This window comes from Ceratotherium simum, chromosome 16, assembly GCF_057802395.1.
Source record: "Ceratotherium simum simum isolate JZ-2026a chromosome 16, ASM5780239v1, whole genome shotgun sequence".
Lineage (NCBI taxonomy): Eukaryota > Metazoa > Chordata > Mammalia > Perissodactyla > Rhinocerotidae > Ceratotherium > Ceratotherium simum.
In genome coordinates, this window is record NC_141915.1 from 40,272,747 (window position 1) to 40,384,989 (window position 112,243).

Consider the following 112,243-nt stretch of genomic DNA (forward strand, 5'->3'; position numbering starts at 1 on the left):
ACCACTATGCCATGGGGCCAGCCGAACTTGAACATTCTTTTTTTTTTTTTTTTAGTGAGGAAGACCAGCCCTGAGCTAACATCTGTGCTAATCCTCCTCTTTTTGCTGAGGTAGACCGGCTCTGAGCTAACATCTATTGCCAATCCTCCTCCTTTTTTTCCCCCCAAAGCCCTTGTACATCATAGTTGTACATCCTTCTAGTTGCTATATGTGGGACGCGGCCTCAGCATGGCCGGAGAAGCGGTGTGTCGGTGCGTGCCCGGGATCCGAACCCGGGCTGCCAGTAGCGGAGCGCTCGCACTTAACCTCTAAACCACGGGGCCGGCCCTGAACATTCTTAATGACTGCATGATATTCCTTTGATGGACTATTGATGGGTGTTTTGTAATAGTCTATTGATTCTTCATTGTTGGACATTTTATTATGTCTAATTTTTCACTATGATAAAACACTCTGGGGGGAATGGGCATATACTAAATAACCAATTACTTAAGAATAAATTCCTAGAACTGGAACTACTGGTCCTAAGGATATACTCTTTTCTTAGGGCTTTTGATTCCCGTTGCTAAGTCATTCTCTTGAAGGTTTTTCCCATTTACACTCCATCCTGCAATGTGTTAGTGCTTTTTCCCTATGCCCTTGTGAAAATAGGTGTTACCATTAAGCAAACTGGACCTGTTTTGACGCCTTTCTTTGATTACTAGAGATGTTGGGTATCGGGCACTTTTTAATGTTGTTGGCCATTCATATTTTATGAATTGCTTATATGTATCATGTATCCACTTATTGATATGGTTATCACTTACTTGTAGATCAGTTCATGAGTTTATATATTGGGGACACCAGCCCTATATTGGACAGCCGTATATGACAAGTACAGTGTAACCCCCTGGTACCATGCAGCATTGCTGAACATTTAGACATAAAGTGATTGGCTCTTGGCTCCCCTTCTGCATCCAGCCCCCAAGAGGGTTAGCTGAAGTTAATATCTTCTAGGGTGAGGAGGGCAGATATGACGGTGGACAGGCACGGTTGGGGGTGGTGGTCAAGGATTGGGAGTTTGGGGGATGGGGAGGCTGAGCATGAGTTAGGCCAAGTGAACAGGCTGCGGATTGCTGGAAGGGCTGCTTTCTTAGAAGTCAGCAGGCCCCAGAATCCTCTTGATTTTAGACAGTGAAGATAGCTGCCAGCAGGTGGCGCCAAACTGCAGATAGGACAGAGATTTAATTTATGCAGCCCAAATCTGGAGTCCACTGGCTGGGGAGCTGCATAGATTCCCTTTGGCTTTGGGATGGATTTTTACCATATTTTATTAAAGTTTAAAATGTTGGGGCTGGCTTGGTGGCATAGTGGTTAAGTTTGTGTGCTCCGCTTTGGCAGGCTGGAGCTCGCAGATTCAGATCCCAGGAGTGGACCTACACACTGCTCATCAAGCCATGCTGTGGTGGCAACCCACATACAAAATAGAGGAAGATGGGCACAGATGTTAGCTCAGGGCCAATCTTCCTCACCAAAAAAAAAAAAAAATTTCTTTTAATTTTGTTTTACTTCTTACTGCATGGTATTTTCTTGATACAGATCTATCCTCTCCCTTCATGCTTTTTGCTTTTGGTTTTTTGATTTAAAAAGCCTGCACCATCCCCCAAATATATAAATATTCTTTCTTTTAAAAAAATTTTTAAGTCTTCGAAGGTTTGCTTTCTTATATTTCTGTAATCTGTATGGGATTAATTTTGGTGTGTGATATGAGGTAAATATTTAACACCCACCCCACTCCCACCCCTGCCCCTTGGTTAACTAGTTATTCCAGCAGCCTCTATTGAATAATCTACTTTTCACAACTGATTTGAAAATATCATTCTTATATGTAGGTGGGTCTTTTTCTGGGGTGTTGATTTCTGTGTCAGTGACACATTGTTTTAATTGTTGTAACTTTATACTCTTTTCTTAAATCACATTCCTGGAAACAGACTTCGAGATGGAGAAAAGGGTGCAGAGGTCTATCAAGGAGTTTCTCTTGGGAGATATACCTGTAAGGAAGTGAGGAAGGTAGGACAGGGCAGAGGCAGAAGCCCACTGCAGAGCTGTTTCAACAGAGGCTTCAGCTGATCTTTTGGGAAGCTCTGGAGCTGGGCTGGCCCTTCAGAGTTGTCCAATTTGAGGCAAAGGAACTGAGCCTTTGTATCCTTCCCACCAGCCAGTTACTGCCCCATGGGCATTCTCTTGGAAGGGGATAATCGTGGGCAAGGTTGCTCCCTGCTGCCTAGGACAATGCCCAATGGGAGCACAGCTGTGAGCTGTCAGCAGCCCATACTCCAGCAGCCAGGGGCTGGGTGCATCAGCCCTGGGGCGTATCCACTATCCCAATGTTTTGATATCTGGAAGTTCAAACCATTCTTCATAATTCCTCTTTTTAAAAACACTTGGTTCCCTTATTTTCATTTCTATTAGTGTGGTCTTCAGGTAGACAGCAGGTTCCTAAAGAGCAGGTGTCATCTTAACTAACATGTATGCACTTTTGACCCTATAAGAAAGCTGGAAAACTGCAGCTTCATCAGATATTTCATAATCATTTTTTTGGCATGGTTTTGGACTAATATAAAACAACAAATTTAAAGAGTCGGTGTGGAACTACAATGAGATACCACTTAATACCTACTAGGATTGCTATAATAATAATAAAAAAAAGACAATAACAAGTGTTGGCGAGGATGTGAAGAAGTTGGAACCCTCATACACTGCTGACAGGAATGTAAAATGGTGCAGCTGCTATGAAAAACAGTCTGGCAGTTTCTCAAAGGGTTAAACATAGAGTTAACATATGACCCAGCAATTCCACTCCTAGGAATACACCCAAGAGAAATGAAAACATATGTCCACAAAAAACTTGTACATAAGTGTTCATAGCAACATTACTCATAGTAGCAAAACAGTGTAAATAAGCCAAATGTTCATCATTTGATGAATGGATGAATAAAATGTGGTATACTGATGCAAGAGAATATTGTTCAGCAACAAAAAGGGGTGAAGTACTGACATGCTACAACATGGGTGAATGTCGAAAACATTATGCTAAGTGAAAGAAGCCAGACATGGAAGACCATATATCATGTGATTCCATTTACATGAAAAGTCCAGAATAGGAAAATTTTTAGGACAATAAGTAGATTAGCGATGGCTTAGGGCTTGAGGGTGGGGGTTTGTGGGGGGAAATGGGGAGTGACTGCTAATGGATATAAGGTCTCTGTTTGAGGTGACAAAAATGCTCTAAAATTGATTGTGGTGATAGTTGTACAACTCTATGAATACACTAAGAATCATTGACTTGTACTCTTTAAATGGGTGAATTATAGCTCAATAAAGCTGTTGTAAAAAAGTCAGTGCATTACCACATAACAAAGACTGATGTAGTTGATTTGCAACAGGTGGAAAGTTTATTGACGTAGAATGATTAAGAAGGAAAACACATTTTGCATTTCAAAGACAAAACCAAACCAATAAAGACAAGAGAATATCAGAAACGACTACAGTAGCAGTCGAAGGTTTGTCTCCTCAGGCTTGTTGGATTATTCCCTTATTTGTTCGAATTCATCATTTACTTTTCCAGGGTAGAGTGCCGCTTACTCTTATTTGAATTTTGCATCAGAAACGTTGTTGACTTTTGATGGAATCATTTGGCCATGAACTGACACTGCTCTGGTTCCTCTGCTTTTATTTGAATCTAAAAAAAAAAGAGAATTTTAGAACTGAAAATATAAAGGTTGGTTCACAAGTCATGTCTTATCTTATTTTATTTTCCAGTTTTATTGAGATATAGTTGACATATAACATTGAATTTAAGGTGCACAACATATGTATATATGGTATACGTATATATTGTGAAATGATTACCACAAGTCATGTTTTAAAATGAATTACTCTAGCCTAGATTTTTGGAGATAAAAAAAGTCCATTGGGGCCAGCCCGGTGGCGTAGCAGTTAAGTTTTCGCGTTCTGCTTTGGCCGCCTGGGGTTCACCGTTTTGGATCCTGGGTGTGGACCTACGCGCTGCTCATCAAGCCATGGTGAGGGGGTGTCCCACATAGAAGAACTAGGAGGACCTATAACTAGGATATACAACTATGTATGGGGATTTGGGGGGAAAAAAAAGAAAAAGAGGAAGATTGGCAACAGATGTTAGCTCAGGGCCAATCTTCTTTTAATTTTATTTATTTATTTCCCCCCCAAAGCCCCAGTAGATAGTTGTATGTCATAGCTGCACATCCTTCTAGTTGCTGTATGTGGGACAGGGCCTCAGCATGGCCGGAGAAGCGGTGCGTCGGTGCATGCCGGGGATCCGAACCCAGGCCGCCAGCAGCGGAGTGCACGCACTTAACCGCTAAGCCACAGGGCCAGGGCCAATCTTCTTAAAAAAAAATAAAACATGGCCTTTACTAATGATAGATGCTCATTAAGTAAGCAGAAAATATTATTTTTAAAAAGCAACTTTACTCCTTGGTGGAGCCATGCGGGGTCCTCCTCTCGAGTCCACAGAGAATGACCTTCTGTATCCAGCTCCTTTTCCTCCAGAACTACTAAGAAATAAAAAGTGAAAGAAATGATTATCCTCACTTACTTCTCTTTAGCCAAAGAACTGTAAAGAAACAGACATATTTTCTTTCCAATGTAGCATCTTTCTCCCAAGGGATACTTTATTTGAAACTTTCTGAAAATTTTTTAGGTGTGAATTAAAAATAATTTCTTCATTTTTTAGAAAACATAAAAATCAAGGTATTGATGGCTTGCCCTCCCTCTCCATCGAGCAGGCGGTGGTAGGTCTCGATCTCCATCTCCAGGCGGGTCTTGATGTCCATCTCTGCGTTCTGGCATTCGGTCTCGCCCCGGATCTGGCAGATCTGCTCCTCCAGGCTGCTGATCTGCAGCTGGATTTCCGACAGCTGAGCTAGGTAGTCAGCTTCTGTGTCTGCCAGGGTCCCTTCCAGGGAACTTTGCTACACATGAACAAGCAAATTGAAATGGAGACACAGTCAGAATAAAACTGCCCGGTATTCAGAGTATGAATACTGAAACTTATGTTTCTGTGATGAGGGTGTCTTCAATTGAAACACTTAATGGAGATTTAGCTTTAATAATTAAAAACCAATAATAGTAATAATAACCAATACTAATCAGAGTATATTATAATAGTATATTACTACTTATTATTAGTATACTTATATACTTATATAATATACACTTAGTATACAATCATTACTGTATATTATATTAGTATACAGTAATATAGTATATAGTAATATATAATATAGTATAGCATTCCCTATGCACTAGGCACTGTTCTACTAACTCACTTAATTCTCATAACAACCTTACGAGGTAGGTACTATTATTCCCATTTTACCCAGATGCCAACATTTTGCCAACATGCTTCAAAACGATGTCTGCAAAACAAATTTTTGTGTGTGTGTGAGGAAGATCAGCCCTGAGCTAACATCCATGCAAATCCTCCTCTTTTTGCTGAGGAAGACTGGCTCTGAGCTAACATCTATTGCCAATCCTCCTCCCTTCCCCGCCCCCCCCAAAGCCCCAGTAGATAGTTGTATGTCATAGCTGCACATCCTTCTAGTTGCTGTATGTGGGACGCCGCCTCAGCATGGCCGGAGAAGCGGTGCGTTTTGTGAGCGCCGGGACCCAACCCCTGGCCGCCAGTAGCAGAGGGCGCGCACTTAACCGCTAAGCCACTGGCCGGCCCTGCAAAACAATTTTTTAAAGCTTTGGAAGTGTAAGTCGAGTGAGTGCCCCTTTCTCACCTACCGTGGCCAGGACAGACTGCAGTTCAATCTGGAGGACTCTTCTCAGTTCCATTACCTGGTTCACGGCTGAGCCAGCCGCTCCTGCATCGGTGGAGAACTGCATCTGCAAGGACGCACTCAGCGAGAATGAAATCAACAAAGCACAATGAAATCAAAGCTCCGGTCCCTGGGCCTGGCATTCTGTGTTCTCGCGCTTTGCAGCCGTGAGCCGCTTGCGGAACTGCTCCTCGGCCGCGCGGCGATTGTGCTGGGCCGACTCCTGGTATTGCTCTCTCATGCTGGTCAGCAGCTGGTCAGATCTGTCCCTGGGGCGACGTTCATTTCTACTGTCACGTCCCCATTGGGCTGTCTTTTCAAAGCGCTCATTTCCTGGCAGAGTAGAACGCAAAAGTCACAGTAGCGAAAACCCTTGGGGGTCAGGAACCTTTTGGAACAGCCCTGAGGAAGCCCGTTCCTGGGTTTATTGCTCCCACTTCCTCGTGGTTCTCCCTGAGGCAGCCAGTTCTTCCGTCAGGCTTCAGGCTGCGTTTTGAGGCCCGATGTGGTCCGATTCAGCTCGTTGAGCACTTTTTTTTGACCATTTATATTAGCTTCTACTGGTTGGTGTACACGGAGCTCATATTTGTACCTTAAGAGATTTTTGCAATATGATTTATGAATCAGATTAATTACTTTGAGAAACTTTAATTTAAATAGTATTTGTCCATCACCATCCAGCTCAACTTGAAATTCTTCTTTCGAAATATTTAAACAAAGATTATCAAATCAATTTTTAAAACTCTGAATTGTTTAGCTTTTTCTAGATATTTTATATTAGTATATTAGATTTGGCTGACACTTGGACCTAATTGCCTGGATTAATTCCTTGATATACATGTTATGTAAAAAGTAAAAAAATAAGTCTTGTTTTATGCCGTGATGAAAGATGATATTTTGAGGCAAACTCACTTCATTTTGAAGTCCTCAGCTGCAAGTCTAGCAGGTGAAGAAATATGTTGGCATTATTAAGAGTGGCTGCAGTGATCTAGGAGATTTAAAAATGAAAAAAAGTTAATGAACATTTTAATGGACTTCGTATAATTACTGATTCACATTTAATTGTCAAGAAATAGTCTCAGAGAAATTTTTTAGGAACTAATATCCACTGTGGATTACATCCTAAAAAAATCTAGTGACACCAACAAAAGTTTTTTTTTTGTTGTTTTTTTTACCAAAAATTTATCTGAAAATTTTGCAAGGAATAATTGAGCAAACAATAATAGAACAATTTCATACTGCCCTAAAGTTTAGTAAAGAGATATAAATATAAATAAAAAAATTTATTTTGACTTAACCTTACCTTATTGGGCCAATTAATACTGGAAGAATTAGAGTTATTATTTCCTTAGAATTCTTGAGTGCTCTGCAATCTATAATTTCCTGCCAATCATTTTTTCACCTTCATAGAAATCTGTAGTTGGCAAATTATACATTTCTTTGTCTCTAGGTCCGTTAAACTCATACATGTTTCCAATGCCATTGCAGGAGGATTGTTAAACCAGGTTTCAGCATTAGTCACAATTCAAATGCAAGTTTTGCTCAGTAGTGATTTGTCAGGAAACTTTTCTTTCTTATTTTAATCCAATGATAATGATGAGTAGCTTCACATTCCCTTTTAAATTTTTGGGAACAAGTTGAGCATTGTAACCATTCTCTCGGAGAGAAGCCTGCCTTTGCTCATTTATGTGGAATATCATTGAAAGCAAGCACTGTTGATAAAGTGGGAGTTGTTAGCCACTAAATTGTCATTGAATCATTCTATGAAAGATTTTTGAGCAATAATAATGCTTCTTTTCAGCCCACTGATTCAACAGCCAAAAGAGTTTTTTCCCCTTCCTTAAACCCATTAGTTTCGGTCTATCCCTAAATATTTAAAAAAATTATCCCGATCTTAGCATTCTTTTTCTTTGTAACCAAAGTTTGCATTAAAAACAACTCAAAGGGGGCCGGCCCGGTGGCGCAAGCGGTTAAGTGCGCGCGCTCCGCTGCGGCGGCCCGGGGTTCGCTGGTTCGGATCCCGGGCGCGCACTGACGCACTGCTTGGTAAGCCATGCTGTGGCGGCGTCCCATATAAAGTGGAGGAAGATAGGCACAGATGTTAGCTCAGGGCTGATCTCCTCACAAAAAAAAAACAACTCAAAGATCAAAGTCCACTTTGTGCATTAATTACGGATATGTCCATGATATTTTATTCTGCTCTGAGAAGGTAAATCTATAAGATGCTCATTCTTAAATTTTGCAGATTTACCTTGAAAATATATTCTGTGAGTCTGCACTTTTTCCATAGCTCTTCTCACACAAGTAGGTGAAGATGTGGTGACGTCACTGATCTTACAAAGGAGACGCCTCAACAGCCCTGTGATGAGAACAACAAATTTGCAGAGTTTTATAAAATTTCTAAGCCAGCCCTCGGATAGTTTATATTCCCCTGATATTTTATATTCCCCATTCATACTTGAGTCTTTCTCCTTGGCATTTATCACTTTCTAACACACCATGTTTCATTTATTTATCTTGTCCATTGTTCCCCCCCACTAGAATGTAAGCTCTAAGGACCTTTTTTTTGTCTGTTTTGTTTACTGCTGAATCCTCAGTATCAAGAACAGAACCTCTGCTGGAAGGAGGCGGGCAGTCGTCTTTCATCTTGTATGATGTTTGTGACCAAAGTTTACTTGGTACGATCTGCGAGTGCACAGATGGGGAAGGCAGATGTATTTGAAGGTGACTGGGAGGCGATAGGTAATGTAGAAATAAAAAAAAAATTGAATTGATTATTCAACTAGTGTTTATAAATCTAAAAATGACGTTTCGTAATTATGAAGCGACGAGGATGGCTCCTTTCTTCAAAAAACTTCAGATCCATCAAAGTTCTCAAATGTACGTAGTTTTGTTGATGCAAATGAAAGAACCAGAAGTGTTGATGAGCTGGAACCTATTACAGCTGCATTTGAAATCTGGACTCCATATTTACAGAATGGAAATGTCCCAGGTTCATGCATGACATGCATTCAAAGGATGTTGCCCATTTTGGGTATATATGCCTTCAAAACCAGCAACTATGGAATAAAAACTTGGGTTTTCTATGTTTAAGTTTATATTAAAATTTCTAGTAAATCTGCTTTTCACTATCCCTTTAATCTTACTTCTGTATATTATTTGTGAAAAATCACTTAAAATTATAAAACAATAAAAATGAGTCCATTAGATCCAGTTGACAAATGGTAATGGCTATTCTTTTTTTGGTATACTGGGTGCTAACAGGCAATCTTTTCTCCAGAGCTCCTGTTGGGCTGGCAAAGACTTTGGTGTGCATCCCAGTCTGCCAGCTGCCTCTGCCCAGTCCTGCTCTCTCCCTTTTCTTTTCATAGCTGTGGCTCCCCAAGACACCTTTTGACCTTCAAACTCTCTCTCAGCATCTACTTCCTGAAGAATCAACCCGCAACAAAGCTCAAAGACATGAAGTGATTTTCCCAAGGACACGTATCTGGGAAGTGTTGGAACTGAGACTCCAACTCGGGTCTGTGCATTACACGCTCGTGCCATTTACAGAATCCAGCTTGGATTTGGTGTCAAAGGGCCTGCCAAAGGGTTCTAACTCCATTAGTTACTTCATTTAAGCTAGAAACTTAGATTTTTTGAGCCATAGATTTCTCGCCTGTAAAATTAGGGATGATAATTCCTGCCGTACCTAGTGCACAGGATTATAATGTCAAATGTGGGGATATACAAGTGCTTTGTAAATTGTAATTCTATATTCAAACATACAGCTTGATCATTTTCACTTTTTTGCATTTGTATTTTATTGTTTATTCCGTAAGCCCACCTGGCACTAAATTGGGAAATCAGCCTAATTTCATCTGATTCAAGTGCTTTATAGTCTTCACCATTTTTCTATGTACATCTGATGTCCTTGGTACCTTTTCTAAGGGATTTTATTTTTGAAATTTTTGTTTACAATTATTTACAAAGACTTACGATGACCTTATCTATGGATTCTTTTGGATTTAAGTTTAAGGCTATAATTAGGTGCTCTCACAAACCTTAGCTATTAAGAATTGTAGTTCAATGTCATGATTGTGAAGAATGTGTTTAGTTTCATGATCTCATCTCTGGCTTGGTCAGCTGCTTCAGTGAACTGAGCTGGCCATGACTCACTCTGGTCTGTAGCATCATGGTGGAACAGATCTCCGAAATAGACTCTTGTTTACTAATATATATTTTTTGACAAGCCATTGTATTAATTGAAGCATTCTTTATCTTCCTTATAGTTTTACTTGACGATACTTTTATGTGTATCAACATTCGAATGTTGAGACAGGTCTGTAGCTGGGGCAACATTCCCTCCAGTAATGACGCTACTGCTAGAATATTCCTCCATCTCATTGCCTAATTAAAAGAAACAGAAAATAATTAAACTAAATTAAAACAGAAAAACCTATGCTTCTATATTCTCTAATTCTTTTTGTTAAAGTGGAACCTGAAGAAAATGATTATTTTTGAGGCAAAGTAGAAAAGCATTGAGGCATGATTCTTTTTTGGGTTGTTGCTTTCATCAATTTGGTTTTCGTTTTCAACAGTTGTCAAAGTTTTCAAGGTATCAACTGTGCAGTTGATCTCTGTTTCATATTGCAGATAAACCCTGTTTTGATACCAGAACTTTTGGAAAGTAGTTAAAAATTAGTGCAAATAAGAATATTTGCATAATATTTTCTATGAAATTATATGTATTTTTTCTGCTATCTAGTCCAAAATCTTCAGGCAAATATTGAATAAATCTATCGAGGTAAATTGTCTACCACTTAGAAAGGAATTAAGAATGTAAAATAATTTAAACTGATTTGTTTCTTTTAAAATTAAAAATTTAAGACCCAGAGTGATAATTTCTTTAAGATCTCAATAGCCAAAACATGGAAGCAACCTAAGTGTCCATCAACAGATGAAGGGATAAAGAAGATGTGGTATATATACACAATAGAATACTACTCAGCCATAAAAAAGATGAAATCTTGCCATTTGTGACATCATGGATAGACCTTGAGGGTATTATGCTAAGCGAAATAAGTCACACAGAAAAAGCCAATTACCATATGATTTCACTCATATTTGGAAGATAAACAAACACACACACACACAGATACGGAGAACAGATTGGGGGTTACCAGAGAGGAAGGGGGTTGGGGGAAAGGTTAAAGGGGTAACGGGGCACATGAGTACGGTGACAGATGGCAACTAGACTTTTGGTGGTGAACACGATGCAGTCTATACAGAAGTCAAAATATAATGATGTACACGTGAAATTTATATAACATTATGAACCAATGTTACCTCAATAAAAAAAATTTTTTCAAAAAGAAAAAAAAGAAAAACCTCTCAAATTAGTTAATGGTGTTGCTTGAATTAAGACCCAAGACGCCTGTATTTTTTTCTTTTTGTTTATTTTATTTTTTATTGAAGTATATTTGACATATAATATTGTGTAAATATAGTATCATATGATTGCCATTGTAGCAATAGCACCTCTGTCACGTCACATAATTATTATTTCATTTTTGTGGTGGGAATAATTAAGATCTAGTCTCTTAGCAAGTTTGATGATTATAAGACACCTGTATTTTTATTTCTTTACTTACTGACCAGATAAAGAATATTCTCGCTTACATTGCTTTATAGATTTTGGTGTTGTGTCCAAAGAGGAAGTTGGATCAAAATATCTGTTTGAATAAACTGGAATCACATCTTCCTGCAATTTCATAAGATTTTCAAAATTAGAGATGGGAATTTTGATAGCCTCAGAGTAATTTATTTTGGGAAAGGATAGATTTAATGTCAATTTTCTTTATTGTTGCATTACACATTGCATAACAAAGTAATATGATTATTTCAAATTAATTATGCTGTTTATGATGAATATAGTAGTTAATAGTTGGTATTATTGCTTCATTCATTTACCATGCACCTATTACTCTGGTTACTTATGATTCCATTCACTTTTCATTCTATTTTTTATTATTCAATTTATTATTATATTCATTTATCAACTATTCTATTTATTTATTCTATTACTTATTTTCTATTTGTGATTATGTGATTTATCATCATATTATTTATCTTATTATTTGGTTATTTATTTCGTTTATATTTTACATACCAGTAATCACTCAACTTTTATCAATAATTAATTGAACATCTTGTGAAAAACTTTCTGCTAGATCTTGGGAATAAAATTGACAAGTCACAGTCCCTGATCTTAGAGAACTTAGTGTATAATTTATGTGGTATTTTATATGATCATAGCAAGTCTTCTCTTATGTATTTCTCACACTATGAAGAAAGTGTCAGAAAAATAACTTACATTGTTTTCCTACCGAGAAACCATAGAGAGAGAACATTTGCCGTCCCAATGGTTGACCTAGATGTAAACTCTGGGTTGCAGATGGCTGATTTATCATCTCCCTTTGCTTACAAACAGCTGCCCTAGTTAGAGACCCAGTTTCCATGTAGGTTGGTCCTAGAAGCTCACCTTGCCATCCCACTATGTACTTCACACACCTTCTGTCACAGACTTGCAACCGTATCCTACTACCTAGCAACAGAAACTCAGATTCTCTCCCCAGTTTTGCTGCTGAAGTTTTGTGCTGCTGCCGTGCTGCCAAAACCAAGACCCCATCTGTCATCTGCTGCCAAAGACTTGTGCCACCTGTGTAAGGCCCAATCGCCCCAATTCCTTTCCACCACCAAGCTGTTGGGACCAACGTAGGAGGTGCTGGAGAGGAGAACATCTACGTTCCTGTTGTTGGATGCTCCAGGTCATTCTAGAGTGCCAATGTCATAAGTGGGTGTCCGTTCTATATTCAATTCAACAAACATTTATTGAACACTTACTTTGTGACAGATACTGTGCTGGGAACCAGGGATAGCATGTCGATAGATCTATAAAATTTCAGCCAGCTACATGTGGTTAAATAGGCGATTGTGGAATTTTATAACTATTTATAACATTGTTTCTGTAGGAAAATATATTCAAGTTCCAAAAGGTCAGCATGATATGGTGCCTAAAGAATCCTAGAGCCACATTTTTGCATTTCCAGTTCTGCACTTATTATCTGGCTATTTACTAGCTGTGTGATGTTGAGAAAGTTACCTAACATCTCTGTACCTTGGTTTCCTCGTCTGTCAAATGACAACTCTAGTTCCTACTTCAGAGGGTTATCATAAGGATTAAAGTTGTGTTTGTGAAGGACCAGGAACAATACTTGGCATACAGCAAATGTGAAATGTGTTAGTTAAGTAGAAAAATTTATAAACAACTCTTGGAATACAACCCCCTTTTGAACTGAAGACTGCTTTTGTTTTTAATGACAAATTGATGTAATGAATAACCATTACATCCTTGTCTATTTAAAAATAGTTCTGGGATTTTAATCACTAGCAGTAGTCACCTAAAAAATAGAAAGCAAGACTATGTATATGTTGCAATACATTATTTTCTATTTTAAAAATCCCACAAAACTATTACCTATAAGAAGGAGATTGAGGAGTGTAGTTTCCTGTTTGACTCCAATTCTTCAACTACTGGATAATATTTGCTATAATCTCTGGCTGGACCAAATCTCTTTTTGATTTTGATTTTAAAATCAGCAGCTTGTTTATACTGTATCCTGGTAAAAGAGGTGCCAGATGGTATGCTTTTCTCTTGGGAAAAGCCCACAGTTGTAGATCCCAGTCTTTACATCATGACACTGCCTTAACTGTAGGAGTGTTTATCACCATGGAAACCTATACTTACACCTACACCACTATCCCTAATTTGCATCGTGTCATTTTTCAAAAGTTTGTTCTAATGATTCATCAGAATCAAGACTTTTTGCTCCATCATTTTCTTGTCTAATCTCCTCTGCTATTCATGCTTGCATTTCAATGTCACTTTTGCGGTTTTCAACCACACTGTACATATCGGCATAATTAAATAACTATTAAAGTTGTGAGAGGCAGTCAGGAAATTTTGCAGAGAAGGAAACTGAAGCTCAAAAGTTATGTTTTCCTTTATGTAATACAACTCATTGTGCAAGAACAAGGGTTAGAACCTGGATCTCTTGACTCCGCCCAAGACTCATTTCATGACATCAAAGTTCACTGCTCACACACTCTCTTCATGGTTGTCACCCTCACTGAGTCTCCGAGAAGGTGCCCTGACCACTCATTTACCTTGAAGAGGTCCTAGGCTGAAAGGTGTCACACCTGAAGAGGTGAAATTTATGAGTAAAGAACATGAATCTTCTAGTTTTTAGGATCCCTTACACACAAAATTCAGTATTTCCCTCTTAAATTCTGTCCCTTTGGAGAAGTTTAAAAATTATCATTGGATATTTTATATTTTGTAATATTTTGTTTATTTGGGAAAGAAAGAAGCTTTGTGTGTGTGTGTGTGTGTGAGAGAGAGAGAGAGAGAGATAGGTGTGGTAAAACAGTTTCTTAGAATTAAAATTTTAATCTTTTTTAATGAGTAATATTTTCTAATCATTTACCTTAATTCCACCAACTCTGCTTTCAGATGCTCCATGTGAAACAAATTTGGTGAAAGTTACAATTAAGCAAAACTTCCCATGAAATCTACCAATTTTCCTATGACCCTCTGACAATCACACTTGTTTCGTTGACCTAGAAGCATTCAGTCTTTGTTTTAGTGAATTCTCCTTATTGAAGTGAATATGATTTACTTTCTGTTCATTTGGCATTGATCAGTGGCATAAAATTAAACATTTTAGGGCCATGTTGAAGAAAAGAAGTTTATATCATTAGTTTCTATGTCTTCTCTTATGTTTTAAAAACATTTTATATAAAATCACTTTTTGTGGAGCGAGTTTGAAGGGATCGAGTTTTTTGAAATCCTTGCCAAATTCCTGGGGTAGTGTGTTGGGTGGGAAGATCACTGGACTGGCGGTTGGGAGACCTGAGTCTGGGTCCTGTCCTGACACTTAATTGCTTAGAGACTGAGGACAAGACAGGTCACATCTCTGGGTCTGGATGCTGATCTGGAAATGGTCATCATACTTCTTATCTTCTAGGGTTTGTGAAGATCAAATTTTGTTATGTATCTGTATATCAAAATTCTAAAGTGATCTATAAACATAAAGTATAATCACATTCAATTAATTGTGATGCCAGCATTTGTTTTCTTGAGTTCTGTCTCCAGTATTAAAGAAAAATCCATATGGAAGGTACGGAGGAAGTGAGGAGTGAGTTTTATGTCTGGAAGATGAATTTTTACGTCAGACTTAAGGAAGAACCTATTTGTATTTCTTTCTTCTTGCATTTCCAGACCTGGAAGCTTAATTGTAGCAATAGGTTAAAAAATACTATTTTTGGTATGTCTGAAACACGTCTATTTGTATTGGTTGAATTTCCCACTTTTGCTTTGATTACCTGGAAAACGGTTTCAAGGAATGTAAATTTTTCTTGAGCTTGTCTTCATTCAGTTATTCTTCACGGGCACACAAATCTATCCCTCCTATATAGTGAAAGCTTCCAGACACTGTTAAATCTCTCTGATCCTGAGTGGAGAATAGGTACGCCCAGGGGTAATTGTTTTTATCTTCTGTTTTATGTAGGGGCTGAGGGGCCTCCTGTGAAAGGATCTCGAGTCTCCTCCATGATTAGGTTTTGGATACATGCATTACACAGATATGCAGGCACCTGACAGATGCTAAATATTAAAGAAGGACTCTAAGAGAGAGCCCACTTTAAAGGAAGATGGACTCCACCATGAGCGACACTTGACTACAGAGCCTTGACATCCAAGGGGTGTGGAGGTCTTGAGCGTGGAGCGCGCATCCATCCTGGCAGTTCAAGGGTGGGAGTTGTAGAGGACAAATGTGCTGAAGCGGAACTCCGTACCATCTCAGGGCCCTGCTGTGAGATCCCTTGTGCAGTGAAGGGTTAACTCAGCAGGGGTGGGATGTGTAGACCCTGCACTTTCTGAAGAAAAGTCTGGCCCTTAACCTGGCTCCTGGGAGATAACTCCTACGCCTTGGACTATCCTGCCTGATAAGAGTGTCTTTGTTGATGCAGGTAGTTTATGCTAACAGTGTGATTTATGGGGGGGGGGGGTCCTTGGGCTACACTGTATCAGTTTGGCCCCTGAAGGGGCTGGAGACTGAGTAACTAAGGTGAGTCACATGGATGCTCCATGCCTACATCACTGACCTCCAATAAAAACCCTGGACACCAAGGTTAGGGTGAGCTTCCCTTGTTGACAGTAATACATAAGTGTTGTCACACATCATTTCTGGGAGAAATAGGTGCTATTTTGTATGATCCCACTGCAAAAGGACCGGAAGTCTATGCCTGGTCTCTCCTGTGCTTGGTCTTATGCACCCTTTGCCTTTGCTGATTTTAATCTGTATCATTCACTGTAATAAACCATAGCCATGAGTATAACAGCTTTTCTGAATTCTGTGAGTCCTGGCAAATCATCAAACCTGAGGATGGCCTTAGGGCCCCCCAACACACCTCTACAGAACAGACCCCAGAGGAGAGAGGGAGGGGTGTTTCCTTTCTCACTTTCAGACGACAACTTCCAAGTCATTGTAGCATCGTGAGACTTGAGAGTATCAGTGGCCTGGTGCAGAGCATTAAATTAGGGTGGAAAAGGCTAGTCACTGGAGGTTCTGTATATAGTTTTATAGGTGAGGCTGGAAGAAATAGAAAAATTAAATTAGTGTATAAATGTTAAGAAGACTTCACTGATACCTATATACTTTCAGTTATATTTCAGAGTTACAAAATCCCCTAGATAATTAAAAAATTATAGCCATGTTCTTTTAGTACTGTGTATAAATATACCCCCTTTTTACACCAGTAGGTAGAAGACCCTGCTGAACCAAGACAGTCATGTTCCTCTTCCCTTTCCTGAAAGCTTTCAGCTACTTCCTGCCTTAGACACTTAGTTCAAGCATGTTAAGCACCTTGCCGGGTCATACCTCCTGCCTGAAGGAACATCTTGGCCACCCTGGGCACCGCATTCCTGCAGGCTAAACATCACAAAGGACAGGATCAGGAGCTGTGCTCTTTGTTTTGTTTGTAGACTTGCCATTTTGGCAACACATTCATTAGAATTAGGTCATTTTTTCCTCCTGAATGCTTTTGTTTTGGTTGGCTGATTTATTCAGTTCTTTGCCTGAGCCTTATGGTAAAGCAGGAAGCATTATTATTCATCTTTAAAAGGATTGATAAGATTTTCTCTCTCCTTCTCAGTAGCAGGGATGGCTCTGAATTAACAACTTCATCCCCCCGGGGCCTCAGTCCCCCATGGGGAAACTTGGCATGGACTCAATGATCTCTAAGCCCTCCTATGTCTTTAAAGTTTTCTGATACCATGGACTTAATTTTTACATTTTTATTTCTTCATCATACTAGCTATATTTATTGAGGGCTTACTATGAACCAGGCACTTTTCAAAGTACCTAGATTGGATATTTAATCCTCACAACAACCCTATGAAGTAGGTATTATCATTGTTATCCCATTGTACAGGTAAAGAAATTGAGGGACAGAACAGTTAGATAACTTGCCCAAGAACACACAGCTAGAAAGAAGTAGAAATTATTTTGAATCCAGGCAGTTTAGGGCTAGATCTCTTAACCACTCCTCTATGCTGCCTCTCTCTAAGTAAGTTAGAGAATATGTTTTTCTCTCCTAGTTTGATTTATTAATGAGATAAATTAGAAGAGATGGTTTTAGCCCTGGTGCCCTGATCTGTCAGCTGAGGCTAGGACCCAGTCAGAATTGTCACAAGGTTTCTGCTCTGGTCACTTTCTCGTGCCCTGGAAACTGACCATCTGGAATTGTGGAATATAGTGCTACACCAGACCATTCCAGAGCCTATAAATGGTTCCTTAAGGGTTTTCTAAGGATGTGGGCAAGAAAACACAAAAAGAAAAAACAAAGGAAAATGGATAAAACCAAGTATGATAGTCAAAATATTTAATAATCATGTGGCGTGGGCACTGATGAATCAGAACAAGCACCAGCAGCTGGCAAGTCTGGAGTGGGGTCCTGGAGGCCCTCACGTGTTTAGTTACTGGGTGGTGGGGAGGGGGGCATGGAGGAAGGCCTCGGACCACAGTTGAGGGCAGTCGGGGGCCTCTGGGCAGTGGCTACTTATCAGTCTTGTGAAATATTTTGGTATTTTAATGACATAGACCAGCACTGCTATACCCTTCCTGTAACTTTGTACAAACTAGAAAAAGATGCCTCTCTCTTGGACACTGAGCTTGGGGAGTGAGTGTGGGCTGGGGACCCTATGCAGGGCAAAACGCGCCAAAAGCTGTACAGGCAACCTTTCGCCATAATAATTCTCAGCTGGGAGTGGGGAAGGGCGTGCATTTCGGGACTTCTGGTGGGGCTGGCCTGCTGCTTTCACGTGGATCCCAAAGGGGACACACGCTGAGCAGAGTTGAGGATCACCGCTTTATGACACGACCAGGACGCTCATCATTCTTTGCGGTTTGGCCACATTACTATAGAATGGTTTCTTGTTAAAGTACAGATTATGGGTGAAATTTTTGCCTAAATTATCTCAGGAAAACTATTGTGTAATTTCTCCCCCAAATTGATGATCTGATTCTCTTGCACTCATTTTAATAGATGCCTTTTGGATGTTTATTATACTAAGTATGGGACAGTGTGGAGTGATCCAGGTTTATTTTGGCACTTAGAAGTTTCAATGACTATTTAAATTCCTTTTAGGCCTTAGGTGCAGCTTTGAATTGTTTTGGTAGAAGCCTGAGTCACATCATTTGTTCATTCAGCTCTGAGTCTGGTCCTGGGCTAGGTGCTATGGATTCAGAGATGATAGAAATAGCCCCTGGTCTCAAGAGCTCACAGTTGGCCAAATCACGAGATAGATGGGAAATAGGCAATTATCACATAGAGTGAGGCTATGGACCGAGGTGCTATGGAGGGGGTGTTCTGGAAGGACTTCCCACAGAAGAGTGAGTAGGAGTCTTCACAGCCAGGCCACCCCTCCACCATCTCTCCTGTAGGTTCCTGCAAGGGCCTCCCTGCTTCCGCTCCTGCCTTCCTACAATCAGGTCTCTACACAGCAACCAGAGTGACTTTTCCAGATTCACGGCACTCTGGTCTGAACCTCTCATGGCTTCCCGCTGAACTTTGAGTAGAGTCCAGCTTCCTCCATGGCCTCATTTGAACCTCCTTCCTCTTTTCTCATTCTGCTCCAGCCATACTGACCATGTGTTTCTGGAATGTGCCAAGGTTTTTCCTTCCAGCCCTAAGGTCTTTGCACTAGCTGCCACGGAACTTCTCGTGATTGGCTTCTTCTCGTCCATTTGGGCCTCAGCTCAAACGTTGATCCCTCTGAAAACTCTGCAATGACAACCCCATCTAAAGGAGCCTCTCAGCCCCTATATTAATCATGCTTTTTATTTTCTGTCTTTTATGATTTTTGACATCTTAAAAATCTTGCTGGCCCAGGGTAGCCAATTCTTAGAGACAGCAAAGGGCTCTGCTGGGAGCACATCTTTTATATGGAAACCAACCAATCCTGAGTCTATGTGGCCCTGTGTGTCGTGACATGCCCCCTCCTCTCGAGAAAAATAGGTAACAAAAATATTCTTTCAATGGCATTGCCTCTCGGTGTCATCATTCAGCCACACCTCTAAATTAAATCTAAATTAAATAATTTTAATATAGCCCACAGACTGCCACTCTGTTTATCGGCTTTAAGGCACTTAGCAGCATTCGACGTCCTGTTACACAGCCTATGCCCTGTCTCCCTCCATTAGTACGTAAGCTCTATGAAAGCACTAGCAGGATTTCTCTGGATTCCCACAGATCCCTGGTCCCTAAGATTGTAGTGGGCACTTACTTGATTCTTTTTTGGCCAAACCAATGAGTAATAGGCACCAGAATTGCCTGTGTTCACACTGACCTGTCTTCATTCCTCCACAAAGGTTAGAAGACATATGGGACCAAGTTGTGTTATTCCACAAAAAAATATGAAAGCACCAATTATAAGTTTTCAGTTAATATTTGTGAGTACTTTCCAAGTGGCACGGTGACAGGTATTTTAGAAGAGCAAATCAGAGATGTTTGCAGAGATAAGGTTAAGACTATACATATCAGTTTCAATACTGTCTCCCTCCTTCCACTTAGATTATTCCCATAACTAAATATAAATCCACCATTCGGGCAGTTTTATTGCCCATGCAAGTCTGTGTGAATATAACTTTAAGCCTAAGAAAGGACAGATGCAATTTTATAAGATTTGGTTTCCCCATGAAGTAAGACCTTATCTGGTAAGACATCCATGCAAACACCTGAAAATTCTCGTAGGTGCTGTGAGTAAACTCTCCAGTGAACCAAGAATGAGGTGGTGATGGCAGCAACAGTGGCAGAAAGAAGGTAAACATCTCATTAGGGAGCAGTGTTGACACTCTGGCTACAGTGTGTTTTCAGAGTGGAAGCTCTGAAAATGTTCCCTGAAAGTTGTCTTCTTTCTATGACATAATTATTAAATTTCAAGAATGCTTGAAATAATTAAGTAGTATTGTTACTAAACAAGAGTCTTATTACCGAGAATGTTCTTGATTATTGTTATTAAATGAATGGGAACACTGGCATAGAACCCAAGTGGCATAAAATCAAAAAGTATTTTTTTATTTGGCGGGGAATGTCTTTTATGCTCATATTTTTCAAGGAGGCTGCATTCCTGGGAACACATGATACTCTTTCCGGACTTCATTATCTCTGCTCCCTCCTGGTTTCCCGGTTTCTGGCCCTCTCCTCTATTTCATCTCTGTCTGCATCCTTCTCCCCTGCTCAGCACATTCCTCAGACCTCTGCTCTTCACCCTCGCAGGGTTCTTCATTCTCATCTACCTTCAGGGCCTCGGTGGTTACCTCCGTCCTGTAGAACCCCAAACCCCACCTCCTGCTCTGGTCTTTTCTCTTCCTTTAGGAAATTAGTCACTTGTCCTCACCTCAATGACCATGTTCCAAACTAAACTCACCACCTTTCCATGCCACAGACATCCCCTTTCAGTTTGCTGTTTCCCAATGGCATCATTATTTTCTAGGCACGTTTACTTAAAATCTTGGCATCAATTTTGGTATCGTTTGAAAGTTTTTTATGGTAAAATATCTTACCTGCAAGAGATTGAAAAATTATGTATGTAGTTTAAATAATAATAATGATGAAACATGCCCATATCTTAGACTTCCTATTGTTTTTCCCCAAGGCATCTCCCTATTCCTGCTCAGATGTCATCGCTATCCTGAGTTTTCTTTTTCCTTTTTTCCAGCTTTATTGAGACATATTTGATATGTAACATTTTGTAAGTTTAAGGTGTACAACATGTTGATTTGATACATTTATAAGTTGCAAAATGATTATCACCCTAGTATTAGTTACCATTTCCATCCCATCATATAATTAATATTTCCTTTTTGCGGTGAGAACATTTGAGATTTACTGTCTTAGCAACATTTTCGTATGTGATCCAGTATTCTTAGCTATAATCACTATGCTATACAGTAGATCTCCAAACTTGTTAATCTTATAACTAGAAGTTTGTACCCTTATACTTTTTTTTTTAAAAAGTTTTTTAAAAAGTTTTACCATCTATCTGTACCTCTAAATAATGTATTATTTAGTTTTTCTGTTTTGAGCTTAATACAAACGGAATTATGTCTTGTGTGCTCCTCTGGGCCGTGCTTTCTTCACTTGCTTTGTGTTTCTGTAATTCATACTGTTGATGTGTGTGGTGGTTGCGGGTTGGGTTCCCCAGGAAGCGGACTTGGAGACAAGTTCCATGTACAGCGTGCTTATTAAAGATTGCCCTTGGAATCAATACTTGTGGAAGAGGGGGAGGAAGTAGGATTGGGCATAGGGAGAAGATGAGCTTCCATGAGGAGCTCTGGAGCTCAGTGTTGCCCCAAGTTGGGCAGAGATGTCTAGGCCTTTACACTCCTATACCAATCAGTCATTGGATGCGGGTCATTCCAGGAAGGAGCATGACCTTGGGTGAGGTGACTCTCTGTAGCTGAGGCAATCTCTGAGAGACTGATGACTGAATACTCATGCAGCTGAGATAAGAAGTCCTCCATTGAAAGGGAACGTGGTGGCACAACACAGTGTCACCATAGGGGTTACAGTTCATTACTTCTCACTGTTGGATAACATTGCCTGGTATGAATAAGCCTCGCTTTATTCATCCATCCTGTTGTTGATGGTTATCTGCGTTGTTTCTAGTTTTTTGCTATTATGAGCAGTGCTGCTATGAACGTTCTTGGACAAGTCTCCTGGTGCACATGTTTGGGGATCTCTCAAAGTTCTAACCTTAGGAGTGAAATTTCAGAGTTACAGAACATGCAGATATCCAACCTTATTAGGTAAAACCAAACGATTTTTCAAAGTAATTGTATTTACAATCCCACAAGAATATTAGAATTTCTGTTGCTCCACATCTTCATCTACACTTGATACAATGAGCCATTTTGATACTTGCCAAGTTGGAAAGTGTGAAATGGAATCCCACTGTAGTTTTAATCTGCATTTCACTGATTACTAATGAGGCTGAATATATTTTTGTATGTTTGTTGAATGTTGAATAAGCACCCTGTACTTGGAACTTGTCTCCAAGTCTGCTCAATGTTCAAATTTTTATGCCATTTTTATAGTGCTGTTTTACTTTGTCCTCCATTCCTCTTAATCTTCTTATATAGTTATTCATATATATATGAACAACATGAAGATACATATGAATATATATTAATCTATTTCTCTCTGTGCTGAAGTCTGGATAATTTCTTCAGAATTCTTTACAATTTACTAATTCTCTCTCTCTGTGTCTAATCTACTATTGACTGTAAACACTGAGATTTTAAATTTCATTTCCTTTTTTTTTTTTTTGTGAAGAAGATTAGCCCTGAGCTAACACCTGTTGCCAATCTTCCTCTTTTTTGCTGAGGAAGATTGGCCCTGGGCTAATATCCATGCCCATCTTCCTCTACTTTATGTGGGACGCCTGCCACAGAGCAGCTCGATTAGTAGTGCGTAGGTCTGCTCCTGGGATCTGAACCTTCAAACCCCAGGACGCCAGAAGCAGAGCACACGAACTTAACCACTTGGCCACAGGGCTGGCCCCTAAATGGCATCTCTTATCTTCTTTATATATAGAAGTTTACATTTGTTTCTCTTTCAAATCTGCATAGTTATTCTTTACAGAGTTTTGGATTCTGCTATGTTTTTAAGGTTCTTTTTTATTCCTTTAAATATAGTCATCATATTTTTTATACTCTAGGTCTTATAATTATTTCTATTAGTTCTTGCTCATTGCAACTTGTTTCCCTGTGTTTAGTGATTTTTGATCATGAACAACTAATTTTCCTGAGAATTTTATTGGTGATATTCCTTTGAGGCCTGAGATGATGGTAGGTTTATCCAGAGAAAATTTGCATTTGTTTCTGTTAGGCCACCTGGGGGGTACCAGTGGTTAGAGAGTCTCTCAAACTAAATTCTCAGTTTAGAGTTGTTTTGGAACAGTCAGGTAGTACAAATTTTGGATACTAACCTGTCTCAGGTTTGGCTTGTACCTTTATATTCTCAAGGGTAATTTTTTCCTCTTCCCTTTATGTCAGTGGTTGAGACAGGAGACTTTCCTTGCAGTCCCTGGCAGTGGGTGAGTTCATTTCTAGGTCATGCTTACCCTGGATGCATGGACCTCTGGGGCTCATGCTTATGGGGAAGAGGGTGGTTCTCTGTTTATACTCCCCACCTCAGGCAGGTGCTATGTTTTATTTCTTGTCTTTCGCACTCTATGGGGCCGTAAAAACTGAAGTTCAAGTTCACAGCTTCAGCAAATGCCTCAAAGTTCAAGCAGTTCACATCTCTACTTACTTCTCTGGGCTCCCTCCTTCATGTAGTGTTTGATCTGAATTTTCTTTATGTTATTACCAGCTCATTAGTGCTTTAAAAAAGATTTTATCCAGCATTTTCAGTTGTTTCCAGTAGGAGAATCAATCAAAACAGAGCCTCCTGTATCGTCTCTTGATTCTCCTTTTTACCTCTGTGACTGTTTCGTTTACTGTTCTTCGTAGATTTTTATTCCTCTACTCCTTTTTAATAATTTTTATTTATTTATTTTTTTCCCCAAAGCCCCAGTAGATAGTTGTATGTCATAGCTGCACATCCTTCTAGTTGCTGTATGTGGGACGCGGCCTCAGCATGGCCGGAGAAGCGGTGCGTCGGTGTGCACCCGGGATCCGAACCCAGGCCGCCAGCAGCGGAGTGCACGTACTTAGCCTCTAAGCCACAGGGCCGGCCCCTCCTCTACTCCTTAAATATTGATATTCTTCAGTGTTTTTTATTAATGACCCCACTTCTTTTCTTTTTTTATGCTACAGGCATACATATTAATCACTTTCATTCCCTTTAATATAATTTTTCCTTCACCAAAGCTTATCAACTCTCAGTCTCTGGTGCAGGTAACTAGTACTTCATCCTGAATGGGAGACTGGCTCCTGGTGAGACCTCCTAGGCCCCCCACCTTGGAGGATTTGGGGGCAGAAAGCCTTGGTCCTTCCAGTGGACCTATTATGCCCCCTTTCTGTCCTCAGGGACCCATCTAGGCCCTTCTAGTTTTCTCTTCTGCCATCAAAGAAATGTGGGTGTGGCTCAGGGGGCCCAGAGTCCCCTCTTTCAGGTCAAGGCTGTCACTACACAAACACTCATCAATGGAACAATTATTGTTCACTAAGTTGGTGCAAGGCATGGCCTTTGCAGCAAGGCAGGGAGGTGGTGAAAGATGTGTAGGGTAAGCTATCCTCCCTTTGAAAGGCTCCAGACTAGTTAGGGAGAAGGAGGCACCTGACTCATCACGGCCATGACCTTTCATAGTTTCAATGACCAACTTTAGTTTAGGACGTGTTTCCAATCTAAAATATTACCTCTGGTTTTTCAGCAAAAAAGAAAAAAGTATACAAATGTTTTATTGCAACAATACTCATCATAGTATAAAACTAGACACAACCCAAATGCCATCCAGCTGTATAATGGATATATAAGTTGTGATTTATTTATAAAATGGAATACTACACAGCACTGAAATTAATGAACTTTAGCTATTGCAACCATGTGAACGAATCTCAAAAACATTGTGTTGAGTGAAACAAGCCACACACAAAGGAGTACATACTGTCTTATTCTATTAAAGTTCAACGACGGGTGAAACTAGCCTGTAGTATAAGAAATCAGGGTATTAGTTATCTTTGGGGAGGGAAGTATGGACAGTGACTGGGAAAAGGCACGAAGGGATGGTTCTGGGTGTTAATTTTTTATTTCCTGATCCAGATGGTGGTTACATGGTTTTGTACATTTGATAAAAGTTCATTGAGCTGTATGCTTATGATTTTGCATTTTTCTACGTGTGTTAAATTAAAAAGTTTACTTTAAACAAAAAAAATTACCTCTGATTTTAAATGCACATATTCATTAATTCATTCAACAAATACTTAATGTGTACCTACCATATGTCAGGTAGTGTTCTAGGTGCTAGAGATATGATGTTGAACTAAACGGACAATATCCCTGCCATTATGGAGCTCACATTCTAGTTCAGGGGAAGGAACAGCAAACACGACATAAAACATATAAATAAGATAATTTCCTATGGTGATGAGTGACCTGAAGGAAATAAGGTGGGGTGATGTATTAGTGACTTTTGCTAGAGCAGTCAGAAACAGCTCTTTTGATGGGAATGATAAAAAGGAACTAGCCATAGGAAGACCTGAGGGGAGAGCATTTCAGGCAGAGGGAACAGCTAGCACAAGGCTCTGAGGAAGGAATGAACTTGTGGTATTCAAGGAATAAAATGAAGGGAAAAGGTTAGGACCGAGGGTGAGGGTGAGAGTATAAGATGTGAGTAGAGAGATAGGAAGGGCCGGGTCATATAGGGCCCTGTAGGCCATACGAAGACATTTAATTTTATTCCAGAGTGAAATAGGAAGCCATTGAAGGAGGGGCAGTGACATATATATGTTTTAAGAGATCAAACATTGTGTGTTTCTTTTTTTTTTTTGTGAGGAGATCAGCCCTGTGCTAACATCTGCCAATCCCCCTCTTTTTTTTTGCTGAGGAAGACTGGCCCTAGGCTAACAACTATGCCCATCTTCCTCCACTTTATATGGGATTCCACCACAGCATGGCTTGCCAAGCAGTGCGTCGGTGCATGCCCGGGATCCGAACTGGCGAACCCCGGGATGCCGCAGCGAAGCGTGCGCATTTAACCTCTTGCGCCACCACTGTGTGTTTCTTTTAAGAGTCATTTTTACTGAGGTGCAATCAGTGAAGTGCTGGTAAATATTTAATAACCAGCTCTCGGGGGAGGGACTGCTGGTTTGTAGTGTTTGCCAATTTCTGTGTTGTAAATACCTTCTCCATGGCTGATTTCAAGCTACCAACGTGACGTCACTAAATGAGGAGTTGGGAAAAGATGTACAGAATAAATTCTCGTGAGGTGGTAGAAGCAGTTCCTGCACACCACTAGGTGTAATTTATATATATATATATATATATATAAATTCACCCTTTTTAGGTGTACAGGCCTATGAATTTTTTTTTTTTTTTGGTGAGGAAGATCAGCCCTGAGCTAACATCTGATGCCAATCCTCCTCTTTTTTGCTGAGGAAGATTGGCCCTGGGCTAACAACTGTGCCCATCCTCCTCTACTTTGTATGGTATGCCGCCGCAGCATGGGTCGATAAGCGGTGCGTTGGTGCGCTCCTGGAATCCGAACCTGTGAACCCTGGAGCCGCCAAGCGGAGCCGCAGGCACTTAACCGCTGTGCCACTGGGCTGGCCCCAGGCCTATGAATTTTGACAAGTGGATACAGTCGTGTAAAGCTTTATGTTTGAAAGCATCACTCTGATGAGGTAAGATTTGACGATAGGTGGGAAGAGTGATGTAGATTCCGTCAGCATTTAGACAATTGCAAGGTATTTTTCCCAAGTGGAATTTTCTCTAAGATTATAATGTTTTTGTTTCACATAACCTGATGGGGGCATAATTAGGCATTTTGACTCTAGTGGCTTCTGGCTAAGATTCATTAGAAGAAGACAATAAAAGTAATTCAAGGGTAATTCTCATGCCCTTAAAGGACCCCAACATCTTTTCTCCATGTTTTCAGATGGAGCCTGATCAAATTTTCATGGATGGATTACGATATGAATAACCCCTCCATAGAGGATTCAGAGTCAACTAAGTATCTAGGGGTAATATTTGATCTGAGGAAATTATTATTTATTTCTCTTTATTAGATATAAATCCATTGATCAAGATTGAGTTATAAACATCAAGTGTACTTTGTAATACGAGTGAATGACTCCGTTACTAGAACTTGAATTCTAAATCAGAGCTGTTGCTTTAACCTCCCTTACATTTGGAATATTATTTAAATATACATTCAAAGAGGAAACGAAATTTGAAAATTGGTCATTATAAATATTGAGTACTAAAAAATAAAAGTTAGCATTTACTGAGTACTTACTCCATAAGTGCACTTTACAATAATTTGTTTAACTTTTACAATAACTACTTGAGAGAACTACTATTACTATTTTACAAGTGAATCTGAAATATATACATTTTAGCTATCATGTCATTATGTTATTATGTCGAAGTATGGCAAATTGGGGATTTAGGTGGAAGTATTTTTATTCCTTCCAAATTTGTCTCATTTTGAATTATTGGGAAAGCCTCAGGAAAATCTAGGGGGAAATCTGTTAATTATTTTTTAAAAAGTTTTCATATAAATCAAATTTGTTAGGTGTTCATACATCTGTACCACAGACATGAACATTTTAAAGATAAGACACCACCACCAGTGATAACTTGCTCAAGGAAGAAAGTTTATTGAATACAAAGAATTGACCACATTTTCTGTAGGGTAATCAAATGAGTCATCATATTTGTATGTGACATTCTTTCAGATGAATGGGGAGATACTGCTATTGATTGCCCAGATAGAGACTATATTTCAGTAACAGAAAGACAACAGGACAGACACTTCTCTTAGACTTGCTCATTTTTCCCAACAGATATATAACGCCTTCTCTTCTTGGAGAGTATTTGGCATATGTTCTCTCTTCTGTCTCAAATTAATTGCTTTGAGATTTCTCTTCCAAGGAGTGGAGCCTGGTGGTGAGTATTTTGCTGCACTGGTCTACCTCCTTCAAGAACTTTCTTAACTACTATAGGTTTGGCTGGATCTAAAAATTAAAATTTAAAAGGAGATTTTAGAGAGTTGAAAAAAGATGAATAAAATCGCAGTAGCTGAAATGTGGAAGCAACCCAAATGTCCATCAACAAGTGAATAGATAAACAAAATATGGTATATACATACAATGGAATATTAGCCTTAAAAAGGAAGGGAATTCTGACACATGCTGCAACATGGATGAATCTTGAGGATATTATGCTAAGTGACATAAGTCAATCACAAAAAGACAAATATTGTATGATTCTACTTGTATGAGGTACCCAGAGTAGTCAAATTTATATAGAGAGAAAGTAGAATGGTGGTTGCCAGGGGCTGGAAGGAGGAGGAAATGGGGAGCTATTGTTTAATAGGTATAGAGTTTCAATTTTGCAAGATGAAAAGAGTTCTAGAGATGGATCATGTTGATGGTTGCAAAACAATGGAACGTACTTAATGCCACTGAACTGTACACTTAAAATGCTTAAGATAGTAAATTTTATGTTCTGTGTATTTTACCACAACAAAAAAGTTGAGAAAAATGAAAAAAAATTATATCAATTAAAAGAATAATGAGATTTTTATATAGGATGGACTATGCAGTAAGCACAAATACTTAAACATTTTTGGTGAGTTTTGATTTCTTGGTCTGCTAAAAACATGGTGACTTAATTAGCACACACATCACTAAAGTTAGACATCTAACACACATTAATATCCACTACAAATCTTTATTATATCTATTCTTACTAAGCCCTGGGAATATAAAAACAGTTAAGCTGTGCATTGAAAATGAAGTAGTATAGCATAAAACAGAATTTCAATTACCTTTGACTTGATTTCCCACGTTTCCAGATCCATAATCTTTAGACTTGTAACCTCCAGACTTGCAAGCCCTGTGAACACATATTGTTGAAAATATCACAGAAGAGAGTGAGTTAGAGAGAACCCCTCCCATTCTAGATTACTCTGACATTTTCTTTAGCTGTTGGGTGAGAAGAGCTTCAGTGGGTTACACGGTTGAAACCACTCTGCTTTAGCATCGAGGTGATATTTTTACTTTCCATAACATAAATACAGGGCTTGTTGCATTTTGGTTTTGTAAGATGTTGCTAATTTGTATCTTGGCAGTGCTGCATTATGTTATTTTTTTTTTTTTTGTGAGGAAGATCAGCCCTGAGCTAACATCCATGCTAATCCTCCTCTTTTTGCTGAGGAAGACCGGCTCTGAGCTAACATCTATTGCCAATCCTCCTCCTTTTTTTTTTCCCCAGAGCCCCAGTAGATAGTTGTACGTCATAGTTGCACATCCTTCTAGTTGCTGTATGTGGGACGCGGCCTCAGCGTGGCCTGACAAGCGGTGGGTCGGTGCACGCCCGGGCCCGAACCTGGGCTGCCAGTAGCGGAGCACAGGCACTTAACCGCTAAGCCACGGGCTGGCCCTGCATTATGTTTATATTCAGCATTCACGATAATAAACGTGATCATTTCAATTTATGTTCACTTCCCAGGGATCTAAGTGTCAAGCAGATTTCAGTGTATTACATCTTCCCTGTAGATTATTTTACTTACGCATCCTCTCCATCTATCAGGCGGCAGTAGGTCTCAATTTCTTTTTCCAGGTGGACCTTGATGTCCAGGAGCTGCTCGTGCTCCAGTTTCTGGCCCTCGGTCTCGGTTCTGACCTGGTGCAGCTGCTCCTCCAGGGCCCCGATCTGAGCCTGGATCTGGGCGAGCTGCGCACAGTAGTTGCCCTCGGTCTCCGCCAGGGAGCACTCCAGGGAGTGTTTCTGTCAGGAAACGGTCAAGAACCTGAGCCGGATATACAGACATGCAGGAATTTGCTTTGATATAGGACTTTCTCCTCTTGTTAACTTCGCCTGTACTGTAATCGTTTTAGATTTCACATTGACACATAGTTAAGAAGACTCTATGACACTCAAAAATGAGCAAATCTTTCTTTTTGGTAGAACAAGCCTAAAGACATTGATGTTACTGTTTTAGCTGCTCTCTATAAAGCCTTAGTCTTTCCTTAAGTTTTAATTACATAAAAAATATGGATATATTCTCAACATGGATAAGGGCTTTAAAACCAGCTGGCACATATTGAAAATGATGACCTAGGAGATGGTAAGAAAGTGTCCTTCTCATACCGTGGCTAAGAGAGACTGAAGTTCAATTTCCAGTGTTGGGAGATGGCGCTTCATTTCAGTCAGCTCATTGCGCGCTGAGGTCGTGGCTCCCACATCCTCGGAGATCTGCTGTTGCAGCGAAGCGCTCTGAAAAGGCATAAGTGAGGGAGCAATTCTTAGTTTTGTGAACATCATTAAAATGCAGAGGGATTGTTTTCTGGACAAGACTCACCTTCTCGGTGAACCAGGCCTCCGCGTCCCTGCGGTTCTGCTCTGCGAGGGCTTCGTACTCGGCCCGCATGTTGTTCAGCAGAACCGTGAGGTCCACCCCGGGCGCCGCGTTCATCTCCACGTTTACGTTGCCTCCCGCCGCGCACTGCAGAACTTGCATTTCCTAGAGGCAGGAAAGGGTTCAGTTTAGCTATTCCAGAAGCTCACGGGAAGTCCAGAAGCTTCGCATTAGAAGGGTTCTTAGAGTTCATCTGGTTCCACCTCCCAGGCTGTGCAATGATCGCCCTCTATATTTTATATTTCCTGTCCAGCTGACATAACTTTCAACGACGGTGAACTCACTACCTCATTTCTTTCTTTCTGGAAGAGTTTTAATTGCTTCAGAGCCCTTCCTTACGGTGAACCAAACTCCTACTCTTATAACTCGAATTCATCAATTTTAGGTCTGCTGCACAGAAAAAAATCTTAATTCCTTTTCCAAATGAAAGTCCTTAAGATATTTAAAATGAGTTATCCATCATCTCTTAGTCTATTTATTTACGGCTGAAGCATCTCCACTTTGGCAGACTGGTCTTCATTTCACTTAGAGATCAGCTTTGATGTGTTCTCAACTCAGCTATATCCTGAACACAGCATGAACATGGTGGAGGGGCTGGGTCTGAATAATTCTGAATAATTGGAATAATTATAAACAAATAAATATTTATAACTATGAACATATTTATTTATTTATTTGTAATTAATTAATTAATAAAGAACATCATCCGCTAAAGAATCCTAGTTGTTCATTAAGCTATTAAGCTTACGCAGGGACATTATAGTGTCATGATGGACTTTGGTGTCAGGCAAATCTCTATGTGAATTCTAGTTCTGCCCTGTAGTAGCTAGGTGAACTTGGGATAGTTACTTAACTTAAGTCTCAATTTTCTTGTCTGAAAATTGAGGATAAAAAAAAATCCTTCTCTGGGTTGTTGAAAGATGTGAAAGAGCTATTAATAATAAGACCAACAACACTACCTGGCATATAAATGCTAAATAAATGCTAGTTATTATGTTTACTATCATCATCATAGAAGTTGGAATCAGTTTTCCAGCCCAAGTGTACATCTTATTCCATCTGAGGTGTGTGCTGTTGGGATCCAGTGAGTCAGGTCTAAGACTGTGGACGGCAGACCTCACTGCTAAGACTGTGTACACTGAAATAACACAGATCAGCTTATGTCTCTGCTGCAGAAAGCCTCCTCCCCACCCACATCCCAGGCCCTGGATTGGCCCCAGTGACAGTACTGAGGCTTTCTTTCCTTCCTGCACCAAGCCCCTCAGGCAATTCCTGTATCCTTTCCTCCCTGGTGGTCCCTATACCTTCTCTATCTCCAGATCGAGTTTTCACATCTGAGGATTTAGTGGAAACTTCCCCAGTTCAAGCAGAAAAAGAAAAAGATAAAAAAGATGCATGTGGGTTTGCCTTTAAGTGAGTCATTAAAAAAATCAATTGCGTTAAATTCATCAAAAATTTGTTGAGTAACTAACGTGGGCTGTAACTACACTTGAACCTGTATATTTATATAAATGTTGTTCTTCAACAGTTATATTTACAAGACAGCCTCATGACTAATCAAGTAACATTCTTAACTGGATCTCCTGCTTTAAGCATTTGGCTTGACTATAGAAGACTTTTGGCTGTTTAAAAAATATCAAATTCATTTTCAAAGAATAAAAGTTTTCTCAGAAAACAGTGGTCATGAAAGCAATCCCAAAGATATGTTTGGAGCAGTGGCTGTGTGATACGATTTCAAATCCAGTTTTCAGTGGTGACCACTTTGGAAGTATATTTATTTGGAGGTGTAAATTTTGATATAACAGTTTAGTTTCACTCTCATTATTTTTATAGCCATACCTATTGAGAATATGTATTAAGTATATGTAGTTAACATATGTATGGAGTAAATGTTTAAGTGTTTCCAATCTGCCACTGTTAGATAGAAATTTCAACCTAGTTTTCTTAGGATGTCCTTAAAGTATATTTATTTTATCTAATTAGGTGTAATCTCCTAAGCGGGCCATTTTAACTTAGCTATAATTACCCAGCCAAATACTGCTCCTGTCACGCTGATTGATCTGGAAAACGTGATTCTTTTTTTTTCCCATGGGAAACTTGATGAGAGAGCAAGGGCGAATCTGTACAAATACTTCATCACTTCTAAAGGCAACTCAGGCCTCATGCCTGCCACGCAATGGGTCTTAAACCCATTTCTTATTTAAGAAGTCAAGTACATTGTCTCCTGTCAGGTAGGTAGCTTTGGCAGAGGGCCAGCAAGATGCAGACAGTCAGCTCTCACCTCCTTATGGCTCTGTGTGAGGTAAGTCATTTCCTCACTCAGGGTTTCATACTGAATCTCCAGGTCTGTTCTGCACAGGGTCATTTCATCCAGAACTCTGCGTAACCCGTTGACATCTGTCTGTACACTCTGGTGAAGAGCCAGCTCATTTTCATACCTTAAAGAGTGTTAATGATTTTCCAGTTCGTCACATGGTTGGAGAAATACTCACCAATCAATGATCAAATGCTAGAATTCTGGAATTTTGAAGTGGCAGATTTGGCCACGAGAGACATTTTCAAAGTTTATTGTATAACAATTATTTTCTTTATTTTAAGGTATTTCTTTGACAGAAAAAGAACGAGGGTATAGCACGCTATACTTTTACAGCAGTTCATACTTTATATTTCATAGCCAAAGTATAATAAAGTAATAACATTGTTTATTTTAAATCCAAGTATTTCACAGTTTTGGAATAAGAGTTGGTAATATTTAATGGAGGGATCAAAAAATAAATTCAATTTAATGCTTTGCATTAATCTCCATGAATTCTTTTACTCTGTGAGTCTACTTACTTGAGTCTGAAATCATCAGCTGTCAGCCTGGCATTATCGATCTGTAGAACAGCATTAGCATTGCTGGTGGTGGAAGCAATGATCTAGAAACGGGGATTTCGACTTTTTAAAGGCAATTTATCAGAAACCAATAAAAAACAAAAGTCTTTTTTTTTTTAGATTAGGAAGTGGAAATAATCAAAATTAGTATAGTTACTACTGTTCAGTGACATATTTATCATGAGGTTAACCAACTGAATCTACTTAGCGCTTATTTCCAATGCTAAATTTAAATTTCTTTTAAGACATTCCAAGTAGGGATGATACATGTTTTCAGGATTCAGTGAAGAAAGAAAAAAAATATTTAGAAATAAAAGTACAGAAAAACAATTGCAGAGTATAATTTCTTGCCTGATTTTTAAGATCATCGATTATCGGGAAGTATCTACTGTAGTCGTGATCGAGTCCCCGGCAAGAACCAGGCCCAAATTTCTCATACCAGCCCTTGATCTTCTGCTCCAGGTCGGCGTTGGCCTCCTCCAGGGCGCGCACCTTCTCCAGGTAGGAGGCCAGCCGGTCGTTGAGGTTCTGCATGGTCACCTTCTCGTTGCCAGAAAGGAGGCCCCCCTCGTTCCCCGTAAAGCCAGCGCAGAGATTGCTTCCCGCTGCATTTCCTCCCGATGAGCTGCCCCCGAAGGCACACGAGAAACCGCTTCCGATTCCAGGTATGCTGCAAGCATTTCCAGCCCCAAAGCTGGCTCCGCCACCAGCGAGCCTGAGGGATCCTGTGGTGGGCCGGGGACAGGCCCTCCTGGATGCACTGGAAAGTCGGAGAGACATGGTGTCCGGGCAAGCGTGTCGCGGAGCTGTATTTGTGAAGTCAGAATGGAGCGCCTTCTCCTCTCGACTGTCTTGTTTGCCTTTTTATAGACAATTCCCAAGTGTGTTCTGGATGAAATTCTGCCTACATAGAGTAAAACATGGCTTGCCGGCCTCAGCAAGTTAGCATAATTGGATGATTTTTCCTAATTAGTAACTAGCTTCATGGGGCTCCATTCTGTAGGAGGACAGTTGCCCTCAGGTTGGTGGTTATCTGAGCAATGGGTCTGGGTGGAGCGATTTCAGGTTCCTAACTACATTTTTAAATTGTAAGTGAGTCATTCTTCACTTCCCTCCTTAGAAGATAAAACTCATCAGTCCACCACACAATAAAAATCTGGCGTCATGGTTTTGGGCTAATATGCCAAGGCAGATTTTGATGTTTCTGAGACTTTTTCTACTTTTATTTTCACAATTCTTTCCACAGAAATAGAGAACAGAACTGGAATCATTATTTCCCCAACCTGGTCCTTCAATCACCAGTTTTTTTCCTCCTCTTGTCACTGTTTCCCATGGGAAGTTGACTTCCATTTTGGCTGACATGCATCATATTTTGTTGACACTTACTTATGTCTAGGGATAGTCTTCTCTTATCCATTTTGGTAATTAGGAACACACCCCTGATTGCTGTTATGTGTTGTGGGTGTTTGGAAGGACATTAACATATTTCCTGACCCTGCAAAATTTGAAGCAAATCTGGAAGGAAATATTTCATCTGTTTTTACTTCATTGTGGTTTAACTTAGGTGAAAGTCATCAGTAAACTACTGGGTGTGGATTCCCATATTTTTATTGAAAACCCTAAATATTATGGAAATTTTTGAAAAATCTGGAAATTGCCTTTTGGACACAATTTCCATGAATATTTATTATGTGAGGCTGTGGTGAACATGCAGATTCATTCAGTCATTTATTTAACAAATATTTATTAAACACTAACTGTGTGCCAGTCACTGTTCTGGGTACTTGGGGTAAGCAGAATCATGCATTATTTGTCCTTTTGTGACTGGCTTATTTCACTTAGCATAATGTCTTCAAGGTTTATCCATGTGGTAGCATGTATCAGAATTTCCTTTCTTTTTAAGGCTGAATAATGTTCCGTTGTGTGTATATACCACATTTTGTTTATCCATTCGTCAGGTGATGGACACTTGGGTTGTGTCTTCCTTTTGGCTATTGGGAATAATGCTGCTATGAACATGGGTGTACAAGTATCTGTTTGAGTCCCTGCTTTCATTTCTCGTGGGAAGACGTCCAAAAGTGGAATTACTAGATCATATGGTAATTCTATTTTTAATTTTTTGAGGAAATGCCATACTGTTTTCCATAGTGGCTGCACTATTTTCCATTCTCACAATAGTGCACAAGGGTTCCAATTTTTCCACATCTTCACCAATATTTGTTATTTTCTTTTTTTGATAGCAGCCAAATGCTATCAAATGCCTATGAGGTAGTATCTCATTGTAGCTTTTATTTGCCTTTCTCTAATGATTAGTGACATTGGTGATCTTTTCATGTGCTTGTTAGCTGTTGGTATATCTTCTCTGGAGAAATGTCTAGTCAAGTCTTTTGTCCATTTTTTAAATCATATTGTTTGTGTTTTTGTTGTTGAGTTATAGGAGTTTGTTATAGATTCTGAATATTAACCCATTATCATCTTAATTTTAAAGAGATTAAATTTATCACTCTTTTGATTTTTGGATTGTGATTATTTTATCTTATTTAAGAAATAATTAACTCTCCAAAATCATAAAAATATTTTCCTATATTGTTTTCTCAACATTTAGTCATTTTGCCTTTCATGTTTAAGGATTTGGTAGTTTGGAATGATTTTTGAGTATTCTGTCAACAGAATCAAACTTCATTTTTTTCCAATAAGGATAGCAATAATTTCAGCCCTATTTACTGAGTGGCACCGTCCTTTCCTTGCAGTGCCATATTGTCATAAAGAAAGTGTCCAATGCCTCTTCTGTCCTCAGTAAAATCTTCATATAGGTGAGGGTTCAGTTGGTACTCTTTTTCTCTCTGTTTCAGAACCTTATCATTTTAGTTACTGTTGCTCCATAATATAACCTGATATTTGGTAAGACAAGTATTCCACTTTGTTCTTATGTGCCATCAAGTCAAATATTCTTTCTCCATTGTTCTTTAGTATTAATTTTAAAATCAGCTTTTCACAAATACAATCAGATCCCAGGATTTGCCTTAAATCTATAAAGCTATTTGAGGAAAATTGACATGTCTATGATGTTGTGTATATCTGTGCAAAATATGGAATCCTCTTTCCATTTATTAGGTTTTCCTTAATGTCCTTCAGTAAAAAGTTACAGATTTTTCCATAATGTAGTTTCACATCTTTTAAAATAACTATTTCCACCTATTTTTCTAATATTGTTTTAAATGTATCTTTTATTTTTTTTAAAGATTTTATTTATTCATTTTTTTCCCCCCCAAAGCCCCAGTAGATAGTTGTATGTCATAGGTTCACATCCTTCTAGTTGCTGTACGTGGGTCTCGGCCTCACGTTGGAGGGAGAAGTGGTGCCTTGGGGCGTGCCCGGGATCCGAACCCGGGCCGCCAGCATCAGAGCGCACGCACTTAACCGCTAAGCCACGGAGCCGGCCCTAAAGGTATCTTTTAGAAATCACTCTATCTAGATAAATTTTACTATGTAAAGAAATGCAATTGATATTTGTGTAGTGATTTTGATCAATCTTGCTGCATTGTATTGTTCTTTTTTCCCTCAGTTTTTATTTGTTCTTTCCAACTTTATTGAGGTATAATTGACAAATAAAAATGTAACATATTTAAAGTGTATAATGTGATAATTTGATATTTGTATACATTGTGAAACAATTCTCACAATGAAGTTAATTAACACATCCATCACCTCACATAGTTACCTTTTGTGTGTATGTGAGAATGCATAAGATCTACTCTCTTAGCAAATTTCTAGTATGCAATACAGTATAATTAACTTTAGTCACCATGCTACACATTAGATCTTCAGAACTTATTCATTTTATAACTGAAATTTGTACCCTTTTACCAACTTATCCCCATTTTCCCACCCCCCAGTCCCTGGCAACCACCATTCTACTTTCTGCATGAAACCATTCTTGATGTAAACAAATCTAGCAATATCTAAGAGTATAGAGTAAAATGTTAAAGTTCCTCCTCACCTTCCCCTCTCTTCTGTCCTCCCTAATCTCTCAGGTAACTACAGTTTACCTTTCCAGATGTTTGCACCCTTCCAAATGGTTTTCTACTCATTTGCATACATAGGTAGCGTGTAAACACGCATATGCCATATGTGAATCCTCTGTGTTATATGTGTTGTCCTGTAACTTGCTTTGTTCACCTTACATAATATGGCTTAGAGCATGAATAGGTGCCTAATGTGGCAGAAACTGTTGGCTGACCCCCAATTTTTAACTGAGCAATGGTTGCCTACAATAAAGACTATTTTCTCCAGCATTCTTTGCAGCTAACTGTGGCCATGTGATTAAGCCAGTCAGTGTGATGTTAGCAGAAGTATATGTGGCATGTTCTAGACACTTTATCTAAGAGGAAGCTGACACAGTCTTTGTCCCATCTTCTCCCTTTCCTCTACCCTGCTGAAATGGGTGTGATGACGGGATATGATGGCTGGAGCTTCATCTTGGACCATGAGCCAGGGCTACATCCTGAGTATGGCAGAGTAGAAAGCTGAAAAAGACCTAGGTCCCTGACGATGCTCTGGTGCAAAGCTACCATCTTAGCTCTGAATAGCCTACCTCTGTATTTTTATGTGTGAAAGAAATAAACTTCTATCTGTGTAAAGTCCTGTTATTTTGTTACTATTACTCAGGGCCAAACTTAATATTAAGTAATTCGTTTAACCACTATCTTGTTAAGAGACCTTCAGATTGTTTCCAACTTTTTGCTGTTATTAATAACGCTGAACATGTGCATATTTTTCTTTGGGATAGATTCCTTAAAATTTTTTGTCAATTTTTTTTTAGTCAGGGTTATTGAGGTTTAATATACCTATAGTAAAATTCATCCTTTTTCAGTACACAATTCTATGGATTTTAACAAACATAGCAATGTAACCCCCACCACCATCAAGATACAGAACAGTTGTTACCTCCCAAAATTTCCTTGTACCCCTATGTAGTCAACCTCTCCCCACAGTCCCAGCTCCAGGCAAACACTGACCAGTTATCTATGTCTATAGTTTTGCCTATTCCAGGATGTCATATAAGTGGAATCATACAGTATGTACCCCTCGAGTCTAACTTGTTTCACTTAGCACACCGCTGTTGAGATGCATTCACGTATGAGTGAGCACAGTGGGCAGTGGGAATATTCCTAGAAGCCTCCCATGGAAATGATGAGACACTCATAAATATATCCCGCTATGCTCAATTCAGCTTCCTCTTGATTTAGGGTGACCCTATGTCCATATGCCTACAATAGATCACTTCATGTATGCTAATATGTTTGCTTAATAGCATCCTTTTCTCCCTCTCAGTTGTTGCATTTGGATAATAAAGTATATGGTCATCCTATTTTAGAAGGGCCATCAAAATGCTCGTGGATATTTCATGCCACCAGACATGAAGGAAACTGATGATGGAGGGGAAATGGGAGTGGAAAGAGATAGCAGACTTAAACGATTGTGGTAAAATTATCTTAGCTTTGCAAATTTTACAAAAACGGCTATACAAACATAATGCCAGGGCCTTTCCTGTGCTAAGGAGGGGCCCTGAAGCTTATGTGCCATTAGTGTCATAGTAAATTCACCTGTTAGTCACCCTGCCTTCAGCTTTGTCCTTCAGCCTGGCCCTCCATCACACTTGCTTATTCTAAGTCCTGAATCTCTCCTGCATTCTATGGGGTCGATTATTTCCCTGAACATGCATTTTTTTGTTGAGGCTTCTTCCACCATTCTGAACCAGATAGGCTTTCTCTACTTACTTACTTTCTTCCAAAAATTGTCAGATTTCTTTTATCCACCTATGTCCCTTCTCTCATTCTTTTTATCTTTGTGGTTTTATACCTTTCTCATTCCTTAAATGATGTTTTAGTGAGGTGTGGGGAGGGAGAAGAACCCGCATGTTCAGTACAACGACGTTTTTAGAAAGAAGGTGGATGTTCTCTGTCTTCGCCATGATTGGACGTAGCCTCAAATTGGTCACTTTCAAGAATGTGACTCTTGCATCAGTCCCAGGGGCTCAGGGCACATGTAAAATATCTGGATCAGAGACGAAATATGGCCTGCCAGATGTCCTCAGGCAGTTCTAATGTAGCACAATACTGTTTGTGTCCTTCCTGCACAGACATTTTGCTGTCTTTGTCAGGAGGGAGATCCTGCCTGTTCCTCAGTCCGTGTTTCACCATGAACTCCAATGATGATTCCTATTGGTCCTAACTTTACAGAGTAGTACTTTCTCAGCCTATTCTGTAAAATATTGGTTTCCAAGGGCCTGAAAGTGAATTGTCTAGGACGTTCTGTCTAGCCATGGTGTCTGAATGATGGATACTGGACAAGGTTTGGTAGTTAACAATTTAAGATGCCCAATAATAGTTTTTGGGATTTGTCCACTGTTGGTGACAGGCATTCACTTGTTAATTTTTTGCTAATACTGACTTCTTAGAAATGAAGATGAGTACTTAAGCTTTCCAACCCTCATTTCAAGAAGCATAGTTGTTAGCTAAAAACGTGTATTTTGGAATCATAGTTTATGCTTGCATCAAATATAAATCTGTCTCATGTAGATAATGTAGATAGGTAAGTCTATTTATCTGTTTAAGTAGGAAGAGTGGATACAGAAAAATGGAAGTTAGTCAGATTGTTCTTAGAAAGAGTAAGAACTCTATTGAGAACAAGGAATAACTAGTACTGGTGGTCACAAGAGAAACATTGTGGTGTAAGATGGTAGATTAGCCGAGTGTCTTAAGAGATGAGGTTGTGGCTCTAGTCCTCCAGTTCCTGGGAGACAGAGCCTCTGGATGACTCTACTAGTAAGAATGAGATGGTAACAAAGCATAGTGAGGTAAACTGTAGCTTCAGAGAGAGGGGCATGTGGTGACCAGGACTTAATCAATATGGCAACAGAGAAGGTTGGTGCTGGAGAGAAGCTGGAGATGGGTAATAAACAGAGAGGAAAAGACTATGTCTTCACACCAACTAGAAGCCAGACTTCTTATTGTGTCGTTGCTGATAATGCACACAAGGATCTGCCTGATTATGGTGCCTCTTGGGTGGCAATGGAATCTTCGTGTGAAAATAGAATGTGCTTGGGTGAAATTCTTATGCTGATTTTTTTCTGGTCAATGGGACTCCAGTCACCATGATGGAGAGGGAGATCTAGATTTGAATCTAGACCCCGTCACATATCAGCTGTGTAACTCTGGAGAAATTACTTAATCTCTTTGAATGTCTGTATCATATGTAAAGTAAAGATAATAAAAACACCTACTTTTATAAGCCTTTATGAAGATTAAATTTGTTAATTCATGTAAAGTGAGATAAAACACACTCAGTAAATGTAAGATATTGTCATTATGGTCCTGCAGTTGAAAGTACTTCTAATCTAACTAAAGCCAATTCCACACCATTGAAATTATGGCCTCAGGTACTACATTCAAGTCTTTAATCCATTTTGAGTTAATTTTTGTGTATGGTGTGAGATAATGGTCTAGTTTCATTCTTCTGCATGTGGCCGTTCAGTTTTCCCAACACCATTTATTGAAGAGACTTTTCTTTCTCCGTTGTATTCTATCACCATGGGGCCATTCATAGCAAGAAGACTCTGGGAAAGGTAACCTTCAGCTGTACCCACGTCTCAAGAAACTGTCTCTGGGCTGAGGTCAACTACTTTATGTGGGAGGAGGAAACAATGGCAATCGAGACCATCTTTGAGACTTGGAGATGAAACCTCAGGGTCCCCTGCTCCTCGAGGTGGTGCAGTTCTGTGTTTATGGGCCACTTTGAATTCCACCTTGCCTATATACCAGTCGGTGAAAACCTTTTAGTGATGCCCTGTCCTGCAAGTGGGAAATCTAGGTAATTGCAGAGCTCCCTGCCTCACTCCACCCCAGATGAAAGAAACCTCTTTAGCCTAGAACTTTGCTGCTGTCCAGCCCTGGCTGCACTTTCCAAAATAGTTTGGTAAGGATGTCAGGCAGCATCTTGTGTGGAGGAGGATATGAGCAAGATTGAGAACCACCCCAGGCTTGAGTAGCACAGTTCTAAATTTACTTAGTAACATCCATGGTAGGGGCAGAGAGATGCATGTACTGCAAAGTGGAAAAACAGCTCTCCAGATTCAGATTCAACAGACTAACATTAGCTGATCACGCATGCAGGCTAGCCATTATAAGGGTGAACAAATCCTAATGATCAACAGGTATAATCTTCTTTTACATCCACAGAAGCCCAAAACCTAAGAGATCTAGTCACTTACATCGTTAATCAGGGACAGAATTGAGACCAGAGGTTAGGGCTAGTAATCTTTCTGCTTGATCCTGTCATGAATTGAAGTAAATTGACTGCGAAGTGAAGTATTTTATTTTATTAGCATATCCTTAGTACTGTCATGTTGAGATCAACTGCGGAAATTCAAAAGCACCAGATTTATCACAAATAACTTGCAATAGAAAATTTCTTAATGAAATGGCAAAAAACCCCTAAAGTAAAAAACTAGGGACAGATCAAGATTTTTCCGACTCCTGAGAAGGATTACATGCAAAGACCAGGAGAAAAAGAAGAGAAGGAAAACAAATTCTAGCCATTTTCTTTTTAAGAACAGAAATAAATGATTTCCTTGGGTTTTCTGGCCAACAGGATTTTGCAAAGGGCGACTTTTAACAAAAAATAACTTTCTTCTCCTTATGAGGCTTTGGAAGGTACTCGTTGCTCTACTGTAATGTTGCTTATTTTAGAGGATTTTTCTTCCACCGAGTGGACTCTCAGTGAAAGGACATTGCTGAGTTGATCCAGTTCCTCAACCACTGTTTTGACAACAATTTCTTCTTTGGAGTCTAAAATAAAATAAATGAAAGTGTAGTACACATTCTTAACAGGTTGAAAGGTATTTAAAAAATGGTGTTTGTAAGTTTGCCGTAAATTGAGATATAATACCGTGTTCGAAGTCTATGCTTAGCAAGGCCAGGGACTATCTTATATTTACCACTGTTTTCAGAACACTGGGTGTTTGAAAGCGTAAATGAAACATGGATTAAAACAACATAAGGGATCAGGCAAGTACAGGCCGGGAGCGAGTAATCTTGTCTTCTTTTGAACACCAACTTGCCCTACTTTTGTGGTTTAAAATAAAGTAGCTTTTTTATCAAAGCATTGGAACTGGGAAAATAAGTGAGTTCTAAGTAAATAAGTAGGTTCCAGGGAAGACAGATGTTGCAGGATTGATTCTTCATTTCAATAATTTCATAGTTTGACCACATCTGATTTACAAGAATATAAAATACAAATATTAAGAACTGTCATAATGACCGATTATCCCTTCATTCACTAGAACTAAATTTAGAAACAATTTTATTTAGTTTACAAATAAGTGACTTATTTAATACAATTGCTGGAGTTGAAAAGAGTTACACCAAGTAAAACCTGCTATACCTTTGATGTGACTTTTGAAATTTACAGGCCTGCGTCCTTTCGATTTGTTGCATGTAGATTTGCTTTTTCTGTGAAGAGAAGAGTAAATCATTGAATTTTTTTGTTTCATTAGGGAGCTCATAAATAACTGTGAATTGAGAATAAAAGTTTTGGAGTTCTAGTTTCAATAAGATTCAAATTCCTCTTATGTTTCAGAGACATTAGTAAGCTTTTCATGACTTCAGTATAGTGAAAGAAGAGGTTAAATGGATATTTATGATCAAAAATTCCCTTGTGACCCGATATCTCTTTCATTTAGCAATTTGGGGACTCCAAGTTCTCATTCTGACTTTTCAGTCAATCTCCTGGCCAACGAACATGTTTGGAGAGCCTACCATGCAGAAGGTGCTAGGCTAGGTGCTGTAGAAAATATAGAGTGAAGATACAAGCAGTTTACAGTGTTGAAAATAAAATAAAGTATATGCAAGTAAAAAGTTATCTACAACATGGCATAAAGGTGTTGTAAGAGAAGTGAAAAATGAATGGTGTAATAAGCAGTTTGTTCGAAGGAGGGAGCAATCACTGTTGAGTTCTCATGAGAATAAACTGTAGAGGGCTGACGCTGGCCTTGGAGGATGAGTAAGATGTTACTGACTCATGGTGGGACCATGGGCAGCATTTAGTAATAGCCACTGATCGCCAAGTACCTTTCGTGTGCAAGCCACTGTCATGAGCATTTTGCCTACATAGCGAGGCTCAATGGTTAAAAGTGTTCAGAGTGTGGTTTTGCTGTTATGGCAATTTTACCAGTAAGGAAACTGGAGTTGATAGAGGTTAAGCAATGTGCTCAAGTTCATGCAGTGGTGTGATTCGCACCCAGGGCTGTTGCTCTTGGCTTACAAGCTATGGTGATTTCTCCAACTAAATCTTCCTGTATCTTCATTGCTCATCTTTCAAATGAAAATGTAATAACCCACTTAATACAGGGTGCATGTGTGGTAACTAGTGAAGTAACAGTAAAATTGAGTGTATTGTTATTAGAAACGTGCCTCAACACTAAATCAGAGAACAATTTTCCCCCTGGATTGGAGTCCTGGAATTGTTCAACATTGGATATTTAAATGTTCTACCTATTACTCTAGATACAGATACTTTGCATACTTACAAATTTGATTTTGCTGCCTGTTTTCATTTCACTTGGGTGCAATAATAAATTCCTGAGGCCATATAGGTACAATCTTTAGAACAGGAAATTCTAGGATACAATATTGATATTCATGTGTTTTGAGAAGACCTAGTTGATATGAGATTATTTTTTTTCCCAAGTTAACATTTACCTTTCTTCTCCACCTATTAATTTGCAATAAGTTTCAATTTCTTTTTCTAAAAATATTTTGGTATCTAGAAGCTGTTCGTACTCCAGCTTCTGGCCTTCTGTCTCTGTTCGAATCTGTTGTAGTTGTTCCTCCCTTGTCCCAATCTGATCCTGGATTTGCTGGAGCTGAAGGCAGTAATTGCCCTCGGTCTCGGCCAAGGAGCATTCATAGGAATGTTTCTGAAAGAACAAAGCAAGGCTTGCATGTGTCAAAGATAAATGATACGTTCATATTTTAAACATGCTCCAGGTGGAAAGAAATATTTGCAGGAGGTCTAAATCTTTTCAGTTGAAAACCAGCATTAGCAAGGCTTAAAGAAACCATTTTCTCTCCATTGAAAAAAACTTTTTCTTTAAGTTCCGGTACTGGTGAGTCAGAAGTGATGTTTATGGACAAAATTCTTGATACATATTTAATATATTTATATATATTTAATATGGCTTATTTTTTAGTTATATATGCTTAGTTATGTATATTCAGCCATATATATGTATTTACTTATACACACATACATTCAAATCAATGGTGACTCCTACGAACCATGGCCATGAGGGACTGAAGTTCTATTTCCAAGGTTTGCAGACTGCGTTTCAGTTCCGTCAGCTCATTTCTGTCTGCTGTGGCTGCTCCTGCATCATCAGAAATCTGCTGTTGCAGCGAAGCTCTCTGAAGCATAATTGTCAGAAGGTTAGCCACCAGCTCATGGATCTACTGAACAAACCCCTGGTGTGTGATTTCCACAGACGTACCTTCTGGTTAAACCAGGCCTCAGCGTCTTTATGGTTCTGCTGAGCCAAATCCTCGTACTCAGCCCTCATGTTGTTCAACAGAACGGTTAGATCCATTCCTGGGGCTGCGTTCATCTCCACGTTCACATTCCCCCCACCTGCACACTGCAGGACTTTCTTTTCCTGGAAAAGGGATCAGTCTTAACACACAAGGTAGAAATTTGATGGATAGTCACCCTCTGGTATGAAATGAACAGTGGACTTGAGGAAGGGCGTCAGATCCTACACGAAGCCACTCTGTAGCGTTCCTTACCTCCTCGTGACTTTTTTTGAGGTAGGTCAGTTCATCACTGAGTGTCTCACACTGTATCTCCAGGTCGGTTGTACAAAGGGTCAGCTCATCCATGACTCTGTGAAGACCGTTGATGCCGGCCTCAATGCTCTGGTGCAGGGCAAGCTCATTTTCATATCTGAAAGGTGATTAAGATGCTTGAGAATTGTGATCAGAGGCAGGTGCAAAGCATAACTTTTTCATACATTTCATATCTGAAAGACATGACGTTCTGTACACACTTCTGAAGCTTCTTGTGACAGCAAAGTGATGAAACACTTTGGAATACCTACTGATTTATGAATAGTATTTTGGAGGAGTTGTTTCTTCAGAATTGATTTTTGTCATCCAAGGTGCTTAACAGTTGAATGAAAGCATTGTTTAAAATTTATGATAGCTCTTTTTATAAGGGCATATTTAACTTAATTTCCTCAGTAATCAAGTCTGACAATAAAAACATGTTGGTTTTTAAAGCAAAAGATATGTCGTTGACTCCAACTGTAGTAGTTTTACCTTAAATATAATTAATTATTTTCACCTACTTCAGCCTGAAGTCATCAGCGGTCAGTCTGGCATTGTCATTTTGTAGAAGAACGCTGGCGTTACAGGCGGTCACAGAAATAATCTAAAGAGAGTAGATTGTGCAAAATGTTAAGTACCGAAAGTCAAGGGAGCCTCCAGATTTAAGTTTGAGTCTTATCTTCTTAACCTGTCAAACATCTATTTTAGTATCATTTTTTTCCTACAGTAAATGAATCTAGATTTTCTTCAGATATAAATGTCCAGAGCTTGAGAGCCGAGGTATAAGCTGTTGCTATCGTGGATACTTTCACTACTCTTGATCAAAAAGTAGAGCTAAATATAAGGTTAACAAAGTGATTACATCTATTTTGAAACTAGTTCTCTTTCATTAATTAATTCTACAAATTTTTATTGCCAGGCACTGTCTTAAGCACTGGAAAATGGAGTGAGCCAATTCCATACCACGTAAATTTATTAAGCACGTTTTATATCTTGTCTTTTTTAGGTTATGCACACCCAAAGTCTGTAGTAAAAGTATACAAATCCATATTTCTTACCTGCCTTTTAAGATCTTCAATGACTGACAAGTATCTACTATAGTCATGATTGAGTTCCCAGCAAGAACCGGGCCCATATTCCTCATACCAGCCATTGATTTTCTGCTCCAGGTCTGCGTTTACTTCCTCCAGACCTTGCACGTGGTCGAGGTAGGATGCCAGGCGGTCATTGAGGTTCTGCATGGTCACCTTTTCATTCCCAGAGAGGAGGCCCTGTTCATTTCCAAGAAACCCAGTACTGACACCGCTTCCCAACCCTCCACCACTATTACAGAAACCTCCTCCAGAAGAAACACTCCCAAGAGTACAAGAAAAGCTGCTTCCTGCTCCTGACCCACCGCACATATTCCCAGCCCTGAAGTCTGTTCCTCCACCAGGCAGTCGACCAGAGCCAGCTTGCGAGCAGACCCGCCTGGATCCACTAGAGAGTCGGAAAGACATGGCGACAGCAGAGCTGAGCGACCCTTTCTCAGAGAAGAGCAAAGCCAAAGTACACCACCCATAGAAGTTAGCTTCATTGGCCTTTTATAGGATTCAGTAGGTCATTGCACTCTTAACTATGCCAATCAGCCATAAAATATTACTCGCAGCCTAATTGTTGTTTTTCATTATTGGGTGATTTTTAATAGTGTCCAGACTGTAGGTGGAAAGCTGTCCCAAGGATATCTTTGTATATGAAAAATGTTCCAGGTGGATTAATACTAAATCATACTTTCAAAGGTCAAAATTAAATCTGAGTAAATGTACATCTTTTTAACCTTTGGAATAGATTCTGGTTTTTTCCCCCCATATGACAAATGGTTAATGATTCAAATGAGAAATGTCTACTGCTTTTGTCCTGCATGTACTTATGGAGTATCTCTTTATTCATGCTTTATTGAGTATTTTCTTTCTTACTAAAATCATATACTCTCAATATATAGTGATCCTTTGGTTGTGGGAGTTCTTCAATGGATTTTTTAAATTGAAAACTGAAATAATAGAATTTCTGTAGTACTTTCCCTGTCAGTTTAACTAAAATTAATGAATATATGGCATTGACAGAAAATTATTTGTATTGAGATTTCTTGATTTAGTCCAGGAGCAGAATGTCCATTTAAAGAACTTCTGAGTATCCAAAATGGTCATATCCCTACCTCAAAAATATTGTTTACTGCCTTTTAGTTTAAATTTATGTATTTAAGATATTATGAATTATTTTGAGAAGTGAGCTTCATATTGGTGAGTGGAGAGTAAAATATATGAAGGAGAGGGATGTTTTCATCACTACCTAGAAAACTAATAATTATCGTACTCTAGATAGAAGATTAGTTGTCATAGGTGAGCAGACTCTTCATTCTCTTGCCTTGATGCTCACAGGAAATTTTCCCATCTGGTTGTGCTTCATTTCCCTGCTGGGCAAATGAAAATAATAATGTTGAACTGTCTCAAATGAATGTTGAGAAGTTCCAATAATTAATGACTATAAAACAGTCTGAAGGGCACAAACATTTTGTAAATGTTAATTATTTAAATTATTATAATAAAATGAACATGCCAGACAGAGTCAGGTCTCTACCACTCATAATGGTACAAATTGATCGGTTAACTAATTATAGTTTTGAAACAGTAATTTTTTCTGAATGAGAATTTTCCAATGTTGTGAATTTTGAATACTTAGAAAAACATCCAACATTATTACCCCTAAATATATGGAATATTTAATGGACCAGAATGCATGGATTTTTTTGACCAAAAATATTTTAAGATAATTAATCTAAACCTGTCATTCAGACCACGTTAGCGCATGTTTGGAACAATGTGTGATAAGTTAAGAGATGCAACTCATATTCAGAGATTTGTTACTGATTTTGTTGTGACCTGGTCAAAATTTTAATCTTTTGCCCATGTTTCCCATGAATAAAACAAGAAAAATAGAGTATATATTGTCAGTGTAGTAGTTTATAAGTCTTGAGTTTCTTGGGTAACAGGTATTATGAGACTGCAAAGTATTATTAACATATCTCTAGATATTTTATAAATACTAATTAACTTATAATCTTTTGTGAAATAAGTTAAGCATATATTATTAGAACCATTTTGGAGATGAGCTGGCTCTGAAGCTAAGTGGCAACACAGATCACAAAGCATTTCTGTATCAAAGCAGGACTGGAATGCGTGATGCTTAACTCTTCGAAACGTTGCCTATTTACTCAGAAGGGCACATCTCTTGAATTTTCTTAATCATAGATTTCCTCTAAACTAATGCTACAAACGTTTAAGTATGCTTTAGTCCTTTCTGGAAGTGGGCAATAGACTTAGCAAATTCTTTAGGCCATTTCTACCTATATATTTCTTCCCCAAGAGTGGTTATTTTATTCATGGTAAGAAACTTGGATTCAGCCACGTATCATTATCATTTCTTGAGAATCTATTAGGTATTAGAACATTCATTACATAATGTGTATATTGTAGGTACTCAAAAATAATTGAATTGAATTAAACTTTAAGATTATGCAGTGCTAATGTCTGTTTATCTCAGGATACATTTTTTCATTACATTATTTTATTCTAATGATCGTATACTAATTTTTCTCCTGATAAATTTAGTATTTCGTTGCAAACGTGCTTCAATATCTTTTGCTGTTGCTTGAAATTCACCTACATTTCTGCTAGCCAAGTTTAGAAAAGTATTTTTCTTGAACATGAGTGAGGTTTGTTTTGTCACTAGAGTCTTAGTTTTTTCTAAGAATCAGATTCTGGTGTGCTAATTCGTCCCACAAAATGGCTTGTTTGAGGAGACTCTGATGACTGCTTAATCTCAGCCTGATTGGAGTTAGAATGCACTTAGTTTTTTAAATCTCTTCTCTTGTTAGAAGGAAGGTGGAATCATGAGGGTCCTACTGGCATGGTATTATGTTGTTAAGCACACAGACTGCCTGGATTAGCATTCCAGCAACTCCAGTTGTTAGCTGTGTGACCCTGGACAAATTACTCAACCACTCTCTGCCTCAGTTTCCTTTATCAGTAAAAAAAGAGTGATAATACTTACCTCATAAAGTTGTTGGGAGGATTAAATGATGCTTAGAATAGAGCTTAGCACATAGTAAGTGCTGGGTATCACTATTGTTGATTCTTTCCTGGAAGTTATGTTAAAAAGTCCTAAATATATTTTTGGTTTTGTTGCTTGTTGCTTTTGGTGTCAAATCTAAGGAATCATTGCCAAGACCAATGTCAAGAAGCTTTCCGCTATGTTTTCTTTGAGGAGTTTTACAGTTTCAGATGTTATGTTTAAGTCTTTAATCCATTTTGAGTTGATTTTGTGTATAGTGTATAATAGAGGTCCAATTTCATTCTTTTTACGTGTGGATATCCAGTTTTCCCAACACTGTTTGTTGAAGAGATTCTCCTTTCCCCATTGTGTATCCTTGGTGCCCTTGTTGAAGATCAGTTGACCGTATATACGTGGGTTTATTTCTGAGCTCTCTATTCTGTGCCATTGCTCGATGTCTGTCTTTATGCCAGTACCATACCATTGTTTGCCAATTTTTTTATTGTGGTAAAATACACAGAACATAAAATTGCCATCTTATCCATTTTTAAGAGTGCAATTCAGTAGTATTAAATATATTTGTAATGTGCAACCCCCCATCTATCTCCATAACTGTTTTCATCTTGTAAAATTGAAACTCTATACCCATTAAATAATAATTCCCCATTTCCTCCTCCCCCAGCCCCCGGCAACTGTCATTCTACTTTCTCTTTCTATGAATTTGACTACTCTAGGTACCTCATATAAGTGGAATCATACAGTATTCGTCTTTTTGTGACTGGCTTATTTTACTTAACACAATGAGCTCAAGGTTCATCCATGTTGCAGCATATGTCAGAATTTCCTTCCTTTTAAAGGCTGAATAATATTCCATTATTTGTATATACCACATTTTGCTTATGCATTCATCCATTGATGGTCACTTGGATTGTTTCCACATTTTAGTTATTGTGAGTAATGCTGCTGTGAACATGGGTGTATGAATATCTCTTCAAGACCTTGCTTTCAATTCTTCTGGGTATTTACCCACAAGTGGAATTGCCAGATCATATGGTAATTCTATTTTTAATATTTTGAGGAACTGCCATTCTGTTTTCCACAGCAGCTATGCCATTTTACATTCCCACGGACAGTGCACAAGGGTTCTAATTCCTCCACTTCTCTGCCAACACTTGTTATTTTCTATTTTTTTTTCATAGTACCCATTCTAATGGGCGTGAGGTGGTATGTGATTGCAGTTTTGATTTACATCTCCCTAATGATTAGTGATGTTGAGTATCTTTTCATGTGCTTATTGACCATTTATATATCTTCTATACTGTTTTAATTACTGTAGCTTTATAGTATATTTGAAATCAGGAATTGTGATTTGTTCTTTCCCAATATTGCTTTGGCTATTCAGGGTCTTTTGTGGTTCCACATGAATTTTAGGATTGTTTTTCTAATTCTGTAAAAAATGCCATTGGGATTTTGATAGAGATTGCATTGAATCTGTAGATCACTTCAGCAGTATGGATATTTTAACAATATTAATTCTTTCAATTCATGAAGATGGAATGTCTTTCCATTTATCTGGGTCTGCTTTAATTTCTTTTATCAACATTTTATAGTTTTCAGCGTACAAGTCTTTCATCTCCTTGGTTAAGTTTATTCCTAAGTGTTTTATTCTCTGTGATGCTGTTGTAAATAGGATTGTTTTCTTAGTTTCCTTTTTCGGATAACTCGTTGTAAGTGTATAGAAATGCAACTGATTTTTTTAATGTTGATTTTGTATCCTGTAACTTTGCTGAATTCATTTATTAGTTCTAATACTTCTTTTGTGAAGTCTTTAGGGTTTTCTACATAAAAGGTTAAGTCATCTGTAAACAGAGACAATTTTACTTCTTCCTTTCTGATTTGGGTACATTTTATTTCTTTTTCTTGCCTAATTGCTCTTGCTACAACTTCCAGTACTGTATTGGATAAAAGTGGCAAGACGAATACAACAATACATTAAAAAGATCATACACCATGATCAAGTGGGATTTATACCAGGGATGCAGGGATGGTTCAACATCCACAAATCAATCAACATGATACATCACATCAACAAAAAAAAGAATAAAAACCACATGATCATCTCAATAGATGCAGAGAAGGCATTTGACAAGATACAACATCCATTTATGATAAAAACTCTCAACAAAATGGGAATAGAAGGAAAGTACCTCAACATAATAAAGGCTATTTATGACAAACCCACAGCCAACATCATACTCAACAGGGAAAGACTGAAAGCCGTTCCTCTGAGAACAGGAACGAGGCAGGGCTGCCGACTCTCATCACTCCTGTTCAATATAGTACTGGAGGTTTTGGCCAGAGCAATTAGGCAAGAAAAAGGAACAAAAGGAATCCAAATAGGTAACGAAGAAGTGAAACTCTCACTATTTGCAGACGACATGATTGTATATATAGAAAACCCTAAGAATCTGTTGGAAAACTATTAGAAACAATCGACAACTACAGCAAAGTTGCAGGGTACAAAATCAATCTACAAAAATCAGTTGCATTTCTGTATGCTAATAATGAACTAACAGAAAGAGAGCTCAAAAAGATAATACCATTTACAATTGCATCAAAAAGAATAAAATACCTAGGAATAAATCTTACCAAGGAGGTGAAGGACCTATACAATGAGAACTACAAGACATTATTGAAAGAAATCGATGATGACATAAAGAAATGGAAAGATATCCCATGCACGTGGATTGGAAGAATAAACATAGTTAAAATGTCTATATTACCTAAAGCAATCTACAGATTCAATGCAATCCCAATCAGAATCCCAATGACATTCTTCAAGGAAATAGAAAAAAGAATACTAAAATTTATATGGGGCAACAAAAACCCCCGAATAGCTAAAGAAATCCTAAGAAAAAAGAACAAAGCAGGAGGCATCACAATCCCTGACTTCAAAACATACTACAAAGCGATAGTAATCAAAACAGCATGGTACTGGTACAAAAACAGACACACAGATCAATGGAACAGAATTGAAAGCCCAGAAATAAAACCACACTTATACGGACAGCTAATTTTCGACAAAGGTGCTAAGAACATACAATGGAGAAAGGAAAGTCTCTTCAATAAATGGTGTTGGGAAAACTGGACAGCCACACGCAAAAGAATGAAAGTGGACCATCTGCTATCGCCATTCACAAAAACTAACTCAAAATGGATCAAAGACCTGAAGGTGAGACCTGAAACTATAAAACTCATAGAAGAAGATATAGGTAACACACTATTTGACATTGGTTTTAAAGGAATCTTTTTGGACGACATGCCTACCCAGACTAGGGAAACTAAAGAAAAAATAAACAAGTGGGACTTTATCAGATTAAAGAGCTTTTATAAGACAAATGAAACCAGAATCAAGATGAACAGACAACCAACCAGCTGGGAGAGAATATTTGCAAAACATACATCTGACAAGGGGTTGATCTCCATAATATATAAAGAACTCACACAACTGAACAACAAAAAAACAAAAAACCCAATCAAAAAATGGGCAGAGGAAATGAACAGACACTTCTCCAAGGAAGATATACAGATGGCCAATAGGCACATGAAAAGATGTTCAACATCACTAATCATCAGGGAAATGCAAATCAAAACAAGATACCACCTCACACCCATTAGAATGGCTATAATCACCAAGACAAAAAGCAAAAAGTGTTGGAGAGGATGTGGAGAAACAGGAACCCTCATACACAGCTGGTGGGAATGCAAACTGGTGCAGCCTCTATGGAAAACGGTATGGAGATTCCTCAAAGAATTAAAAATAGAGATGCCTTATGACCCAGCCATCCCACTACTGGGAATCTATCCAACGAACCTGAAATCAACAATCCAAAGAGGCTTATGCACCCCTATGTTCATTGCAGCATTATTCACCATAGCCAAGAAGTGGAAGCAACCTAAGTGTCCCTCGTCTGACGATTGGATTAAGAAAATGTGGTATATATATACGATGGAATACTACTCAGCCATAAAAAAAGACAAAATAGTCCCATTTGCAACAACATGGATGGGCCTGGAGTGTATTATGTTAAGTGAAATAAGCCAGAAAGAGAAAGACAAACACTGTATGATCTCACTCATATGTGGAATATAAACCAACACATGGACAGAGAAAACTGTACTGTGGTTACCAGGGGCAGTGGGGGTGGGGGGTGGGCACAAGGGGTGAAGGGAGACATATATATGGCGATGGACAAACAAAAATGCACAACCCAAAATTTCACAATGTTAAAAACCATTAAAACATCAATTAAAAAATAAAAAGCGGCAAGAGTGGACTTCCTTGTCTTGCTCCTGATACAGAAGAAAAGCTTTCAGCTTTTCACCGTTGAGTATGATATTAGTTGTGGGATTGTCACATATGGCCTTTATTGTGTTGAGGTATATTCCTTCTATACCTAATTTGTTGAATGTTTTTTTATCATTAAAAGGTGTTGAGCTTTGTCAAGTGCTTTTTCTACAGCTATTGAGGTTATCATATGAGTTTTATCCTTCCTTCTGTTAATGTGGTACATCACATTTTTTTTTCCAGAGGAAGATTCACCCTAAGCTAACAGCTGTTACCAATCTTCCTCCTTTTATTTTTTCTTCCTTTTTCTCCCTCAAAGCCCCAGTACATAGTTGTGTATGACTGTAAATTCTTTTTTTTTTTTTTTTTTTTGTGAGGAAGATCAGCCCTGAGCTAACATCCATGCTAATCCTCCTCTTTTTGCTCAGGAAGACCGGCTCTGAGCTAACGTCTATTGCCAATCCTCCTCCTTTTTTTCCCCAAAGCCCCAGTAGATAGTTGTATGTCATAGTTGCACATCCTTCTAGTTGCTGTATGTGGGACACGGCCTCAGCATGGCCGGACAAGCGGTGCGTGGGTGTGCGCCCGGGATCCAAACCCGGGCTGCCAGTAGCGGAGCGCACGCACTTAACTGCTAAGCCACGGGGCCGGCCCCTGTAAATTCTTCTAGTTCTTCTATGTGAGCAGCCACCACAGCACGGCTACCAACAGATGAGCGGTGTGCTTCTGCACCTGGGAATCGAACCCTGGGCCGCTGAAGTGGAGCATGCTGAACTTTAACTGCTAGACCATCAGGGCTACCTCTCCACATTTATTGATTTGTGTATGTTGAACCATTCTTGCATCCTAGGGATAAATCCCACTTGATCATGGTGTATGATCCTTTTAATGTGCTGTCGAATTTGGTTTGCTAGAATTTTGTTGAATATTTTTGCATCTATGTTCATCAGAGTTATTGACCTATAATTTTCTTTTCTTATAGTGTCTCTGCCTTGCATTGGTATTACAGTAATGCTGGCCTTGTAAAATGAGTTTGGAAGTGTTCCCTCCTCTTCAATTTTTTTGGAAGAGTTTGAGAAGAATTGGTGTTAATTTTTCTTTAAGTGGTAGAATTCAACAGTGAAACCACCTGGTCCTGGGCTTTTCTTTGTTGAGAGCTTTTGATTACTGATTCAATATTCTTACTCATTATTGGTCTGTTCAGATTTTCTGTTTCTTCATAATTTAGTCTTGGTAGGTTGTATGTCTCTAGGAAACATATCCATTTCTTCTAGATTATCCAATTTGTTGACATATAAATGTTTAGTATTCTCATATGATTCTTTGTATTTCTAGCACCGGTTGTAATGTCTCCTCTTTCATTTATAATTTTATTTATTTGAGTCTTCTTTTTTTCTTGGTTAGTCTGACTAAAGATTTGTCAATTTTATCTGTTTAAAAAACCAACTCTTAGTTTTGTTGGTGTTTTCTATTGTTTTTCTGGTCTCTATTTCACTTGTTTCTGCTCTAGTCTTTATTATTTCCTTCCCTCTACTAACTTTGGGCTTAGTTTGTTCTTTTTCTAGTTCTTTGATATGTAAAGTTAGATTGTTTATTTGCAATCTTTCCTCTTTCTTATTGTAGGTAGGTTATTACTATAAAGTTCCCTCAGTACTGATTTTGCTGCATCCCATAAGTTTGGTATATTGTGTTCATTTTCATTTGTCTCAAGATACATATGTGGTTTTTTTTTTGGTGAGGAAAATTGGCCCTGAGCTAACATCTGTTGCCAATCTTCCTCTTTTTGCTGAGGAAGACTGGCTCTGAGCTAACATCTGTGCCCATATTCCCCTATTTTGTATGTGGGATGCCACCACAGCATGGCTTGACAAGTGGTGCATTGGTCCGTGCCCAGGATTTGAAACTGCCAACCCCAGGCCGCCAAAGCGGACCATGCAAACTTAACCACTATGCCACCAGGCCGGCCCCTGTCTCAAGGTATTTTTTTTAATTTTTTGTTTATTGCAGTAACATTGGTTTATAACATTGTAAAAATTTCAGGTGTACATCATTATACTTCTATTTCTGCATAGATTACATCATGTTCACCACCCAAATACTAATTACAATCCATCACCACACACATGTGCCGAATTATCCCTTTCACCCTCCTCCCTTCCCCCTTCCCCTCTGGTAACCATCAATCCAATCTCTGTCTCTATGTGTTTGTTTATTGTTGTTATTATCTACTACTTAATGAAGGAAATCATACGGTATTTGACCTTCTCCCTCTGACTTATTTCACTTTGCATTATACCCTCAATGTCCATCCATGTTGTCACAAATGCCTGGATTTCATCGTTTTTGATTTCCCTTTTGATTTCTTCTTTGACCCATTGGTTTTTCAGGAGTGTGTTAATTTCTACATATTTTTGAATTTTCCTCCAGTTTCGTACTGTTGTGGTCAGAAAAGATACCCAATATGATTTCAATAGTCTTAAGTTTCTTAGGACTTGTTTTGTGGCTAACATTGTAGAATTCCCCACTTGCCCTATCTAGTTGCCACATCTCTCTCTTTTCCCTTCTGCCTTCGAATATCACCATTTATAAATTTTTCTTTATTTTTAGGATGTTTTTGCTTCTTTAATTTCTTATTTCCACTTCTATGAGCATATTGCACTCAGGGATTAGATTTTATTAACTGTTTTGTTCTCCTTACCAGCATGCAGTGTGTGCTTAATAAGTATTTATAGAAAGAAGGAAGGAAGATTTAAACTTTTACAGAGATGTGAAAAAGACTCCAACTAGTTTTCCTGTTAGACTTACTCCTGACTTGTGAAGACCATTGAATTAAACACAGTAAACTAAAAATAAAATTCAGCTCCCACTAGGGGGTATGTTTAAAATGCAAAGATGGACCAGAACCAGTGAAGATGACTTGCAACAGGAAGAACTTTTATCGAAACGCCACCACAGAGAAAGCCAAAGAAACACTACTATTCTGAAAATAGTTTGTCTTAATTCATAGGAAGAAAAGCAGAAAGATAAGAGGGCCCCTATTTAGGAACCTAGTTTCAATTTGGTATTTTAATTTAGGGGCCATTCTTTTGGTGTTCAGGAGGGCACCCTCTGTTCACTCTTCATGTTGTTGACTTTGGTGGATTTCTCTTCCATTGTGTGAACTCTGGACGAGAGAACTTTGCCACGAGGATCTATTTCTTCAACAATCGTTTTAACCACAGTGGATTTAGATGAATCTAAAATGACACATATGAATTATTAGAATTTATCAGCTTTATAAAGGGTAAATAAATAACTCATGGGGCCGGCCCTGTGGCTTAGCGGTTAAGTGCGCGTGTCCGCTACTGGCAGCCCGGGTTCGGATTCCGGCGCTCCGGCCATGCTGAGGCCACGTCCCACATACAGCAACTAGAAGGATGTGCAACTATGACACACAACTACTGGGGCTTTGGGGAGAAAAAGGGAACAAAAGGAGGAGGATTGGCAATAGATGTTAGCTCAGCGCTGGTCTTCCTCACAAAAATAAATATAAATAAATAAATAAATAAATAACTCATCATTTTAAACATATACAAATAAACATTGGATGCTCAACACAGCTTTTGTTTACCTTTTATCTGATTTCCTGGTCCTCCATAGCCTTTTGATTTGACACAAGAGCTGTAAAAATATAGAGAGCTTGTATTAATTATTTCACTCTGTGTTTTGCTGAGGAAACTGAAAAACAATGATTTAAGATGGAAGATCACTAGATTCTTAAATAAAACTAGAAGGGGTTTATGTCCATATGGTGTAGATCATAGATACTCTGTAGTTGATTTCAAAAACATTTAATAACCTTAAAATAAATTGTTTTCTCAATGGAAGCAGCACTTACCCATCCTCTCCATCTATCAGGCGGCAGTAGGTCTCAATTTCTTTTTCCAGGTGGACCTTGATGTCCAGGAGCTGCTGGTACTCCAGTTTCTGGCCCTCGGTCTCGGTTCTGACCTGGTGCAGCTGCTCCTCCAGGGCCCCGATCTGAGCCTGGATCTGGGCGAGCTGCGCACAGTAGTTGCCCTCGGTCTCCGCCAGGGAGCACTCCAGGGAGTGTTTCTGTGGATCAGTAAGAAACAGTTTAGTAGAAAATGTCACAGTGTTGTTTTAGAATAAGGTAAAGCACTTAAGAGATATTAAGACAGTTATCCTTACATAATGCAAACAACCATATTTACTTGAAAGATTCCACTTGTTCAATATTAATTGTTCCCTTTATTAGATGTCATATGATTTTTCTATTTGAGAATAACACAGTTGGTGGTAAATGGTACTCAAATGCCCAGTAGTGTTAGCAAAGATGAAGTTGTTTCCTCTTGGGCACAGTCTAAAGATCCCTCCCCTCCACCAATGTAGCCTGTGCTTGTAGAGTCTGGCACAAATTTTCACTTTCCCCAGGAGTAAAAGTCCCCCTACACTTGCTACTTCATTTCTAATCATGTGACAGCCTTGTCTGATGAGGATTATAGCTATTCGATTAAAAAATAATCTGTAGTGAGCTGCATAAACTTTCCAGAATGACCCAAAGAAAGGAATTTGGGTCATTCCAGAATGACCCAAAGAAAGGAATGACCTTTTTAGGCTTTAAATAGTTTGATTCATTGGCTTGTGAATCCAAATGGGTCTATATAGGGTTTATCCCACAGAGAGATGCTTGCTGTAATTTTACCTGGAATGAAGATGAGAGTGTCTTACCCTCTCATCTGCAAGAATTTTTATATAAAATCTTAATTCATAGCCTCTTTTGTTGATAAACTCTGGAGGTTTTACTAGCCGTAGTGGAAAAAGTATAGACTTGGGAGTTAGAAAATTTGGATTGAAGTTCTGGCTCCTTCGTATTCAACTGAGGGACTCGGGGAAAATTGCTTAACTTCTTTGTATCACATGAATTATAAAGTCGGCCCTGCCCAAACCCCAAGGTTATTGTGGACTCATGTGGATAAAAGTGCTGGGCAAACCCCTAATGAAAAAGGTTATTATTATCATCATACATGTTTAGCTTTATTGGCAACCTTCATGCCTCTACTTTGCTTCTTGTTAATGCCACTTCAAAAGGAACTTGTAAATGCTCTTAATTAAGTGGCCAAAAGGAATGCTAGATGAAGAAAGCCAGGAGGTGTGCAAACATTATTTTTGCACTCCATGGACAGTGGTTTTTGATCTTTTGACTTGAGAGAGAAGATTCGAGGTAAAAACTATTTTCTTTTTTGAAAACCTCAAAATAATTGTATTTGCTAATTTCTAATGTTTCCGAATTATTAGCATCTAGGTATAATTTTCAGGCAAAGAGGATTCTACTGTGCAAAATGCAGATGGGTCTTATTTCAAGCAGAGTAATTAATGGATAAAAATGAAAATAAGTATTATCACGCGGAAGAAAATTCTCTTTAAATTTTTTCTCAATTTCTAAAGCAAACCTTTTTTTTTGTAATTTTTACTTACGGTTGCTAAGAGGGACTGAAGTTCAATCTCCAGGGTTTGAAGAGTACGTTTCATCTCAGTAAGTTCATTCCGAGCTGAGGTGGTGGCGCCAGCATCGTTAGAAATCTGCTGCTGCAGCGAGGCGCTCTGAAACGTTAGGAGCCGTGTGAGGGCGATGCTCGCATCAGCACCCCGTGCCACGTGAGCGCGCCCTGACGTGGTGTCACCTTCTCGTTGAACCAGGCCTCCGCGTCCCGGCGGTTCTGCTCCGCGAGGGCTTCGTACTCGGCCCGCATGTTGTTCAGCGGAACCGTGAGGCCCACCCCGGGCGCCGCGTTCATCTCCACGTTCACGTTGCCTCCCGCCGCGCCCTGCAGAGCCTTCATCTCCTGGAAGAAATTCGTTTAACCATCTTAGGATCTGCAGATGTTTAAAGGAGCTAGACAGACATGGTCCATACGGTCAGCAACTTTTTTTTTTTAGGGTTTGTTTCTTTTGAGGGGGGTGGATAGGCACATTTCAAACAATCTAAACCCTATGGAGAAATTGACAAGTTACTTCCCGAATACTGATTTAAAATAGTATATTTGTCAGCTGAAATTCATTTTCAAATTTTGGGAGGAAGGCAGATTGTGAAATCAGGGGAGACAAAGCATCTACCTCCTCGTGATTTTTCTTGAGGTGAGCCAGCTCCTCGCTCAGAGTTTCCAACTGGATCTCTAGGTCGGTTCTGCACAGGGTCAGCTCGTCTAGGACTCGGCGCAAACTGCTGACGTCGGCGTCTACGCTCTGGTGAAGGGCTTGCTCGTTTTCAAACCTTAGAACAATATTTGCAAGTTTCATTACATTAGTCACATCACTTTTTAGGTCATCATAAAACGCAAACTAAGCTTTGAGGTCAAACTGTTAAAATATACCGAGAACTTCAGTTAGATCACCTGTAGTGCAATAAATAAATTTCTTTGAAGCAAGAGAAGGGGAACACTTAAAATTCTCTTTCATATGATCTTGACATTCGTGTCAGTCCCCACATTTCCCAAGTAAAATATATAATTCAGCTAGTCATTCTAACATGGATTTGGTTTAAAACAAATAAAAATAAAGAATTGAGCTGACCTCAAATAGCCAAAATAAAAGAGGGAAATGCTTAGGTAACTTTTTTGGTTTCTCTTCAGCTCTACTTACTTCAGTCTGAAGTCATCAGCTGTTAGTCTTGCATTATCATTTTGCAGGATGACATTGGCATTACTTGTAGTTGCAGAAATTATCTGAAAAATGGAGAGTTAGTTAAGAGTGAGAAAATACTTTTAAAAATTACACATTTCATTATTTCACATTTCCTTGAAATAAAGTCACCTGTGAAATTAGAGTGATATTTCTGGCATTCTGTCTCCAATAATAAGATGATTCTTTTGAAAATGGGAAATTTAAGTATGACCTCTTTTACTCTCTACCCCACCCATAAAAAACTCTTTCTATATAAAAGCTTATAAATATATAGCTGGAGACATTGGGTAGTTTTTGATATTTTAATATTACTAAAAGCATAACCATGTATACCTCATACCAGATGATGGGTGAGCCATGTTCAAAGATTAGAATTTTAATAAAAATTATTTTTAATATTAATAATGAACTACTGAAAATTAGAAGCTGAGAGCAAAGCCCTGCTGCGTGTGACAGCTTATGTGTGTGTGTGTGTGTGTGTGTGTGTGTGTGTGTGTGGCGGTTAAATACTCTTACGGGTGTTAACCCTCATGACGTTGTGTTTCTTACCTGGTTCCTAAGATCGTCAATTATTGGAAAGTATCTGCCGTAATCATGATCAAGACCACGACAAGAGCCAGGCCCAAACTTCTCATACCAGCCCTTGATTTTCTGCTCCAAGTCAGCATTGGCCTCTTCCAGTGCTCGCACATTCTCCAGGTAGGAAGCCAGGCGATCATTGAGGTTCTGCATAGTCACCTTCTCATTCCCGGATAGGAGGCCGTGTTCACTCCCAGTGAAGGCAGCACAGGAAGCGCTCGCCTCGCCCAGCCCCCCGACATAGCCTCCTGCAGGTGAGCTGCCCCCAAAGGCGCAAGAGAAGCCACTTCCAATGCCTGGCACACTGCATGCATTTCCAGCCCCAAAGCCTGCTCCCCAACTAGAGAGCCGCACAGAGCCCGCTGCCCCGCAAGAGCCAAGGTGTCTGGATGCAGAAGAAAAGCGCACAGACATGGTGTCCAGACTGAAGCGCTTGCTCCTGGGGTGAAGCTCTGATGGCGAATGTCCTACTCAAACAGTTCAGTTTGTCTTTATATACACATTATCAGGGTGTTTCTTGATGAACTTTGCTACCCATAGCAAAATGATGTTTTCCAGCTCATCATGAATTATTCATAATTGGGTGATTTTTTTTTTAATGAATGTCTTTACTGTACTGTGTCCACTTCTGTAGGTGGATAGTTGCCTTGGGGTTATTTGTTATCTCCAAAATGAGACAGGGAGGAGTATTATGAAGATTATTATAGTGATGCATTTCAAATCTAGTGTGAGTAATCCTTCCTGTCTTCCAGGCTTCAGTACTCTAAAATTCCTATAAGGATAAAAAGTGTGATAGACAAATTTCTCTTTCCCTTGCTCAGACCATCAACATTGCATTTTCTCCAGCAAGTGAGGCATTGTAGTCATGGTTTTCTATGGATAATATGATCTTTCTTTCACATATGTTGAAAATAATTTCAAGACCATGCACTCATGGTACCAGAGGAAGGAGGCTAGGTCCTAAAGGAAAATTAAGGAATTGAATGGACTCTTCTTTGGAGACGGAAAGTCTTCCCTTGATCATTATCCCTCCTGAGTTACCCTTTCATTTTTACTGGTTTTCCGTCTAAGATCTGTTGCTAACCAGGTTAAGTAAAGATATTGGTTAACCTCTCAGGGCCTCAGTTTCCTCATCTGTAAAATGAAGGGACTAGACTATGGCCTGTATATTCTATTTTTTATTTCTAGATTTCTTTTATTTTTACATTTCTTCCTTTCATTATTTCTAGAAAAGTTTTCTGCATTCACTTCCTACTCCTTAATTTTGGTCCCACCACTTTACTGAAATTAATCTCACAAAGATTGCTAATTACCCCACATCTCCAATCTAATCATCATTTCTAATATTTATTCTCTTACACCCTTTTGGACACATTTGATACTGACCACCTCAGTCTTACTGAGTTTTGGACAATTGCTTTCTAAGAATACTTCCACATCTCTGTTTGCTCCTCTACCTTCTTCCATCCTGTGCTCTAAATTTTATCATTTCTAATAGTTTTGTGCTTGGCACTTTTGCTTTCTACACACTCTCCCTTTATGATCTCATCCCATATGGGTTTGGCTCTATGTGAAAGGCTTCTAAATATACATCTTTAGCACTTTTCTCTTCCTCTTTCTATACCCGCACCTTACTATGCCCACCAGACATTGCTACTTGTATGTTCTGTCTCTACTTCCAACTCAACGAACGTGCAATCACTTTGGCATCAAAATTTGATCTTTTGCATCTTTCTTCATTAGTTCATTAGTTATTGGTGGAATTACCATGGGTCATGATCAAGATCACTAAGAAATCTTTAATTGCTATCATTTTCTACCAGCCTGCATCCAATAAGTCAGTAGGTCCTATTGAATCTATTTCTGCAGTGTCTCTTGAAGTATTTTTCTCTCTTTTCTTTTTCTTGTCACTATCATTTCTTTCAGCTCAATTATTAGAACCTTATTTGGGTCCTAGATTCAAGTCTTTTTCCTTTCCATCATTGTCAGTAGGCAGGTGGGTGCCGAAGCGCCATTCCTGACGTACAACACCATTCGTGTAATTGAAGGAACTGGGCTCTTGAATCAGATACGTCAACACTCCTATCCCAGTTCTGCCATTTTCTAGCTGTGGGACCAATGGAAATTTCATTCTGAAATTTGATGAGCCTTGATTTTTCATTTCTAAGATGGAGACATTACTTACGTTGTGAGGCTATTAAATGGTAGTCAAAGATGCAAAATAACTGTGCTTGTGAATAATATGTAGTCAGTAAGTATTTCTTTCCTTTTTCCACTCTCCTCCAGTTTACAAGCCATCAACTACAGACTAGATGAAGTTCCTTTGCCTGGCATTTAAGACTCTTCTTGATGTAGGTTCTACCTACCTGACTTGTCTATTCTTTTATTTTACTGCTCTCCCCACCCCCACGTTGTTGTCTTTGTTCATGTCGTTCTCTCCATTAGAGGTTATTTGAGATCTTGCATTTGCCAAGAACAACGGACATCAACTTTCTATTATATAGATTGAAAATGAAGTCTCTAAAAATATAAATTTTCATGAGCTAATAAGAGAATTTGCATAAAGCAAGCCAGAAAAATCTGTTGATCAATCAAGAAATCACATTAATAAAGCATTGTGATTTATTGTATTACATAAAATTATGACATCAAAAATGTTACTTTTTTTTGCAATTTGTAAGTTTGTTATTATATAGCTGTCACTATTATCTCTATTATGTGTTATAAGTAATGAAATAATTTTAAAGAAAAAATATTTATGTTTTAATACCTCTAACTGAATATTTTTCCTGACTTTTGAACAAGGGGCTCCACATTTTGTTTTTTGCACTAGGCTCTGCAAATTATGTAGCCAACTCTGGTTGTTGTGTCTTTCTCAAGGAAAACTGAAAAATCCTAGAGAAAAGACCTCCCGATACAGATATTTGAGTGTTTCCCACAAAAGGAAGCTCACCACATGTCTTGACATGAGTACAGCCATGTTTGGCCGCTCCATTGACCTACAGCCACCAGCACAAAAAAGAAATACAAAGCTGCTTTCTGTGTGGTGGGAACTGGCCTTTTCCCGGGAACTGGCCTTTCTCCCACGGAGAGAGTTGCAAGTTGTAACATTTCAAGGCTCTTGGAGCGTCGTGGCCCGGAATGGACTGGCCATCTGTGCCGGGCTAGGACGATAACCAAAGAGAACAATGCACGTACGCAACTACTGGGCTGGGACGTTAGCCAGGGGGCTCAGTGCACGTACGCCACAGATAACCATTTGTGCATGGGAACACTAAATGCTTGCTCTGCAAACTCTGTAATTGCTTACTCTGAAAATTACTGATGGTATAAAAACTGCTGGAAACTGAGCCCCAGAGAGAGTTCCACCTGCGGAAGGGACACCTTGCCCAGGACGTGTGATCCTTGCCCAGCCGCGTCGATTGACAGAGCTCTCCCGGCAGTGGGGCGTGGATGTTGTGAGTAACTGATTTGATGTGAAGTAATTGATTTGATGTGTTCTCTTTTCGGTTAACCTGGTGTTTCTCTTTCTGGTTGATTTGTGTCATTTCTCTTCAGCCGATGTGGGTATTTTCCCTTTCCAGTCGGGCTGATGTTTTTTCCCTCTTAATATTTGACCTATTTGGATCTGTTTGCAGACTGTCACCTTTACTATCCTCTATATAATAAAATATACCTTCGGTCCATTTGTTTGGAGTGGCAAGTGTCTTTTACGTCTCCGATCGAATCCCCGAACCTCTCATAACACCACACAACCACCCTGGAATGAAATACACACATGCACACACAGAGCCTCCAAATATTTAAGGCCTTACTCTTGAATAGAATTTCAAAGATCTCCATACCCTGAAAAGACTACAACATGAAAGACAAAGACTCAAAGAAAGAAGCAAAAATAGCACTCACGGGAAACAGAGACAATAAAGGAAGCTGAAGAAAACTCTAAAAAACAAACTACCTACCTTAGGGGCTGGTCTGGTGGCATAGCAGTTAAGTTCGTGTACTCTGCTTCTGGGGCCCGGGTTCCCAGGTTCAGATCCCAGGCGCGACCTACACCACTCGTCAGCCATGTTGTGGTGGCATCCCACATACAAAATGGAGGAAGATTGGCACAGATGTTAGCTCAAGGCTACTCTTCCTTAAGCAAAAAAAGAGGAAGATTGGCAACAGATGTTAGCTCAGAGCATGTCTTCCTCAAAAAAGAAAACAAAACAAAAACAACAACAACAAAAAAGAAACTACCTACCTTAGAAGTAACAAAAATACTGCCTATTCGAAACATGAATAGAATATCATTAAAATTGAATAGCAGAGCACAAGAAAGGGCTCTTAGAATTAAAAATCAGGATCTCGAGTCAAAATGGCAGCGTAAGCAGACTCTGAACTCACCTCCTCTGGTGGACACAGCCAATTTACAACTACTCGTGGAAAAATTACCCCTGAGACAGAACTGAAAACTGGATAAGAGGAACTCCTGCAACAACGGACAATCCTAACTGAGGTGGAAGAGGCAGAGACTCCCTTCTGGAGAGGAAAAACGCCGCCTTCACAAGCCGCCAGCTTCACGGCCGCCGGGAGCAGCTCACAGGTACACAGACCTCCCTGCAGGCGCGGGGCCTTGAGCCGGGAGCGCCCCCGCTGGGGGCATTTTGTGGATCCAGCACAGTCGAGACCAGCGGCATAATATCTGACTGTGCCTGCCACTAAAACATTGGGGAGCACCCCCAGAAAACCCGGTTCACAAAGAAACTAAAACCGGCTCTTAAAGGGCCCGCACGCAAACTCACCCATTTCAGAAAGCATCCTAAAATCACCAGAAAGAAAGGTGCACGGTGCTGTGGTGAAAAGAGACTCACCTAATAGGCCCTGAGTGCATCTCAGTGAGGGGTGAGACCTCTCCAGGGACTGGGACATTGGCGGTGGCCATTGTTGTGGCCTGGTGTGGGCGTGCTGACACAGACGCCATTGGAGTTCTCCCTGAGGCCTGCTAGCCCAGGGTCTGCCCCACCCGCTAGAGCACCGATTTAATCCAGCTCAGCCAGGGCAGGCAGCCCACCCTAGAGACTGGCCCCACCCAACAACAAGCCCTCAGGCAACTTGTGGGCCTGCATAGATTGGTGACTGGATTCTCTGCAGCCTGGCAACTGAGCCGACTTGAGTGGGGGAGGGTGTGCACAAGGAGCGGGTGGAGAGTGTGGGGCGGTGGCGGAGTGTGTGGGGCTCCCGCCGTGGAGAGACTGGGTCTGCTTGGGGAGGTTGGGGCGCACACACGGGGCAGGACTGTGTTGACTGTGTGTGTGGACCTGTGGGCGGCAGGGCTTGTCAGCTGCAGAAGACTTGTGCTTCTCAAAGACCCACATAGGGGGTTTGCCACACCTTCCAAAGCCTGAAATAATTGGGTGCTCCTGTGCCTGAGGCCAGCTCCACCCAGCTGCAATCCTCAGAGAGCTGACAAGAGACCTAATAGGCTAGAGGCTTACAGCAATTGTAAGGCCCTGAGCCTAACAACCTGCCATGCTGGGGACCTACTCACTTAAAAGAAATACTGCAACACAAATGTGGTATTAGAACTTGCAGCCAACTGTGCTGGGGCTCCCCACACCTCATAAAGAGAGTGAAGGGCCCACAACAACTACAAGCAGCTGAGCATTACAACAGCTGGCCAGGAGCATAACTCAGCCTCCCTGGGTGCCTAGAGGGAGAGCAAACAGGCCACAACAGAAGGACACACGTAGCCCACATAGGGGTCACCCCTGGAACATTGAGAACTGAGGGAAGCACACTGGAAGCCTCCTAAGGCATCACTTACATAAGATCACCTATCCAAGAGCAGGAGACGTAGCTGACCTACCTAATACGTAGACACAAGCACAGGGAAAGAGACAAAATGAGGAGGCAAAGGAATACATTCCAAGTAAGGGAACAGGACAAAACCCCAGAAAAGGAACTAAGTGAAACAGAAATGAGCAACCTACCCGACAGAGAGTTCAAACTAAGAGTGTTAAGGATGCTCACTGATCTGGGGAGAAGAATAGATGAACTCAGTGAGAATGTCAACAAAGAAATGGAAGATATAAAAAAGACCAATCAGAAATGAAGAATACAATACTGGAAATGAAAAATTCATTAGAGGGACTCAAAAGCAGAGTAGAGGATACAGAAGAACGGATCTGTGAGCTGGATGAAAGACTAGAAGAAATTACCCAAGGTGAACAGGTAAAAGAGAAAAGAATTACAAAGAATGAGGACAGTCTAAGAGACCTCTGGGACAACATCAAGCGCACTAACATCCGTGTTATAGGTGTCCCGGAAGGAGTAGAGCGAGACAAGGGGGCAGAGAATCTATTTCAAGAAATAATAGATGAAAACTTCCCTAACCTAAGGAAGGAAACAGACATCCAGGTACAGGAAGCACAGAGAGCCCCAAAAAAGATAAACCCAAAGAGGCCCACACCAAGACACATCATAATCAAAATGTCCAGAATTAAAGATAAAGAGAGAATCCTAAAAGCCGCAAGAGAATGTCAAGTTACATACAAAGGAAACCCCATAAGGCTATCAGCTGACTTCTCAGCAGAAACCTTACAGGCTAGAAGAGAATGGCACGATATATTTAAAGTGCTAAAAGGAAAAAACTTACAGCCAAGAATACTCTACCCAGCAAGGTTATCATTCAAAATGGAAGGAGAGATCAAAATTTTCCCAGACAAGCAAAATTTAAAGGAGTTTGTCACCAAGAAACTAGTGCTACAAGAAATGTTAAAGGGACTGACTTAAGGGGAAAAGAGAAGACCACAAATAGGAAAAATTATCTATTTCCATGATAAGAACGTAATGGATACAAATGCACAAAAAAGAGGTTAGATATGATATCAAAAACATAAAAGGAGGGAGGAGGGGAGTTAAAGAGTAGAGCTTTCAGACAGAGGTCAAACTAAAGTGACCATCAATTCTGTATAGAAGAAGAAAGGAACAGAGAAGGACTACTAAAACACTGAGAAAACAAAAAAAGTTAAAAAATGGCAGTAAGTACATACTTATCAATAGCTACTTTAAACGTCAATGGACTAAAAGCTCCAATTAAAAGTCATAGCGTGGCTGACTGGATAAAAAAACAAGACCCATATATATGCTGCATACAAGAGACACACTTCAGACCTAAAGACACTCACAAACTGAAAGTGAAGGGATGGAAAAAGATACTCCACGCAAATGGCAATGAAAAGAAAGCTGGGGTAGCAATACTCATATCAGACAAAATAGACTTTAAAACAAAAGCTGTAAAAAGAGACAAAGAAGGGCATTACATAATGATCAAGGGAACAATCCAACAAGAGGATGTAACACTTGTAAATATCTACGCACCCAATGTAGGTGCACCTAAATATATAAAGCAATTATTAAAAAACAACTTCCAAAATCAAACTTCAATAGATAGGTTGGAAAATAAGCTTTAAAAAAATCTCCCCAATAGTAGAACAAAGGACAAAAAGATGAATAAAAGAAAAGATTAGAAAATTAGAGACTTGGTCTAAGAAGAACCACCGTAAGTGGGTTTTCCAGAAGAGAGAAGGGAGAAATGACCAAGAAATTATTTTATAAACACATTCTATAGTACTACTCAGAACCAGAAGACTGCACTTCTAAATTGAAAGAGACTACCAAGAACCATGAGTAATAAATGAAAAAGAACCACAGCAAGGCTTGTGTACAGGATATTTCAGAGAACCGTGGAGAAAAAGAGAAGATTTAAAGTGTCAGGAGAAAAGACAACACACATCCAAGGATGAGGAAATCAGAACGGCTCTGGACTTCTCAACAGCCCTGGAAGCCATGATTACAGTGAAAAATGCTTTCAAAATTCTAACTGAAAGTGATTCCAAACTAAAATTCTTTACTTTGACAACTAATTATGAGTGAGAGTGGAATAAAAATATTTTCAGACGTCAAAGTTCTCAAAACACTTACCTCCCTTGCACACTTTGTCAGGAAGCCACTAGAGGGAAAAATGAACAAGAAAAGGGAAAGCTTAGGATCCAGGAAATGGGACTGTAATACAAGAGTGCATTGAATGAATGTCCCTGAATGATAGCTGGGTAGTAGGACCAAAAAACAAATAGTCCATATTCAGTAGGAGGTTGAAGGATTCTGAGGGAGGTCTTCAGGGGATAGATGAAAATGATTGATGATTTTGGTCATGTAAGAAAGAGGTGTGAGAGATTAAGATACATGGGAAACCAAGTTAGTAAAAAATCAGAAAAATATTGCTTGCATGAAGAACAAAAAATTGTACAAGAAAACATAGTTAGAGTATACCATTTGACACAATAATGAACAATATTTACTTAGTCATAATGATAAAAATACCGAACATTGATTTACCCAAATATTGTGGTATAGCTATATTAGGAGGAGAAAGATGGTAAAAGCCAAACTCTCAACTTCCTTTTTTTATTTCTATTTTTTGTGAGGAAGATCAGCTCTGAGCTAACATCTGCCAATCCTCCTCTTTTTGCTGAGGGGGACTGGCCGTGGGCTAACATCCATGCCCACCTTCCTCCACTTTATATGGGACGCCGCCACAGCATGGCTTGCCAAGCTGTGCGTTGGTGCGCGTGGGAATCCGAACCGGTGAACCCTGGGCTGCCGCAGCGGAGCACGCGCACTTAACCCCTTGTACCATGGGGCCGGCCCCTCTCAACTTCCTTTTAAAAGGGCAATATGTAATGTCTAAAATTGATAAATCAAGACATATTGACTAAAGAATATTATTTAATATAGAGAAAAAGATTACAAGAAATGACTAAAAGAGTTTTAAGTGGTAGCCTATGGAAAGCAGGGCTTGAGGTGGAAGAAGGTAGGGAACAAGTTGTTGCTGCTGTTTGTTTTTAGTACAATTTGACTTTTAAAACAAAGTGCATTCATTACTTGATAAAAAGTAAAAATTAATTAAAAAACAACCAAGAAAAGAAATCCCAAATATACAACAGAAATTTCCTTGTAAAATTTACAAATAAAGTTGACACAGACTCCAATTTAATAAAAAGACACTATGATATTTCCATGTCTAGCAGTTAAATAAGATTAGATACTATGAAATCCCTTCCACCACAAAATACTGTAACACTGGATAAATTACCATAAGTGTCCTTTTAAATTCATTACTAAGCTCAAAAAATAAATAAATAAAGGAAGTCATAAAAAAAGAAACTAAAAATATAGAGCTGAAACATGAGTGGTGAGCAAACACAGAAGTTTGAGCTGTCCTGGAAATATGCTCAAACCAAAAACAGATTTTCTTGTTAAGAGCCCCACTGACAAATAAGATTTGAACCTGAACAAGTGTCATAGCTGAATAATTTCAGCCAGAAATAACACAATAAAATAAAGTAAACCCGTGAAGAAACAAACCACATATGACTAAAGAGTCAACACTAACTGCAGTCTACAGAATAGGATATGAAAGACCAATGATAATGAAATGACAAGAAAGTTTGTACCAACAAGTGTGGGTTTAGCATTTAGAGAAGCGAAAGAGGGAACTGGAAGTGTTAAAAATGCACAAGTGACTATCAAAAATGATCAGGTAAATTTAAAAAAGAAATGGAAAATGTAACTAAAATTTAAAATTTAACTGAGGATTAAGCAACAGATAAGACACTACTGAGGAGATAATAAATAAACTGTAGGAAACATGAAAGATTGTTTTTCTAAATGGGGGGGTGGGGGAAGAGATTGAAGTTCTAACACACTTTTCACTGGAGTTCCCCTAGAGACAATACTAAGAGAATGGGGTAGAGGGTGAGAATTTTCTAGAATAGATTAGAAACATCAGTCTTCCAATTTAAGAGGCAAAGTAAATGTAAAAACCTACTTCTAGTGATGCTGAAGAACACCAAAGACAAGAAGAGGACCTTACAGCTGCCAGAGAGAAAATAGAGATTTACAAAGGAACCATAATTAGACTGTCAGCAACTTCCCACTAGCAAGAATGGAAATCAGAAGACACTGGAATAATCTCTACAAAATACTAAGAAAAAATAACTATCTCATTAAAATTGAGTACTAAGCAAAACTATCTTACAAGAATAAGGTATGAATTTTGGGAAATCACAGCAATGGTGGCAGAATTTTTGAATCCTCACATAACAATCACACAGAACAATTATACCACAAAACCAAAGACCCACGTACAACTAATACAACAAATCTAGATGACAAAGTATGACCACGAAGCCCAAAATATAAGCTGGTAGAACAAACTACCATTAGCCGTAAGACCTGCATGTTGTCAACATTTCTGTGGGAAGAAGAGGGAAATCCAGAGGCTTCTGAAGGGTGTGATTACAGGAGAATCCCAAAAGAGCCAACTGAAAATAACAGCAGGTAAATTTGAGACAAACAGGTGAAACTGGGAGAGTTTTGCCCTTCCAGTAGTAGGTGAGTGAAGAGAGTCTTCCATGAAGTCAGAAGGTGAATGGAGCAGTCTAGACCCGGGAATTTTCAGAACTGCCGGCTGTGGTTCCCTCCCACAGTGAGGACAAACTACTGGAGAAGAATCAAAACTGATCTGGATAGGGTCAGAGAGATGAAGGAAAGAGAAGGTCCAGACACAAGTGCGGGAGAGGAAAAGAGGCGGGAAATTTCAGAAATCAGGTCAACATATTTTTGAACCTTCGTTGAAAACGAGAAAAGGGAGCTCTGTAAAGTTAGAAAAGCTATGTGGAGCTATACTCATTCTGGAAGTTAAGGAACACGAATTTCCTATAAAAATGAGGAAAAAAAAAGATTGAGGTAAAATCCCCCCAAATGTTAACAAACAAAAATAAGAAAATGAGGATCTGGGGGCTGGCCCAGTGGCGTAGCGGTTAAATGCGCTCACTCTGCTTTGGCGGCCCAGGGTTGGCAGGTTTGGATCTCGGGCGCTCACCGAGGCACCGCTTGTCAAGCCATGCTGTGGCAGCGTCCCATATAAAGTAGAGGAAGATGGGCACGGATGTTAGCCCAGGGCCAGTCTTCCTCAGCAAAAAGAGGAAGATTGGCATCGGATGTTATCGCAGGGATGATCTTCCTCACAAAAAAAAAAAAAAAAAAAAGAAAATGAGGATCTGAATTACACCCCTCTAGAAAATGAAAGTGTATCAGAAAGACATGCCCGCAAAACAGATTGAGATATAACCTATCATTTCAAAGTCATCTAAAATGCATTAAAACCGATAGAAGGAAAAAAAGGAAGATAAACCAGAATCTGGAAAACTTAGAAATGGGGTGACAGAACTTAGGAAAGGATTAGAAATAAAAGAAAAAAATCATTACACTGAGTAAGATACAATCACAGGAAATGAGAGTTTAGGAGAAATCAGTCCCCAGAGAAGAGACATATTCTGGAAATACACAATCTTAAATAATCTTAAATAAATACCTTAAATAATCTTAAGTAAAATATTAACAAATAAAATTCAATAGTATATTAAATAGTATGTAATATTTCAAGGGAGTTATTTATAAAAAATAGGGGTAGTTCAACATTATCTAGAGCAGATAAAAATGTCATATGACAAAAATCATATGAGCATCTCTGAAGCACTAAAAGAAAACACAGGCAATTTTACTTAACATGTTGGAATGACAAAGACTTTTCTCAGCAGATGTAAAACTCAAAATCTACGAATGGAAATTTTTATAAATGTGACGATGAATGATAAATTTCTGTATGACAAAAAAATCAAAAGAAAAATAGCAATATCAAAACATTGGCAACACCCAATAAGTGGTAATTTACTTTCCTTGCAATGAGCTCCCCCAAATCTTGGGTGTTTGTCAGAAGAAGGAACTGCAGTTTGTGATTTCTGCTTTAACAACCATCCAGGCCCGGTATCTGAATTCCTTCTCCTTCAGACGGAGACCAATTCCTTGGAAGTACCTTTGGTGTAGAAACCTACCACCGCAAAAAGCAACATGAATCTTCAAGAATTGGAGAAGGAGACGTAATCAATTAGCAGAACTCCTAAAGAAGTCAGGAGCCCTAGAATTCTACCGAGCAAAGGAAAATAACAGACCTAAAGGCCATGGTCAAGTCTCACACTCCCAGGAAGGAAGGACAGATTTTAGACTGCAAGGCCTGAGGATGGGATGTTTCCTTCCATCCTATGAACTCAACAGAATATAGAGGAAATGCACCCAGAATTTAATTTTACATCCATTCCTTTGCTAAATAGATACACAGATACAGGGAATTCTGGTTTATTTCTTTGGCAAGAAATGATGAATTAGAATTGTTTCCCTTTTTAATCTTTTTACATCAATAGTACCCTTATCACGAAGTGCAATATGTACTCCCTGTACTCCAGTGAGCCTTGCCATGGAAAGCAGATCACCCGGAAGATGGTGTTTTTAGAGATCAATGTGTTATGAGCACACTTGATAAGCAGAACTGGTTTCATGGGCATGAAACCCCTGCAGTCACACAAAGTCTCACATTCAGAAGGGCCCCATACTTGTTTTAATGCTCTTCTGTTGCCATCTTGATATTCTTTTTTTTTTTTTTTTTGGTGAAGAAGATTGGCCTTGAGCTAACATCTGTTGCCAATCTTCCTTTTTTTGCTGGAGGAAGATTGTCCCTGAGCTAACATCTATGCCCATCTTCCTTTATTGTATCTGGGACACCGCCACAGCACGGCTTGATGAGTAGTGTGTAGGTCCACACCCAGCATCTGATTCTGTGAACGCTGGGCCAAAGTGGAGCCCCACAAACTTAAACCACTATGCCACCAGACTGGCCCTGCCATCTTGATATTCTTAATAATTTTATCTTTGAACTTGTGCCTTGTAAGTGAAGTCTGATGGGACAATGGGGCATGCGAGTGAGCAGAGGAATATTTGAAATATGCTTGTCTGCAGTTGTTCCTTATTGCTTCAGTCACATGGAGCATATGCAGTGCCCACGTGCACATCATTCTGGTGGACCCACAATGTGTAGGAGTTCAGTGAGACTCAAAGTGAGTACAAAGTAAGTATATTACATCTACGACTGAGTAAGCAGGGTCTCTGACAACCCCAAGAGGCCAGGTTTTCCATTCAAACAGAACTTGCTTCGAATGCAGAAAGAAGGCAATGGTGTTCTGCGAAACATGAACGATCAAGGAACCCTATCATATACTTGTGCTACCTTCCTGTTATTAGTCAACTACCTAGGCTAAAAACAATGATGTAGAAAGATAGGGCAACCCACAGTTCCTTTTCTTGTCTTTTCTTACTCATCAGTAAACCAATGGTGGAGAGTGTTGGTAGAATGTGAGCATACAAAGAAGTGAAATACAAAAATAGAATGTGAGCATACAAAGAAGTGAAATAAAAACATCTGAGTTGAGTTTGTTTTCACTGTTTTGATAAGAACAAAACACATATGCATGTATGAACTACAATATGTGAATTGTGTAATTTCAGTGATTCTGTATACAAGTTAAATATTCTTATATTTGGATTTAAAACTGGCATTGTGCAATATAAAAATGAATAGTAAAATTTACACCAGTACCCTAAAATTTTAATTCTTATTTATTTAGAATGACATTAAATGGCAAATAAAAAAAACATGAGAAGTCGAGTATGACTGCAGAAGAAAGGAAAAATTTTATATTTTAGTGCTTTTAATGACATTTTTTTCCTGATTTTTGAACAAGGGACACCACATTGTCATTTTACACTGGGCTCCGCAAATTATGTAGCTAGCCCTCTACATTGTACATTTGGGAAGTTATTTCCCCATGAATTTCTAGTATTTGCTTCATTTGATGACTTTTGGCTCAAGCTTTTATAAATATCCCATCCTTTGCCACTTCTTTGAACTCCCACATGACTGTTGGGTTGTTGGGTAGAATTCTCGCCCTCACTGTAGCTTCTCATTAGGATCAGGCCACATATTAGAGAAATACGAGAGCTGCTCTCCTTTTCGGGAATTTAATATTTGTTGGGAATCCCTACCAGGACACAGAAACATAGAAAGACACAACAATCATAATGTCCATCAGCCTCCTGAGATTTTAAGCTCTAGAACAGCTGTTGGCGGGCTGAATCTGGTCTGTCACCTTCTTTTGTACAGCCCGTGGGCTAAGAATGGTTTTCACATTTTTAAATGGTTGAAAAAAAATAAAAAGAAGAATAATGTTTCATGACATCAAAGTTATTTGCAATTTGAATTTCCGTGTCCATAAATAAAGGTTTATTGGAACACAGTCATGCTCAGTTCGTTTATCTGTTGTCTATGGCTGCTTTCTGCTAGAATGGCTGGGTTGAGTAGTTGAAATAGAGCCCTTATAGCCTGCAAAACCTGAAATATTTACTCTCTGGGGCTTGACAGAAAAAGTTTGCCGATCTCTGCTCTAGAAAAAGAGTCATTAGCATGAGACTCATTGCTGTGGATCTTCCCAGAGATAATCCTGATTATATGGGAAATGGTATCCTGGGAAGTGCCCAGATCTCCAGAAGAGTTTGAGACAGGCTCCTAGGTAAAATACCAGGAATGCGCCATCTAGTGGTGGGACTTGTCAATCACAGGGGAATTTCTGAAATTTTCCAGATTATTTTCGCTCGTGCAAAAATGGTGAGATTTAAAGATTATGTCTAGTGAATGTTTAATACTGAAATGCCATGTGGTATTGACTACTATTTAAAGCTAGAGTGAAAGGCAATTAAAATATACTCCATAAATGTCTCCCTATGAATTAGACACAGAAAAAAAATTTTAAATAATTATTTATTAGTCATAAGTGAATGGAAATGAATGTATATCAACTTTTTTATTTATTTGGGGGAAAAAAACACCCAACATCCTGTAAAAGTTAACAAAGCAGGTATTTTTGCTAAGTAACTTATCTTTAAGGGTAGAAAGGGTTTTTATTATCCCCTTGATAACTAGAATAATGCAGGTGTGCAGGATCCTTTCCCAAATTATTCTTTTCTCAATAATCACAGCTAGAAAGAAACCCTTTGTTCTGTCTTGCTATTGGTAATTTTAGATCTCTTTTCTTCAATGGACTGAACCCTCGATGAAAGAACTTTACCACGTTGATCTATCTCTTCAACCACCATCTTTACCAGTGTGGTTTTGGATAAATCTAGAAATAAAACATATGTGAATACACATATTCAATCTAAAAGATTACATGACAAAGAATTCCACTGCTGGTTATAATACAACTAATTATGTACATTTTTGCTGAGGGAGTAAGTATAGATGTATAATAATAGTTTGTGGTAGTTTTATCCATTCAAAATAATACTTTAAGTTCAGAGCACTTTAGTTAAAATTACTTAAACATAGACCATTGTCGTAGTGTATGATTGCCATTAATGTAAAAGTATTTGCTACAACAGAAATAGAACTAGATTTCATTACCTTTAGGTGAATTCCCTGAGCTTCCCAATCCAAAGCCCTTTGATTTGGAGCATGAGCTGTAAAAAAAAAAAAACCAGTTTATTCTTTAGTATGTCTCTTTATCACTTAAGAAATATTCATTGAATCAACAGATGAACACGAACTCAAGTGAACGTTGTATGCCAAAAACAGATCTTAGTTTTTTGTAAAGGAACATATTAAAATTTTTGTGTGCAGGAGCTGAAAGTAATCAAGTGTTATCTAAAGAGAGGATATAAAACAACCTTGTTTCCATTTGATTTTCTTTAAACCCCCAAATTTAAAACTTACAGAGAATATATATATATATATATATATTTTTTTTACGTATAGACCCTGGGGGTTTGTACAGAGAACGTTTATCTCAGGGCAGCAGTGATATTAGGAATGAACTGGGGGTGGGGTGGGGAGAATCTTGAAACCCACAGTGATTAACATGGACAACAAGTGGGGCATCTGCAGGGACAGCCAGGGTCATCCAAGGCAGATGAGGAAGAGGTTGTGATGTACAAAATATGGAAGAGATGACCACAGAGGCAAGAGGTGGACATGCTTTTCTGCAGTGGGGATGAAGAAGAAAAGGCTTGGAGGCATGGAAGGTGAACGGGCAGTATATGGTTGTGGTTTAAAATAGGTAAAACTAGACTTTCAAATGGTGTTACTTACTTTCCATCTCCATCTATCAGGCGGCAGTAGGTCTCAATTTCTTTTTCCAGGTGGACCTTGATGTCCAGGAGCTGCTGGTACTCCAGTTTCTGGCCCTCGGTCTCGGTTCTGACCTGGTGCAGCTGCTCCTCCAGGGCCCCGATCTGAGCCTGGATCTGGGCGAGCTGCGCACAGTAGTTGCCCTCGGTCTCCGCCAGGGAGCACTCCAGGGAGTGTTTCTGAGGACGTAAAAGATGCCAGAGCAAGGGATGAAACCACTTTGAGGACGATGTAGACCAGTGTTTCTCAGCAAACAGCAGTACTGCTCTCTGGGGGAGTTTTGGAAATTTGTGGGGCTCATCACAATAAAACAGGAGGTGGAGAGGAGGGGGAAGTGACTGGTATTTACTGGGTAGGGGCCAGGCATCCTGGATGACCTGACGTGGGATAAATGACCCTTTTCCCACGAGACTTTTGACTGTTCCAATGGACAGTCACGATATTTACGTAATATTTCATACTATGACCAACCTATATATGAAAACATTTTTTTTGGGGGGTAGCACAATAAGAAATCAATATTGGAAATTGTCTTTTTGAAATTACATATTTATTTTTGGGTTGCCTGTTGTTTTTCAATCTTATTCTGCTATGATCCCCAGAGATCTACCCCACCACTGTTCCAAGGCCTTTTGTGCTGCTGTTTCTTTTTTCTAGTCTGTCCTCGATTTTCTATCGTCAGTCAAAGGCCTTTCATGAAGCTCTTGAGATTGAATGGATGCCTTCACATGGGTGGGATTTCAAGACAAGAGATATATTTCATAACACAGTAAAGGTTATTATTTCAACACTACTCTTATGAATATTACACCTCCTCATTTCTACTTCCGTAGTCTGTAATTTGTCTTGTCACGTGATGTCTACTTCAATTAAAGTAATTTTCTTCTTTCCCTTATCATATATAAATACATCTAGGTGGTTATTACTTCTCCTGATATTAGTTATTATCTGGGTGTCCACTCTTTCATTTTCCTTTTCTTCTTGTGTGGAGCAACTCCTGATCTTACATTATTAAAAATAAAACTTATTTATCACAGGAAGATGTAAGCCTCTGTCTTTTTCATTACATGTTCGAGGGTAGTCAGGCCTGAGTATTTATATATTAAATATATTTTATTTTAAAAATACTTACATTTTTCCTTTTTATTGCAGTTATGGCATTATACTAGTCTTTAAAAAAATTTTGTGTGTTGCTAAATATATCACTTATTCACTTCATTCTAGGATAGTAAAGAGGGAGTTATAAAATATTGATCATAACATGCAGACCTCGGGTGTAAAGGGGCTAAGAACCACTGACTTAGTAAATAGGCTGACCAGAGCATTGCATGGCTGGCGCTGGGCTCTCCAGGGGCAGAGGAGTGGAGGGTGATCAGGACGCTAATGGAGAGGGTGAGGCAACGAGTGACAAGATGTCAGTGAGGTGTGTGTTCGGCTGTTCAAATTTTCAATTTCCCTGATGATGTGTCCTCATGTGGCATTCCTTTTTAAGGTTGCTAATACTCTCCTAAATCAGAGGGGACAGCATCTCTGTCTCACAGCCTCCCGCTGTAAAGTTTGGCTTGTGGATGAGGAAGGAGGACAGGATGAACTGGAAGTTTGTATATTACAGGGAGCACGGGAAATGTTTATATATTTAGATCACTCCCAACTTACACGTGATTTGTGTACTAAACTATAGAAGATGATGCTTAGTGTTCATCTTACGACAAAAGAATCCATCGTTATTCTATTCAGTTATGTTGTGTGTTAAAATGGGCTTCTTTTGTGGATTATCTCATGAGCCCAAACTATAGTACTACTGGCCGCACAGAATCTAATTTCTGTCTTTTTTTCTCTCTCTCTCTCTTTCTCTTTCTTTCTTTCTTTCGTTGTGAGGAAGATCAGCCCTGAGCTAACATGCATGCTAATCCTCCTCTTTTTGCTGAGGAAGACCAGCTCTGAGCTAACATCTATTGCCAATCCTCCTCCTTTTTTTTTTTTTTGCCCCCAAAGCCCCAGTAGATAGTTGTATGTCATAGCTGCACATCCTTCCAGTTGCTGTATGTGGGACACGGCCTCAGCATGGCCAGAGAACCGGTGCGTCGGTGTGCGCCCGGGATCCGAACCCCGGCTGCCAGTAGCGGAACCCACGCACTTAACCGCTAAGCCACGGGGCCGGCCCCTATAACACCATTGCTTCTATGGGAAAATGCTTAAAATTCTGTTCTGGGAACTCAGGAATTTATTTCCTTCAACATAGCTCAGAAACGAGAGGGAGGATTCATGCTCAGGGGTACAGCAGCAGGAACAGGTCCTCAGGGTTCTGGTTGCAGGAAAGAAGGGAATGGGGAAGAAAGGAGGGTTCTAGGAGCCCAAAGTGGCAGGGAGGGTCTTGGGTACTAGCCAGCAGTGAGGAGGTGACGAGAGTGAGGAGAAGAAGGGCATGCTGGGTAAGTTGGGCTAGTCAGTGGTAAAACCAAGTCTCCAATCTGAATACTATATGGTAAGAAAGCACCGTGCCTTTCTAAGGTCGCTAAATCAAAATAATTTTCCTACTGTTTTGAATCATCTGTTCCTTCTGCACTCGTTTGTATAACAGCGGCTCTTTTCTTTGTCTTACAACATGGTGACCTCAGGGAGTATGAGACCTCTGATGAGGACAGGGAACCCTTGGGCCACGTGGGTGCCATAATTCTCAAAATCAAGCCTTTTGGGTGTTGGCGGCTCACACCCCAGAAGGGAAGCTGGTTTTAGTCCTGGGTTGTCTCCATGGTAACCTCTGAAGTAACTGGGGTAGGTGCCAAGGTGCCTGAATGCCGGGCTCTGTAGGGCGTGTCGGGATGGGACCTCTGCCTTGCACACCGTGGGGATGAAGAGGCCGACGGTGCTCATATGGAATCAGATATGTACCCTCTTTTCTTCTGCCTGATGAGAAACACAATATGGCTTTAATAGGCCTTCATCAACACGAGGAGGTGCTGGGGACACCAGTTCTGCCCTGCATGGCCGCATGACAGGAGGCCTGCCGCTTAATTTTCAGGTGGAGCAATACTGCTGCTGCTTGCTCTGTAGGGCTGAGATGAACTACCCCAAGGAAGAAACCGAGCACTGAGCACCGACCTGGAAGGAAATCCTCGGTGCCCTCAGGGAGAAAGCAATGCTCTGCCTCTCTTTCTGAGTGTCTCAGTGTCTGTCTTTCCTGCTCTCCTCTACTCTGAGTATTTGTAGGTAAAGCTCTCACAGGGAAGAAGGGAAAGGTTTCAGTTGGACTTTTTGGAATTACAAAACCCAGGCTGACCCACGCTGTCACCTACCATTGCCAGGAGGGACTGCAGCTCGATCTCCAGGGTCTGCAGGGTGCGCTTCATTTCCGTCCGCTCGTTCCTGGCCGAGGTGGCTGCGCCCGCGTCGTCGCAGATCTGCTGCTGCAGAGTGGCGCTCTGGAAGGCCGGGCGCAAAGGGGTTAAACGGGCCTTTGCTCGCCGGTCCGGTAGGGGCCAGGCTGCTTGGCTGCCCTCACCTTCTCGTTGAACCAGGCCTCCGCGTCCCTGCGGTTCTGCTCCGCGAGGGCTTCATACTCCGCCCGCATGTTGTTCAGCAGAACCGTGAGGCCCACCCCGGGCGCCGCGTTCATCTCCACGTTCACGTTACCTCCCGCCGCGCCCTGCAGAGCCTTCATCTCCTGGAGGGAAACGTGAGCGTGACGTTAGGGGCGGGTTACCATCACCCGCAGTCTGAGACGAGTGTTCAAAGGCCTTACTTTATGTCTCAAAGTTTGTGGTTTAAATTCCGGTGTATAATTTAAGGCACACGATTTTAAAATTCACTTATCCAATCCATAGTCATGCCAATCATCAATTTAATTAGTTACTTGTTAATTAAAACAACCACAACCAACACCACAAAAAACAGTCACAGCATCTCAAGAGAAGTGTTTTATTCTTTTAAATGAGAAGGGGATATAGAGACCAGAGAGTTATGAAGCACGTAATTCTTGACTAAATGTCAGAGTTCTCATTGATGGGAATAGAGCAGTGGAAAAAGCAAATAAAAATCCCTGTCCCCAAGGAACTCTCATCTTAGGGACGACAGCTATCATTTATTGAGCGCTTGTCATATGCCAGACACTGTTCTAAGCAGTTTACATGCATCAACTCATTCGAGTCTTTCAATGTCTCTCTGGTAGGTACTATTATTAGACTTATTTTACAGACTAGGAAACTGAGGCACAGACAGATAAAGTAACTCACCCAAGATACTTAGTACTTGAAAGGGCTCGGATACGAACACTCCAGGATTTGAACATAGTAGGTATTCCAGCTCCAGAGTGTCTGCTCTTAGCAACTACACTCTATGGCCTCTCTGTTCTAGGATATGCCCCAGATCAAATCATTAAGCAGTTGGACCTAATCAGAAAATGGATTTCTGGACAAATCAGCCTATCAATGTCCTGAACTTAGTTCTCTAGGTAGCTGACTTTTTTCTTTTTTTAGCTGCTTTTGAAGGATTGCAGAAGGTGTTTCTGCTTTTTTAAGCCATCTTATTATGACCTTAGATCAGCAGCTTGCCGGTATCCACCAAGAGCAAAAGATTTACATCGCCCAAGGAACCCACTGATGACTTTAAATTATTTCCATATTTGGGAGTTTTGTGTAAGATTCTATGTGAAGAAAAATTCTTGTTGGTATAAAAGTTTGAAAATGGAATTGCTTGCAGTTATCTCAGGGACATTGATCACTCTCAGGGGATGTTGAGATGTGCGTGGCTGTTTGTTTCCACCCTCAGTGCATTCAGAGGTACCTTCTTTTTGGTTAGTTTGTCTTCATGGGGACTACAAATCCTGCTGTGATCCTGACCCTACCCTGGCTGGGCTGTTGTGGTTGCAATTTCTTCTCTTCTGGGACTCTTTCTTTTCCTGATGTCACAGTCTCTACAATGCGTGGGTCTGCTTTTCACTCTCCTGCTTATACTCTCTGGTGGCCCGACTCTTCCTGCCCTCTGCTCTATCACTCTCTTCCCTCTCCTCGTTTCTCTTTTATTTTAATTTTTCCTTTCCAATTTTCCTTCTCTTTCCCTCTCTCATAATTTTCTCATTTGGGGCTCAGGGCAAGTAAGATTTGGTGTTTTAGCCATTTCTAACCAATGATGAGGCACTTCCTGTCACAGGGTGTTTTCTGAAAATTTGTCATCCGTTGGTTTGGAGACTTTTGCAATTACTTTTGGGGTAATAATTTTTTAAGGGGTTGAAGTTACCTGCTATTAAATGTCAAATAATGTTTATTATTGTGCAGAGTTCAACATTAAAGTAAACCCAGGCTCATTAAGTAGAGGAAACATTGACATCTTTTCCGAGTCAGAGAGGTCTTTTGTGAGAAAGTTAACCTGAAGATAGGCCTATATGAATGAAAGAAATAATCTAGTGGAAAAAGAGATAGTTTTATTAATGTAAAAGTAGTGTATTATTTTCAGAAGGAGAGAATATTATATCAGCCTAAAAAATGGAAGGATACAGATCAAATTGTTAATATTTATTACCTTGGGGGATGAGATTAGAAGGGCAGAGTGGGAGAAATGAAAATCTTTTTTTAATATGTCCTGCTATTGTTTGAATTACTATAACGAGCACGAATTACTATTGTAATTTAATGCCCTCCCCCAAAAGTATTTAAAATGTACAAATTTGTGATTTGCCTGGAATTAAAGCTTCTCCTACCTCTTCATGGCTCTTCTTGAGATACGTCATCTCTTCACTCAGAGATTCATACTGCAGCTCCTGGTGGGTCCTGCAGAGTGTCAGTTCATCCAGGACTCGCCGCAGCCCATTGATGTCAGCCTCTGTGTTTTGGTGAAGGGCGAGCTCATTTTCATACCTTGAGGGGCAGTAAATGAATTTCAGCACAAGTTAGACTACCTCAAGAGGTAGAAAAAGAAAACCTGATTGCTTTTAACTGAAAGTTAGAAATTGAATTAGGACTCTAAATATTATAAAAATATACAAAGAAAGTCCTCCTCCACGCCTTTCACCCAATTCCGTGCAGGATAATTGGCAATTATTTAATCACACAAATTCCAATAGCATATCCCAATCAATAAAAATGTACCATTTTAGAATTTTATCTTTGTTAATATTTTTACTGAGTTGACAAATATTTATGAGCATTGTACTTTGTGCTTGGCACTATTCTAGGCAGGCATAGAAATACAATGGTATTTTGTCCCAAGAATGTAATAAATATGTATACATTGTGAGTATAGCTGATTGCAATATTATAACATGCTTTGTATGCTATGCTATTGTAGTATTATAACACGCCTTACTTCCTTTAATCTTTTAGGTTATAGTTTGTTTTACTTGGGATAAAGCTGAAATTTTATTTAACAAATTAAATAGGCAACTTTTTCTAGAATGTGATTTTTCTCTATTACTTACTTTAGCCGGAAATCATCAGCAGCCAGTCTGGCATTATCAATCTGCAGAATGACATTAACATTAGCAGTAGTGGAAGAGATAATCTAGAAGAAATCAAAAGGGAGGACACAACAAATAAGTATGCTCTTATAATTTATTATTTCAGGAATGAAAAAACATTTCACAATTAAGCTTTTGTATAAAAATCGTACTTCCTTAACAACCAAAATGTTTAAAATTTAAAATTTATGGACCTACACACTGCTCATCAAGCCATGCTGTGGCAGTGTTCCACATACAAAATAGAGGAAGATTGGCACAAATGTTAGCTCAGGGCCAATCTTCCTGACACACACACACACACACACACAAATTAAAATAAAATAAAATTTAAAAATTACAGATATGATTTTATTTTTTCTTGTATATTCATATAACTTTTAGAATATAGTACTTTCTTATCAATGAATATATTTCAAAATAAACAATAATGGAACTAGTAACATTTGAGCTACATTGAGATCCATGAATCAAAGTACCTATTTTTGACTAACAGGAAGAATTATTTATCAAAATAAATAATAACTAAATACAATATAAATTACAGATAACAGTTATGAAGCATTTCCCACTATAGTTCTATGTCTTTTGCCAGGTAATTCTTAGTTTTAAATACTTTGAATAGTTCCAAATTTGTGATTTCTCACCTTATTTTTAAGATCTTCGATTGTTAGATGATATCTGCTATAGTCACGATCAAGTCCACGGCAAGATCCAGGTCCATATTTTTCATACCAACCCTTGATTTTTCTCTCTAGTTCAGCATTTTCCTCCTCCAGAGCTCGCACGTTATCCAGGTAGGATGCCAAGCGGTCATTAAGATTCTGCATGGCCACCTTCTCATTCCCAGAGAGGAGGCCCCTTTCGCTTCCAGCAAAGCCAGCACAAGCAGCACTTCCAAGAGCGCCACCAGCATGATTCCCACTGGGAACACTGGCCAAGCGCCCTCCCAAGGCACAGGAAAAGCCACTTCCAGCCACAGAGCTGCCACATGCATTGCTGCCAGCAAAGCCTGTGCCTCCATTGGATGGTCTGTCAGATCCAGATCCAGACCGTAAACCAATATGCCTGGACCCAATAGAAAATCGGAGAGACATGGTAGTATGAGAAACGTTCACCTTGTCTGTGGATAGCTGTAACTTCAAAGGAGAACAGAATATTGTGCCCTGATGGTTTCTTTGGGCTTTTATACACAATTGTTGGGGTGTTTCTATTTGAGTTATGCATGCCAAAAGAAAAATGGCATCATTCAGATTAGCATGAAATTATGTATAATTGGGTGATTTTTTTTTTAAATTAATGTCTAACATCCCTGGCTGTTGCTTCAAGATATTTATTATCTTAAATATAATAGGGTTCATTCTATATTAAGTTCATTACTTTAACTTTTAATTTTGAGTGAGTAATCCTTTACTTTCATCTAGACCCTAGGAATATACCATCATTATCTGCCATAGGGTATTATAAAGTTTTAAAAGTTAAGTAAGATTGTGATAGGGTACCATCAGCTACAGTAGGGTCTTAATTACCAGAGAGGTGTATAAAGAACCATTAACCAGAGAAATACTTATTTTATCCCACAAGAGCAAAAAAAAAAATGTGTTATTTTAAAAAAAATATGATCTTGGTAACTTCTGTGGTCTTACCACAATTATAACATCTATTTATTACCTTGAACAATAACATAAATATTGACTGATTCCTTTCTTTAACATGTATAGCCACTATGCCTGGTGTTCAATGCTAAATGCAAAAATGAAGACATGATGGTAAATAAATGCAGAGATGAAAAAGATATGATTATAACCTTTAAGAAATGTAAGGCCAGGACCAGACAGGGGTGTATAATGTTTAGCCTTCTGCTAGTCTAAAGAATTTGGAGTGAATCCTAAGTAAAAAGCAGAGGGCAACATGATCAGGTTGAAATGAACAAAGAAGGCCAATTGCAAGGTTAGGACAATGATGCAGGTGGGAAGGATGAAGGCAGTGGGAGGTAAAGAAGTTGAGAGGATATGGTCATTGATTGAATTTGGAGAATAAGGAGGAAAGAAGAGTTGGGGATGACTCTTAGGTCATTGATTTCGGATGCTGGGAATCCTATAATATTAACTGAGATAGGGAATACAAGAGCAGGAAGATACTGAGTTTACTTTTAGACCAGCTGGGTTTGAGGGGTCGGTGGCATACCTCAGAAACAGATGATTGATAGGAAGTGTGAATGTTTAGAATAAGTACATGGAACTGGGAAAAATACCTGATTAGCAGTGTGTGAAGGGATTGTCAGGAAGAACCGAGGGCCCGGTTCTCATTTGTAACGACATTCAAATGCATATAGTCATGCACCACATAACAACGTTTCAGTCAGTGATGGATGGCATATATGATGGTGGTCTCATAAGATTAGTACCATATAGCCTAGGTATGCAGTAGGCTATCCCATCCGGGTTTGTGTAAGTATACCCTATAAAGTTTGCACAATGATGAAATTGCCTAACAACGTATTTCTCAGAAGTATCCCTGTTGTTAAGTGAGGCATGACTGTATTTGGAAGTTATTCTGGTGTAGGATTAGAGAAGATGATGATCAGGCTGATGTGCGTTTTGGAATTTGAAGGCAGGTTCAGAAGAAGGAAAAAGTAGCAAAGAAGTTTCTGGTGCTCTTGAGAAAATGGTTGAGGTGATTGACTATATGGTCATAAATAAAGAAATAAGTAAGACCAGAGGGACACATACATTGAAGAAAAAGACAAAGGTTGGGTCATTGGGCATCTTTATGAGGTCACGGAGCAGGAAGAGTGTGAGCAGGGTATTGATAGAGGTGAAGGAAGATGGGTTAATGTTGGACAGTGGAAGACAGAGTTTAGAATTTTCAAATAGGCACAACCCCAGATCTTGACAAAGTTTAGTGAATAGCCATGGGGATTGGACCCAACAGTCACTGGAATAAGAGATCGGAAGTGGACTGACCTGAAAGTCATTGGAGTAAGAGGTTAGGAACTATTAAACTGTAGTGTTAAATGGGCCGTCTACACAGACATGAAGTCTCCCATGATGGCAAGATATGGGAGAGAAGTGGACTGTGAGCCTGGTGTCAAAGTCCTTAGATGATGGGAGGGTGCGGTGAGGCATTAGCCTCAAAAGAAGAGTTTTCACTTAAGAATTAATTGATGTGAACCTGGATGTGGCATTGAGATTTAGAGAATACAGATTCTGCCTTGAAGTCCAGTGGGAGTGGAGATGAGAGAATGGAAAGAGAGGTGGAAGGGGAGATGGAGGAGAGGAGAGAGGTATGGGGGGTGAAGAGAAAGGAGGGAGAGGAGGGGGGAGAGGGGAGGGATACAGAAGGGGATGAAGAGGTGGAGAGAAAGATGGGAATGGAGATAGGGGATGAATGATCAGTTTCTGATAGAAAAGTTGCTAGGCCAATTCAGGAGAAAGGCACATTAAGTGGTTAATGACGTGAAAAATATCTTTCCAATTGAACCCTTCTGCAGAGAGGGTTCCAGTAGTTGTCAAAATGTGGATAAAAGGAGTTTCCACCTCATAAGGTTGTTGAGACACTAAAGGAGACCATGCTTAGCACAGTGCCTCGCAAATGAAAAACTCAATGAATGGCAGCCATTATTATTATTGTTGTTATTATGTTACAAACTGGATGTGTGTGTGGAGGGATCTGGGGAGGTCAAGCTGAGAGAGAAGAAGACGTGAGCAAGGAGATGTGCCCTAAGAAGCCTCCTCTAGAGGCAGAGGCAAGGAGAGTGGAGGTAACGATGGCAGAGAGGACAGGAAAAGGGGGATAGGAGAGACTTGGTTGGACTTGCCTGGTTTCAGGTTCTGCGGTGAAGACAGGCACAAAGTTGTTTTGCCACCAGGAGTGTCACGGTGTCTCCTGGAACTGTGTTGACACAAGCAATCCAAGGCACTGTGGCCTGCATCGGCATGGCCTTTAAATGCATTTTCTGGGCAAAGTTATGGGATCTTTTTAGAGCTGCAAAGGGCCTTAGACATCACCTAATTTAGCCCCTTTATTTGGCAAATGAGGGAACTGAGACTCAGAAATGTTAGAGTTTGCTCAGAGTCACCAGGCACATGCCAGGTGAAGACTTGGCGTGTGTCCAAGACGGCCTTGAGATTTTGGCATCACGAGCGTATTTTAGATATATAATTACTCCAAATGATCCATGCTAATACGAATACCTCCTTTATATATTGCCATCAGTGGTCTTAACATGTTGTCTGAGTTGTAAAATTATTCTTTTAATTAAGTTATTGAATTATTAAAATTGAAATGGTAAATTATAATGTTAAAACATATAAAGAACTGTAAATCTCTTCAGGGCCTGATTATTAACTGTAAATAATAATAATTAGATAAGCAATGGGTGTAACATGTCTCCATCCCGCATATGTAAAGAAAATATTTCCAAAAGAACATTTTGTGACAAAAAAAGGAAAGAAGCTGTTTTTTAAAAAATCGTTAAGTTTAAATAAGTGGTTTCTGCTTTTCAGTCAGGTCACCCCAGGGGATCCCACGTTGTTAACCATGCTTGCCCCTGCCTTTCTACTTCCACTAGGTGGCAGCGCTCGCCTTCAAATGGAGGTTGCTTGGGCCTGACCCTCCACTTCAGCCTGAGTCCCACACGCCCTCAGCTGGAAATTATTAAACCTGATGAGTAGCAACCTCAACATTTGTCTTTTCAAAGTTCCATAGCACAATGAATATAAAGATAAAATTTCCTTACATTTATATGGTACTTTACAGCTTCCTAAGGGCTTTCTTGTCTGGTATCTCTTTTGAACCTTACCATGAGCCTGGGAATTAGAAAGAGAGGTTTCCTTCCTCTGATTTAAAGACGAGGAATCTGAGGAAAAGGACTGGTCAAGGATACACAGCATGAAACCGGGAGAACCAGGCCAGAATGGGCCTTGTGATCCAGTGTGATGATCCTTTCAGTGTATATAATCTTCTTTAGCTCAGGTGGAAAAGTAAAGCTCAAACAATGCAAAAATCCCTCTTTAATTCAAAGTGTAAACATATTTCTTACAAAATCCTTTTCAGAATTTCTAGTTAATAGCAAAATGAAACTTTTGACTACAGATATGCTGCCTGTCAGATGTCATTCATTCATTGTTTTGTTCATTCAAGAAATATTTAATGAGCACCTATGATGCACCAGGCACTGTACTAGTGGCAGGGGAAACAGAGGGGAGGAAAATAGATGCCTTCAACACTCTTATTGTCAGTAATGCTGCTGTGAGCATGGTACGTACAAGTATCTCTTCAAGACCCTGATTTGAATTTGTTTGGCTGTGTCCTGGAAGTGGAATTGCTGGATAATATGGGAATTCTATTTTTAATTTTTTTGAGGAACTGTCATACTTTTTTCCACAGCAGCTGTACCATTTTACATTCCTACCAACAAAGCACAAGTGTTCCAATTTCTCCACATCCATGGCAACACTTGCTATTTTCTATTTGTTTGATAGTAGTTTTCCTAATGGTGTGAGATGGTATCTCATTACAGCTTTGACTTGCATTTCCCTAATGATTAGTGACGTGGGGCATCTTTTCATGGGTTTCTTGGCAATAGCCCACTTGCATTTATCTTTACAACAACTGTTGTTCAATCTATCAAGACGCATTTTGGTGCCACTTTGTTTTCTACTCTCTTCAGATTTCCTACTTTATAACCTTACAGATGCTCTATAGATGAAAACTTTAAATGAGAGTTCCTCTTCCAAAGGGGTCATTAGCTTGGTCACGGTTCAGCTAGCCTTTGAACCCATTTATTCATGCTTTTCAAGCATTTTTCTGAGATAACTTATTCTGAGTAGGAAAGGTTACTTAAAGCTTAAGCATGTCATTTTTGCTTTGCTAAAATCCTGAAGGTCAAAACTATTTTCAGAACACTATCCATGTCATTCCCTGAGGTACTGTTCAGTATTTATACCAACGCAAAATAATTTCTTGCTTTTCTAACTGGTACTAGGCTGGAAAGATCTCTTACTCAGTGCTGGGATGTTGATGGTATCTATGTTTTTATCTAGAGACACTGAGGAGCAATGTGACAGCTCAAAGAGTCCTTCCTCCTTTGGCATGGCATTCTGTGGGACAATCTGGTTCAAAAAGTACCCTTCAAAAAAATATCTGTCGTGGAAAACAGTATGGAGATTTCTCAAAAAATTAAAAATAGTAATACCATGCGACCTAGCTATCCCACTACTGGGTATTTGTCCAAAGAACTTGAAATCAACAATTCAAAGAGACGTATGCAAGCCTATGTTCATTGCAGCATTATTCACAATAGCCAAAACGTGGAAGCAACCCAAGTGCCCATTGACTGATGAATGGATAAAGAAGAATGTATATATATATTCTGTATATATATATATATATTCTATCTATCTATCTATCTATCTATCTATATCTATCTATCTATCTATCTATCTATCTATCTATCTATCTATCTATCTATCTATCATCTCTCTCTCTCTATATATATATATATACACAATGGAATACTACTCAACCATAAAAAAGACAAAATTGTCCCATTTGTAACAACATGGATGGACCTTGAGGGCATTATGTTAAGCGAAATAAGCCAGAGAAAGACAAACACCATATGATTTCATGCATATATGGAAGATAAACACATGGACATAGAGAACAGATTAGTAGTTCCCAGAGGGGAAGGGGGTTGGGGGTGGGCATAAGGGATAAAGGGGCACATATATATAGTGACTGACAAATAATAATCTACAACTGAAGTTTCACAATGTTATAAACTATTATGACCTCAATAAAATAAAAAAAAATCCTTCATACCTGGCTTCCAGTCTGGATTTCTTTCTTTCGTGATAACTTGTTTCTCTTTATCACCCAAGGACACAGTTTGGATAGTTTGCTTCATAATCAGGGTGACCACAGCTGCAGCCTTTAGGGATAATCAACTATCTCAAAACTTTGGGGCAATCATCTGGTCCTTCCCACTTACTTTCACAAACCTCTTGCTATATTTTACTGGACTTCAGTTCACAGGGCTAGATTAATCATAATCCTTTGTGACACAGTCTCATTATTATCCGTACTGTCTGGAATTTAGTTTCGCAGCCCTAGGACAGCAACCTGACCTTGTTCTCTACCCCTTGGCAGACCACATTAATGACCATCCTCTTTAACGAATTATTGTGATGCTCATGGCTATCTTTGGAGAAACTAGGTTATTTAGCCAATAAGAATATTTCTTTGAAGATGAACAGAATGCTGTTCCTTCAGTACCTACTCTATGGTGGGCATTTTTCTAAGGGCTTTGTAGATATTTAACTCATTTTATCCCCACAATGATCTCACCTGAGGTAGTTATTATACCTATTGTATAGACAAGAAAACTGAGACTCAGAAGAGTTGAAGTAACTTGTCCAAAAGTTACATGATCTGTAAATGCCAGTGCTAGGATAGGAAGTCCATGAATCACTGACTTTCAAATGCATGCTTATAACCACAAATGAGCTCTTTCCCTAACTCCCACTCTCAACATGCAATCTAGATGGGAAATACTGGATGGACTTTATTTAGTTAAACTTACTCAAGCAATTTCCCCTATAGAGCTGAGCGTAACAAAGTTACTTCTCCATTCTCAAGCAAAATATCAAGCCATAATAGACATCCAGGTCAGGTTGCAAAGCCTTAAGGCCTATAGTAGCATAAAGCAAAGTCTTTGGAGAAACAAGCTTTTGCTGTTTAGTATGATTCCACATGAACGCCAAAACTGACTCTGCTAGTCTCATTGGACACTATCTTGCTTAAACAGCAGGACTCTGAAACAACTTTAGAATCTGTAAGAATGTGTACAGGATTTTTTTGATTAATAGCTACATGATAAATCTATGTAGTAAAAACAGTGACCTGTAGAGTTAACAAGAATTTTTTCATAAATACCCAATGTCCTTGTTAAAATCAAATTGTTTGTTTAGACAGTCTTTATTAAATTGTAGTGTCAGTGTCCAGCCAAGAAAGTAGTTTTTTCCCGTTTTATTGAGATGTAATTGACATACAGCACTGTATAAGTTTAAGTTGTACAGCATAATATCTTGACATATAGTGAAAAATGATTACCACAATCAGTTTAGTTAACATCTGTCAGGAAAGTAGTTCTTTATCAGAGAGAATTTAATATAAATAATGGTTTAAGGAGATATTGGAAAAGGTAAGCAGATAGGACCACCATGATTCACCTTTCAGGAATGAAGGTTTGGGTCACTGTACAACCAAATAAAGAACTCTGATCAGCTGAGATCCTGGCTTGGAGGGGGAGGGGTGGGTAGGAGAAGAGACAAAGCTTAATAACAAACAACTATCTCATAATAACATATTCGTATTTGTCTCAGATTATTGTCATTGAATATGAAAACAGTTATTTCTTCAGAATAAAGAGAATGGCTATCTAAGATTATGAACAATATCCTAGGTCCCAGTGACATGGTTATCTTTATTAGATAATAAATATTTTGAAAGACAGTGCTTTTAAAGAGCCGTCAGTATATACACAATAGGAGCTCAAAGCGTCCTTACCCGCAACATCTCTTTCAGGGCTTTACAATGTGGCATGTTAGGACTTCAACAGTGAACCTCAGAAGACTCGCCCCCAAGAAGGGTGGCTGGTACACATATAAAAAGACATGCGAACCAAAGTGGAGAGTCTCCGAACTATGGTACTATTTGGTGCCAGGTATGTCATGGAGGCTTGACTATAGGGAAGTACATTCACATTTAAATAGGGATTCAGTCATCAATGTGGGGTGCAGAGGGTAGAGTTTACCCAGTAGGAGTCCAAACAAAATGGCCTGGGGACGAGGGCTCAGGTCCTGGGGAAAACAGGAGCTCAAATCAGGAAGGATACTGAGGAAGGCTGCTACTTGGTGAACATGGGTAATCCAGGAACCAAGCAGGGAACACAGGTAGTCTTAGGAGCATAGAATAACTCTAGCCCTTATTTACTCCATATACTAGCAGAGTACTAAGCAATGTCAGTTGGGTTCTTATTGGCTGAAGGATATGACTGGGTTGACCCTACAAGTTCCAGGTCTTTAGTACTGATCACTGGTCAGGGTTAGTGAGTAGGGACCTAGAGGTGTCCTTTTGGTCAGATTGACATCACCATGTCTTGACAGCGTTTCTCCTGTTCACCTGATAAACACCAAATAATTTTGTTGGGGCGATATGGGCAGAAATAATATAGTAATGGGGAGAAAATAAGGGCAGGTAAATGTAAGAAGTCAAGTAATCAGAAAATGTAAAATTTCCAATTAACTTTATTTTGGGGGTCTTATTTGAGATATTTCAGAATTTCCAGGATCAAAATAATTCAAAGCCAAAAAACTAGGAACTTTCCACATATTGTGTATCTTTAAGAAAGAGTAAGATTGGGATCTCACGGGTTTTTTACTCAGTGAGATTACTGACATTGGTCCAACACACCCACAAGATTAAAACATTTTACTCAGAGAAATCATAATGGTAATAATTCTGTCTTCAGAATTTCTAGATAAACCAATCCTCAAATGCTATAATATACTAATATTTAAGGTTAAAAATATATCTAATTTAAATAAAGACAATTCTGACCAAATTGGATAGTTTGCATCAGTAAGAAAGTTTATTGAAATTCATTAGTAAATCAGAATAGAAAGTTTTTTTTTTCCCATTAAAGAACACTTTCTGACAAAGTGAAAAGAAGAAATATAGAAACCACAAAACACCTTTTAGACACCTTATTTTCAAGAAGTGAACCTATTTCCACAGACCATTAAGATTGAAGTGTTTTCCTGGAGATTTTGTTTTTCATGCATCTGTACATAACGGCCTGTGTGAAGGGAGACTCCGTCCTCTTGATGTGGCTTAATAGTAGTCTCTCTTGGTTTCTGATTCAACCATAGATGAAACGACTCTACCGTCAGGTGCCACCTCTTCAATAATTGTCTTGATTACTCTGGTTTTGTTAGTATCTGTATGCGAATCATAAAAAAAAAAAGAGAATTTAAACCAAGCAACTGGGGGGGGGGGGGCTCCTTACTAATTAACAAGCAAATTCCTAAAAGAAAAACACGCTAAACTGAAAAAAAGAGAATTCAACTTTTCTACGTTGCCTAAAAAAAAAAAAAAAAAAAAAAAAAAAAATCCGAGCAATGTTTAAGCTATAGCATTTTAGACCATGCCGTTTTTCCTTTACGATTGGTGTCAAGAGTAGAGTTTGTTAAAAAAATGCAAGCGGGAACCCTACCTAAGATTTTAATTTTTTAAACAGCTTTAGAGCTTAAAAAGCAACAAAATCATCACAGAAAGTTAAAACTAATTCTGATTACCCCAGCTTGTTTCTGCTGACCTTTGCCCCTTAGATGCGGACTCTCCAGTGGACCCGGAAGACGAGGACTTGTGGCCTCCGCTGGAACTGCCGCCGCCGTAGCCGCCGCCGGAACTACCGCCGCCGCCAGAGCTGCCGCCGAAACCGCCGCCGAGACCGCCGCCGCCGGAGCTGCCGCCGCCGGAACTGCCGCTGTAGACGACTCCGGAACTGCCGCCATAGCCGCCGCCGGAACTTCCGCCGCCGCGCCCGCCGCCGTAGAAGCCTCCGCTACCGGGAGTAAGTGTCATATGCGGTTAACGCTAACGGTGGAAGACGGGGGGCCGCTTCCCAGATTATTGTTACTTTAGAAAATAAGCAAAACATTGTTTTGAGAAAAAACAGCCCTGCCAATTATGTGTTTTAAAACCCATTCTTTAAAAACAATTTTATATAGTATGCGCAACCTTAAGAATCATCCTTGGGCCAAATTCATGGGAAGTTGAGACTGTGATTGTGTGGGCCTTTTTCCGTACTCTGCCTCCTGTTTTCTCCCCACTTACTCCCATCCTCTGGCACTTCCTTGGGTTTTGGAAAAGCCTTGCAATTTGGAATGTGGAATAAAAGCAATTGGGATAATTTAAAAAGTTTTGTAATTTACCTGCCCTCTCCTTCTAGCAGGCTGCGGTAGGTTTGAATTTCATTCTCCAGTCTGATCTTAATATCCAGGAGTTGTTGGTACTCAGCATTCTGGCACTCGGTTTCAGCTCGAATCTGTTGTAGTTGTTCCTCCAGAGAGGAGATCTGGGCCTGAATCTCTGAGAGCTGCACACAGTAGCGACCTTCTGTTTCTGCCAAGGAGGCTTCCAAGGATTGTTTCTGCAAAGAGGAGAGAATATATTGTGGCTTAACGACCTCATTGTTCAGTTGAGTACAGTGAACTTTTTAAATAATTTAATAAGACATCATATAGAAGAGTAAAGAAAATGAATAAAAATTGTTTTTTCTTTAATGGGAACATTTCAATTTCAACACTTTTAGATCAATACCAATAATGCTTTTCGCCCATTAACAAAGAATTCCAATTTTATTTCTACTTTCTTACCGCAACCCTGCACTTTCTCTTGTGTTGTGTTGAACATTCTCATGTGAGCATGAAACTTTGTAGGATAAAGTTGAAGTCATTTCACGAGAGAGTTATTAACATACCAGGGCTAATTGGGACTGTAGTTCAATCTCCAGAGCTTGAATAGTGCGTCTCAATTCGGTAATCTCAGATTTATGGCTGGACATTTGTTCAATGTTACTATTGATTTGTGTAGTCAGTTCCTTGCTCTAAAGTATTAAAAACAGGGGAAAAGATGAGAAAAATCTGAAATGATAACCAAACCTCCATTGGCTTCACTACGAACGGAAATGAATTACCTTTTCATTGAACCAGGCTTCAGCGTCTTTGCGATTTTGTTCAGCAAGTTGTTCATACTGATTTCTCATGTTATTCAGACGTTCAGTCAGATCAATACCTGGGGCAGCATTCATTTCCACATTCACATCACCAGTGGACACATTTTGAAGGTCTCTTATTGCCTATTTGAGGAACAGAAAAATTTAATAACTACACTGTGATTACAATGAGCCATTTTTTTTTTGGCTAGGGGAAGTATAACTTTTTGCATCACCTCTTCGTGGTTCTTCTTCAGGTAGGCTAGCTCTTCAGTCAGGCTCTCAAGCTGCATCTCCAGGTCAGCCTTGGTCAGGGTCAGCTCGTCCAACACCCTGCGCAGGCCATTGATGTCAGCCTCCACGCTCTGGCGCAGGGCCAGCTCATTCTCATACCTGAAACAAGCATGATACAAATACTGGATATAGCTTATATAATGGAGGTGTACCCAGGCAGAGGCTGTTTAAAAAGCAAATATAGAGTTGATTTCACATCATGGCAACATTTATCATATACAATTTCACGTAGGGATATTAGTGGTTTAAAGCAAAGAAGCTTAGCAGTTACTTTAAAATGCATTTTCTTTTTTTTAATATTGCCAGAAAGTTAATATTGAAATTGAAAATTTCTCTGACAATTCCAATATTGTTTAACTTTGAATGAATTCATGAAAATATAAATGCTGTTGTGGGCATACAAAGTCATTGTTAAGAACAACTTCTGTGTTTGTTGTGACAGTATTCTATCACATTCACTTAGCTTACTTCAGCCTGAAGTCATCGGCTGCCAGCCTGGCATTGTCAATCTGGAGCACCACATTGGCATTATCATTTGTTAGATGGACAATCTGGAGAGAGAGGCAAAGAAATTAGATACAGGTATGGCTTTTATAGAGGCATACATAGATGAACCGCATTTTTATATTGTTCTCTTACAAAATCTTGGGGGAGTTTTTTATTTTAAACATGAAATATTGCAGGCTTACCCATATACTTGAGTCATTTGTTCTCTTGAAGTTTCTATACTCTTTTATTTCCATGTCATCCCTATCTGAAAACTAATTGGAATTATATAGATGTGTTCCTCCAAGTGTATCCCCCTCTTTTATACTTTGTGATTTCCATGTAGTTCAGCCAACTTTTGACTGACTCATACCTGTATTTGGTTTAACTTGTATATTCTGAATGAATACACTCTGAACTAGGACACAGTAGGTGCTATTCATGAATTCCGTAGCGGCAAGCAGCATCCCATTTCCATACTAGAGAATTCATGTTTCTTGCAATGAGTATTTTTTTTGTTATCAATCTGAATAAATTTTGTTCTGATTCATTTGATAATTCTTTTAGTTACTATATTTGTAAATATCTACTGTATTTTAACTATGGATTCATTATTCACTCATTAAAACCTAAAAAATTCTCAGTATTCTGCCATCCTATAAGACAAATAACACACATGTTGGATGAAGATTGCAATGACCATACGCGCACAAATGTTTGTCTTTGATGAGACAGGATTATTTTTGGAAGCAAAAAAGTAAAATAGGCAAACAGTGAACACCTATATTGTGCTTAATTTAAGAGTCATCTGCCTGAATTACATGGATAAGAAATAGGCTTAAAGTTGGATTTTTAAAATGCCCCTTACCTGATTTTTAAGATCTTCAATGATTTGGAAGTATTTGCTGTAGTCACAAGGCCTTTGCTGGCCTGCGTTGCCATGCTTTTCATACCACTCCTTGATTTTGCGTTCCAGCTCATAGTTTGATTCTTCCAGAGCCCTAACTTTGTCCAAGTAGGAAGCCAGGCGGTCATTCAGATTCTGCATGGTTACTTTTTCATTTCCGGAGAGAAGACCGCCATCTCCTCCAAATCCACCACCGAAGCCTCCTCCAAAGCTGCCTCCGCCAAAGCTGCCCCCACCAAAGCTGCCTCCTCCGAAGCTGCCTCCTCCGAAGCTCCCTCCTCCGAAGCTGCCTCCTCCATAGCCCCCACCAAAGCTGCTGGTTCCATAGATTCCACCACAGCTACCTCCACCAAAACCTCCTCCTAATCCTCCTCCATAGCCACCTGAGGAGCCCACAAGGTAGCCTCCACTAGAGCTCCCACGGCTAAAAGAGCCACCACTGAACCCCCCTGAGCAAAATCCTCCACCAGAGGAGCCTCTGCTGCTAGAGATTTTGATGGATGATCCTCCTCCACGTCCTCCTCCACTGCGGGAGGAAGAGTACTGCTTGCTAGAGCTGTACTGAACAGACATGGTGATGCTGTTTAGCCCAGGGAGTGCCTGCTACCAAGGACAGTGACAAGCTTTTATATAGTGACAGGGTGTGCCCCATGTGTGTTAGAGTTTGCTTACTTGCATGGTTTTCTTTTTGCTAGTTTAGCATCTTTGGCTTATGATTGCATAAATTATCTTCAGTAATAACCAATTCCAATATGTATGGTTTTAAATTTGCCCTAAGAACAAACAGGAGGCTTGCTATGTTGAAATTGAGAATGGGTGTAGTTCGGATGAGCGTATGTTTCATTATGTTTTTCCACCTTTTGAAGAGCATTGAGCAACTCTTAAAATCCAGTTTTTTCTCAGCACTATTTAGGTTGCACGGAATGTTTGCAAAGTTTGGAAAAAGAATTTTAGCTGCAAAATTATAATTAAAATAAGATTTTAATTTAAAAATTTTATATTTTAAGCAGTTTTAATTAATTGGAACAACAATTAGCATAAAGTCTGCCAGAATCATGCAATAAGAAGGATCTTGTACAAAACTGTAAGCAACCATAAAGAAAATAAAAAATATATGCTAAACAATTTAACTAGTGTTCAAAATTTCTCACAAATAAAAAGTTAAAGCAGTAAGAGCACAATTTAGGAAATATATGTGTGTATGTTTATAGCGAATCTTTTAATTTATTTGGAGAATGAAAGTATATTGATATTTTGCCTAGGAAATTGGAAGTGAGTAATGATTTAGGAATCTTCTAATTTAATGGTGCTATTATTTTTAACATAAAAAAATCTAAAATCACAAAGTTATCCTGTTTTTTTTTACTTTTAAATTCATCGTACTTAAGGGTTATGTGAAGACCATGGTGCAGAAATTCTTAGCACAAGATATGAAGAACTAACCTCCAGTAGTTTCTTATATTAAGTTTGATTGAAAAGTGAGAATTTAAATATGTTATGATTATGAGTAAAAATTTGCTTGCAAGAATATAAATCCAGATTAGAGATACTTGCTCCAAAAATTATGAACTGGACTGTGAATATATGTTTCCAAGCTAGATTCTGTTTCTCGAAAAAAATTTCCTTGGATATACTGTGATATACTTGGATATAGAATTTAGTATAACAGTTTGTCTAGTGAAGTGTTTAATTGGGACTTTAATACTTGACATAAAATTATTTTACATTTACCCTATAGACTATGACATTGCTATTGTTCAAAAATACATTCACATCTATATTTATACATATGTATTCACATGTATTTTATAATTATACAGTGCTGTTTGTGATGCTGTGATTTTATAATCTCTGAAAGAAGCTGCTGAGATAGGGATGGTGGTTATTATCTGTAGTTTGTAGAAGAGGAAGTGGAAGCTGAGAGAGGTTATGATTTTGCCTGAAGATGTATAATAGGTGTTGAACTGAGATTAGAAACTTGGTCTTTTGATGCCTGGCTTTTCGCTTTTTCTTACTATACCAACGTATTTATATTCTCTGTTCCGGTGGATTTGGTCTGATAGAACTGACTGCCTCTATTTCTTATCATAAACTTCTCCACATGGGAAAAGACAAAAAAACAAGAAGTACTTGGAAGCATGAAGATATTGGAAGGGTATCTGGCACACACTCTTCTATTAGTAATTGCTTTTAAAATCAGTTTGTAGCTGCACATTCCAGTGTGTGAGCACTATAGAATGAGTTTCTGTAGGGAAAGGGAATGTTGTTAGGAACATTAACGAAGAGTTGATTGTTAGAGTGGAGGTTACTACCCAACAAATCACAGCTCCTCCAACCTGTTAGCACATGCAGCTGGGGCGGTAGTTAAAAGAAAAATGAAACCCAACCATGGGAATTGATCCTTAATGAAGATAACATACAGTAAAGAAAGGCTATGATAAATCAGTATAGGAAAAAAAGATTCTAGTAAGTTCAGAGAGCGTGTTGAAGCCTTGATATTAATGAAAGCAATTTGGAAAGAAAACGTTTTAATTAAAGAAAGATTTTGATAGATTTTACCTGTAATTATTGGTTTTGGATCTTGATCTTACAGGTTTTGCTTTAGTATTAGCCTTTAATTTTTTCCCCTGCTGGGAAAATATAAAAATCTCATTCTAGTTTCAGTTAGTTAACAAGTGGTATGAAGAGATCTATTACAATCATATAAAAGCAAAGAATATATGAAAGGAAACCTTTGCATAAAGGTACAAGGGAACAAATACGTGTATAGAGACTCTTCTAATATGATTGTCACATTTCATTTAAGCTACTTTTAATGTTATTATTAAAGATTACTCATTAACTTGTATACTCTAGAAGTTGATTTGTTTTTATTTGCATTGTCATTTGTTGAAATCAGCCTTTGGCATCAGAGGGGCCATGTAATAATTCTACAGCTGAATTGGATGAAAATTTACAGTTGTCAGTTCTGGTCCTTGCACCATTTACACTTGATTGCCATAATCCACTGTAACTATAATTTCTTTGTTTTCAATTTTTATTGTGTCTCTATGTAAGGCACATTGATAGGTTCTTAGAAAGATGAGCAAGATTCAGCTCCTGTCCTTCAGGATCTTACCAGTTGTTACAATCTAATTGAGGATTCATAACATACACTGTCAACTTAAGTGCTATGTAAATGGTACATGAAATGGGAGGGAAGTGGGGTGAACATTTACTGAACATCTGCTATGTTCTAGATGGTTTACTCTCCTATAATCTTCCCCCAAATTCTTTGTGATAGGTATTATTTACCTCATTTTATAGCTGAAAAAAATTAAACTTTAGGAATTTTCCCAGAGTAACACAGCTGGTTTATGCTAGAGCCTGGTTTTGAATCAGTCCTTTGAGCTTCAAAGATGATGGTGTTTTCATGACACTGAACTACCGCTGTAAGACTGATGAGCAAGGAGTCTTGTTGGAATGGGGTCACCTGAGAAAGTTTCATGGTGCAGGTGGAATTTAAGCTGAGTCTTGTGAAGGATGAGTAGGATTTTTCCATGTGTGCAGCAGCAGAGAGAGAACTGTTCTGGGAAGCGGGGACTGTGAAAATGCCAAGCAGGTGGAGACTAAATGGACCAGTTTGGCTGGAACAGATCATCCATATTTATTAATTTCTCTTAACAGATCTTGTTGAGCACTTGCAATATTTCCTGGGGATACATAGATGACTAAGATATAATTCCTGCCTCTTAAGGAGTTTACAATCTACTTGGAAAGGCAAATAAACATACCCATGAATCAGAGATTATAATACCGTATAGGGTAATCTGGGCTACATTTGAAGCATGGACAAGGTGTTGAGGAATACAGAGAGGAGTTCTAACAGTCTGATGTGAGTGTGTGCGTGTGTGTGTGCATGCCCGCATGCATGTGTGTGAGATGTGTGAGGACACAATCAAAGAATAGTGAAGTCAAGTTTTGAAGAGAAGATTAGTTTGGTTTAAGATGTGAATTTGGAGTAAGACCAGGATATTCATGTAAAACTGTCTTTCGGCAGTTAGAGTCATAGGACTAAAGTTCTGGAGAGAGATTAGAGCAGCAGACTTCAGGATAGTTAGGATTCCTAAGTGAAGGAAGTTAGAAAGAAATGAGCAGAAGATCTAAGCCTGAACTTTTGGCGACAGCCACTTTAGGGGCTGGGAAGAAGAGCTAGCAAATAATACTGAGAAGGAGGGCACCTGGGACTGGGGTAGGGGGAAGAAGGATCATGGAAGCTAAGGAAGGAGAGAGCCCAGATAAGGTGTGGTGCTCTCCAGAGAGAAGTCAAGGAGAAAGGAGATTGAAGAAAGACTGTTGATTTGACAATTAGGAACCTATGGCATCCTTCTGGAGGGCAGGTGTAGTAAAATTGTGGTATGGCAATCCAGTGTATACTCAATATTGGAATTGGTGACTGTGCTTATGGTATTTTATTTTCATGTAGTCCAGTTTGTCAGTTTCCTCGTTAATTTCTTCTGGATTTAGGGTCATGGTTAGGATGGGTATAGGTGCTATTTTTTCATGGGGTTAATTTGGCTCTGGAAGCATGTTGTTGATTCAGCTTTGTTATCAACTTGACTTATCTCACTGTTGGGATTTGGATGTTTCCTATTTCTTCCTTATTTTGCTTCAAGTAAAATTCTTTTTTTGAAGTTTCTAGTTGAAAATTCTATTTGCAAGTTTCTTTCTCTAAGTAAGTGAAATATAATGAATAATTTAAGTAGTTGCAGAAAAGTGAATCTGGTAATGCAGGTTATGTCTCAAGATAGCAAGGTTGATGAGCTGAATGTTTAGAATTTTCTATTGTTTGTCACATAAAGTTTGAGAATTAGACATTTTTTGCATGAACGTTCTGTGGCTTTGTGCACATTGCTGAATGTGCCTTTGTGATTACAACCCATGGAGTCAAAGCTGAGTAGAAAGTTGTACCATTGTTTGATGGATTTGGTACTCTCCTCCCAGATAGCTGAGTAATTAGGACAACTAAGATATTGCCCAATATCTTCTCATGGGCAAACTTCTAAAATTCAGGACTCTGAAATCCGCAGAGACTGCCATATTACACAAATTTGCTAAAACTTCTGGGAGTGCACTGTGATGGAAGTCACAAAAATACTGAAACTACATGAAGGCTTTTCAGTGTAGTGTAGCAGAGTGGTTAAGTGGTTGGGCTCTGGAGTCAGACTGCTTGTGTTACAGTTTCAGGCCCTCTACTTGCTGTGTGGCTTTGTCTCAATTTCCTTATCTCTAAAGTAGTAATAATAATTTTGCTTACTCTATAGAGTTGTAGTGGGAGTTAAATGAGTTAATATATATAAAGCATTTAGAACAGTGCCTGGCATATATAGAATAAGTGCTTAATAAATTTTTCTTGTTGTTATTACTATTACTGTGATCTCCGTTTCTCAGAACCTTACCCACTGTCTAACCCACAGCAGGCCAGCAAAATGTGAGTGAGTGAAAGGATAGGGTTAGAAGATGGAAAATGGCACGTGAGGAGAAAATGGCTGGGCGGGAGAGTAGGGAAGGGGAAAGGTGTTTTATTGATAACTTTGTGGTAAACCATGCCATCTGTTTTTCTATGAATGATATTTGCTTTCATTTTTAACTTTTTTCTTTATCTCCTACATCTACCAAGTCACCAATTTTGTCACTGTTTCTTTTGTCATGTCTGATGTATTTGTTTCTTTTTGTCTAGTCCCACTGCAACTTCCCTAACCCAGGCTTTCACCACTTCTCTCATGGATTACATCACCAGCTTCTGAAGTGGTTTTCTTGGCTCAGTGCTATGTTTCTTAAGATCTGTTCTATTTACTGCTGAAAGATTAATGTTCTTGAAAAAGTAGTGTCATCGCTTCATCGACATACTCAAGCACCTACAATGGATTTCTCTTGTGGATGCATTGAGTCTTTTGAATAACCTTCCCCTACTCTCTCTGTCCAACCTTGTGCTCCCTGCACTGGGTGAGTAAGGCTGGCGGAGTGGAAGGAGTGCTGCATTCTCCTCATAAAGTAATTATGTGGCCTTGGGCAAGACACTCAGCCTTTCTGTGTCTCATTTTACTACCCTGTAAAATATGGATAATAATAATAGTAAATATTAAAATATGTATAAGAATAATAATAATCCATGACCCAATGAAAAAATATGTTAACATTTCATTAAAAAAATCCTTTAATTATAAGCAATCTTTTCTTTCTAATCTTGGCCAAGACACTATACTTTATTCCATTTGAAGGCATTTGTTTGTTGCTCTTGGTTCAGAATGTCCTTCTTCCACTTTGTTGCTTATTCAAATCATTCTACCTCAACTCCCAGCTTTGGCTGAAATGCCATCTCCTTCATGAGGTTTCTCACCATTAGTCTAATCATGACTGTGTCTTTATTTTCATTTCCTGTGTGTACAACCTAGTATTTTATAAAGTGCTATATTATCATTGTTCCCAATGAGATAAGACATTTAAGTTCCTTTAGATAAGGGAGGGTGCCTGATACTCTTGCTGGACCTGGTAGCTACTTCTTGTTCTCCGAATGTTTTCATGTCACCTCAGTGCCTTCTTCCACTTTCTTTTCTTTGCTTTTATTGTGTTCTCTAAACTCTTCTTCCATATGTTTTGGCAATGGTGCAAGTTCAAAATTTAAATATAGGCTTGTTGAAGACAACTAATTTAATTTTGCTTTAAAACAAATTAATACTTCTAGATGTGAGAATGTTGTGTAAGAATGATAAGAAATCCAAGATTTTGTACAGGAATTTTAAGATATCTTAAAATGTATAAAGATATATATCTTAGAATATATGTATATATACTTTATATATATTAAAAAAACATTTTGGGGCCGGCCCGGTGGCGCAAGTGGTTAAGTGCGCGTGCTCCGCAGCGGTGGCCCGGGGTTCGCCAGTTCGGATCCCGGGCGCGCACCGACGCACCGCTTGGCAACCCATGCTGTGGCGGCGTCCCATATAAAGTGGAGGAAGATGAGCATGGAGGTTGGCCCAGGGCCAGTCTTCCTCAGCAAAAAAAGAAGAGGATTGGCAGATGTTAGCAGAGGGCTGATCTTCCTCACAGAAAAAAAAAAAAGAAAGAAAGAAAACATTTTGGCACTCACCTTTTCCTGTTCATTAAAGGTCCCTTTTTTGGTCTTGGATCTGTTGAGATGATCTTGATACTAGTAAACTGCTAAAATATAGCTGTACTTCTAAAATTTCAATTTTTTAAATTAGGAGAATTGATTATTTTAGTTGGTTTTCTGGTTAGCTAGCCCATGCATGTGGTGTAATTTAAAGATTAAATGTAACGTGACTTAGCTTTCAAGTTTCATTAGCATGTCACAGGTTTCTTTCTTTTGATCAAGTTAACTTCATTTTGTGAAACACAATTGCTTGCTATGAATTACCTGCATTAGGAGGAGAATTTACTGACATAGAACAGAAAGTAGAAACATAGTATCCCTTTTAGTTTTCATAAAAAGTAGTGAAGCTGAAAGTACCAAACCAACCAACCAACCTCTACAGATTCCAACTTTAAGATTTTGAAACTGGACATTGTCAAAAATTCAGTGGCTGTTTTTTTCTCCCATTCATAAATTCAAGAAAATTCCTTTAGGTCCAGTTGTGGTTGTTTATCAGAATTGGTCGTCTCAAAGATGGCTAGTAATGAGAGAATAACTTTATTACCAAGTCTTGTTAATTTTTACTTAGGGAGTCTGGGCAGATCTAAGAAGAATAGAGAAACTTTTGGATTAAAAATGGTACACACAGAGGTTGAGGTGAAATGAAACGAAAGCAGTAATCCCCCACTCCAGTGATTTTAAGTGAATGTATGTAATGTGCTTAAATTTAACAGAAAAATCTTAGGAAGTTAAGCTCTTAATTTTACTATTTAGAGATTTTTTTAAGTACCTGATTTTAAAAAATCAAACAACTTGTCAGTTTCATAACAAATTGAGAATAGTTCTTTGTTCTAATCACCTTTTTTTCAGTGGTGGGAATGGTAAGGAATAGACTTAAATAATTATTTAAATGTAACACACAACAGCGATGGAGAAAATTTACCATAACCATTCTGTGGGCCCCCTTCACGAGGCTGAAGATTGATAACACCCAAAGAACTTTTAATTTCTTGGATTAAACCTATTAAATAAATATGCAAGTAAGATTTGCAAAGTTAATTCTCAGATAATTAGTTTCTGGAGCTTATAACTTTTCTATGTTCCAAGGCCTATGCTAAGCACTCGACCTGAATTTTTGTCTCGTCAAATCCTGACAGCAACTGTATGAGGTAGCTTTTAACTAAAAAATGAAGTAGCTTGCCCAAAATTATTCAGTAAAGGAGCTCAGCTGGGATTTGAACACAGGTATGTCTTCATAGCTCTTGCTTTAACACAATGAGTAACTCTTAAAACTCTCCAGGAGTCTGGCCCCATGGTGTAGTGGTTAAGTCTGGCACGCTCCACTTCTGCGGCCTGGGTTTGCGGGTTCGAATCTCAGGCGGTGACCCATATACAAAATAGAGGAAGATTGGCACAGGTGTTAGCTCAGGGTGCATCTTCCTCAAGCAAAAAAAAAGAGGAAGATTGGCAACAGATGTTAGCTCAGAGAGAATCTTCCTCACCAAAAAAGAAGAAAAACCTCTCCTGAAGTGACCCGGAATTATATTTTTCAGTCTTGTGATTTAGAAAAGTAACAAGAACATAAGTGATTTTATTTTCTCTCTCCAACTGGACAAGCCATTATCATTACTTTTGTGATGGAAAAAATATACTAATTTGAAAAGAAAAAGAATTAATTTGGGGCAAGAGTTCCTGCTCTTGATGAGGTCAGACTTGTAGGTCTTGTCTGTACCCAGGCTGGACTGTGCCCTAACTTTTTGAGGGTCCCTTCTGCTTGAGTTTCTGCAGATTCCCAACTCTTTGGCAGGATTGTCCTCAGCTCCAGACCAGTCATTAAAATAACAAATCAGAGCAATTAGCCACCATGCATAATTGTGGTGCTAATCCTTTCATAATACTGGCTTTTCCAGAGGGAGCTAACACCCTTTCTGGAGATTAACTGCTTTTTATCAGGTTTTTACTCTATGTCTTGAACACATGGTATATATCTGAATTAATTCAATAGTAAACTATGATATGAAGGGGTTCTGTTGCTTTGGGATTTTCCAATTTCCATAATTCAAAAGCTATCAAACTTTTTTTGGTGTCTTTCACAAAATATTTCCCATATAGATTATTTTGGTTAAAATGTGGGGCTGAGGTTAGAATTTTCTAGTCCTAAAGCTTACATATAAGTCAGTGGATATTTACAGAACTGTGAGATGTATCTAGAATATAAATGTTACAATCTAAATATGATCTGGTAGAATTGCTTTTTTTTTTTTTAAACTAACTATCCAAGGATGAGGACCCCACAACCTATGTTGGGATAACTACTGTAACAGTCCATTACTCTGATAGACATCAAGTTACTCTAAGGGTAAGAATATTAAGACTAACAAGAACTTTCACCACCTTTCATCACTAACATTTATTTAGCACTTAATCTCTGCCAGGCACTGTGTTAAGGGCTTGATGTACATTTTCTCATGCAACCCACTTAACAACTCTATAAGGCAGGTACTCTTACTAGACCCTTTTAAACAGAGGAGGAAACTGAAGCTTAGAGTGGTTGTATATCGTGCAAAGGGTAATACAGCTAATAAATTAGTAGCTGAGCCAGAATTGATACCAGGTCTGTCTTTTCTAGATCCTACACTCTTAACCACTACTTTTCCCTGCCAAATATTTAATTAAACTTCGCTTTGTGGTTTCAAAGACTGTCCCAGAAATGTAAATTACAGTGGTGAGGACAGAACCTTTTTATCATTGCAGGGCTGTTTTCGGATAGGCTTACATTTCTTACTTATAAATGAACTGAATGGAATTTTTAGGGTAAGCAGATTTGAAGCAGATTCCTTTTTGTTTAGCTGATTTTAAAATGTTGTTTTCAGAGATGTTCTGCAAACACTTTGTGACGTGGATATGTTTTGAGGATAGTGGATTTGACTTGGTTGGGGTGGGTCAATTACTTTATGACAACTGCTACTTGGCCTGATATTCTAGGTTGGAGTAAGTATACACGATCAATTTAAGAACTGGGTATTTAATAGAGGGGCTAGAGTTTTAGTGGGTGATTTATTGTATCACTTACCTAGACTATCCATTCATTAGTTTATGGTGCTTTTCAATCCCATTCACCACTCAGATCTTCACGCCCAGGAGTTGTTCCTATTCACCGTTCTGGCTATCTACGTGAGTCCTGATTTGTTGAACTTTTGAACCTCCAGATTGCTGATCATTTCTTGCATTTGTGAAAGTTGAGCACAGTAGTTACTTTCGGTTTCTGTCAAACTAGATTGAAAAGATTGCTTCTGAAGGAATGGAAAATAAAAGTGAAAAAATGATTCATTAAAAATTGCAATATAGAAAAACAGAGCAGAATGACATAATCTAAACTACTACCAGACAGAACTTAATTTGTAAATTTAAAGAAACTGTTCTAAATTTATTTACTCTTCACATTGTGTCTTGCTCTCTTATCTAATTGACTGTTCCTCTGTGGCTTAGCCTTAAATAGAGTTGCTTTTCATTTTTCCAGTGCAGACGTTATTCTGTGGAGAAGTAGAATGGTTTGAGAAATCTGTAACCAGTCATGTAACTGTGAACTTTGGAAACAACACACGGTAACATTCTTACCAGAGGCTGTTGTGCCTAAAGTGTTAATTCCAGTGTCGGGAGGGTTTGTGGCCGCTCAGCCATCTTACTCCTGTTGGTACTTGTCTTGTCAGCAGAAGCCAGTACTTGCCCATTCAGTTCTTTACTTTGAAGTATTAGAGTGGAATAAAAATATTAACACCTTGTACCAGCTTTCACGAACTCTGTTTAACATTGGACGATTTTTTTGGCGGTAATATGTTTACCTTTTCGTTAAACGAGGCCTCATGCTTTCTGTGGCTTTGTTCTGCCAGGATGTCATGTTGCTCCCTCGTCTAGTTCAGCAGGGCAGGCAGGTCCACTTCCAGGCCATCTTGATCTCTACATTAACTTCAACATGAGGCACCTTATCATTGTCACCCTTCATTTCCTGATCCAAAAGAAAATAGTTTAAAATGCCACAGGTTACTTGGTTTTTGCATCTGGAATATGATAACTTAAAAAGATTAAAAAGATAAAACTGGAAACATAGATTTCAGAAATCATTTTCAAGGTTTTAAAAAATTTCTAGGAGATTACAAAATAACATTACTAGATTTAGCAAATAAAAATACAGAATGCCCAATTAAATTTGAATTTCGGATAAACAATGAATACTTTTTTTGGTATAAATATGTCCCATGCAATATTTGGGATATATTTGTACTGAAATATTATTTATTGTTTATCTGAAATTCCACTTTAACTGGGTGTCCTATATTTTATCTGGCAATCCTACTACAAAAATGTTCAGGACCAATGAAATATAAAATAATAATATTTTTATATTTTACAAAGTGTTTTAATATGTGATTCATCACTTATATTAAATCATCATCGAGGTGATCTTGACCGTCACCTTGAGAGGTAAGTTTTGCTGGGAGGTGGAGAAAGGGGCATTGTTATCTTTAATAGCAAAAAACTGAGACTCACAGAGTAACAACTCATCAAAGTCACAAAGCATGAATCTGAAGCCAAGGCTTTGACTCTTAGTCCAGAGTTCTTTCTTAAAATTTTGAGACATTTGCACAATATGAAAAAGCACCAAGAATTAAGATTCAGAAAGATGCAAATAATAATGTAAGAAATACTATATTCCCACCACTCAGCATTGTCCACCCTTATTTTTTATACTGCTTCTGGTTGAGTGTCCTTTCCAGCACAGTGCATTACGATTGATGCCGCTCTTAGAAAGCATCAAGTTTAGCAAGACCCTCTCGCATGACCCAGGCCCCTGTGGGCCATCACTGAGACCAGAGGGCTAGGCAGAGGGAGAGAGGTGTGAAAAACCTAACAGACATCGACTTTACAGTTATTTTACCTGTGTTTTACGAATTGAGTGTCTCATAATGACATCCACCACCATCGTCTTCACAAGTGCTGACATACTGAAACTTTTGATTAACGTTTCATGCAATTCCTAACTCTTCATGATTCTTTTTGAGGTAAATCAGCTCCTCCATCCAGCTTTACGTTTGCAACGCTAGGTCGGTCTTGTTCAGAGTCAACTCGTCCAAGACTTCTCAGGCTAATGCTATCAAGCTCAACACTCTGGTAAAGGGCAACTTCACTGTGGTATCTGAACAAAGCACAATTAGAAGAACAAACACAACTTAGAGAGTAATGGAAACTCCTCTCATCCAGTGGTATTAAAACATCCTGCAGAGGGGAGGTTAAAGAGTACAGCTCCGGAGTGTAAAGACCTGGGTTCAAATTGCTCCTCTGCCACTTTTAGCTGTCACTTTGGGCACATTTCTTCTCTAAACCTAAGTTTCCTCATCATTAAAATGGGAATATTGTGAGGATTAAATGAGTTAATCTGTGCAAAAGTGCTTCGCAGAGTGCCTAGCCCATCATCAATGTTCAGTAAATGGTAGGTACAGTATTATTAAAGTCATAAAAGAATGAAAATCTGCCCTCTGCTCTTTGACCAGGAAAGGAACCAGATTCTCTCATTCTTAAGTACAGTACTGAGGACCTCCTGAAGTTCTATAAAAATGAGTCTCTGACCTACGATTTGAGAGTCATATGCTACATGTTCGATTTCAGAGAACCAGGAGGTTTCAGATAGCTAGCCTATGATTGTTATTTATTGTAATTTAAGTGTTTTAAACAAGATCATTATATGTTTGGGTATTTAATAATATGAAAGAATGATATTGTAAATATTGTAATAATTGTTAAATTTGATTAACGTGAATAGGGAAAAATATTTTCTTGACAATCAATCCTTTACATGTTTTCTAACTTAACTTGAGGTTCAGGTCATCCACAATGAGCCTAGAACTGCTGCTCTGAAGCAGAGTGTTGACGTTTTCCAAAGTAACATTTGTGTTGACCTTTTTTTTTTTTTTTTTGTGAGGAAGATCAGCCCTATGCTAACATCCACCTCTTTTTTTGCTGAGGAAGACTGACCCAGGGCTAACATCCGTGCCCATCTTCCTCCACTTTGTATGGGTTGCTGCCACAGCATGGCTTGCCGAGCGGTGCGCTGGTGCGCGCCTGAGATCCGAACTGGCGTACCCTGGGCCGCCACAGCGGAGCATGCACACTTAACTGCTTGCGCCACTGGGCCGGCCCCTGTGTTGACCTTTGAGAGAGGAAAAGGAATCATATCATTCAGCAAAATATATTGGGTGCTATTAGGTCCAGACTATATACTTCATAGGTTTCAATAATTATAAGTGTGTGCCAGTCGTAGCTATATTTGTATAAACTAGGTAAACAGTTATTTCAAATCTTTCTGGAATTCTTATGAAACTTTTCAGTGAAGTGTATTTTCTTTTTGAACTTCTGAAATATAGAATAATAAGTCAAAGTCTCCTCTTTCAAATGAATGTCAAGCCATTTTTTGTTAATCTTTATGCATATTAGATATTTTTCTCTTTACATTAAATGCGTTAATTTATTTGCGATAATGTAGGTTGGCCAGGAAAAAAGCTGTTTTCTATGTAAGACAACTTACCTGAGTTTTAAGGTCCTTGATAGTGTTGTAATATTTGCTATAGTCTTCAGGTTGACCATCAAAGTTTCCTTTTCCAAAATTCTCGTACCATCTTTTTATTTTGAATTCAAGGTCAGCACTGGCATTTTCCAGGCGATGTACCTTGTGAAGGTAGGAAGCTACGCAGTTGTTTTCAATTCTGCAAGTTTTCCCTCTCATTACTTGAGAGAAGGCCACCATCATCAGAGCCAACAGCATTTGGTCCAGCACTCATGCTACTCCACTCTGTGCCAGCACCCAACCCAATCCCAACACCATAAACTCCATCAGGAGGCCCCCTACACTCTCTGAGCCCCCTACAATACCATTGCTTCCCCCTGAGGTCTTGAGAGACCCACAGCCACTTCCAGCACTGCTGTGCTGCCAAAACCCAGAGGGACAAGCCATTGCGCACAAGTATAGCACAGGTCTAAGGTCAAAGTATAGCCTCAAGGTCGGTGCACTATGGAGACTTTTATAGAGCTTTATATATGTATAGACCACTGTAACATTACATCATCTTTAATGAGCAGTATTTTTAAAAAGTATAGTTTTTTTTGGTCAACTTAATCTCTCTGCCCTTTAGTTTAGTGATTGATGAGCCACATATGCTCAAGTGAAGCCACCCTGATGCCAGGGTGTTGGTTATATATGATAGAAAACTATGTGTGAGAGGGAAAAACAGAGAAGACCATTATTTCATGACTTTGTCTTTTGAACCATGATGAATGATCATTTTTTGAAACACTGCAGGCACTCCTCTCACAGAAAATCTTTGTTTTCTTTTGACCCTGTATATTCATATCATTCTCATGCTCTTGAGCCCAGCTTCTTCCATGTAGTGTTTCAAGCTAACTGCTAGTCCCTTTCCAGGGAGTCTGTGTGGAGTAGTGCATACACTTGGGAGTTAAACAGATTTGTGTTTGAGTCCTGGCTTACTGTTTTCCAGCTTACTGTTTTCCAGTAACAATTACTTATCTTTTTGAGTCTCAGTTTCCTCATCTGTACACCTTCCAAAAGATGTTGGGAAAATGAATGAGAAACAAGTAATAGTGCCTGGCACATAGTAGGCACTCAATAAATGCTCCTTCTCTCCCTTTCCTTCTTCTCCCCGCTGTTCCTCCACTTTAGCCCATAGTGGTCTGTAAGACTCATAACCCTAATTATATCACGCATTCACTCAAGGCATATTTATTGAATGCCTAGTATGTGCCAGGGACCCTTGAGACAGTTATGGGCCCTAGATTTTTGACAGTTGTCATACATGCCTCTTGACCAAAGTTCCTCCTAAGCCCAACATCTGAGCATGCATTGATTCTAGACATCTACACATATCCCAAACTGGGCAGAGTTGCCTTTGGACAAAATTGTGGAGTTGTTAAAGTTTGTCATTGGCATCTCTACTCTCTTCTTTCTTTAGCCTTTCTTCTCTAGGTTGAAATCTCTCTCTGCTCTTCATCTGAAGCCATGGGCT

General features: G+C 39.1%; 6 protein-coding genes and 1 long non-coding RNA gene across 8 annotated transcripts; 1 reads left to right on the top strand and 6 right to left on the bottom strand.

Moving 5' to 3' along the window:
* Positions 1 to 4,727: 4,727 nt before the first annotated feature.
* LOC147915016 (keratin, type I cytoskeletal 24-like) lies at positions 4,728 to 6,131 on the bottom strand. The gene is made up of 2 exons (XM_087440212.1): positions 5,866 to 6,131; positions 4,728 to 4,991 (listed from the first exon to the last, which is right to left on the bottom strand). The coding sequence occupies exons 1-2, from the start codon at positions 5,911 to 5,913 to the stop codon at positions 4,743 to 4,745; spliced, it is 297 nt and encodes a 98-aa protein (XP_087296338.1). The 5' UTR covers positions 5,914 to 6,131; the 3' UTR covers positions 4,728 to 4,742.
* A 21,755-nt stretch (positions 6,132 to 27,886) lies between these two features.
* KRT25 (keratin 25) lies at positions 27,887 to 34,194 on the bottom strand. Its single transcript, XM_004434520.3, is given in 9 exon segments — positions 27,887 to 28,093; positions 28,095 to 28,132; positions 28,948 to 29,015; positions 29,692 to 29,909; positions 30,273 to 30,398; positions 30,484 to 30,645; positions 32,822 to 32,978; positions 33,376 to 33,458; positions 33,766 to 34,194. Coding segments are annotated over 9 exon segments (1,353 nt in total). The 3' UTR covers positions 27,887 to 28,021.
* Positions 34,195 to 42,111: 7,917 nt separating this feature from the next.
* On the bottom strand, positions 42,112 to 46,792 carry LOC101392191 (keratin, type I cytoskeletal 26). Its single transcript, XM_004434519.3, has 8 exons — positions 46,352 to 46,792; positions 45,815 to 45,897; positions 45,255 to 45,411; positions 44,963 to 45,124; positions 44,754 to 44,879; positions 44,175 to 44,392; positions 42,859 to 42,926; positions 42,112 to 42,263 (listed from the first exon to the last, which is right to left on the bottom strand). The coding sequence occupies exons 1-8, from the start codon at positions 46,790 to 46,792 to the stop codon at positions 42,112 to 42,114; spliced, it is 1,407 nt and encodes a 468-aa protein (XP_004434576.1).
* Positions 46,793 to 56,032: 9,240 nt separating this feature from the next.
* LOC101391939 (keratin, type I cytoskeletal 27) lies at positions 56,033 to 63,469 on the bottom strand. Its single transcript, XM_004434518.3, has 8 exons — positions 60,964 to 63,469; positions 60,373 to 60,455; positions 59,848 to 60,004; positions 59,415 to 59,576; positions 59,209 to 59,334; positions 57,608 to 57,825; positions 57,341 to 57,390; positions 56,033 to 56,966 (listed from the first exon to the last, which is right to left on the bottom strand). The coding sequence occupies exons 1-8, from the start codon at positions 61,405 to 61,407 to the stop codon at positions 56,824 to 56,826; spliced, it is 1,383 nt and encodes a 460-aa protein (XP_004434575.2). The 5' UTR covers positions 61,408 to 63,469; the 3' UTR covers positions 56,033 to 56,823.
* Positions 63,470 to 75,919: 12,450 nt separating this feature from the next.
* LOC101391429 (keratin, type I cytoskeletal 28) lies at positions 75,920 to 84,661 on the bottom strand. The gene is made up of 8 exons (XM_004434516.3): positions 84,212 to 84,661; positions 83,526 to 83,608; positions 82,809 to 82,965; positions 80,616 to 80,777; positions 80,410 to 80,535; positions 77,075 to 77,292; positions 76,391 to 76,446; positions 75,920 to 76,109 (listed from the first exon to the last, which is right to left on the bottom strand). The coding sequence occupies exons 1-8, from the start codon at positions 84,659 to 84,661 to the stop codon at positions 75,967 to 75,969; spliced, it is 1,395 nt and encodes a 464-aa protein (XP_004434573.2). The 3' UTR covers positions 75,920 to 75,966.
* An 8,539-nt stretch (positions 84,662 to 93,200) lies between these two features.
* LOC101391674 (keratin, type I cytoskeletal 10) lies at positions 93,201 to 97,609 on the bottom strand. Of its 2 annotated transcripts, XM_087441123.1 has the most exons (8): positions 96,998 to 97,609; positions 96,112 to 96,194; positions 95,586 to 95,742; positions 95,332 to 95,493; positions 95,116 to 95,241; positions 94,568 to 94,785; positions 93,929 to 94,197; positions 93,201 to 93,571 (listed from the first exon to the last, which is right to left on the bottom strand). In XM_087441123.1, exons 1-8 carry the CDS (start codon positions 97,607 to 97,609, stop codon positions 93,465 to 93,467), a joined length of 1,734 nt encoding a protein of 577 aa, XP_087297249.1. In that variant the 3' UTR covers positions 93,201 to 93,464. The 2 variants fall into 2 exon arrangements, 1 of the variants encoding a protein (XP_087297249.1); XR_015554727.1 differs by lacking the exons at positions 94,568 to 94,785; positions 95,116 to 95,241; positions 95,332 to 95,493; ... (1 more) ...; positions 96,112 to 96,194; positions 96,998 to 97,609 and having other exon boundaries at positions 93,949 to 94,091.
* On the top strand, positions 94,356 to 98,340 carry LOC147915017 (uncharacterized). The gene is made up of 3 exons (XR_015554728.1): positions 94,356 to 94,832; positions 96,107 to 96,225; positions 97,106 to 98,340. It is a non-coding gene; the product is annotated as an uncharacterized LOC147915017 (long non-coding RNA).
* The last annotated feature ends 13,903 nt before the right edge of the window (positions 98,341 to 112,243 follow it).

Excerpts from the sequence above, each read along its gene's own strand:
- LOC147915016 (XM_087440212.1), bottom strand. The coding sequence starts at position 5,913 with ATGCAGTTCTCCACCGATGCAGGAGCGGCTGGCTCAGCCGTGAACCAG. Across the intron at positions 4,992-5,865 it reads CTGGCTCAGCCGTGAACCAG|CAAAGTTCCCTGGAAGGGAC; the intron begins GTAATGGAACTG and ends GTTCATGTGTAG.
- LOC101392191 (XM_004434519.3), bottom strand. The coding sequence starts at position 46,792 with ATGTCTTTCCGACTCTCTAGTGGATCCAGGCGGGTCTGCTCGCAAGCT. Across the intron at positions 45,898-46,351 it reads TTGAAGATCTTAAAAGGCAG|ATTATTTCTGTGACCGCCTG; the intron begins GTAAGAAATATG and ends TACTCTCTTTAG. Across the intron at positions 44,880-44,962 it reads AGGCCTGGTTTAACCAGAAG|AGAGCTTCGCTGCAACAGCA; the intron begins GTACGTCTGTGG and ends ATTATGCTTCAG.
- LOC101391939 (XM_004434518.3), bottom strand. The coding sequence starts at position 61,407 with ATGTCTGTGCGCTTTTCTTCTGCATCCAGACACCTTGGCTCTTGCGGG. Across the intron at positions 60,456-60,963 it reads TTGACGATCTTAGGAACCAG|ATAATTTCTGCAACTACAAG; the intron begins GTAAGAAACACA and ends TCCATTTTTCAG. Across the intron at positions 56,967-57,340 it reads ACCAGGAAATCAGATAAAAG|ATTCATCTAAATCCACTGTG; the intron begins GTAAACAAAAGC and ends GTGTCATTTTAG.
- LOC101391429 (XM_004434516.3), bottom strand. The coding sequence starts at position 84,661 with ATGTCTCTCCGATTTTCTATTGGGTCCAGGCATATTGGTTTACGGTCT. Across the intron at positions 82,966-83,525 it reads GCTGATGATTTCCGGCTAAA|GTATGAAAATGAGCTCGCCC; the intron begins GTAAGTAATAGA and ends CTGCCCCTCAAG. Across the intron at positions 80,536-80,615 it reads AGGCCTGGTTCAACGAGAAG|AGCGCCACTCTGCAGCAGCA; the intron begins GTGAGGGCAGCC and ends CCGGCCTTCCAG.
- LOC101391674 (XM_087441123.1), bottom strand. The coding sequence starts at position 97,609 with ATGTCTGTTCAGTACAGCTCTAGCAAGCAGTACTCTTCCTCCCGCAGT. Across the intron at positions 96,195-96,997 it reads TTGAAGATCTTAAAAATCAG|ATTGTCCATCTAACAAATGA; the intron begins GTAAGGGGCATT and ends CTCTCTCTCCAG. Across the intron at positions 93,572-93,928 it reads GTCAGCAGAAACAAGCTGGG|ATACTAACAAAACCAGAGTA; the intron begins GTAATCAGAATT and ends ATTCGCATACAG.